Source organism: Suillus subaureus (genome assembly GCF_016647635.1).
Source record: "Suillus subaureus strain MN1 chromosome Unknown BJ212scaffold_32, whole genome shotgun sequence".
In the NCBI taxonomy this organism is placed as follows: Eukaryota; Fungi; Basidiomycota; class Agaricomycetes; order Boletales; family Suillaceae; genus Suillus; species Suillus subaureus.
In genome coordinates, this window is record NW_024538588.1 from 2,185 (window position 1) to 126,562 (window position 124,378).

At 47.2% G+C, this 124,378-nt stretch overlaps 39 protein-coding genes and 1 non-coding gene across 40 annotated transcripts; 20 read left to right on the forward strand and 20 right to left on the reverse strand.

Annotated features, from left to right (window-relative positions):
* Nucleotides 1-5,606: 5,606 nt before the first annotated feature.
* Nucleotides 5,607-6,537, forward strand: BJ212DRAFT_1526439 (uncharacterized protein; the record flags this gene model as incomplete). Its single annotated transcript, XM_041341742.1, has 2 exons — nt 5,607-6,001; nt 6,053-6,537. Exons 1-2 carry the CDS (start codon nt 5,878-5,880, stop codon nt 6,535-6,537), a joined length of 609 nt encoding a protein of 202 aa, XP_041189430.1. The 5' UTR covers nt 5,607-5,877.
* Nucleotides 6,538-9,395: 2,858 nt separating this feature from the next.
* BJ212DRAFT_1302293 (uncharacterized protein) lies at nt 9,396-10,018 on the forward strand (the record flags this gene model as incomplete). The annotated part of the gene is made up of 3 exons (XM_041333242.1): nt 9,396-9,501; nt 9,666-9,865; nt 9,938-10,018. 3 exons carry the CDS (start codon nt 9,396-9,398, stop codon nt 10,016-10,018), a joined length of 387 nt encoding a protein of 128 aa, XP_041189431.1.
* A 161-nt stretch (nt 10,019-10,179) lies between these two features.
* Nucleotides 10,180-10,665, forward strand: BJ212DRAFT_1484110 (uncharacterized protein; the record flags this gene model as incomplete). The annotated part of the gene is made up of 1 exon (XM_041340737.1): nt 10,180-10,665. The coding sequence occupies one exon, from the start codon at nt 10,180-10,182 to the stop codon at nt 10,663-10,665; it is 486 nt and encodes a 161-aa protein (XP_041189432.1).
* A 2,362-nt stretch (nt 10,666-13,027) lies between these two features.
* BJ212DRAFT_1279097 (uncharacterized protein) lies at nt 13,028-13,309 on the reverse strand (the record flags this gene model as incomplete). The annotated part of the gene is made up of 2 exons (XM_041331467.1): nt 13,028-13,136; nt 13,194-13,309. Coding segments are annotated over 2 exons (225 nt in total), but the record flags the coding sequence as incomplete, so codon positions are not given.
* Nucleotides 13,310-15,735: 2,426 nt separating this feature from the next.
* Nucleotides 15,736-16,697, forward strand: BJ212DRAFT_581945 (YL1 nuclear protein C-terminal domain-containing protein). Its single transcript, XM_041343570.1, has 6 exons — nt 15,736-15,816; nt 15,865-15,925; nt 15,975-16,203; nt 16,254-16,321; nt 16,377-16,448; nt 16,498-16,697. Coding segments are annotated over exons 1-6 (492 nt in total). The 5' UTR covers nt 15,736-15,814; the 3' UTR covers nt 16,558-16,697.
* A 191-nt stretch (nt 16,698-16,888) lies between these two features.
* BJ212DRAFT_t100 lies at nt 16,889-16,968 on the forward strand. Its single transcript has one exon. It is a non-coding gene; the product is annotated as a tRNA-Leu (tRNA).
* A 1,171-nt stretch (nt 16,969-18,139) lies between these two features.
* Nucleotides 18,140-18,619, reverse strand: BJ212DRAFT_1377350 (uncharacterized protein). The gene is made up of 3 exons (XM_041336510.1): nt 18,410-18,619; nt 18,273-18,356; nt 18,140-18,220 (listed from the first exon to the last, which is right to left on the reverse strand). The coding sequence occupies exons 1-3, from the start codon at nt 18,495-18,497 to the stop codon at nt 18,165-18,167; spliced, it is 228 nt and encodes a 75-aa protein (XP_041189435.1). The 5' UTR covers nt 18,498-18,619; the 3' UTR covers nt 18,140-18,164.
* Nucleotides 18,620-18,867: 248 nt separating this feature from the next.
* Nucleotides 18,868-20,368, reverse strand: BJ212DRAFT_581971 (uncharacterized protein). Its single transcript, XM_041343571.1, has 5 exons — nt 19,992-20,368; nt 19,816-19,944; nt 19,627-19,763; nt 19,490-19,580; nt 18,868-19,434 (listed from the first exon to the last, which is right to left on the reverse strand). The coding sequence occupies exons 1-5, from the start codon at nt 20,200-20,202 to the stop codon at nt 19,205-19,207; spliced, it is 798 nt and encodes a 265-aa protein (XP_041189436.1). The 5' UTR covers nt 20,203-20,368; the 3' UTR covers nt 18,868-19,204.
* Nucleotides 20,369-22,230: 1,862 nt separating this feature from the next.
* BJ212DRAFT_1278733 (uncharacterized protein) lies at nt 22,231-22,840 on the forward strand (the record flags this gene model as incomplete). Its single annotated transcript, XM_041331448.1, has 3 exons — nt 22,231-22,393; nt 22,441-22,577; nt 22,619-22,840. Coding segments are annotated over 3 exons (522 nt in total), but the record flags the coding sequence as incomplete, so codon positions are not given.
* A 1,498-nt stretch (nt 22,841-24,338) lies between these two features.
* BJ212DRAFT_1377371 (urea transporter) lies at nt 24,339-27,265 on the forward strand. Its single transcript, XM_041336511.1, has 12 exons — nt 24,339-24,509; nt 24,567-24,928; nt 24,981-25,289; nt 25,347-25,644; nt 25,696-25,752; nt 25,808-25,885; nt 25,934-26,107; nt 26,157-26,166; nt 26,218-26,294; nt 26,345-26,569; nt 26,628-26,816; nt 26,862-27,265. Exons 1-12 carry the CDS (start codon nt 24,366-24,368, stop codon nt 26,925-26,927), a joined length of 1,989 nt encoding a protein of 662 aa, XP_041189438.1. The 5' UTR covers nt 24,339-24,365; the 3' UTR covers nt 26,928-27,265.
* Nucleotides 27,266-28,092: 827 nt separating this feature from the next.
* Nucleotides 28,093-29,035, reverse strand: BJ212DRAFT_1579405 (uncharacterized protein). The gene is made up of 4 exons (XM_041342246.1): nt 28,756-29,035; nt 28,595-28,705; nt 28,406-28,535; nt 28,093-28,355 (listed from the first exon to the last, which is right to left on the reverse strand). Exons 2-3 carry the CDS (start codon nt 28,683-28,685, stop codon nt 28,429-28,431), a joined length of 198 nt encoding a protein of 65 aa, XP_041189439.1. The 5' UTR covers nt 28,686-28,705; nt 28,756-29,035; the 3' UTR covers nt 28,093-28,355; nt 28,406-28,428.
* On the forward strand, nt 29,013-29,599 carry BJ212DRAFT_1377382 (uncharacterized protein; the record flags this gene model as incomplete). Its single annotated transcript, XM_041336512.1, has 1 exon — nt 29,013-29,599. A coding segment is annotated over exon 1 (343 nt), but the record flags the coding sequence as incomplete, so codon positions are not given.
* A 558-nt stretch (nt 29,600-30,157) lies between these two features.
* Nucleotides 30,158-30,777, reverse strand: BJ212DRAFT_1579407 (uncharacterized protein; the record flags this gene model as incomplete). Its single annotated transcript, XM_041342247.1, has 4 exons — nt 30,158-30,317; nt 30,369-30,546; nt 30,604-30,714; nt 30,756-30,777. The coding sequence occupies 3 exons, from the start codon at nt 30,775-30,777 to the stop codon at nt 30,404-30,406; spliced, it is 276 nt and encodes a 91-aa protein (XP_041189441.1). The 3' UTR covers nt 30,158-30,317; nt 30,369-30,403.
* A 179-nt stretch (nt 30,778-30,956) lies between these two features.
* BJ212DRAFT_1279090 (uncharacterized protein) lies at nt 30,957-31,673 on the forward strand (the record flags this gene model as incomplete). Its single annotated transcript, XM_041331466.1, has 4 exons — nt 30,957-31,050; nt 31,111-31,247; nt 31,298-31,322; nt 31,387-31,673. Coding segments are annotated over 4 exons (543 nt in total), but the record flags the coding sequence as incomplete, so codon positions are not given.
* Nucleotides 31,674-32,942: 1,269 nt separating this feature from the next.
* BJ212DRAFT_1377392 (uncharacterized protein) lies at nt 32,943-33,152 on the forward strand (the record flags this gene model as incomplete). Its single annotated transcript, XM_041336513.1, has 1 exon — nt 32,943-33,152. One exon carries the CDS (start codon nt 32,946-32,948, stop codon nt 33,117-33,119), a length of 174 nt encoding a protein of 57 aa, XP_041189443.1. The 3' UTR covers nt 33,120-33,152.
* A 502-nt stretch (nt 33,153-33,654) lies between these two features.
* Nucleotides 33,655-35,667, forward strand: BJ212DRAFT_582311 (uncharacterized protein). The gene is made up of 15 exons (XM_041343572.1): nt 33,655-33,846; nt 33,911-33,920; nt 33,972-33,991; nt 34,045-34,077; nt 34,143-34,239; nt 34,297-34,325; nt 34,377-34,407; nt 34,469-34,501; nt 34,554-34,630; nt 34,683-34,737; nt 34,787-34,885; nt 34,950-35,060; nt 35,119-35,162; nt 35,219-35,244; nt 35,294-35,667. Exons 1-15 carry the CDS (start codon nt 33,793-33,795, stop codon nt 35,484-35,486), a joined length of 912 nt encoding a protein of 303 aa, XP_041189444.1. The 5' UTR covers nt 33,655-33,792; the 3' UTR covers nt 35,487-35,667.
* Nucleotides 35,668-37,597: 1,930 nt separating this feature from the next.
* On the reverse strand, nt 37,598-39,432 carry BJ212DRAFT_1484119 (uncharacterized protein; the record flags this gene model as incomplete). The annotated part of the gene is made up of 2 exons (XM_041340738.1): nt 37,598-38,294; nt 38,345-39,432. The coding sequence occupies 2 exons, from the start codon at nt 39,430-39,432 to the stop codon at nt 37,598-37,600; spliced, it is 1,785 nt and encodes a 594-aa protein (XP_041189445.1).
* A 511-nt stretch (nt 39,433-39,943) lies between these two features.
* On the reverse strand, nt 39,944-41,384 carry BJ212DRAFT_1589609 (uncharacterized protein). The gene is made up of 4 exons (XM_041342465.1): nt 41,134-41,384; nt 40,983-41,077; nt 40,656-40,923; nt 39,944-40,600 (listed from the first exon to the last, which is right to left on the reverse strand). The coding sequence occupies exons 1-4, from the start codon at nt 41,155-41,157 to the stop codon at nt 40,265-40,267; spliced, it is 723 nt and encodes a 240-aa protein (XP_041189446.1). The 5' UTR covers nt 41,158-41,384; the 3' UTR covers nt 39,944-40,264.
* A 670-nt stretch (nt 41,385-42,054) lies between these two features.
* BJ212DRAFT_1278896 (uncharacterized protein) lies at nt 42,055-44,118 on the reverse strand (the record flags this gene model as incomplete). The annotated part of the gene is made up of 3 exons (XM_041331456.1): nt 42,055-43,250; nt 43,309-43,595; nt 43,652-44,118. The coding sequence occupies 3 exons, from the start codon at nt 44,116-44,118 to the stop codon at nt 42,055-42,057; spliced, it is 1,950 nt and encodes a 649-aa protein (XP_041189447.1).
* Nucleotides 44,119-47,208: 3,090 nt separating this feature from the next.
* BJ212DRAFT_1278788 (uncharacterized protein) lies at nt 47,209-48,157 on the forward strand (the record flags this gene model as incomplete). The annotated part of the gene is made up of 3 exons (XM_041331450.1): nt 47,209-47,292; nt 47,349-47,521; nt 47,575-48,157. The coding sequence occupies 3 exons, from the start codon at nt 47,209-47,211 to the stop codon at nt 48,155-48,157; spliced, it is 840 nt and encodes a 279-aa protein (XP_041189448.1).
* A 1,416-nt stretch (nt 48,158-49,573) lies between these two features.
* On the forward strand, nt 49,574-52,419 carry BJ212DRAFT_582808 (catalase-like domain-containing protein). Its single transcript, XM_041343573.1, has 20 exons — nt 49,574-49,869; nt 49,925-49,994; nt 50,043-50,078; nt 50,132-50,331; nt 50,390-50,420; nt 50,471-50,522; nt 50,573-50,625; nt 50,687-50,696; nt 50,747-50,781; nt 50,844-50,887; nt 50,935-51,003; nt 51,053-51,234; nt 51,291-51,314; nt 51,369-51,429; nt 51,483-51,534; nt 51,584-51,644; nt 51,703-51,746; nt 51,799-51,823; nt 51,876-52,066; nt 52,128-52,419. The coding sequence occupies exons 1-20, from the start codon at nt 49,685-49,687 to the stop codon at nt 52,293-52,295; spliced, it is 1,593 nt and encodes a 530-aa protein (XP_041189449.1). The 5' UTR covers nt 49,574-49,684; the 3' UTR covers nt 52,296-52,419.
* A 1,276-nt stretch (nt 52,420-53,695) lies between these two features.
* Nucleotides 53,696-55,530, forward strand: BJ212DRAFT_1484125 (uncharacterized protein; the record flags this gene model as incomplete). Its single annotated transcript, XM_041340739.1, has 6 exons — nt 53,696-53,735; nt 53,794-53,944; nt 54,000-54,142; nt 54,186-54,307; nt 54,340-55,118; nt 55,224-55,530. The coding sequence occupies 6 exons, from the start codon at nt 53,696-53,698 to the stop codon at nt 55,528-55,530; spliced, it is 1,542 nt and encodes a 513-aa protein (XP_041189450.1).
* Nucleotides 55,531-63,285: 7,755 nt separating this feature from the next.
* On the forward strand, nt 63,286-64,252 carry BJ212DRAFT_1579416 (uncharacterized protein; the record flags this gene model as incomplete). Its single annotated transcript, XM_041342248.1, has 2 exons — nt 63,286-63,411; nt 63,481-64,252. 2 exons carry the CDS (start codon nt 63,286-63,288, stop codon nt 63,940-63,942), a joined length of 588 nt encoding a protein of 195 aa, XP_041189451.1. The 3' UTR covers nt 63,943-64,252.
* A 2,386-nt stretch (nt 64,253-66,638) lies between these two features.
* BJ212DRAFT_1570059 (uncharacterized protein) lies at nt 66,639-68,212 on the reverse strand. The gene is made up of 6 exons (XM_041342037.1): nt 68,163-68,212; nt 67,877-68,102; nt 67,377-67,821; nt 67,315-67,322; nt 67,206-67,264; nt 66,639-67,151 (listed from the first exon to the last, which is right to left on the reverse strand). The coding sequence occupies exons 2-6, from the start codon at nt 67,899-67,901 to the stop codon at nt 66,840-66,842; spliced, it is 849 nt and encodes a 282-aa protein (XP_041189452.1). The 5' UTR covers nt 67,902-68,102; nt 68,163-68,212; the 3' UTR covers nt 66,639-66,839.
* A 2,050-nt stretch (nt 68,213-70,262) lies between these two features.
* Nucleotides 70,263-71,299, forward strand: BJ212DRAFT_1302309 (YqcI/YcgG family-domain-containing protein; the record flags this gene model as incomplete). Its single annotated transcript, XM_041333243.1, has 3 exons — nt 70,263-70,388; nt 70,452-70,513; nt 70,567-71,299. 3 exons carry the CDS (start codon nt 70,263-70,265, stop codon nt 71,297-71,299), a joined length of 921 nt encoding a protein of 306 aa, XP_041189453.1.
* A 949-nt stretch (nt 71,300-72,248) lies between these two features.
* BJ212DRAFT_1466329 (uncharacterized protein) lies at nt 72,249-73,432 on the forward strand. Its single transcript, XM_041338974.1, has 3 exons — nt 72,249-72,759; nt 72,818-73,181; nt 73,233-73,432. The coding sequence occupies exons 1-2, from the start codon at nt 72,420-72,422 to the stop codon at nt 73,162-73,164; spliced, it is 687 nt and encodes a 228-aa protein (XP_041189454.1). The 5' UTR covers nt 72,249-72,419; the 3' UTR covers nt 73,165-73,181; nt 73,233-73,432.
* Nucleotides 73,433-73,999: 567 nt separating this feature from the next.
* On the reverse strand, nt 74,000-76,058 carry BJ212DRAFT_1448631 (uncharacterized protein; the record flags this gene model as incomplete). Its single annotated transcript, XM_041338567.1, has 7 exons — nt 74,000-74,104; nt 74,126-74,206; nt 74,228-74,974; nt 75,000-75,190; nt 75,245-75,534; nt 75,585-75,728; nt 75,820-76,058. 7 exons carry the CDS (start codon nt 76,056-76,058, stop codon nt 74,000-74,002), a joined length of 1,797 nt encoding a protein of 598 aa, XP_041189455.1.
* A 695-nt stretch (nt 76,059-76,753) lies between these two features.
* BJ212DRAFT_1448632 (uncharacterized protein) lies at nt 76,754-79,292 on the reverse strand (the record flags this gene model as incomplete). The annotated part of the gene is made up of 11 exons (XM_041338568.1): nt 76,754-77,054; nt 77,104-77,545; nt 77,594-77,745; nt 77,796-78,094; nt 78,148-78,257; nt 78,314-78,381; nt 78,433-78,557; nt 78,611-78,711; nt 78,766-78,901; nt 78,961-79,085; nt 79,148-79,292. 11 exons carry the CDS (start codon nt 79,290-79,292, stop codon nt 76,754-76,756), a joined length of 2,004 nt encoding a protein of 667 aa, XP_041189456.1.
* A 169-nt stretch (nt 79,293-79,461) lies between these two features.
* On the reverse strand, nt 79,462-80,392 carry BJ212DRAFT_1377514 (uncharacterized protein). Its single transcript, XM_041336514.1, has one exon. The coding sequence runs from the start codon at nt 80,323-80,325 to the stop codon at nt 79,612-79,614; it is 714 nt and encodes a 237-aa protein (XP_041189457.1). The 5' UTR covers nt 80,326-80,392; the 3' UTR covers nt 79,462-79,611.
* A 38-nt stretch (nt 80,393-80,430) lies between these two features.
* BJ212DRAFT_583322 (mitochondrial inner membrane protein) lies at nt 80,431-81,460 on the forward strand. The gene is made up of 5 exons (XM_041343574.1): nt 80,431-80,616; nt 80,670-80,711; nt 80,764-80,966; nt 81,026-81,158; nt 81,210-81,460. Exons 1-5 carry the CDS (start codon nt 80,529-80,531, stop codon nt 81,245-81,247), a joined length of 504 nt encoding a protein of 167 aa, XP_041189458.1. The 5' UTR covers nt 80,431-80,528; the 3' UTR covers nt 81,248-81,460.
* Nucleotides 81,461-82,033: 573 nt separating this feature from the next.
* On the reverse strand, nt 82,034-82,462 carry BJ212DRAFT_1302312 (uncharacterized protein; the record flags this gene model as incomplete). The annotated part of the gene is made up of 1 exon (XM_041333244.1): nt 82,034-82,462. The coding sequence occupies one exon, from the start codon at nt 82,460-82,462 to the stop codon at nt 82,034-82,036; it is 429 nt and encodes a 142-aa protein (XP_041189459.1).
* Nucleotides 82,463-85,008: 2,546 nt separating this feature from the next.
* BJ212DRAFT_583417 (uncharacterized protein) lies at nt 85,009-86,851 on the reverse strand. The gene is made up of 2 exons (XM_041343575.1): nt 86,424-86,851; nt 85,009-86,371 (listed from the first exon to the last, which is right to left on the reverse strand). The coding sequence occupies exons 1-2, from the start codon at nt 86,661-86,663 to the stop codon at nt 85,088-85,090; spliced, it is 1,524 nt and encodes a 507-aa protein (XP_041189460.1). The 5' UTR covers nt 86,664-86,851; the 3' UTR covers nt 85,009-85,087.
* A 1,954-nt stretch (nt 86,852-88,805) lies between these two features.
* Nucleotides 88,806-89,962, reverse strand: BJ212DRAFT_1377528 (uncharacterized protein). The gene has a single exon (XM_041336515.1). The coding sequence runs from the start codon at nt 89,956-89,958 to the stop codon at nt 88,846-88,848; it is 1,113 nt and encodes a 370-aa protein (XP_041189461.1). The 5' UTR covers nt 89,959-89,962; the 3' UTR covers nt 88,806-88,845.
* A 5,811-nt stretch (nt 89,963-95,773) lies between these two features.
* Nucleotides 95,774-98,536, reverse strand: BJ212DRAFT_1377529 (armadillo-type protein). The gene is made up of 9 exons (XM_041336516.1): nt 98,204-98,536; nt 97,830-98,149; nt 97,453-97,778; nt 97,265-97,396; nt 97,131-97,215; nt 96,980-97,080; nt 96,592-96,923; nt 95,966-96,542; nt 95,774-95,914 (listed from the first exon to the last, which is right to left on the reverse strand). Exons 1-8 carry the CDS (start codon nt 98,484-98,486, stop codon nt 96,121-96,123), a joined length of 2,001 nt encoding a protein of 666 aa, XP_041189462.1. The 5' UTR covers nt 98,487-98,536; the 3' UTR covers nt 95,774-95,914; nt 95,966-96,120.
* A 1,453-nt stretch (nt 98,537-99,989) lies between these two features.
* On the forward strand, nt 99,990-100,921 carry BJ212DRAFT_1570067 (uncharacterized protein; the record flags this gene model as incomplete). The annotated part of the gene is made up of 3 exons (XM_041342038.1): nt 99,990-100,314; nt 100,368-100,743; nt 100,792-100,921. 3 exons carry the CDS (start codon nt 99,990-99,992, stop codon nt 100,919-100,921), a joined length of 831 nt encoding a protein of 276 aa, XP_041189463.1.
* A 781-nt stretch (nt 100,922-101,702) lies between these two features.
* BJ212DRAFT_1448637 (uncharacterized protein) lies at nt 101,703-102,635 on the reverse strand (the record flags this gene model as incomplete). The annotated part of the gene is made up of 3 exons (XM_041338569.1): nt 101,703-101,832; nt 101,882-102,257; nt 102,311-102,635. The coding sequence occupies 3 exons, from the start codon at nt 102,633-102,635 to the stop codon at nt 101,703-101,705; spliced, it is 831 nt and encodes a 276-aa protein (XP_041189464.1).
* A 639-nt stretch (nt 102,636-103,274) lies between these two features.
* On the reverse strand, nt 103,275-104,745 carry BJ212DRAFT_1377541 (uncharacterized protein). The gene is made up of 4 exons (XM_041336517.1): nt 104,405-104,745; nt 104,189-104,356; nt 103,611-104,141; nt 103,275-103,558 (listed from the first exon to the last, which is right to left on the reverse strand). The coding sequence occupies exons 1-3, from the start codon at nt 104,699-104,701 to the stop codon at nt 103,764-103,766; spliced, it is 843 nt and encodes a 280-aa protein (XP_041189465.1). The 5' UTR covers nt 104,702-104,745; the 3' UTR covers nt 103,275-103,558; nt 103,611-103,763.
* Nucleotides 104,746-104,771: 26 nt separating this feature from the next.
* Nucleotides 104,772-107,048, reverse strand: BJ212DRAFT_583614 (cytochrome P450). The gene is made up of 11 exons (XM_041343576.1): nt 106,787-107,048; nt 106,641-106,737; nt 106,450-106,586; nt 106,272-106,397; nt 105,968-106,217; nt 105,796-105,918; nt 105,647-105,749; nt 105,507-105,593; nt 105,369-105,450; nt 105,190-105,312; nt 104,772-105,133 (listed from the first exon to the last, which is right to left on the reverse strand). The coding sequence occupies exons 1-11, from the start codon at nt 106,930-106,932 to the stop codon at nt 104,920-104,922; spliced, it is 1,488 nt and encodes a 495-aa protein (XP_041189466.1). The 5' UTR covers nt 106,933-107,048; the 3' UTR covers nt 104,772-104,919.
* Nucleotides 107,049-109,943: 2,895 nt separating this feature from the next.
* BJ212DRAFT_1302319 (uncharacterized protein) lies at nt 109,944-113,387 on the reverse strand (the record flags this gene model as incomplete). Its single annotated transcript, XM_041333245.1, has 13 exons — nt 109,944-110,106; nt 110,404-110,416; nt 110,542-110,829; nt 110,888-110,970; nt 111,001-111,376; nt 111,440-111,546; nt 111,601-111,729; nt 111,782-112,170; nt 112,221-112,448; nt 112,502-112,517; nt 112,837-113,025; nt 113,204-113,251; nt 113,308-113,387. The coding sequence occupies 13 exons, from the start codon at nt 113,385-113,387 to the stop codon at nt 109,944-109,946; spliced, it is 2,109 nt and encodes a 702-aa protein (XP_041189467.1).
* Nucleotides 113,388-114,812: 1,425 nt separating this feature from the next.
* BJ212DRAFT_1448640 (uncharacterized protein) lies at nt 114,813-116,972 on the forward strand (the record flags this gene model as incomplete). Its single annotated transcript, XM_041338570.1, has 8 exons — nt 114,813-114,986; nt 115,036-115,407; nt 115,461-115,654; nt 115,706-115,711; nt 115,796-115,871; nt 115,933-116,081; nt 116,133-116,530; nt 116,830-116,972. 8 exons carry the CDS (start codon nt 114,813-114,815, stop codon nt 116,970-116,972), a joined length of 1,512 nt encoding a protein of 503 aa, XP_041189468.1.
* Nucleotides 116,973-124,378: the final 7,406 nt, after the last annotated feature.

Genomic DNA, 124,378 nt, shown 5'->3' on the forward strand with positions numbered 1-124,378 from the left:
AGTAGCCAGCCTCTGGAAGTCCTCCAGACTTTGTTGGATCATCATTGGACTTCCTCTGAAATGAAGGGCACATACTCGGGTAAGGGGCACAGCATATGAGCTGAGGCCTAGCCCCTCTGAGTCAGTCTCTCTCTCCTTTGAGCATGGTTCTTAACAGGTGCATTAGTCTTCTTCCAGACATCTTCCCTTATAACAATGATTTCGGACCCTTCATCAAGCAACCCTAATTCAGAGTGGACCCCATTGAGCATAACATGGAGCTCACAGAGAGGCGTGGCATGTTCGATTTGAGGAGGAGGGATGGTGGAGGTGAGAGTATTTGTTGAAATGGCAGTGGTGGGTGCAGGAACTCAGTGCATTCGACAATGGTCCACTGCCTCTTTTTATAACTCCGGGCTGATGGTGAGGAGGTCAGCTATCATTATGTTCAGTACTACTATGTCCAGGATTGTTTTGTAAATACGCTGAGTGGCATTGGGTATGGCAGCCTTCGACTCGTAGGAGAAGGCTAGAGGTTTCTTCATTGCCACATCTGGGGGTTTGGAAGAGGCTTCAATGAGACATGGTGGGGACGGATCTTCCCATGAGTCGGGGTTAGTGATGAGGCTCTCTTTCGCTTTTGACCGCATGATAGCATTAATGTCTCTCTGATCTTCTTCTTCCTCAATTGTAGCTATAACCGCATGGTTCTCCACTACTGGGGTGCACTGTAGGAAGTAGGATTCTGATATGAAGGTGGAGGAGGGGATTTTGGTGGAGGTTTGTGGCACTGCTTCATGTCGAAGATTGTTTACCAGTATAGCATTGGATCCAGTGGTGGGAACCAGAAGGGCAGGCATAGCATATCTTGCATCAATTACCTGCTGAAACATCTCATTCCCATATCGTCGTATTCAGGATTTGTCTGGAAGGCAAAGAACTGCCCTTCTCGGATGACTTGCCCAGCCTGTAAGTATTCACCAGCGGTTGAGCAAGCACGCATGACATGGGGACCTCCACAGAAGAAACATGTGGGGCCTGGCTGTTGGCTAGATATGGATGGAAGAGGCAGAAGGGGTAGGTATGACATTGGAGCTTTACTGGGTGCAGTACTGACGAGGTGATGTGGGTTGGAAGGGGGACGCAATGCTTGGGTAGGTACAGTGCCGACGAAGTGATGCGATTTCAGTGAAGGCCATGCTTGAGCTGCAGTTGGCATTAAGCCAGCAAGGTGAGTATAGCAAACGGCATAGGTGGCATCTGTAATATCGAGGCTGTGCATCTTTCAAGCTAGGTCGTTGACTTCGTCCTTGGTTGATTTAGCAGGGGCAGGGGTTCTAAAGGCCACTCGTTTGGTCTGCACCTCCCATTGTGTGTCTCGCCGTTCTTCTTCTTCATCTGAGTCTGGATCGTGGCGGGATGCTTTGGATTTGGGCACTCATGCCTCATGTATCGATCTAAGGCGACTGGCAATAGGTTCATGTAAGTCAGCATTGTATGCATCATCCAAGAGAACAAATTACCCAGCCTCTAAGGCTTTCTCAATATCTGGGGCTTCGTTACGGGTATAATTCGTCTCCTTGAGCTCCAATCGTTGGTCAATAGCTTGGCATACTGACTGGGGCAATCCTTGTAGGAAGTACTGGTCGCGTTCACAAGCTGTAATCTTAGAGTTCATGATCAGCCAAGCTGCAATAGGACAGAGCTGACAGTAATATTGGAGTAGCTCTGTTTTGGTGGAGATTTCTGATTCCGTGGTGTTAAGGATAAGGTGTTCCAAATCTTGGATGGTGTACCATATGCCCCGATTAGCATGGGGGTACTTGGCCAGGATATTCCTTTTGAAGAGTGTGTAGTCCTTGCTCTTGTATCCAGGTATCATGACCCAAAACCGTTTGGTGAGAGTGTTGGTATATCTCACAATGGTCTTGCATTTTTGCTTGTCCATAAGTGCGCAGGAGGCAGCTAAGTCCTTGAAGAGTTCAAAGAAGTTGAGGAGCTTGGATGTTTCGCCCTCAAACAACAGTGCTTTGTGGGATCCGGGTCCAGGCATGGCTGCCATTCCTTTAGTTATGTTTGACATGACCAGTGAGGCTGATGTTAGAGTGGAGGGGGTTGGGAGTGTCTGAGATGAGGATGGTGGTTTGCAAGAGGGAGGAGTGTTAGGGGTAGGAGCAGTAACCTGGAGAGCTGGGGAGATGGAGGGATTCACGGAGTGTTTGGTTGGTTTAGAAGGGAGTGAGGGAGGTTTGAGAAACTTGGGCGGGGTATAGGAGGTAGTGTAGTGATCAGAGTTGCTGGTTCCTCAATTACTAGGTTGGTTGATATTAGGGGGAGGGTAGGAGTTTCTGGATCGAATACAGCTGGTCTAAGAATGAACATAGGTTGCGGGGAAGTGAAGGAAAGGGGGAGTCAGTGGGAAACAGTTGGTTTATAGTGTTGTTGTCCGACAGGGATGATTCTGTTCAACTTTCGGAGGAGTCTCTAATACTTCTAGTGCGCTGTTCCGGTTTTTGGCGAGTCGGGGTGACGACATTCATATCAGGAGGTAGTGCAAGTGAGTTTGAGAGGGTGGTGAGGGTACTACTAGTATAGGTGTTAGCACGATTCCAGCACTTCTTTGGTGGTATGGCGTCTTTTGAAGGGGCCAGCACAGGCAGCGCATCTTGTTGAAGATGTAGCTGAGTGTTGGGGTGGTAATACTTTGAAATGATGAGAAGGGTGGTCAGATGACCGGGTGCTAAGAGAGAGAGACTAGAAGGTCAGTAATCGACCGACGAATCAACTTGGGATGCAAGGGATTGTTCAAGAACAATTCCCTCATGGTGGGCTTCAAAATATGTAAGGCTAAGTGTGAGTTCAGTAGGGAATTGCAATTAAAATGATTTTGAAGAGAGATGAGTTGGAAATTGGCTGTGACAGAGACTTTCTGAAGGACTTTTTGGTTGTTCTTGGAGTGGGAATCTGACTCTAAGATTCGCTGTAGGTAGGAGAGTACATGAGCAGTATATATACGTTTTCAAATACTTGACTAGGCCGGAATGAGAACATGAAGCATAAGGCGAGGTGAAAATACTTCGGTGAGACAAGGAGATGGTGAGGTCTGAGCACAAGGTAAGGTAATGAAAGAAAATGGACAAGGGAGATGAAGGAATGTATCCATGTAACTCGGATGCAAAGAGTTGCACTCTTTGCATCAATGAGTCACGTGGACGATTGCAACTGTGTGGTTCATTGGTGTTCATTTTAGAGCTTGGTCGGGGTGTAGAGAATATGGAATCCTTACAACAGTGTGAATGTAGAGCACATCACTATCATGTGGGAGTATGCCTGGAGGACAATCAGTTGGTGTTTAGGTCCAAGATTGCACACATACCTTCAACAGTTTGGCACATGCCCAGAAAGTCTATGTGATCCTTTGGAAGCTGGTCTACGGTGGTTACCTTAGCCAATTTTGCCTCTAGTGCCTGCCAGTTGGATTCAAGAACCTCAAAGGTCATGAAAGCCTGTATTTGCTGGACAAAAGCGAGCATCCGAGCTCTCAGGAGTGGAACTTGCAGTCGCTACTGCTTGAACTCAGGGTAGTTGGGCATGGAACGCCACAAGGGACTTGTCTTCTGTCATATCCACATCGATGTAAGTGACTGTTCTACATGCTTGAGAGTAAGAGAGAACAAAAAAGGATCTGATGACATAAAATTGTTTTGCAAGAGACAACGAGTAAAAGAGTGAATGTGGGAATTTCACGGTATAGTCGAGTGTAAGGGCACCAATCGCCTGTTTGGGATGAGCAAGGACAGTAGCACAAAGGCTTTATGCATATACCTAACATGGGCTTCTTGTCATCCTTCTCCTGGTTGCGATTTTTATTTGCTTCTTCCTCACCGCCGATGACGCCGCTTACTTGATGACCTTGGGTAACCATTCATACAATCCACTGCTCACGATGCTGACTCCTACATCTTCGCGGAATGCAGCATCTTCCCCTGTAAGTGCAAGGTCAAGCAGATTCTATAGCTTAACGATACTTACACCTTTCGTGGGTTTCTTCGGCTCTGTGTGGGCAAGGTATAAGAGTTGGGTGAGGAAGGATGAGGAGGCCAGGAAGAAATAACGCTTGAGAGAGCAGAGCCGAGGTATGAGCTGTTGATCATGCAGCAGGAGACATAAGAGGGTGCGATTTGCGCGTGCATACACATCTTCAATAAATCTGTAAAGCCTGAAAATGCCCATCCTGAAAATGCCTATGAAAAAGACACGAGGACTCACCCAAGTGAAGAAACATCATGGACAGCGACATTTTCGGTAAATCCTCCTGATCAGCTTTCACCTCGATCCCACATTCAGGTATCATGTTAGAATATTTCCCTGCAAGTAAAAAATTGTGTTTTCAACCCCACAGAAGGGTTGTATACAAGTACCACCACCAGGTAATCAACCCCTAGTAGTATCTGGCAAAGGAACACCTGTATGCTGGCGCTTCAAAGAAAGGGTCGAGTCATTGCGAAGCTACTCAGACATTAGTACACATACACTCATTTTCTCAGACACAAAGCTTACCATATATTGCATCTCCCAATACTCATCCGTGTAATCCACTTCTAAAATACTCTTACTGATGTACTTGTTCTTCTCAACACACAGCTCCTCGTATGGGTCTTCGAGATGACCTGTATTGTCCATACTCAGAGCATCTTGACATAGGGCACCCCTGTTGCAGTTAGAAAAGTGCTATATACCTTGACCATGCCAACCCCAAGGGCTTCATCTTGTGCTGCCTGCTTTGGATGAAACTCGTGAGAAGATGAAAAAGATGAGGTGTCATCGCAATCAGGCCACTATCTGTCCTGTTAGGTCTCGAAGGGACAAACTTGTAAAAAAAAAAAACACGAGCAAATCCCATCCAAAGAAAGCTGAATTGGTGGTGACAAGTTCAGTGGTTGCCTCACATGTTTCATTCTTGGCTTTCTGCTACTGCTGTCCTGCAGCCACAAAAAAGCAACTCCAAGAGGAACAGTCCACCACAAACCAAGGTAGCTGCCTCCTCACAACTTTCGAAATGCTCCCAGTTAACACTCACCTTAGTGCGGGCCAGATTTCAGTGACAGCAACAATGTTGAGCAAGACATGTCAGGACCTCAGAAGCAACAGGTAACAAAATGCAATGGAGGGCTGAGAAAGCGAAGGAAGGTGGCACTGACCACGTCTTGAGATGATGCCCATGACTGCGCAGTCACTCATTTGGAAGGAAGATGAATAACATTGTATGCGGAGGAATCAGACTGCAATGTAATATGAAAGATTATTTAGTGACCAAGAGGACAGTCGTTGAAACAATATATGGAAGACCTGACTTCAACCTTGCAGACTGGAGTACTTGTGTAAATCTTGATGATACCACCTGACAGTGACTTTGTGAATGTAGATATAAATGTAAGGATTTGGCACATGCTCGACTCTATAGCTCGTTTGGCGTTTGGAGGACAAGTATTGGGAGATTTCAGTGACTAACAGTGAGTGTAGTTGATGCATCCACTGGGGTCTGCAACAGTTGGTCACAGCAGTTGCCGCAGCAGTCGCAGTGGACCACGGTGCAGCATTTTTATGATTTATCACTAATCCCTGCTGTGTGAGGTACACACATCTAAATTCTAAGCACTACTTACTCACATATGTACATCTAGCTGTGCAGTAGTGTGACTGCACAGCAACCTCATGTCCTCCTGCAAGCACTGAGCAAACTGCATTCCACAACCATTCAGTGAGCTTTTCATAGATTACAATATCCATTCATCTATCCTATCTTCATCACGCTTCGCACTCTCCATCAATCAACAGCTTAATTGCCCCATGACCTGAGTCTTGTCACAACTCACAAGCTTCAATTCAAATCTTCACATGTGGTCCCTTGAGATAACCATCACCAATATTATTTCTAACCACACCCTTGAACCCAGCTTGTACTTTCAATTGGTTCATTGCATCTTGCATATACAACCTTCATCAATGAGTGATGATCAATGTCAGTACTTCCATTTCTTATCTCTTGCATGCTGTCTGACCTCTTTGACAGCTCTTCATGGAATTTGGGTGAAGTTGTCTGAGGTCACTGTCAAGGGTGCTCAATATAACTCCCCTGAATGTCATCCCCACCCAAAATGTTTGGAAGGGACCTGGGTGGATCTCCTCAAACACATTCATGGATTTCTGGACAGCACAGAGAAGAATCAGCTCATTTGGCTGCATGGCATGGCTGGTGTCGGAAAGTCTGCTGTTGCATTCACAGTAGCTGTGAGGATGAGAGGTCTAAAAATGACAGAAGAGATGAACATCAAAAAGCAGCTAGTGGGGACATTCTTTTTCTTGCACAAGCACATGAAATGCTGCACAGCTGGATATTTTTTTGTGACACTTGTCTACCAGCTTGCCACCAATTTCCCCAGCATTTGGAATGATGTGAACAAAACTATCTGGGACAATCCTGCTCTACTAGATCCAGGCACACCTCTCTGTGACCAGATGGAGGCCCTCTTTCTCCAACCTCTCTGGTGGCTTTGACTCAGACTGCATGGGGGTCCACCTTTGTTGTTTGTTGTCGATGCCCTTGATAAATGCACATCTGAACCCAATGTGAAGAAGAAATAGGTACTATGTGGTTAGCAACTAGCATTACTTATCCTAAGAGGCGCGAGTTAATTGATCAGCCCAAGAGGACTGTTATTGAAGCACTTCCTTCAATTATGTGCAAGGGAAGTAAGTGAGCGAAGGAGTTATAACCTATGTCAGCCTAAGAAACTTGAGTGTGGACCATATGTATACCATTGAATTTTTATGCCAAGAATCGACTGTGAGCATGGGCAAAAATTGACTGATGTTAGTATCACAAGAGTGGGATGAACCATTGGAAGATATGTGCGAGTGTATTGGATGTCAGATGCTGGTGTGGCAGATGTAATGTTGTTAAGGTCGTGTACTCAAGAGGGGTTGGAACACAAGGGCTTCATAGGAGCCATAGGTAGAAGTAAGTATACTCGGTAAGGCGTGAGTTTGAATATACTGTTAAGAACCATGTTGCTCAAGGGGGAGAGAGACTGACTCAGAGGGGCTTGGCCTCAGCTCATATGCTGTGCCCCTTACCCAAGTATGTGCCCTTCATTTCATATGAGGTCCAATGATGGTCTGACAAAGTCTGGAGGACTTCCGGAGGCTGGCTACTCTGCTGGAGAGCACTAGAGGACTTCCAGAGGAGCGCGTGAAATGTCTGGAGGAGTGTGGGAGAGTTCTGGAGGAACACAGGAAGTGCTCAGGAGAGTTCCCACTGCAAGGTAATACTTCTACAGGAAACAGGATGGAAGGATAGGAGGTCTGAAGGTCTGGAGGACAGGAGGACAGGAGGACAGGAGGACAGGAGGACAGGAGGACAGGAGGACAGGAGGACAGGAGGACAGGAGGACAGGAGGACAGGAGGACAGGAGGACAGGAGGACAGGAGGACAGGAGGACAGGATGATGGAGGACAGAAGGACAGGATGTCTGGAGGTATGAAGGACAGGATGTCTGAAGGTACAGAGAGCAGGATGTCTGAAGGACAGGAGGATAGAATGTACGAGGGTTAGGAGGACGGAACGTCCAAAGGTACAGAGGGTGGAACGTCCAAAGGTACAGAGGGTGGAACGTCCAAAGGTACAGAGGGTGGAATGTCCAAAGGTACAGAGGGTGGAATGTCCAAAGGTACAGAGGGTGGAACGTCCAAAGGTACAGAGGGTGGAACGTCCAAAGGTACAGAGGGTGGAACGTCCAAAGGTACAGAGGGTGGAACGTCCAAAGGTACAGAGGGTGGAACGTCCAAAGGTACAGAGGGTGGAACGTCCAAAGGTACAGAGGGTGGAACGTCCAAAGGTACAGAGGGTGGAACGTCCAAAGGTACAGAGGGTGGAACGTCCAAAGGTACAGAGGGTGGAACGTCCAAAGGTACAGAGGGTGGAACGTCCAAAGGTACAGAGGGTGGAACGTCCAAAGGTACAGAGGGTGGAACGTCCAAAGGTACAGAGGGTGGAACGTCCAAAGGACAGGATGCCCAGAGGTATGAGGGACAGGAGGTCTGGAGGTCTGGAAGGAGTAGGGGCTACATTGGACAAAGTCTGATGTAGAAGCAAACAGAGGTAGACTATCCTAAGGTAGAGTTGGAGAGAACAGGGATTGGAACTAAGTCTGGAAAGAGGGTAAGTGCTGGAAAGGCAAAGCTCCAGCCTAGGGAATCAATCCCTAGGCCTGATGAGTAGGACAGACTTAGGTGGACCAAAGTCCGAGAGAGGATTGGGCAAGTCTAAGTTGATATTCAAACTGAGGAACTACAAGAGTATCTACAGGGGTTATATACTGGACAACATCTGAGGGGATCAGTAAGCAAAGGAGCAAGGCTATGTACAAGCATGTGGAAACACATTAGTAAGTAAGATGGAACATAACTAAATGAACTCAGAGATGAAGACTTGTACAAGGATCAATAAGCAAGATGGAAGAAGAAGTAACCGAAAGCCGGAAAGGCGGAGATGCCTAAATGGAGATAGGCGCAGGATATTGGACAGAGGGTGGGAATAGGTCCGGAGATCTGGGGATCTGGAAGACAAGGTGGATACAGGACCAGGATATGAGAAGGTGGATATAGTCTGGAATCTGAGATGAGGTGAAGTCCAGATGTCTTGCTGGATGGAGTGTGCATAGGGTGGACAGGATAGGGTTGTATGGATCAGGCTAGCAGTGAGAATCCAGAGGTCCAGAGCTCAGGGGTAAATCCAGAGTGTAGTTGATCCTGCTAAGGTGTGGAATACACAGCAGAAGGGGATCTGGGAATGAGTTGGATATGAAGTGTGGTCCAGATGTAGGCTTGGAAGGCGTGGGAATACTATGGAATGTGAGTCTGGATTGTGGGATATGACAAACGTGCACAAAATCAACTGCACTCTATGGAGCAGCTGGTCGCAAGGGATATAGCACAAGTGAAGAACTGCACTAAACTACCAGTCATAGGTTGGGTATTCTTGCAAGAGCTTAAGGGTAAGATCCTAGTGGTATGGAATTTCAGAGTGGTTGAATTGCACAGGATTGCTAAGAAAGAGAAAAATAGATGGATTGCACAAGGTCTACAAAAATAATGCAAGAACGACTCTCCTATAGAGCTGAGTCTGGGGGGGAAGGGAACTACTCAATTGTATGTACTGTGGTCATTTATATCGTAGCGTGTGAATGTCCAGAATGTGTAGGTGAGAATTGTAGTGTAGTTAGTGAGCGTGTGATGAGTCTATAGGTAATAAAACATCATGCGCTGCAGAACATGAGTAGTTGTGTAATAAGACCTGCAGCTCATTTAGCAATGACATTTTGGGAAAAATAATGCACCAGCAGAGATAGGTGGACATGGATAGGACATGGGAGGGTGGATTCCTAGGACTGGACCAGAGTAAGAGCAGATGGGTCAATATATATGGATTTAATGATCCGTGCTTTATCTCCTTTTCTGAAGGTGAGAAGAACCAGTGCTATTGATCATATATGCCTAGCACTGGTATGATTGTCACACTAAGCTTATCAATCTCATCTTTCCCTTGTGCAGGCTCTTCGTGAACCTGATCTGCCCATGGCCCACATTCTGCTCATGAGTCAGCTTGGAACTGCATATCTGTAAAGCCTTCCAGAATGAAGAGGTACACCTGCTGGTGTGCGAGATACCAGTGAAAACTTCAGGGGAGGGCCCTGCTACCATTATCTCACTAGATGGTGCCAATGTTAATAGTGACATCTATATGTTCTTGGAGCATTCATTTGGAGAGCTGCAATGCTGCCATCCTGATTTCCTGCAGCCATCAGGGGGTAACCTTGCAAAGCTGGTGAGCTAAGTTGGCAGACATTTCATTGTAGCATTGATGATGATGAAATTTATTGTTGATGATGGATACAAGGATCCCAGGCAATCAGTTACAGCTGATGCTCAAACTGACGAGCGAGCTGCTAGCAGGAACAGAGGTGTACAAGTTATATGATTGTATCCTCTCCACATGTGCCAATCCCAAGTGGGCATACCTGCACTTGTCCATTGTCACTGCACTTGGAGATCCTCTGCCACTGTCACAAACCTCGAAACTTCTTGGCCCTGGTCAGGGCTGTGATGCCAAGGCAACACTAGTGCAGCTATGGTCCTGTCATGGATATTCCTACAGACACCAGTCTCCCTGTGAATTTATATCACTCGTCCATTCATGACTATGTCTCCAACCCCTCAAACTGCAGCCTCCCTGAAGTGCATGATGTGCCATCACCCCATTCACTACTTGCTGATTCCTCTCTTTGCTTGATGATGAAAGAGATCCCTGAAAGCACAGACCTCTTGGATGCGCTCTTAGAGCTGAAGAAGGAGAGCCAAGCAATGCAGCCAGAGGACCCCAAAAAATTGAAAGACTCATTAGCATTCCTCATTCAGCCACTGGAGCTGCTGTCGGTTCTTATTGGTATACTATGGCTTTGGGGAGAGTGTACTTTAGATTTACAATTTTGGCTGTGGACCGAGAATGGAAATGCCTGGTTGGGAACCAAGGGTGGGAGTGCCTGGTTAGGGACCGAGGATGGGAGTACCTGGTTAGGGACCAAGGATGGGAGTGTCTGGCTGGGGACCAAGGATGGGAGTGTCTAGCTGTGGAATGAGGATGGGTGTGCCTGGTTGCATACCTGGGGAGGATGATGATGGCTGCAGACCAATGCAGGATTAGAGTGGCAGATGGAGATATGTTCGATGCCAGAACTTCAGAGCATGTTAGACTTATCATGCTTGTCAGAGACCCAGTGTTAAGGTCATACTCAAGGGTTAACAGATCCTAAGGGCTTTGGCCTCAGCTCATGTGCTGTGCCCCTTACCCGAGTATTGCCCCTTATTTCAGGAAGGCAAGACTAACACATCCAGAGGGTTGGACTAGGTAGTATAGTGGATCTGGATGACTTCTGGACAAGGGATAAGTATCAGCAAGGCTAATCTGGACAAGTCCAGACTAGAAACTAATGGTAATGGACTGTCAAAGACAGAGGCAGATACAGGATAGACTATAGGAATCAATTCTAAGTCTTAGAGGGTGACAAGAGTAGAGATACTCAAGTCCAGAGGACAGGAATGAGTAGAACTAAGATGATATTCGAACTGAGGTGTTACAGAGAGTTACAGGAGGTTATATACTATAGGTATCTAATGGAATGATCAATCAGCAGAGTCTAAGGCTATGTATGAAGCATATGGATAGTCTATTGGTAAGTAGAAACAGATCACAAATCATGAACATGAAATGAAGCATAGGTAATGGATCAGGGAGCAGGACAGATATACAGATAGCTAAAATACCAGAGTTAGGGGATTACTGAAAGGAGATAAGCACTGGTTGTGGATTTGGATGAATTGTGAACCAGACCAGATGAGTGGACAGATTGGATGATGAGATGTTGGAGGGGGATAAGATGTGGATAGGATCAGAGATAAGATGTGGATTGGATCTGAGATCTGGATATGTGGATATGACACCCAGGGAGGAAGACATCAGCTGCAGACCCAGGAAGGACAAGAGTGGGTGCAGACCTAGCGAGCACAAGACTGGGTGTAGACCCAGGGAGGACGAGACTGGCTGCAGACCCAGGGAGCATACAATTGGCTGCAGACCCAGTGAGGATGAGACTGGCTGCAGACCAAGGGGGTGCACAACTGGCTGCAGACCCAGGGAGGACAAGACTGGCTGCAGACACCCCATGGACAAACATGGCAATCCACTCCTGCAGCATCTTTCTGGGTAACTATGGAGGAATTCTCAAGTGTGTTGGAAGCAATCAGCAAGTATATCATCATTCCAGAATCGCCCCTACTGCTAGCCTTCCATGTTATTGACCAGTTCAAAACCTTGCCGGATTTCTTAATGTTGCTGACGTTGATGGCATTAAACCACCAGCATCATTCCATCTCTGCATTATCAACACATTGTCTGCCAAACAGGAAGATCATCCATGCTATGAATACCTTCATGACTTTTGCACACAAAATGCACCAAAAAAGTCAACTATCTTCCAACACTCTTAAGTACACCTGTCAAAACTGGGCTATCCATCTCTCATGTGCTCCAAATCCACATGGATGATATGCTCAACTGTAAATTCCATGCTTTCTGGAATCTTCACCTCCTTTCCTGGCTTAAACAGCAGTGGTGTTTGAAGGGTCTGTGGTCTTGTCTTGATATCTTATCCGAAGGGCAGAAACTTGCAAAGGTATGCATTTTTTCTAATATATCTCAATTCACCCACCCAAATGTCTAACCACATGCTGCAGGTATTACCTCCCTTGTAATTCTCTTCAATATGCAGCCCAATGAAGGGTGGCAATGAGAGCTTTGGTGTCCATGTTCATTTACCAAGAGTTCTCCCCAGCTCCTTGAGTAGTAATAAATGTCTGTTCACTTGTTCCACGATAGCATAATTATACTTGATCTGATGACTGTGTAGAGAAGTATCTTTGCATTTAACTTTTGTTACATTCTGTATCATCCTACAGTAGTCTCATAAGCAGAACAGTCTTCACATATTTCAAGCTCTCCTTGACACACAACACTAGACTAGCACTGCTTATGACTTGTTCATCTTGTGATGTATGACATTTCATAGCCTAGTACCATGTTGCCAGTACTGTATGAAGCAGTGAAACTGAAAGCCTTGCCATCTGACTACAATTGATAGCTACGTTTGATCTAACTTCAATAGTTAAGGTAGTTCTCAAGCATGTTCATCAGACCTCATGTGATGTGACAGGTCTGTGACAACTGCAAGGATAATTGATGCTGGACAAGCTGAAAGGTGGAGTTGTTCATGTGAAACATGAGTGATAGTAACAACTAATTACACTAAAGAAAATGTATTGTAGCAGGGTGAATATAAACTGTCTAGAGTAAAGGACTGTTAGCCAGATGTAAGTATATGTTTGATACCATCAAACTTGAATGGTTTCATTATCAAACTCATGCATGATGGCATCAGGGAGTACACGATGACCTGTGGTAGCACTTTGCAGCCCATGCTGCCTGTTGTCCATTCAGACCCTTCTGATATGCATCCATGAACCTCTGAGATCCAATAGAATATCTGTAGAATGATACTGGTCAGTACAAGATGAAAAATAGTTTCCAAAAGACAACATACTGTGCATTTGATTCTAGTGTGACTGAGTCAAGGGCCTTGATCACATTGTGTTCTAAATCAGACTCCTTTGATGAATGCAGAAATTTACAATATCTGCATTTTGCATTGCCCCAGCATTAAATTATACATGTCAGTTCCACAAAAATTATAAGGTACAATCTTACCTGGTTGTTAAGAACCATGTTGCTCAAAGGAGAGAGACTGACTCAGAGGGGCTTGGCCTCAGCTCATACACTGTGCCCCTTACCTGAGTATGTGCCCTTCATTTCATATGAGGTCTATGATGGTCTGATGAAGTCTGGAGGACTTCTGGAGGCTGGCTACTCTGGTGGAGTGCTAGAGGACTTCCAGAGGAGCACAGGAGAGTTCCAGAGGAATGCAGGAAGTGTTCAGGAGAGTTCCCACTGCAAGGTAATACTTCTACAGGAAACAGGATGGAAGGATGGGAGGACAGGAGGGCAGGATGATGGAGGACAGAAGGACAGGATGTCCGAAGGTACAGAGGGCGGAACATCTGAAAGACAGGATGCCCAGAGGTACAAGGGACAGGAGGTCCGGAGGTCTGGAAGGAATAGGGGCTACATTGGATGAAGTCTACATGTAGAAGCAAACAGAGGTAGACTACCCTAAGGTAGAGTCAGAGAGAACAGGGATTGGACCTAAGTCCTGGAAAGAGGGTAAGTGCCAGAAAGGCAAAGCTCCGGCCTAGGGAATCAATCCCTAGGCCTGATGAGTAGGACAGACTTAGGTGGACCAAAGTCCGAGAGAGGATTGGGCAAGTCTAAGTTGATATTCAAACTGAGGAACTACAAGAGTATCTACAGGGGTTATATACTGGACAATGTCTGAGGGGATCAGTAAGCAAAGGAGCAGGCTATGTATAAGCATGTGGAAACACATTAGTAAGTAAGATGGAACATAACTAAATGAACTTGGAGATGAAGACTTATATAAGGATCAATAAGCAAGATGGAACAGGAGGTAACTGAAAGCTGGAAAGGCAGAGATGCCTAAATGGGGATAGGTGCAGGATATTGGACAGAGGGTGGGAATAGGTCCGGAGTTAATATCCAGAGGTCCAGAGATCTGGGGATCTGGAAGACAAGGTGGATACAGGACCAGGATATGAGAAGGTGGATATAGTCTGGAATCTGAGACAAGGTGAAGTCCAGATGTCTTGCTGGATGGAGTGTGCATAGGGTGGATGGGACAGGGGGTTATGGTTCAGGCTAGCAGTGGAGATTCAATGGTCTGGAGCTCAGGGGTAAATCCAGAGCATAGTCGATCCTGCTGAGGTGTGGAGCACATAGCAGAAGGGGATCTGGGAATGAGTTGGATATGAAGTGGGGTCCGGATGTAGGCTCAGCAGGCGTGGGAATATGATGGAATGTGGGTCCAGATTGTGGGATATGACACTGATCCTCATTGTATGAATCAGTACTGACTCTCCTCTTCTTCCATGGTAAGTTGGCCATCCAGGCCATCACCTTGCACTTGCACCCAGCCATGCTCAAGGCAGAATCACTTACAAGCTCTGCCACAGCACATACACAGTACTTTTCAGCAAATAAGTACTCTCCAACTCAAAATTTCAACATAACAACTCTTCCTGTTGTTATCTCGGAAAACGGAAAGTGCTCATAATTTTTTATCGTTTTTCTGCATCATTGTGCAATGCAATATTTTTTATATGTATCATAGTTGAATTGTGATGTATATTTTATCTACTTGTAATGCTATTGTCATGATTTGTCACGTGAGGTCTGATGAACGCACTTGAGAACTACTATCCCTTCCATTGCAATTGGCACCCCACAGAAGTCAGCACTTTCACAAAACTCGTATTTCTAGCTACTTCAACACAAAATTCTTAGCATAAATAGCATTCTGTCTCTAATGCAACTCATTACGAGGTTGAACGACCATGATTGGAGCGGAATTGAGTGAGATAATTGAAAGTGCTGAAGTCACGCAGAAATGTCACCTGCCGATATGTGCCGTGACGGAGTTTCAAACTGCACATGCCCATTTTGGAAGTGCCGACTCGTGCTGGGGTGCAGCGCTGCTGTGAGTCATGAGGAAGTCTAGCAGCGAGAGATGGGACGGTCGAGAAACTCAGGGCGAGAATCAAAGAGTTTCTTGCTGACACCGGAAATCAGCACTTTGCTAACAACCAATGTTTTTCTGCACTCTTTCAGGCGGGAAAAACACGTTTGAAGAATTCAGCCGCTGCATCATGCACAATAGTCAACAGGACACAAATTTACAACTACAATACTAACAATGGTCATCCTTGTACTTACACATATCTACTAGCAAATACTGTACTTGCTCGCTCACGCCCAATACTAACTGATCTTCAAGTTGCGCTGTTGCTTGACTGCTGAGCTGACTTTGAAACCAACCTATTGTGACATGTCGTGACTTGCAGTGACATTTGCGTGACTGCTGACTTTTGTGGGTGCCGATTGCAGTGGAAGGGATAGTACCTTACCGAAAATTCTTCCTAAATATTGATTATTAAGTTCTTCCTTAAATCTAAGTTTATCTTACATAAAACCTTTGCAAACACCGCCCGCCGCTCCAGAGCCACGCCCTACTGCATTGCTGAAGTATATTTGATGTAGGGCATTATGATGATTTAATTGGTGGTTTAATGTTGAACCTACAGGCCGCCCAAAGGTACAACAAAGAAGAAGGCCGCGAACGACGGTTCCACCACTCATACTCCTGTTTGTGTCATTTTGTCACTCAATTCGCTCGCTCAATACAGAGTATTAGACTCTCGCCGAGCAGCTGTCATACCTGCATAGCCCTCGTCCATTCAAGAATCCTAACTACACTAAAAATGCGAACCGTCGAACCAAGAACCTGAAAACCGTTCTAGGTCAGGAACGGGAGAAAGAACGCGTCGAAAGAGAGAGGCGGAGACAAGAGAGAGATAATCAGGCGATGGATATTTTTGAAGTTAAGAAAGAGCTTGCCGAGGTGGACGAGGAAATCTCAACCTGTGAGTTGAGCATGGGGTTTCCGTGCAGTCGATGGAACTGATTCTTCTAGACCTATCGATAGAAGCACCACCATCTGTTCTGCCACAGAGACATTACTGCGATATTACAGGGCTGGAGGTCAGTGTTCAACTGTTCTGCGAAGAAGAATATTCTGTCGATGTCAAATCACTAGGCACCGTATACCGATCCCCGGACTGGACTAAGGTATCACGACAAGAGCGTTTATGAACTTATTAAGAACCTCGTAAGAAGTTGCTATCTCCCGTTTAAATTTTATTCAAATCTTCTCGCAGAGCCCAAGCGCGGCGAAGGACTATCTGGCTGCAAGGGGCGTAAATCCCGTCGTCCGATAGATAGCCTATTGATATCCCTGAAAATGGATTCATCATCATTCCCACCCCGGCACCGACTGCTATGCAATAGTGGCTCTAGCAAATCGTATGCCTGGGTGTACATGGCTATATTGGATGCACAATTGATTGCTTGAGCTTGCATTGCAATTGTGAGGGGTATAGATATTGCATGTGTGACTTTTCTTCAAACAAATGACTTGTTATTCCTCGGTAAGCGATTCTCTGCGAATTCTGATCATGCACGTCAGTGAGAAATTGTTTATCAAAGAAACGTGCATAAGGACAACCAACAGATTGAATACATGATATTCGCGAAGGTCTGCTTCTACACGGCTGGATGGCCGAGTGGTCTAAGGCGCTAGAATCAGGATCTAGTCCGAAAGGGCGCGTGTTCGAATCACGCTCCAGTCAAGAAGTTTTGTCCTGCTTTTCTTTTTGGGCTCAACTTGGCATTAGATCAACTCTTAATTCTACCAGGATCCCTCAGCGTGAGCTTGTAAGAGGTAGAAATACGCTTACTTGTTGTGCGCACCTTTCCCGCACTGAGGATGTTGCGAGTAGAGAGTAGTAACACTGATTATGAGACGGCATGCGGCCCTGCTAGTAGGTGTTTAAATTGGTAGATATGACATTATCTAACTACCTGCTGTATTTTATCTGATTGCAGATTATAAGGCGGATATAATGATTGGTAGCACATCTTGATTTTCAGTGATGGAACAGCATATCGATAGGTACCCTCTATCCGAAAGGCTCCCTTTCATATTATTACTTATCTGGAATATCTGCAGGTCCAAGGTTGGCGGCCTTCAAATTTCTCGCCTGACCGCTGGGAAGCTCAATCGAGGTCTCAAATACCAGTAATTCGACTTGCTAGCCGATGTACGTTGCTATCATCAATCATCCCCTTTCATATTTGCACTGCCCTTCCTCTAGTACCAATCTGCCAGGACATAGCACAACGCGAAAGAATCATGATAATTAGGGAATTTATGGTTCAATAACTATTGACTTCACCGCTCGAGCATGTCACTGGCTACAGTCCTTAACTCCTTCGCAGCAATGGTGACCCCCTCTCCCTGCTCTGAACCTTGTCTCGAGTCGAAACGACGCATGCGACTGCCATGGTGGCGACGATTTATTTTGGCTAACTCCCACACCCCCAATGTTTGGCTACGCTCCAAGCTTCAGGCCAAGCATGTCCGACATATGGTCTTCGACCCCAAAGGACAAAAAGTAAAATTAATTTTTGAAAACGTCAGCCACAATTATGGGATGATATGATAGTGACTTTCAAGTGTATAACAAGGTGATGTAATCTCATGGCTCTGATGCACGATGCTCACATTGTCAAACTCAGCGCAATAATTTTTCCCTCGAACGTTCTCAACATTTGCTAAAAGTAGCCCCACTTTCGCTCAACAATAGTGGATACCTTCCAGTTCTCCCCAACTTGTATTAGTGCTGTATCTCCAAGTTCTACAAGGCGAATTTATTGTTCAATGCATCTTTCCTGCTATGGTTGCATAATACTGTATTGGCATGTAAGTAACGATATGTTGACAACTAGGTGAATACTTACTTGTCGGGACATTCCTGGTGCTGCGCTACTTGTCGTCGCCATAGCTGATTGGGAAATAGACCCCAAGAGCCTCATCCTCGGCTGAATATGTACGTCAGCATCGTGGTGTCAACTGACGGTCATGAATACTTGCTGCGCTTCTTGTCGTCGTCGCCGTAGTAGGTAATCGGCCAGAAGGCTGCAACGGCCACTTCGTCCGAATCTCGCTTTGCTACAACTGCATCATGATATGTTAATAACTATAATGCTACTGATGTCATGGACACTCGCAGGAACCCGTATCCACTCCCGACATGGGGTATGCGACTGCAAGAACCACCATGGAGGCGAGTGCATTAAGAAGAAGAGAGCGTCGCATGTTTGGAGTAAAGGTTAGATCCAGTGTTCACCTGGTCAGTGCCTACGTTGAAAATTCGGAGGTCCTTATATCTTTTCTTAACCCGTCGGACCTTGCTGGAATACAACGTGGCATGGCGTTCAGCTGAACTACTAACATTTTCCAAAAAGCACCTTGCCCCTTCAATTTGGATTATGTAAACGAATGTAGAAGTCAGCGCATGACGTGCTGTTTGTAACACAATTATGGAGCTACACATGAGCGTCATCGGTAAAATACCACATTACTTCATTACCTTCACAACAGACTTATTTATACTTAAAGTGTCTTTGTTAATTAATGGCCAGTTGGGGTCATACCCTGTTATATTATGCCCCGTGGTACACAATGTATACCTTTTTTTAAATCCGATTTGTGCCTATCGGGAGAGAGATATTAACTACAGCCGCTGTCAAAAGTTCTTCCGGTGGTCACAGAACTACCTTGTTCAGCAGAAGTCGTGACTGTCTTGGACATATCGAATTCGAAGGGAGCTTTTTTTTTCCAATTTTATGTCCTATGGAGAGACGTGCTCTAAGGAGGACAGTTCGAAGGGAGCTTATTGTGCGGCAGCCTATAAGCACTATGGTCCATGGAACTCGGCTCATAGCAAAGTTATACGACTTTATAGTTACATTCGTGATGCGATATCGTGCCCCCTGTGTGTTCTCTATGGGTCGAGAATACAATTAAGGGGGGGAAGGAAGGTCGACGTTATCCTCTTGGCGGATCAACTTCGATTGAGGGATGTAAACACGATGACCATCTACCCAATCCAAGATCTTCTCGAGGTCCCTACATTGATGAGGAACGTTGAAGTTTGGGTAAGGATCGTCGAGTCCATCAACCCAATCATGAGTAACTATTGTTACATCAGAGTGGCACATAATGACCTGTCTGAGAAATTCGACGCAATGATCTGATGTACAACATTAGCAGGCAGGATGTAGGCTGGGAGGTAACAGTATGCTAACCAAGATGAATGCGCCATCCATCAGGGGATAGGATGAAGTCAGGATCGTCTGCCAGGTAATGATCACCCCAGCTGGATTGGCGAACCATGTTCTATAAGGGGTGAGTAAAGATCGAGTAGCCTCCTGTTACAACTTACTATGCAATGAAGCTGGTGAATGACCTCTACACTCGCCAAATAATTTCCGCTGTACTCTTCCGGATACCTAGCCATGAATGGGGCAGGTTCTTCCCCTGATTTGAACAGTTGTTCGAGCGTCATAGATACAAACCGCCCTGAAAATGTTGTCAATCAGTCATTACCTTGATAGGAACAAAGATGTGCAACCATCGGCAGTTACTCCATTCCAAGCTACTTCGAGATCTGGAGACGGATTGCCGCGATATACCGAATGACGATCCCAACTTCCGTTGAATCTCACAATGCCTTTGTATTCAATAGCCTCGTTTGCTGGAGCTGTGATGGGTCAGGAAGGCTTTCTGTCATGCCGTCTGTCCACCTACAGTACAGGAGTATGTCATTCTTCGAAGGTGCCCGTGCCCATAGCGTGAAGAAGAGTAACGTTACAGATATCAGCACACCATGTATGAGCCATAGCGATACTTGAAGGAAGCGGGACTTTGAATGAGATCTGGTTTCTGTACCCCTATGGAGAAGCTTCTCGTCTTCCGCTCCATTGACAGGAGAATACTGTGCAGAATATTCCTTGCCCATAACGTATGGACGAAGAAGAGGGATTAGTTAGATATGAATCAGACAGGCAGGATAAATCTTTGAAGCAACATACGGCCTGTGGACCTCAGAGACCTAAAAGTGCCAACAATTGGATCTGAACTAAGACCCTGCTTGAAATTTCCGTCATCCCGCACTATCAGTTCTCAATATGTGCAACATTTCGGGATCAACACGTTATGAAAAGAAGTCAATCTTGGCACCAGATTCTATGCACCGGTGTTGACGGAGAATCAGTTTTCGGGTTGCCCATATACGTTGAAATTCATTGTGCTCGAGGAACATGACTCATCTCTGGAGACGCCAGCTCATTGCTATTTCACCCGTCTTGGTAGTCTTGGCCACAGACGGACATGCACAGTGGTAGGTACGGTAGACAGACCATTTTCAGGACAGGGACGTGGTCCCAAGCAAGCTCGAGTGAGCAGCTTCTGCTGTCCATCTTCGTTCCAGTAGTCGCCCATATATGCATACTCAATATTGATATGTTGGTGCTTGCAATCTTTGCACTTCATATGAAAAATTGACAGTCCAATGTGTGAGGCTTGCGATGCGAGATCTGGTGAAAATATGAAGCCTGAGGATGTGTCGATAGCAATCAGAATGAGGCACAATAAGCGGCAGTGACGTGAGCACGTTGCTCCGCGGCACGAATGCCACACATGGCAGTTCGGACCGGAAAATTGACGGTCCTACATAGTTAAGGTGAGACTCTTGGCAACAGTCAACTTTCGAATTCCGCTCGGCACTCCAGTGACTCTACACGGTGGCTGATTCTGGTGCTTGTACTCGTTGCACGGACGATATTATTGTGCCAATATTGACACCTGCTCAATCCACAAGGCAAAAACGGGAAAACCATTGTCATTCGTAAGTGATGGCTCGAATTTGGATTCAGTTGCCAAACTCAATCACGCTGGTGCTGGAACGGGCAACGACTGCAAGGGAAACATAAGGCCAAACCTCCATGGCGGGAGGCTGTGGCTCTATATCTATCGAGGACCGACTACGATTGGACTACGACACGCCGCAGGACTACTACTGACTACGAGCCTACTCCTGTACCAGGACCCCTGGCACTCTCGACCTGATCTGTCCGGACTGCCAGAACGCCCCAATACATCTGCCACCCCTCCAACATGATGCAACTGTCCGCGGTTGCATCATGAAAGACGAATGTGCGGGGGTGTGAGGACCTGGTACAGAGCTACTTCGCAGCTCCACACAATCTTAAGACTGCTTGTAGAGCCCTATGTCGCCATCTGGGGATCATCAGTCGTCTTCGAGCACATCAGTAGGCCAGCAAGTTCAATGTGTCGTGAGTCATAGCCTCTTGAAAACATATCACAATGGGGACTCGTTGCCCAGCTGTCAGTCGCTGGTGTCGAGGTTGAATGAAGTTGGAAAGGATGTCTTAATACCACCAAAACCCCCTTCCCAGAAAAGATGATCGAAACGACATTGAAACAACACATTTCAATATTGATCAACTCGTTTGGTGAGTAGCGATCTTGAGAAGCGTGTCAGATTCCTTGATTACACGTTTCAAGTTGTCACGTAGCCAGCACCAGCTCTCAAAATAGGCTGCAGCGCGTTTACAACATGATATTTTGATATCCATCCTCCACATCAAGAACTCACGGTGGAACATCTACACGTAGTATCTCGCCGGCTTTCGTATTCAACTCCAAACAGTAGACGCGGCTGCTAACCACAGGAGCCAGCATAGCTCAAGGTTTCCACACTCCTGTTGATGTCGTCGATGTTGATGAGGAGACAATTTTCGGTGAGGTGGACAAGCCCAGTGCAAAACCTCATCTCAAACCTCGCATTCCAAACCTCGCACTCTTTGCTTGCGGCCTTGGTTAGGCATTGGATCGCTTATAATTACACCGTGTTCTCCACGCTATGGATAAGCACGCCTTCAACTCATCTTGCTATATATACTGTGAGTAGTCAGATGGCGCTAGATGGTCAGAATGTTGACCAATTGCAGCTCCAGCAAGTGTTGCTGTCGAGCCTGTTGTCATAAGGTTCAATGGAACGGTCTATTTTCCTTCCATCTATCATATTAACAGTAGACCTCCCGAAGCTCCCGACCATCGTAGCCCTCCTCCCCCAGAACTCGATACCGCTTGGGCCAGGATTTCTGATGATGATACGGCATTCAATTGTATTCCATTGTACTGTCGGTCGTTATCCACTTCCATGAAATCACAGTGCTACCAATCCGGGTTACGATTGATGACCTACGTAAAGCTGGAGAAGTAGATCTACTAGCGAAGGCCAAGTATCCACAAAGTAACGGTGGAGGTTTCATGGCATCGTTGGAAGTCAACCACCAACTGCGTTGTCCGGTAAACTATGCTACACGTAGAGACCGGTCATGTTTGGATAGAACTTCCTTCGCAAATCCTGTTGGTCCGACCATTATTGGTTGAATCCCGGGTTCCGGCGGGACCCCTCGGTAGTTCGAATGCATCTCGGTAATTTTCCCTTCTCACCCGACATACATCCTGCTCATGGCATATTAGATGACTGCGCCGAGCTGATCGGGCAGTCTATCATGTGCGATGCCGAGGTCGCGATGATCACGTGGGACTGGGTAACACTATCCTAACTTCAACACCCGTCATGAACTGGGCTGTCCAACATGCTGGTCGATCTGAGGTTACTCGCATAGAGGATACGATCGACCTCCCTTTCCCTCACAGTACAATATATGATGTATCTTTCGGCATGAGACTATGATAAGTTACTTGATGATCGTACATACAAGCGGCGACTTTGGGTCATTGCTTTTTATTGGCATACTCACCTCATTTCATCACAAAAGACATTTTGTACACTATATTTGCGCTATCTTTCTCCTCGTTTGCTCCTGAAGATAAGCGCAGCATATCTCGATGGCTTTTGACGCGGGATAATGCGGTATATAGTTGACCATGAGTAAAAGGATCAGTTCCGAGGTCCAGAGCTGACTGTGCAAGAGAGCGTGAGACCTTGGCAGCCATTGAAGGTATAGTCGCGTAAGCTAGTCTCAAGGAAAACTGTTTGCGATTCACCATGCATTGAAGATAATAGCTACTGCTTTTCGGATGAGGTTGGCGCACAATGAAGATGGTTGTATTTTGGAGTGAAGATCAACAGTGTCATCGAGTCAGTAACAGGTATTCCGAACGTGTGGTGAGCTGTGCGTCCGCGGTCATACGCGATTGCGCAAAGGCACTGCTGCCGACGATCAACACGATATCTCCGTGTGATCGCAATGCGGAAGATAACGCTTTCACCAAAAAAGTCTTTCCTCGTCCTGGTTGACCCTCCACACGGAAAATACTGCTCTCGTGACTCTGAATTGCACGGTAAATCTGTTCGAAAATATGCCGTTGTTCAACGTTCAGCATTGAGTTGATTATACATGTCCTCGCTCTCTGTGTGAGATACAGCCTTATTCCTCCGCACATATAGTTCTTCGCTGTATACTTCCAACTGTGATCTCTAAGATGTTTGTCATAGTGCGATAGATGGTCGTCGATGATTTGCAGCGCGTAGTCGTTCGTATCCACTGACATTATTTCCCAGTCTGAGGATGTGATGAAAAATAAAGAGAAGGTGGCAAGAGGATCATTAATACTTAGCCCGGAATACTTGCCTTTATCAAAGTTACATAATAAATCCCGCGGAGCCTGGCCGGCCGGCCGCGCTTGGCCTGGAACTGGTTCGGCATTTCATTGTAGACGTTTGTGTGAACTAGCTGCTTATGATGTCCCTGCGCGACATCCTCTCACACCTGACACACGATATCCCGATACATGTTTATCAGTATGTCCCCCAAACTGAGTGGCAACCTGTTGCGGAATCTTATTTGGCTGTGCCTCGGGTGTCAGTGATAAGAAGTGCGGTTTATAAATGAGTTGGAAATGAATGAGGTAAGGTCTAGCTTCATTCTGAACACATTCGCTCCCATGTCGACCAGTGAAGTTCTCCCCCAAGGTGCAGGGTATGGCGTCGGTGAGCTGGTTTCTGATTCACATGTTCCAAACACTGATCTCCAATAACGTTTCCAGTCATCGGTAGGACACATTGTAATATATCCTGTCATTTGCTGAAGATATCCAGGGATCGGACTGTTCTTCAGCGCTTTCATGGTGGGTTTGACTGCCATGCAGGCACGCTACACAGGTGTCTCCCCCAAAGATTCCGAGGAGTTTTCGTCTGCCTCGCGCTCAGTGAAGCCTGGGCTTATTGCCTCTGGCATTGTCTCTGCTTGGACGTGGGCAGCAACGCTAGTATGTCCATGTTCAACATCCATATCCACGTGTAACTTAGCGGGCGATATCACTTAGCTCCAATCTAGTGCAATTGCCTATAGATATGGCATTGCGGGGCCATGGTGGTATGCTGCAGGTGCGACTGTACAGGTCCTCTTGTTCGCGCAGCTTGCTGCGAAGCTAAAGCTCAATGCTCCTTATGCACATACCTGGCTTGAGATTGTTGGAACGCGGTGGGGGACTACAGCGCATCTCATTTTCATGGTTTTCGGTCTTGCGACAAACTTGATCGTGTCCTCAATGCTTGTTTTGGGTGGTTCGGCCACCGTGACGAGTTTGACTGGGATGAGCACGATTGCTGCGTGTTTCCTCATCCCGCTGGGTGTTGCAATTTATGTCGTCGTCGGTGGAATGCGTTCCACACTGCTTTGCGATTAGTAGGTGGATGTTGTACATGCCATGTTCCCTGACCCATACTTTTATTTTCAGTACACATACAACCGTCCTCTTTGCTATCATCTTGACGTTTGTGTTCACCGTATATGCAACCTCGGGCTACATTGGTTCCATCAGTCGCATGCACTATCTATTGGGTGAGGTGTCGCAGATCTCACCCGTAGCCGGTAATGCTGGCGGCTCGTACCTGACTTTCCGCTCTAAAAACGGCCTCATCTTCGGTGTTATCAATCTCATTGGAAATTTTGCGACTGTCTTCCAAGATCAGGCATATTGGCAACGCGCTATTGCTAGCAGACCTTCTACGACTGTCAAGGCGTACCTTATTGGTGGCTTGGCATGGTGAGTAACTTGGCGTATCTTTACTGGCATGTGCCGTCGTTTCTGATTCTAGTATAGGTTTGCTATTCCATTTGTATTCTCAACTACGCTTGGGCTTTCTGCGGTCGCTTTTTCTGCGGTGCCTGCTGCCAACTCTTCGTCACAAGATCCACTATCAAGCAGCTTTATTCCCCTACTTGCGCCGCTCTCGCAAGATGCCATCTCAGCGGGTCTTCCGGCTTCGCTTGCTGCTGCGACATTGCTCGGGAAATCGGGCGCAGCTGCGCTTCTTATCGTCCTCTTCTTGGCTGTGACCAGTGCCACGAGTGCGGAACTCATCGCCGTCTCTTCTATTTTGACTTACGATGTCTATGTGGTATGTTGCTTTCCGGCATTCAGCGCCAAAATTGCTTACTGTTGATCATAGAGATATATCAATCCGAAGGCTACGGAGCAACAAATTCTGCGTATGAGCCATGCTGGGGTAAACATTTTTTTCTGCAGGCATATCTAATCTCCTTATCATCTGTCTTGATTAGGTTGTCATCTTTGCCCTTGTGATGGGCATCGCCGGTGTTATTTTCTACTACATTGGGGTATCCATGGGTTGGCTTTACGTCAGTGCCTATATCCGTGCTACGTGTTGTGCCTGACATGGTTTGCAGACATTCATGGGGGTCATCCTCGGCTCTGCTGTCTGCCCAATTGCCCTTTGCATTACCTGGAAAAAAGCTAGCAAAGTGGGCTGCATTAGTGGTTCGGTCATTGGCTTTTCCGCAGGTATTATTGCCTGGCTGGTCACCACCTCTGCGCTTAACCAAAAAGTCATCAATGTCACCGTATGTCTTTTATTTTCCTATTATTTCGCTTGACCTTACTGTGTATCAGACGAGCGGAGGTTAGACAACCGCCAACTTCAATACTGATGTGAAGCTGAAATGATTAATAGGCAACTACGAAATGCTCGCAGGAAACCTTGCGTCAATCGGTGTTGGTGCTATTATCTCAACTACCGCTTCACTTATCGTGCGCAAATTGCTTCGTCTATTGATATCATGAGCTGATCAATCCTGCAGTGGCCAGATGACTACGATTTTGCTTTGACTCGTGCAATCAATGCCCGCAGTGCCGCCGTTGCCAGTACAAATATCAACGACGAACTAGAGGAGCCAGAGGATGAGAAGAAAGTACAAGATGCATCAGTGTTATCCGTGACAAATGAAGCGCAAATCGATCCCGAGTTGGACCCAGTTGGCCTAAATAAGGCATTTAAGTTTGCTGCCAGAGCATCAATAGTACTTGTTCGTACTTCAACGTTTCCTTGTAACTGCTCAGATACTGAAGCCTCTTGCTCTACAGACTTTGGTACTGATGATAATTATCCCCCTCCCCCTCTTTTTTGCCCAGACGGTCTATAGCGTTACCGGCTTGTCAGTATGGGTGATAGTCGGTATCATTTGGACATTTTTGTCGGCGTTCACAGTCGTGATATACCCCCTGTGGGAGAGCCGAGCTGCACTTCGGCTCATTTCGAGAGGAGTGATCATGGTAAGTGTGGAGTTTTTATCTTAGAGCTCATCTAATGGTGTGCAGGATATTTTCTCTCCTGGAAGTGGCAAATTTGTTGCGCCATCTTCAATGAAGAAGCCTGGCGAATGAAGTTCCGTGATAGAAGAGACTTTGGAAACTGTACTGACGACGATAATTGTATGCAGGACTCTTCCGTTATCGGTGGCCTGCATGTTCTAGTATGAAAACATTTAATTTGAAGGATATATATAAGAAGAGATTCATCAACATACATCGACATAATAAAGTTCTAAACTGGTTTCTTCGTCTGCAGTGGTGGTAACTACGCGAGTATTGATGGAATAGATACCATCTTCAGGTGGTGCGTTTCTGCCGCGCGAATGTGCAGACGGACAGGAAGATCTCCAACGCCATCTTCTAGATCAAGGGACACCAGCACAAACCCATCACATCTTCCAAAACGTTTCTCGCGGCTCCAAAGCATAAGAAGTAGCATTTCAGTGATCGCATGTGGAGCTCAGAAGACACCCGTTGGAAAAGGTGGAGCAAAAGGGGTAGAGACACGGAGATAAGCGGACAAAGAATGAAAATAGAAGACTGCAGAGCGTGCGCAGATAGTGAGCGGTTGAACCATTCAGGGTGCATGTGGAGCTCAGGTGGGGCACGTACATGGGGTAGACGCGAACTACTTCCGCGGGATCAAACCTTCTGTCCTTATATATCCGAAGACAGGGTTGATATCGACAAACAGCGCAGCACAGGGAAAGGAGAACTGCACGTGTCCAGCTCATGAAGCATGCGTAGACGGCTAGGAGGAAAGTTAGAGGGGCATAGGCCCGAGGGTGCCCCGAGTATTTGTGCATGCGCAACTAGTGACTAGACGCGCTACGGTGGCGCATGCACTGCGTTGACTCCGAGTCAGAAAGTCATCCCTCTCAAAAGCCTTCATAGGATGAGAGGTCTTCTCCCCACAGGTGACTGAGTTAGAATCTGATATTTGATCTCTATCTCAAGGGCCTTCTTTGCCCGCAGTGTTACCTGTTAGTATGTATACTTATTGTGACATGCAGACGATCGACCATTCAGATCACAGGCACTATCGCTTCTGTTCGTAGAAGCAGACAACTGAGCGACGATATCTACGAAGATGCAGATGTTCGCGTGTACTCATCATGACCCGGAGAAAGCCGTGGCAAAAGTACGTGGTCCTCGATCGGACCTGCATATTACAGTATGCAGATCACGAGGCGTTATTTATCGCAGAAACTTCGTTCATGCGCGCACCATTGAACTCGCAAGTTGGGACATCTGCTTCGATACCTAAGACAAAGGGGAAGGTAAGGAAGATCGGTGTTAGACAGTCACCCCATGGATATACAATAAACTTTGATCTTAGAGGACCCCCTCTATATTTTGATGGGATGTCGAGTGGTCGTTATATTCGGGACGTATGGCCACTTTCTTAGTATCAGCCGGAACAAGCTATCAGATAAAGGAGTCATGATATGTAGTAATACATGGAAGTGACTTGTGGGTGAGGCTGCAGCGATGCCAGACCTAATACGATAGATGACTCCCACATAAAAAGACATACAGCTATAACTCACCTGCGTAGAACCTGACATCAAGTTCAGTACGGTTCGTTATAATTGAAAAGATTGGCGCCAAATTCCTCGCGCTCCTCCACATCCTTGTAAGAGTCGTGAGTAGCGTCAAGGTCTTCGCGCTTCTCCACATCTAGCAGCAAGTTACGTGCTTATCAACCTCAGCAGGGTGATGAAGTCATAGATACTCACAGGAACGTTTCGCGATCGTTCCTTGCGTGGGGTACGCCGTAGCAAGAACCACGATGGATGCGAGCGCGCTGAAGACAAGAGAGAACTTCATGTTTGAGTTAAGAGGTGCGACTAGTACTTTGTCAATGCACTACATTGGAATCTTCAAGGGGGTTTTATACCTTTTCGTAGGTCCGCTCACAAGCCCAAACTCTCATCGATACCGTCTTCGAATCAGCTCGGTGCATAGGGCAGGTCCAGATTTCACGCAAGAAAGTGATAAGGCGGGGCTTCTCGCGTTCCAAAAGTAAGTTAAAGACCGCAGCAATGGGCGTCCTCGTAAATCATTCAGGCGGACCCTAAACCATTCAGGCTGATTTAGCCACCATCGCGTCGATTAAACATTCGCATGGGAGAGACGTTCTACTACACGAGTGTACGGCACCACAGTAACGGCCTTCGGTCCCTCGCTTCACTCTTTCAAACTCCGCCATTTCCTACTTATTGAACGTTCACAAACGTAAACGTTTAGAAGCTCCTGTGCGACGATGGTTGAAGAGCCTTATACACAAGGAGGTCGCCTCCAACTACAGGTATCTCTTTTAGACGACGAGAAATCCTCGTTCATGTGCGCTGCTCTCATCCGCAAAGCATTTACCCCTGTCACTAAATGCGTGGTCTTACTCGTCGAAATCGAGGATGTCCTTGTCAGAGCCGGCCTCCCCAATCAAAATATACGACCCTCGTTTCAACTGCGAGCGCGCATCCCCACTTCCGAGACTATCTCCCATCTTTTGGTCTGCCGCCAATGAAAAGGCTGCAGCTGACCGTCGTACACTCACACCAGGCGACGATTCAGACCATAGATTCTTTCCATGGAGAGTTCTTTGACGGCTCATCGTGGGAAGAAGCCTACTACCGCGAGTATGAGAGGTCATTTGCACGTGAAGTTGAAGCCTACAGATGTCTTGAACACCTTCAGGGCTCTACCATCCCCCGGCTCTATGGTTTAGGTCAGGTCCTTTCAGGCCACGGTAAAGGTCGTGCCATATCTCCCCAAGTGCTTTTCATGGAATACATCCCGGGCGAGAACCTCGCAACCATCCAAGACCCTCATTCAGTCCCTAGTTCAGCATACCAGGAGCTCGTAAAGGCTGTGAGTAGCCTTGCGTCTTTCGGTATCATCCATGCCGACATGCGCCCAGAAAACATTGTCGTATCTTGCAGTCACCCTAGACGAGCGGTGCTCATCGACTTTGGGGTGTGTCTATTTCGTTACACTGATGAGTCTGACGACAACTGGGAAGAGAATGTCATGATCGAAGGGGATGAGAGAGAGCTCCGGCGCTATTTGGAGAGGTTGGGCATTTGGCAGGCTCAATAAGGTGATCATCATGACACACGAGTTAGCACAAATTAGTATCAAGATTCAAAGAGCCATCGATCAATTCCAGTGAATTTGGTATCATTCACACCCGTCAACTAGACCCTCGTAGAGGCCGTGCTAATTTGCCGGTGAACCGGAGCAGGATTCCTAATTCCCCAAACCCTGACACTGTCACTAGATGATAACTTAGTGGCACGAACGCTCAGCGGGTCTGTAGTTGGGTCAAAAATAGTCAGACAACTAGGATTGTATTACATGGGCGTGCAATGTGTCAGAAATCAAGAAATCAGATAAGAGAGTCATGATATGTAATAGTACAGCGAAGTGGCTTGACTGCAACTTTGCCAGACCTGAGACCTAGTACGATGGATGACATCACATAAAATAGGACATACGGCTATAACTCACTTGGGCAGAACCTGGCGTCGAGGTTGGTATGCGCCTTAATCAGATATCAACATCGAGTTCCCGCGCTTCTCCTCACCAAGGGGGTAAAGGAAGTCACTAGCGTCGATTTCCTCGCGTTGTTCCTCACCGAGGGGGTAAAGGAAGTCACTGGCGTCTATTTCATCGCGCTTCTCCACATCTAGTAGCAAGTTACACTCATCAACCTGAGCATAGTGAATGAGTCATGAATACTCACAGGAACGTTTCGCGACGGTTCCTTGTGTGGGATACGCCGTGGCAAGAACCACGATGGATGCGAGCACGCTGAAGACAAGCGAAAGCTTCATGCTTGAGTTAAGAGGTGCGGCTGGCATCAATACAGAAACAAGACCTTCTCTAAAATATTACCGTCTCCTTCGCTGGTCGCCATGGCTAAGCCATGGTGTACTGATGTCCATAACGATGGTGTTCTTCGTGCTGTGGGTATGGGCGCCATCGATCGATGGCGTTGTTCTGTACTGTAGGTAGACGGTTAGCGTCAACGCACAGGACCTTGCTTACTCGTCGACCACAGCCCCAGCAAACGAGGCGATTGAATCTATCGGCATTATAAGATTCAATGGAACTCTGGGCACCCCTTCTATATATCGTGGCAGCCCGTCTCCAGAAATCAACGCCGCTTGGGATAGGATGTCTCTTAATGGTTGCGCTCTATGCTTCACTCACATCATAGACATTTACTGATCCGGACTATATTTCCCAGCGCGTCCAGTTCGTATGACGCTTGAGCAATTGCTCAGGACTGGGGAGAAACCTTCTCCCGCCATGACTAGGTATCCGGATGAATACGGTGGAGGTTACATGGCAATTGTAGAAGTCATTCACCAGCTCCATTGTATAGTCAGTTGTAATACAGGGAGGCTAGTCGATCTTTACTCACTCCGCTGTAGGACATGCTTCGCAGAGTCAGCTGGGGTGACTATGATGATTCCTCGGGCCATGACTCCCACGAATCCCCCTGGCGCACTCGCCTCGGTAGGTACACTGTTTCCTCTCCAGCCCACATCCTGCTTACTAATATGTTATACCTCAAACCAATATTGCATCGAAATGCTCAGGCAGAATATTATGTGTCGTGGCGATGTGGCGATGCTAACTTACGACTGGGTGGAGGGACTCGAAAATCCTTTTCCTAACTTCAACGTTCCTCACCAATGCAGAAACTTTGAGAAGGTCTTGAATTGGGTTGATGAGCATCGTGTTTTTATCCCTAAATCTAAGGTGGTCCGCTTGGAGGATAACGTGGGCCTGTCTTCCCCTCCTTGATTGCAGTCTCGAAATATTCAAATGACAACTCTCGCGTAGTTCACGATGTGACGAATGTAGCAGAGCCGCCTACGAATGTCCTTGAGCATGTTGCAAAGTCGAAGGGAAGTCTTACCTTTGCTGAATAAATTAATAACATCATTTGCAAAATACATGACAGCACACCTTCAGCTTGATGGCATTTTGATACAGTTCCTGATAGACAGGTCAACCGAAGGGATGTTCTATTCTAAATACATGTAGCTACTACGCTGGTCACCAGGCAGCACTTCTCGGTGCCTATCCAGGTTAAGGGCTTGGATTTTTTTACCTTTTACTTGGCCGGCTATTTGACACGCGGGGCCATGATGTGAGTTCCCCGTGTCTCGCGGATAGTTCAACATGCGCTTGATCATGCGCATTCAGGCCAGATGTTTGTGTCTGTTCATTTGTCTCCGACTTAAACTTATGGGAGTGCGGGGCAGGTTAAGCGAACTGAGGCGAGCAGACGGGACAATGAGCTAGTAGGAATACGTCATCTTGGTCGTTCATAGGAACTCTCGTGTATGTGGCGAGTACCTAGTAAGAATATATTCTGCTTGAGATGTTAGCACACATTCTATTGAAGGGAAGTAGGAACTGAGGTGCTCGTAGTATGGATGGGCTCGTAACTCGTTTTTTAGGGTAAGTAGCATGCTAAGCTGCATAGAAATGAAAAATTGTTCATAGCGTAAGAACGACTCACCGTTCATGCTGTAATAGGTCGAACATCGGTCGATGACAAACATTATACCATTTGGTGACGGTCGTCCATATTCCGTCGAGACCATTCCTGAGTCGGACTTTAACAGCAGGTTGCTAGGAGGCGTTAAGGAATATAGCAGGAGGTTGGTCCCAGATAATGCAAGGGCAAGCAACTGGAGCGGAACTTCGGAAGGAAGCGGCAGTGTGAGATGCATTGGGAGGCAGCAGGGAACACAAGGACGCAGCGTTCAGATGTGGGTGTTGTAGGACAGGCCGAGAATGCAAGGGTGGCGGTCACGTTACAATTTGAGTTCTTGACAGGTTAAGACTTGACAATTAGTTTTGAAGCTTCGGAGGCAGATGGCAGAGATGGGTGGTGTTCAAGAGTGTTGTTTGTCCTTGTTAGGCTTATGCCCAAATCGAAATGGTGGCCCGTGCACTCTTGTCCTTTCGTATAAAAGGGAGTTGGTCACAATCTGAATCCTTACCACTCTGGCCTTTTGGCTTAGATCAAGTGTAGTATCTGTTCTTAATAGTTTAACCACTATTATGAGGGCACCGCCCTCATTCTTTGGTTATCAAATTTTTGCCGCCCTTGTTCTTCCGAGCTCTGCTTGCAACTTGGAGGACATGATGACCTTGCTGCTGCACTACTGGCTTGCGTCGTCGGGGGATTTCTTCTTTGGGATCTCATCTTCTCTTTGCTCAGTAATCACTCCATAGTCTCTTGGCTATGTATGGTGCTTGGCAAACAGAGATTGCGCTCTACCTTTCATTTTTGTAATTTGAATGTTATCAAGGTGTAGGATGATGTAGCTTGCTCGTGTTTTCTGGTATGTATCTACGCAATTTCTCCTCATTTTGACTCTGGCCTACCGTCTACTTAATGAGTTTGTTACTCGTTCTTTGCGCCCACCCCCGGTACATGTTGTAACTTCTGTTGCCGCACCGTTTCGTCGTCGGTGTAGTGCGAATAAAGTATATTTGTTGATGGTGCCATGCGAGAGTCAGCGCACGGTCGAACTCGTAAGCAAGTTTCCCGCCCCCCCAGCGGCTCCATCTGCTTGTGTCCCACTCGAGCTAACGTTCGGTTCAGCCCAACTTCGTTAGATCGTGTCATTGACTCTAGAGCCAGACGAAGCTACGTCTGTTCGAATTTGTTCGTGGCTACTAGCAACATGACAATATTGACAATTGTAATGCTATTGGTCTTGGTTTGCTCACACCCACGTACAAGTCGGATGCTATTGATTGGAAATGTAAGCAGGGATGGGCATAAACCATATATGCATAAACTCCCAGGTGTGAACGTCCCTTTAAATAATTACTTACTTTGAATTCCTGGCGGAGGTTTTTCCTGGTGGCCTGATGTGAACCGTTTTTACCTCTTGAACAGATGCAGTATTCAGCTGACGATGTCGCAGCGGCCAGTAGTCTGCAGTTCTTAACGGTGCGTCGCTTTCTTGTTAATACGAGGTCAGATATTAACAAATATACTTCCCATGCGCCACCAGTACCTATGCGGTGCGTCCTATCTGAACTACTCCTTCCTTTTCTAACGTGACAGCGGCTTAGTGTCAACGGCCACATTCTGGGTAGGCGCGACCCGATATATTCCGACTGTCTGCTGTTAAATTCGCATGTCCAGACCTATTATTATGCTTGGTCACTTCACGAAGAGGTGCTACTTGTTTTCTGATCTGCCTCGGTTTTCATATTGATGATCAATATATTGCGCCTTGAAAGTGGACATTCCTACTTCGGTCGCGCTGGAACAAGGTAAAATGCCTATATATCATCACACGAAATGTCCCATTTGTCATTATCACCTTGGATTTATATCGTGCGTTCAGCTCCAGCACACATCCTCTCTACAATAAATTGACATGTTGTGCCTCAGTGTATTTCACCCCGGACAACCATTCCGAGGTGTGTCAATGCGCAGTCTAGTGGATGACGCCTACTTCATGACTTCACTAGAAATGCCTGATGTTGATCAATATTTACTCAAGTACGTGCACGGTATATGCTGAATGCACGTCCTTGTCGAGCGCTGCCCTTTCCTCTCACAGGTTTCGGCTTCATATCCGTCGTTTGCTCTGAATGTATTTCCCATTCCTCCGTGACATACATGTGCTTCTGATCCGACTTATCCAGCCATTTTTGTGCTCAGAACATATGCGCTCTGGAACAATAATAAATTCGTTCTGGTAGCCACGGTATGCACCGCTATTGTGAGTCCCATACCCTCGACACACTCAAGCTTACAATTGATGAACGAGTTAGACCTTTGTAATAGCGTCCATCGATGTTGCTTTCACCACTATTGCCGCCTCACATGGTTGTTCTTCCCCTACTACTATTCCGACATATTGACTCCACTTTTACAGTTATGACCAGCGCGATTCCAGGCATCACAGGCTGCTACCGGACCTCGCATGGTATCCAACTCTCCATGCCGTTTCTTCTCTTGTTTGTATTTGAACTGGGTATGTCGTTGGGAATTGAGACAATACCTACACTACAGGCCCGCGCTGATCACGCTCTCCCTAGGACTAATCTCTCTCACATTGATACGTGCCATGCAGAACTGGCGGACAGTCAACGGCCCCCTGTACACCGTCCTGGTGAAGCATAATATATTCTACTATGCATGCGGTCTGTGTGAGTCAAGACATGCATATATTTCTGTGCTCATCAGTGATGACCCTTGTTATGAAAGTTCTTGCGGCCGTGAACGTCCTCATGCCAATGCTGTTTTCCCAAGTACGCAAATCCCCGATACCTTTTATGATCAAGTCATTGATACTCCTCACACCCAGTACGCAATTCACTCCGTCTTCGAAAAGTATGCATCTCCAAACTCCGCTGCTAACGACTTCCTAAAACACACACAGCCTCCAGTTCTATGTCCTTGCGATCCTCGCAACCCGCATGCACCTCCATCTCTGGAATGTCGGTCAGGACCTTCATATACGTGGCTCGGATGCCCTTATGCTTGCTCTTATGTCCGACGCGCCACTACATTTCTCTGATGCCCCTGTGCTTACACCCATACCCGATGCGCCAACTGCAGACCAGACGGTATGACCTCTTATCATGTGGCTTATTCGGCGTCGTTTGGAATACAGACAATTATATATGACCGGACTCTCGTCAATACCCTCTTGCCCCAGTCTATTATCTGGGGACAGACGATATATGTTACTTCCCACCCACGTATACGCTGATTTGTACTCAAGTCTGATCATAGCGTTTAATTTTCACATAGTAGGGTTGGTGTTGCCAGTGGTCGGGTTCGGGATGACTTAGTTTATAGGATTGCATGTTCTGTTGTGGGCGGGAGGTGCATTTGGATGGCCTTGGTATATTGAGTATCTTTGGGCATCGAGCTTCCACTGTGAGCGGCGGCGAATGGGTGTATGACAACGAGGATTCAAGATCTGGACGTGCTAGAGCAATAAGCACGGCCTGACGCAATGAGTTACTGTCGGCACTCCCAGATGGGCGGTCACGCAAACAAGTCTACAGTTTTGGGTGCGTGTTTGCACGACAACACCATTCTTGAGCGAATAACCTAGAAATATTGCTGATCGTATCGGTGTCCCCATCCCTTTCCCGCTGGATCTTCCCCTTGAACAGCTCTTCTGTGAGGTTATGCCCTTGCTGTCGACCATCACCTGAAAGTGCTATCTTCCAAGACTCCAAAGGTTCTTGATCGCATGCATGAAGTGACTCCCAAGTCAAGCGGCGAGGGCACTGTACAGAATCAAGCTTCTGCCAAGTACGTTTTGCATATCATCAATAACATGGACTCAATGCACTCACGTCCATGTGCCGGTCAGGTAGGAATACAAAGCTGATCAAAACAAGCCCGCTGTTGGTTGAAACGTGAATTTCAGGAACAGAATGAGTCCCGGATACTGGTGTATATAATCATGTTAACCCACTGTTGACGACTTTGGTGAAACATGGGCTATGAGCTGATCTCCATCATCTCATCCTATTGAGGGGGACGGAGATGGTTATCTTCTGGTTTGACAGGTAAAAACACACTCACATCTAAGAACATCACCATCATCCCCTCGTCTAGCATGACATCAAAGGTATCAAGAGTACGGTCACTGACTACCTCTACCTAAGGGAGGTAGGTTGTCACTGGCAAATACTGCCCAAACTTTTCTTTGTGCCAGGAGAAAGTCGTACGTTCCCGAACTACCCTGTCGATGCCGCGCGCCACGGCGGAGGGATTGAAATCTAGCACACGCACCTCGGACCCGTGATCTTTACGAACAACCCATATAACACGAGATCTAAATATGCTCACGTTTAGGAGTCGGAAGCAGCGACTATTAGTATTACGTGGACCCAATGATCGTCATGGAACGGTCAGTCCAGAGGCCACAATAAACCATCCTGGAGGAATATCAGGCGAGTGGGTATGACAAACATCCAATCAGAGTATCCTGTCACGCATATTTAGTAATGCGATCTGCGGGGTTTGTTGTCCAGACCTAACGTTCATCTGGTGTCGCGAGATGCGCACACCCGAGGCACCATGGAAAACTGAAGGATATCGAAATCCGAAGTGGGTTGAACGGATGGACAGCATAAATGTTGCCTGAAGCTGCGGTGCCTTTGACAGGTTCTAGATGTCATAAAGCTCTATACCACTGCGTTCTGTGAGAGCTAAAAGCTTCTCTTTGACAGGAAAGCGGATTTCGACAAGGCCATGGCCTTCGCCGACCGCATATATGTCCTTTGAAAGGTCAAACGAGAATTTTGTGAATAATCGATGACCTTGATGCCAATCCCATACATGAAGCGACCAGTATTAATTGGTAACCATCCTCAACGATAGCTACTCCATACTACATAGAGAGCAACGCGGTCTCTGAGGACCGGACCATTTGGAATCCTTTGACAGGAAGCTGGAGAAGAGTCTATGTTAACTTCGTAATTTCCATGATGGACATAGCTACGTATACGAGAACGTAATTGATGTTCCACAAAACCTATGATAACAGTAACTCATAACTGCTTGGGAAATAAATTTGTGGATGCTTGTTACAGACCGAGATAAAAGGAACCGTATCGTTGAGTCAGCATAAAGGCCAACTCCCCCGTAACAACATGCACAACAACAAAAGAACGTACATCTCGACAAAACAATTAAACACAGACAGCGCCGCTCACCGCCCCTATTCGACCTCTAATAAGTCCTCTCCGAAATCCTCCATCTTGATAATGCGAAACCTATCCTTCCACGGCGTGCCCTCCCCAAACTCCTTCTTCCACGCACGGCTCAGGCCCTCCTCCCATGCGTACAGCTCGACGCGCCATCCCTTCTTCAGTGCGATTCGCACAGGACCAAGGAAGCCCTGGTCGCTGAACTGCCCGACGTTCCCATCACCCGTTGCTAGCACTATTGTCGCACCCGGGCGCGGCACGTCCACATCCGCGATCGCCTGATGCAGCTTAAGCTGCAACAGCTCATCGACCCCCTGCTCTCGGTAGCGGACGCGTCCATTACGGCCGCCGTTCCCAGACGCAGTCAAGCCTGTGCCTCCGCTTCCACCTACGCCTTTATCAGAGTCTGATGATGCTCGCGCGTGTCCCTTGCGCCATGATTCTGCATTGGTGTTGGCACTTGGTGGACGACGGTACTGGCCATTCCCACCGTCTGGCACACGCACAAAAATGCAAACTTCGTACCCGAGTTGTTCGGCTGTGTCTGTTGGTTGATACAGCGGAGAGGAAGTGGCTAGGCAACGCCGCGTAATGGGGCGTCCGCGTTCAAGGAGGAGCGCGAGGGCTGCGTGGGAGAGGCGTCGTTTCCTACCCGAGTGAGAGGCGTGACGGCGAGCATAGGTTAAGAAACCGATAAGGATATTCGAACTGAAATGATACATTAGCAGCCATTGGATTCAGGTGACAAAAATTCTCACTGGTCGATAAAAACATGAATCAAAGAGTCTCTAGGTCGCGGCGCTGGACCCCTAGGGTCTGAGAAGTCGGAATCGGCACCACTAAAGTCCTGCGTGAGTAACGCCGTAATGCGGTCGTAGTCCTCCGGGAATTTGAGTCGTAGCTTATGGGCAAGGCAACGTAACTTAAGAATTTGAGGATTGGTGGGTATCTGTGATAGATGCAATGATGGGGTAGAACGACTGTGGCGTAGCCTATCTAACGATGACTTGTGTGCAGGCGTCGAAGGCATAGTAACAGCAACATTATCGCCAGAAGACGACGACTCTCCTATCTCAGGTTCGGGCTCTGGGTTCGAGGAGACAGCGATAACGCCGGTTGTCCCAGATACGCCCAATACTGTGCTGGTTCCCGTGGTGTGACTCGTGCTCTCCTGTTCCACATTTTCTCGATCTCGCTGCAGGAGTTGAATGACCCTCGCCTTTTTCCTTCTCCGCTTTCGTGTACGGCGAGGTTCTGCCTCGTTTCTCCAAGCGCCATCGCTCGTGGAGCTATCTTTACCTGTACCACGGTCACGGGCAGCAATTCTGGCACGCTCCGCAGCAAGAAAGGAAAACGCGCCACCGAGGTCACCAAGACTGGGTTGGTCCCCTAAGTCAATATCACCATCAGAAAGTGAATGGTCGTGACTCAGATCTGCATCCGAATTATGAGACTGTGATCGACTAGGTGTCGTGAACGTGAATATGAGCGGTTCAAGCTCGCCTTCCGTCTCTTCTCCGGAGTCATCAAAGTTGTCGTCGGGATTTGGAAGGCACGGGCTTGCAGTCATGCTGGTCAACGTTGAGCGTGTGTGTGAGGAGCTCGAGGATGCGAGATAAGACGCTAGCATGCTCTGGTTCCATACCGTAGAGCCTTCTATGAACTCCGAGTCCGTCGGAAGTGAAGAGGGCGGGCCGGCGTCAGTGGAGGGTGTGTCAAGCTCTGCGTGGGTGTAGGCACCCCCTCGAGGAGGCACGAATGGCTGGAGGTGGTTGAGGGCCCTAAAGACAGTGGTGAAAGCCCCGAGGTCGGGTGACTCTAACGCCCACAAATCAAAGTTCATCATATTAGATCGCATTTCACCAAAATAGAATAGAGAAGATCACGATGGCGGTGACTCACCATCTGAAGTTGCGTCACTAGCAGCTGAATAATTGGAGAAAGGACTGATCGGAGTCGGCGAATTGTTTGTCGTTTCCGAGCTGGAGAGGATCGTGGACATGAAATACAGTTATTAAACCGAAATTGATACAGATTGTGATGTAGTAGATAACCAATGCTGTATGTCGTTGACTCAAAAGTATATCGTCAAACGGTGAGAGACAGAGACAGAGAGAGAAATGAGAGAAATGAAAAAAATAAAGGTAATTGATATAGAAAAACAGTGTGGACAGAGCTATGGCGTGGCTCAAGGAAACGTGCTGGCAGCGTGCATCTCAGGCTCAAGTGGCGGTAGTGGTTATGTCAAGAGGCCACTTGATGACTTTGTCACGATGTGATTTTCGAACCACGTGATCAGTCGCGTCCGATAAGATTCTGATCAATTTGTATTTCATTGTCATGAGATTCGTGTACTGCTGTCAATGGTACATCCAGTAATTTGAAGTTGAAGATATGTACAAAGGATGCAAGTGATGTGAAATAAATGACCAATAATGATAATTCCGAGTTCTACATGTATTTGTGATGCTGATGCACAGGTGATTTGACAACGAGATGAAAGGTGAAAGATAAAAGATGAAAGATGAAAGAGAATATTCAATAGACGTTGTATTCGTTTGTAAACGAGGGCTCTGCCGTCGAATACGGTGCATTTTCAGGATACTCGCAGCGGTCTTCAAAGAACCCCGAGCCATATTTTTGTAAAAACTCCTCCAGATCAACTGGTGATTTGTTGTTCACATCTGTTCCGGAGACGGGCTGGTACTGAAAGTCCTCATTGGCGATGGGCTGGGACTGAGACTGAAATCCGACAGCGTGAATGGGCTGCGGATGCGCGGCATCGGAGAGCAACTGCGGGTCGATGTAGAGAGCGGAGAGATCGACGGGGACGGTCGGAGGCTGGAGGTAGTTCGGGGTGTGTACGGGGAGCTGAGAGGGCTGACCACATATGGAGGTGAAGCTTTCGGCAGAGAGATCGGGGAAGAGTCGGTCCAAGGAGAGTTCCGTGAACTCGCCTGGGATTTGGGAGTCGCTGGACTCGGAGGGCGAGAGTGCACCGCAGGGTGTGAGACCTGGGAACTCAGGAAATGTTAGGTCATTAAGATCCAGCGAGGCAGGAGTCTCTACCTTTGGCTTCACAAATCGAATACAAGGGTAAGGCGCGGCGGCGGACTGTCGAGCAGCTTTGCCGTCTGGAATGTGACGCGCTTTGGGCTTGTAACCGTGTTCTGACTTGCGGTGCCGCGTCAGGCTGCCTGGATCGGTGGTAGAAAATTTACATCCAGGGTGAAGGCACATTTTAGAGCGTTCCCCGGTGTGGGTCCTGATGTGCGTCTGGACGTTGGACTTTTGGAGGGTTTTGTAATCACATCCATCATATGGGCATGCGTGCTTACTGATGAAGATAGTCAACAGGTCAAGAACCATCTGGTTTAATAGAGAGCGAGTACGTACAGTGCATCCTTATTTTCAGCGTGTATACGCATGTGTCTAGGAAGATCGGCCTTGCGGCTAATAACCCTGTGGCAGACAGGGCATTCAACAGATTGCTGTAGAGTGTGTCATGAGTGCAAGACGCGTGAAGTGAGGTAGGCTGGAAGCGTACCAAGTTAGGTCTTGTAGCAGGCATTTTGTAGTAGTGTTTGATAGAAAAAAAACGGTTGTGAATGATCTGCGAGGTGGGCTTAAATCCCTGGAATGAATCAATAGCGCGTGTGTTGTGGCAAGTCCACACATTTTCCCCGCTTCTTTTGAACCACCAGGCGTGCTGTGGAATTCGAGTGCGATTGTTTTTCTGCAGCGCGCGTTTCTGCCTTTAAAGGCAAAAAGCGCGAAGCAATCGTGTGCGATGGTTTGAACATAAGGGACGAGCCACTCGGTTAGCGGGGAAGGCAAAAGAGTGGGAGGGGGCTCGATTGCGTCTCAACACTTTTCATTATTTCTTTCCTTGTAAGGTAATTTCTGGTTACCTGCTTGATGTGGGGATGAGTGGCTCAGTGCTCAGGCCTTCAGGCCTCATGAATGGGGAATTAGGGGGCCGGGGCCCATGGATCCTGCCGAAGAGCGCTCCTCCTCGAGGCACGTCCAAAAAAAAATGATGCCACCGCCGAATTTAATTCCAGTACTATTTTCTAGGATAGCGTTCGCAATCGCCGACTGTCAATCGAGCTTTTGAAGGCTCGGAGGACGATGAGAAAAAGACCAGTTTAGTGAAACACTGATTGACATCGCTTACGTTATCCAGGCAAAAGGTATCATCAGATTCATCACCAAGTCCTTACGTACTTTCAGTCACCTTGTTTTTACCACCTTTTCCAACCGGCCAGCGGATCAGATGTAGCACAGGCGCTATCACTTGAACACGATCGTATACAAAAACCTGCCTCAGCCTCTGATGTACGGCCGAGGGCCGAGTAAAGTGGTTGTGCAGACTAAACATGTCTATGGCCGTGCGATTAAGACCTCGAAGAACTTCCCTACATTCTGAAAGAAAGTCAAGAAACACCGCGCCTAACCTTGACATACATCAGTAAGCAAACTCCTCCCTTCTCACCTTCCCGACCACACCCTGGACAACCTCCCGCTCGAATATTTCCGGGCCGCAAATATACACACATTCAGCTTTGAAGTCAGAGGTAAACGAGGAAGTGATCCATCCAGAATGACGATGAAGCGATACGGAAGCGGGCAAGGAGCTCTCGAATTGTTCAGTGTGCGAGAAGACATGAACGACTAGTTTGACTTCGTGGGCAGCAGCTTTGATGGCATTGGAAAGAAGAGAGAGCATCACATCTGGCTCGCGCGTAGATAACAAAAGGGTGATTTCATACTCGGCGAAGTGTGGGGGAATGTCAGAGAGCATAGCGAGGAAAGGTGTTATTCCAATCCCGCCGGCTATCCAAAGGAGCTTCCTTGGAGCATTTTTTCGGACAGAAATCTGTTCTTCCTCGCGTGTAACCGCGATTTTAGGGCCCTCGTGAGAGTCTGTGGGCTCGAGGACGAAGTCCCCTACTATTCCGACCAGCGTAACTCCCAGTCCAAGCGGACGTGAGTCCTCAAGCAACTCAGGGCGGACTGCTGAGAGTTTGTTGGCAATGCCAAATAGTGCCCCAGTAATGGCACCACCAGGCTTCAGGCGCATTGTCAATGAAAATGTCGTGCCTGTCCCATCCGCAACCGAAGTCCACGAGCTGCACCACGAAATAGTCCAGGTCCTTATACGGTCGTCGTTCACTGAATTTGGGTCCTCGGGTGCCATGTGCCTGTATGGCGACGCACCGAGGAAAGAGGTGAGATTAAGGACGGCGGCTTGGCCTGGGATGACGTTAAGCTTGTGAGGAGATTCAAACGTGAATGTGGCGAGATCGGAAGAATGAAGCTGGATGTGAGAAAGCGTTGCATGTATAGCGTCTTCGGTACTGAAGTACGTTGAAGAAGCTTGTTCTTCTTTGAGCAGCTTCACAGGGGGTGCATACAGACTCCTCTGAGGCTCTGTCCCTTCACGTTGGCGGACAGGTAATGCGTCCTCGATAAAAATATAGCCCGTTATTTCAATCGTGGTGAGAGTATTCTGCGAAGGCATAATTGCTTGCGCGGGGGCGCCAAGAAGGTTATGAGCAATTCCGGTAACATATAAGAGCGATCCGTTGGTGAACGATGGGAATGTCAAAGAAGCAAGAGCTGTGACTTCTATATTTCCGAGGGATGTCATCATTCGATTGCCTAAGTATTGATAGGGGATTCGTAATCAATTTAAGTATGTGGACACAGCAGTGCTTACCTGAGTAATCAGGCAAGACGAGAGTACGCCCATCGTTGCGTACACGAACAAACCCAGGCCTCCCGCCGCGATGATTCATGCCAAGGTGAGATGGAAATCTCGGTGCATCTTCCTCAGAGGCCGAGTATGATGAGCCTAGGAATACGGTATCGGATGAATGGATGAATGCGATGAGATCTGGAGGAAGGCGGCCAGTCGGGGGGACATTGATCTCTTGATGAATGACTCGAGGTCTCGTGTGTGGAAATGGAACAAGATTGCGGATCGTGATGTATTTCGGGCAATTTCTGCGGACAGCCAGCTTATCACTCGCTAAAGCAAGTTCAAAAGAATGTGGACGTACCCAATAGCTTCGTTTACAGTCGTGCAGATATCTAATAAACCCCCTTGCTTTTCAATAGCCTTGACCGACCCTGCGAACTTATTCCTGCGCCTAGTTGAGAACTCTACACCAATACCAGCAATTAGCATCTTCCTCTGAGATCCATCTGTAGTATCAGCATGATAATCCGCATTCGCCTTGAGCGGATCGCCGTCCCAGACCTCTACCCGCATAGACAATTGGTCGTACGTCTTGCTGGAAACCCACCCAATCTCTCCATCTGGACCTGCGAGTATTGAAGACCAAGGACGACCCATAGAATCAAGAGTGGTGATAGGAATAAATGGGAGACATGTGGAGTAGAAATTTCGGTGCTGCTCGGGAATTTCTCCTTTGATTTGAGTCCAAGACTGGGATACAACTCCATGAAATCCGAGTTTCTCCTGAATGGCACGTTCACCTTTGTGCCAACCATTGAGAGAACTCATTATGAGATATAAGAAATGCAATACAGATGGTTTGAAAATGAGAAGACGCTAACATGAACTCCAATCCCACTCCACCTTATCGGCGGCTGCTTAGGTGTCATGTGACAAGTTGGCTTATGCAGACTTGAGACTCCAATTGTCTGTACAAGCGCAGAGAGCGGGAGAACTATGGCCGAGATGGCACATTGCAGGCGAGGTCAGAGTTATGCAAAATGGGTAGAGCAGGATTAAACATAAATTATTAATGGCACAGGATGCCGGAGTGACACTACTGCAATGTTGAAACTAGTGCAGGAAACAGGGAGTGGGCACATCGAGGAAAGCGGAGATGGAACCATTCAGTTTCCAACACTGATAACAAGATCCGAAGTTTTTTTCGTGCGAGAACGTTGTGATGGTGCTTTGTTCTTGGAGTTACTGCCTGTGTTCGGTGTTACCACCCGCTCGTATTCTAAATTCCACGTAGTTGCAGGGTTTTGGACCGCAGCATTGATTTGCTTGGGCTGTAGAAGGACCAATACTTCTGGTACATAGATTTTTGCCTGTGCAGAGATAAAATAGCTCCTGTGAGTGTCTCATAAGTCAAGGGAGGGATGGAGCATTCGAGACGGAGTCGCAGTGACGCCAGTTCTGTGTGAGAAGTCGTTGCAATGTGCGGAGCATCTATGTTTTAGCTATAGCGTCAGAGAGGTAAGCAAAGAGTCATGGAGAAATTGCTCACCTTAAAGCATGCGTGACGGCCGCGTTAGACCTAAGTTGCACTGACAGTTGAAGTGCTGACACGCAGGGTAGGTTTTTAACGCGGCATGGATAAGGCCTGGCGCGACATGTGCTATGCTTGACATGGCATGCAAGTGGGCCTTGACGCGGCATAGGCAAAGTGTGGAAGTCGATATTAGTACAGAGGCTGCGAAGATGGTTCTTGACATGGTAGTACAGAGCATAAAGATTGCATCAGACCTGACAAGGTGGGGTCGAGGCTTAACACAGTGAGACAATAATTCGCGCTGCGTCTGAAAATCAACATTGAATCAATAATTAGATGCAATACAAGACAAACAAAAGATGCACACTACATTCCCGAGTAGTACGAACGCAGGGGACAAGCACTGTGTTCATTTAGTAAGAAGTGAATATTCATATACGTTGATCATTAATAGTTGAATGAGTGTTTGGATTTTTTGGAAGGATCTGTGACAGTGCCGCGTCACAGGCGTCACCTGGCTCTTGCCGAACGCCTCGTTAGACTTGTTGCCCAAGTTTTTGGTACTCTCAACCGTATGATGGCATACAATCTAAACTCTCATATCGGTCAAAAAGATGCATTCAGGCCAGATTCTTGTAACAACATTCCGGCAGGGTGAAATAGATTGAATGTTGTAGTAGCAGGAGTGCCATTTGTCGTAACAGATGATAAAGATGACTCACCAGTGAGGACGATGAAAAAGTCTGGAATGCAGGTGATATGCAATGATAATGTTGGGCAAGTTCGCTTGCTGATCCTTTGTGAGGTTGACATGAACCTATTCCCTCTGGTTACTAAGTGTTACCAGTTCGTGCTGGTCTACGATGTAAGCTGAGGAGAGCTCTTTGACGTATGTCATAGCCGCGTTAATTCTCGCTGTCAACATTCGGGACGGGAACATACCGCGGTGGCCAGGTGTGTATGTGGGCACTGCGTGTCGAGCATCTCTTTACTAGCAGGCATGGTTGCACTAGTGAAACTAATTTTTGCACTGTCTAGACAGGCGCATCGGTACCCTGTATAACCGGCACTTGGCTTCAATGCTGGCCATTCCTCGGAACTCCTATCTGATATGCCCCAACGGATCATCATTCCCACAACAACAATAGCAATGCCATCAGTAGTCCAAGGGTTTTATTGTTGATTTGACTGCGTATGCATTTGCTGCTTGGCATGTGTGCTTTTCGAGTATCGGGATTCGGCGCGGTTGAGTCGAATGGTCATGTGAATGTGAACCTGGCGGCCTTGGGTGGCCGGGCGAAGCACCAGGTGTAAGTGATGGGACTGGCGCGATCATTAGGCCTGCATTACTCGGCAAACTTCGGGCTCCGGGTGTTACTAGTAAGTCTGATACCAGAGCAAAAGATGTATTTATGATCACTGATCAGTGTTCAGGGACCCCTTGCCACATATTCTCGTTGACTTTCTCCACACCACCACGTCCAACGCGATCTGCAGGGAAAATGGGAAGGACTTAGTATGTCAGTACGTGGTGGATCTCGTTGAGATTCGAGAAGGTATATATGTTATTGAAGTGTTGCCATGTTATATAGAAGGAATCGTACTACGATGGGTTTTTTCTACATGATATTCAGATTGATCTACTTTACGACCCTCACAGGATTCTGACCGTTTTGGCCGTGACTTCAGAGTAGCCATGCTGTATCTTTCATCAGCATCAGTACGTGTGGAGGTGTGTCACTCTCACTGGAATGTCATATATTCGTTGATAAGGTGTGCCATTTCATGCAGCAGCACACGTCATGATGGGATCAGAAAGTCTTGTACAATGGTGCGCCGGGTAAGCACATCACCTATATACGTCTTGGAACGCGAGATTGCTGACTCGAATCCATCTGGCAATTGGACTGCGAGCGATCAGCACATCCTTTCAAGGCAGTTGCTCTAGTTCAGTGCACGTCACCCACAGAACTATTGAATGATACTCCGGGAAGCTGGACCTACAACTGCAATGCATCCTGGGAGATCCTAGGGTCACGTGTTCAGCCTGTGCGTTATCTTTTGATTTAAAGGTTCTCTTTGTAGACGTTGTGCGCACTGAATATGGAAAGGAGGCTGTATCGTCGTTGAGTCATGCTCAATGAAGACTTCGATCTCCGGTGGCTTCCCACAGCTTCCTACCTCACCTGATCGGCTGACGCTTCTAAATGCTAGGATTGCGCCACTGTGCCTGCGATTGAACGTGTTATTCTTGAGCAATCAGAGGGAGTATTTTAGTCTTGAAGCGCCGGACTAGGACATATAACTGAGGTGATGTCTGACAGCCTTTCCAGATTCTAACCCCTTGCTACAGCTTACCATCAATCGTCTGAGCCTATACTGTCATGGAGACCGACTCTCTGAATGGTGTTTCGCGCGTTCAGCATCATCCAGAGTTTTATCTTCCAGGCGGTAACATTACCTTTCTCGTACGCTATGATGTCCTGAATGTATCTTGCGTGCGCTGACCGCCACTTGTGCACAGGTTGAAAATACATTGTTTCGTGTCCACAGGTTCTTCTTCGAGCGTGAATCTCAGGTTTTCATCCGGAAACTTGCACAAGCTCCACAGGATGGAACATCTGATGACAGCGCGTTTCGGGTCGAAGACGTAACTAGTGATGACTTCGCGACACTCCTCTGGGTCTGGTACAGTCCGTAAGTTCTTAGTTAGTTCTCCCACCGACATCATCCTTGACTTTGGGTTACAGGATGTACAGACTAGACAGGAAATTGTCAGACAATTGGCTTGTCATACTCGAGCTCTCCACGAGGTGGCAATTTCTTGAGATGAGGAAGCTAGCTGTCGAACAGCTCCAGAATCTCAAGATGGACCCCGTGGAAAAGATCGCCATTTATAACAAGTACGAGATTGATAAATCGCTGCTTTTGCCTGAGTACAAGCACCTTTGCACGCGGGAGGGTCAGATGTCGATTGAGGAGGGTGAGAAGGTCGGGCTACTCACTGTCCTCGCTATACATCAGGCTCGCGAGCATGCAATGAAGAGTGCAGCGGCAAATGAGCGTCGTAGCCTGAACCATGCTGATGTTGATGACGAGGAACTGGAACAGATAGTGAAAGACGCCTTCGATCTCAACCAAAATCCCACTACCGGATCACGACGTGACGCAGACATTCAGGCGCCCACTAACTACCAGGGTGCTCAGGTACAGGGGCAATCAAACGCAGCCCCTATCATTGACACTCCGCAGCCCGATGCAAGCAGAACCACGGACAGGTCGGGGCCAGGTTCGGTAAGTCGGGTCTTCCACCAGAGAGAGGGTATCATTTAGCCGATTAAACAGTCCTCTCAAAACGCCAATAGGCGGGGAGATACTACAGGAATGGTATGTTGCATGCAGCTCCCTAAGTGCAACTGACACTCAAGGAATATAGGATAGAATTGGATAAGTGATCAATCAGAGGGCGATCTGAGAGCTTGCTCAGGTGAAAGTTCGACTTGCGTGACCGAGACTGGAGTCAAACCCGCGTCAGTCCATAGTTTAATTTCAACATTCATCGAGATTGTGATAGCACTGGTACTTGTTTATATTATCGTCTATGTACTATGAACTTCATGAAGTCTTGATTCTCGGAGACACTAGTACTGGCGGTCCGTTCGTTCCGTGGACACAAAATATGCACAATCCCGTTGTCGTGCATACCGGCGCTGATCCGAATCTAGACTGTGTGAGTACATCCAGCAGGTGTATAGTATGAAAGTTGCGATTTGAAAGCAACCGAACTGTAGAGGTAACGGCCCGGCCCAATTCACGTGACTGTTGAAGACGCGGGCGATCGAGGGGCGCGTTCGAAGCATAAAGGCGTGTTTTCTGCACCGTTTCCGTGGCGGAAAATTCTGGGTACATTGTTGGAACGCGTGGTATACTGTACCGTGCAGTAGTTGTTTTTTCAGCCGCAAAATTCGTGTTTCTGAGCTACTGCAGAGGTAATAACTAGATGACGGACTACAAAATCACGACATTTCGTACTTGTCACATCCGGCGGTGCTGGCACCACGGCAAAACCTGCGTGTCCCAGAGCCAGACTCGATGTTTGGTCTTCGCGGGACATGCAGCATTTTATGGCAGTTGAAGTCAAATTTCTGCTCACCCGAGGCATTAATTTCCCAGTATGATGGCCTAGTGTTCCGTGGAAATCCACCTGGTTATCCACCGATGTAGATATCCACCCAGTTATCCACGTAGATAACTTGGTGGATAACCCAAGGCCAAAATTCATAGGTGGATAACGTGGATAACTGAAAATCGTGTGGGTGTAATATTATGGCCCCGCACACTGTATCCGGGGTCATCGCACAGCCGTGTCCCGGGACATGCGCTTAGTCATCATCCCCATTATCCCCACCGTGTGCCACGACAGGAAAGCATGCATACATCTTAACAACCCTCCGACTTGTATGAATAAACATTACAGTTTTATAAGCCTCATTCCCAAGGGTGTGGCCGCCATACAGCGCTTAAAGTCTGTGACTTTCCCCGGAAGTAACACTCTCACTGTCAAAAGTCGTCGGCATCTTAAACATGATGAATGGTCACCACGGATTCAGACCCATGTGTCTTCATCACAGCTGTGAAGAGAAGACAAAGCACATTTCTTGGTTGCCTAAGTTCGATTTTCTAACTCATGTCAAGGACAGTTTCTCACCATCTCAGGGCTGTCGCTCAAATATACAACTTTTCTTGTCGCTTAACATGATATACTGAGCCTGCAGGTCACCGGCGTCCTCGCCAAGGTGGAATGTTTTGCGTATAAGTAATGTGGAGAGCTATAATTCTCGCGACCCAGCCTCCTCTAGGATGTACTTCTCTGGCTTCGCTGCACTTCTATTCTCAGGAGCTGCGTCCGCCGTTGCACACGCTGAGCAAGCCAAGCGTGACGCAAGCCAGCCCTACTTCGATATCTATCAAGGTCCGAATGAGCAAGATTCTATTATCAATGATCCTTCTACTCAACTCGACTACACCCTGTCTGGGGGAGAGGCGTAAGTTAGCTACTCCCCAACCGTACTTCACAGATAACAAGCATGTTATGTGCAGATATCCCAACCCGTACATGTCCGACAGACTAGGAACGACTGGGCCTATTCTAATTTCGTCCACCAACCTGGCAAGAAATCTCTTTGGAATATCCGATCCTTCCTAATATATATATCAGATTGAATCACTGGCTCATTTTGTCCGTGAGAGAGTGGTAAGATGCGCAGGATTCTCCGCAATGCCACTGCTAATGAGCTCCTTGCAAAGCCTGAGCGCACCGTCCATGCAAAAGGCGCAGGTGCCCATGGTTGGTTTGAAGTAACCACACCTGTGGCTGCGAACTACTCGATGGCGAAAGTCTTCTCGGAGGTTGGCAAGCGTACCCCGGTTACTGCCCGATTTTCTACAATTGCCGGTAATTTGGGCAATGCGGATTCTGTTCGAGACCTGCGAGGGCTCGCCTTTAAGTACGTGACCTATTTTAGTATTGCCGCTACGTGCTCATTGTGTTGTTTTTAAACTTAGGTTGCGCACAGAAGACGGAATCTTGGACTGGGTGAGCGTTCATCATGTATAGGTGCTTCCTAAAGCTAATATGCCACAAAGCCCTTCTTAAACCACCCTGTTTTCTGGCTTCGCGATCCAGCGAAATTCCCTCGTTAGTGTGACAAATCCCTCCATGGCTTGTCATATTGAATGTGTACACAGACTTCATTCATTCTCAGAAACGTAATCCTCAGACAAATCTTTTGGATCACAATGTACGTTTTCCTTATGATATCATTAGCACTTCACTCGCACTCACACTGTACACCTCATCAGAACTTTTGGGGTGAGCGACAGATCAGCCACTCCGATGTGCAGGCTTTACATTTTTTTTAGATTACCTTTCCGCGAATAATGAATCAATTTACCAGGTACCTTCCCGCAAAACTTTTCCAATCAAGTAATTATCTTTGCTGATATCAAGATGTAACAGGTCATGCGTACCATGTCTGACCTCGGGACCCCTTATGGTTTCAGGTATGCATCTTATGAAGTATGCCTCCCCTTTGCTCACCAATTCCTAGGCATATGAATGGCTTCAGTGGCAACACATTCCGCGCCGTGAAGGAAAATGACACGTGGGTTTATATCAAGTAGGTGGTCGTTGACGTGCATGGTTTCTTTACCGTTGACGCGATCCAGAACTACCGCAATATCGGATCAAGGCATCAGGAACAATACTAATAGTGAGGCCATCGTGCAAGCTGGCGTGAACCCCGACTTTGGCGTCCAAGATCTTTATGACGCCATTGCAGCTGGAAATTACCCCAGCTGGACAATCTACTGGCAAACTATGACACCTCAGCAAGCCGAGAATTATAAATGTCTGATGCCTGGTCTTATCTGGTTTCTTCAGGCTGACACTAACACTTTCTCTCAGACAACATCCTAGACCTGACCAAAGGCACGTTTTACTGTCCTCAAACTATATTCTTGACGCTCACATTTCTATCTCTAGAGTGGCTCGTAGAAGATGTGCCTCTGCAGGAAATTGGTCGGATCACCCTTGTTCAGAACCCGTACGGATTTGTGGCCTTCGGTGTTCATGCAATACAACTAACCCTTTCATTAGGACTAATCATTTCACAGAGGTCGAGCAAATCGGTTTTGACCCCGCCAACATGGTTTGTTTTTCTCAATGTCCGCGAACTAACAAGGCTAATTTTCACCTAGCCTTATGGTCTCGAGCCTAGCGAGGATCCCACGCTGCAAGCACGATTGTTCGCTTACGCTGGTAAGTTCTTGCTTTCTAACATAATTTTGAGACTTTCTACTTAACTTCATTCATCCAGATGCCCAGCGATACCGCACTGGAATTAACAGCAAACAGCTCCCAGTAAGTAACTCGTGTGACTCGGTCCGGTAGTGCCTAAAGCTGTGAATGACAGATCAACTGTCCTCTCAATCCCGTCGGTTCGCAACTTTGCTCCATTGCGCTGTGTGATGCTAAAGTGACTTTATCCAGCGAACTTCTTGCGTGATGGTGCCATGAGCTTCAACAACCAGGGAAATCGCCCGAACTTTTGGTCGCAGCAAGATTTTCTTTCGCTTGCTCCTCGGCCCTATAATGACGACAATCACACCATTTGGACTGGCGGTGCCGTCAAGTACCTCAGCACACCCACTGAGGCAGATTTCGATCTTCCCAGGATTTTCGTACGTAGCGAATAGCACTATGCGCAATTCGCCTTTGAATCGCTGATTGAAAACATGACAGTGGAATGGTCTATCTGAACGTGATCAAAACAACCTGATTTACAATGTCGTCTGGCATCTTGGTCAGGCCAGCGACATGGCCATCCGCACCAAGCAGTGCCAGATCTTCTACCATGTGAATGCGACCCTGGGTGAAGCTATTGCGAAGGGAGTGAATGTCACGCTTTAGATACAAAACCACAAAATAATGGGCTTTCCGTCTTTAAAGATGTATTTACATAACTCCGCTTCCAAGTCATACAAGTTTCGACGGACTCGCATGCACTCGTGCATTGAGAATATGGTTACTTTCACAAGTTTGCACAAGAATGGTTACCATCTTCGGACCAATGGAACCAATATGTCGGATATACATCGCGCAGGAACTTCGGCGTGGAATGAAGTGTTTGACTGTACTGCTTTCAAACGTCACGAGCGTCAAATCAAACCTATCGAGTATCCCGTATATGCGAGTGCCATGTTAAATGGCCGATCGTCTTGAATGCCAACAGACACGATGATCGATAATCCAGTTGGACATGCTCCATGCTTATGACCCCCGACTCCAAGTCGGACAGCATTATTCAAAGGCACTGGTGCAGAGCTAGCCGAGGACTTCACACTGGACTGTAGTTCCCGGAGCATTTTCATCCCCCCCTGCAAAAGAGTAGCTCGAAAGTGAAATTAGTATCAAAACACGTTCCGATATCCTGGCAGCTGTACGGAATCTGAACTTCGCGTATAGTCTCTCAGAGTCAGACCCATCGAAGGAAGATAGTCATTCCTCCATATTAGCGACTCCGCCTGGAAGAAGTAAATTTCGATTCACCTTTCACATGTTTGCAGTCACCCTCATTTAAAGGTCTGACCATGCTAAACATGGTCTCGACACTAGAGATTCAAGGAACACCAAAGCATCCGGACACACGAAGGACATGTAGGAAATGGCCAATCTGTATGAAGTCTGTCGGACATGTCTTGGAAATGTCTGAGGGATGAGATGATATGTCTGGGGATGCTTGGTCGGAAAACTCCAGGCGGTCAAAGGTCTGTTTATCATCGCCACTACGGGCCTGCCATCTACATCAGCCACCGTCGCACATCCCGCCATCTATATCAACCACTGTCACGCCGATCCCATGATTCCTGATGTCCTTGTCAGCTTGCCGTCGCGATTCTAGTCACCTGGAGGGAGGACGTAGCAGCCGTGGAGAATCACAGTGGTGTTGGCGGGCGGGTTAGTTTTAAGAAACTCGCAGGGATCGAGGTAAAGATCTTGATGCACCAGCTACAGGCAGGCCTAGGCGGGATGGATGTTGAAATTCGAAACGTTGATGCGTTGACATCATGCGGCGGGCCTGACAGACTTGCCGGCACTTTGCAACCAACTCAAACCTTGGACATTTGAGACTAATACTTATGAGTAATACACGTGTAGCATGATCTGAACCCTCAACTCTCCCTCTCAGCCAAACTCCATCCACAGTCCCCATATCCTCACCCGTCCTCCCCTCCCGTACATTCTGTCCGCCACTTAGCCTACCACTCAGCCAATCCTCAATCCTCATCATTTTGTTCCATCACACCATCATGCCTGGTAACTCAGAAACCCGATATATTAGATTTGAAAGTGAGTTCCTCAATATTACCTTCGTATCTGTTTCTTGATCCTCACATTCTATCTACAGTCATCAACGGAAATGATCTTCGAGTCCCTTCTGAGCGCATTTCCTCTGGCATTTATGTGTCTATCAACGTCGACTCGAGAAGATGCTGGAAATCGGCCATCAAAGTTCTATCATCCGACAGATCTGTAGTGTGGGGGGATATTGTGACTCTGTAAAGTCTTTAGTAACTTCCAGGCGCAACGCGAGAACTTATCATCGGTTTATAGGTCATCCCATGTATCACCTGCGTTATCAATAGAAATTAGGGCGTCTTATGAGGCCGATCGAATGCTAGGCAGTGGAGAGGTCATCGGGAACTTCAAACATCGTGGGATGAGCTACTCGATCATGGAGATGAGCCATTCGGTGAGTGACTCGTTCATCGTTCATGCGCATATACTAACGTCTCGTAGATATATCCTTCCCATCCGTGCACGGCATCCACCCTTCCCTTACGCTAAAGGCCACCGTTGTACATGCTTACGACAATCAAAACGGCGCACTGTCCGATATGAGTAATGCTGGACTCTGTCCCGTTAGCTGTGGCTGACAGAACTCCGACTGCAGCCCGTTGTAAACTGCGAAGTTACTCGAGACACAGATGCGGGCCACGCGCAATTTGCCAAATATGTGACGGGAAAGGCGGTCTCTCACCTGAACGATGCTGTAGAGCATTTTCAGTTAGTTCTGGACCAGTGTCCTGTTAGCCATCCGGATCGCGCAGCAGCTCTCACCAACCTCGCGTGGGCCCGCCTTGTAGGCTATATTCAAAATGATCTTGAAGACATTGATACCACCACCTCCCTCTTCCGCGATGCCCTTGCATTGCGTCCGCAGTGCCATCTTGATCATCCCATATCTCTATATAATCTCACCAAAGCTCTGACTTGGCGCCGCAAGAAGAAACGTACTGCTGCCGACATCCGCGAATCCGCCCAACTGTATCATGAGCTACTACCTCTCTGTCCAGAGGGGACCTATCTTCGTAGCATCGTGGCAGGGCAAAATGGTGTCGATTATGTGATCAACAGATGTGACCAACTTCCAAAAGATGCATCTGATGAAGGCATCCACCTTCGAAGAGTTATCCTCGAGCTGTGTCCTCCAGGTCATCAACTCCGCCCCAGAGTCTTCGATGAGCTTGCACAAGCAGTTGAAGCACGCTTTGACCAGTACGGCAACATCGATGATCTTGACATGAGCATACAATTCGGTCGTGAAGCCTTGTCTCTGTGCCCCGAGGGGCATTCTGACCGTGATTACTACCTGAACAACTTGGCCTTCTCACTCGATTCTCGCTTTGATCACCAAGGCAAACCTAATGACCTCGATGAGGCCATCTTTTTGTACGAAGAAGCGCTGCGCCTGCGCCCTGTTGGGCACAGAACTCGTAATTTTTCATTGGACAACCTAGGGGGCACCCTTGTCACCCGTTTCAACTAACGCGGTAGCATTGATGACATCACTCGAGCTGTCAGCCTCTATCACGAGGCACTGACGTTGCGCCCACCTGGGCATCCAACTCATAACACCACGCTTAACAACCTTGCCCTCGCGCTCAGCACCAGATATAACAAATTGCATGTCAGCAAGGATCTCGACGAGGCTATTGATCGGTATCGCGAATGCCTTCGGTTAAGGCGGCTTGGCAATCCAGGGAGCATGGCGATTCTTCTCAATTTGAGCTCGGCGCTCTGCTCTTGTTTCATGCACACTCAGGAGAATGAAGATGTTGAAGAGGCCATTACTCTTTGCTAAGAATCTTTGGTGTTACAGTCATGCCCACCCCTATCCATTTTCTCTTATCTCCTGTGTATTACATCATGACTGTGCCTTACGTCACCATCACTAGACCAAGCCTGCTTTTCCATTGTATTACATCACGATTGCCCCTGCCGTCGCTAGGTGACTTTTCCTTTATCTCTGACTCGTCTCGATGATGTATGTTCCTTATCTCTGACTTGTCTTGATGATGTATATGTACTGGCCCTAAAGCTAGCTACGCCTATATAAGCTCAGTCATGTACTTAGCAGATCTTCACTTTAATCTACTAGGTTCTCACCTGAAACATCCTTCGCTTAGGACCCCCAATCCTAAGTTGTCTGATACTGATATTCAAGCCAGGGACACACTCTCTGACTTGTCTTAAGACCCTTACATTTGTAAGGTTTGATCCAATGTCAGACGCTACTCTTATCGAGTATCTGTCATTGCGCCCATCCTAGTTCGCCGTAACAAAAGATTAAAGTCCCTCATCGACCCTCTCTATCCGAGAGGTTACTAGCCCCAGAAAGAACTCAGAGAGAGAACTGAAAGACGTTCCCCTGAAACAGAAACATCACTTGACCAAACACTCAGGATGTCCACCGTCACCCCAGAATTGAAAGCCGGAGCTCCTTCCACTTATAACGGAAGCCCTCAGCAGGCTCTATGATGGTTGTATGCGATTAAGGCGTATTTTGCACTTAACGCTACAATCTATAACACCAATGAAAAGAAGGTCATCACCGCCCTCGTGTACATGACCGAAGATAGTGCTATGGGTTGGGCACTTACCTTCTACACCAAAGTCGATGACTCCTCCTCCAAGTCCTACAGAACTTTCGCAAACTTTGAAACAAAGTTCAAGGAAGCTTTCATACCAGCCGACGCCATTGCCACCGCTATGAATAAACTTTGAACTCTGAAACAAATGGGCGACCTCATCTCCTACATCTCCAGTTTTAAGACCCTTGCCATGCAGGCCTCTGTAAAACAGGACGCCATCTTGATATCCTTCTTCAACGATGGATTAAAGAAAGGAATCGTCAATTCCATCTTTCAAATGGAAACTATCCCTACCGATTTCGACAAGTATATTGCCGCAGCTACCAGGCTTGATAGCAACTATCAGAGAGGAGTTGCATTTCGACAGAATCAGCGCACTACCAGACCAACTGGGCAACGCTATGTACCCAGACCAACCATTGATAGGCATGATCCAAATGCCATGGAGATAGATCGGCTCACAGAAGCTGAAAGAAGTGACCATATGAAGAAAGGATTATGCTTCATGTGTCACCAGAAAGGGCATATGACCAAGGCGTGCCCGCAGAAGAAGAAAGTCCCTGTCCGCCGAGAAGACATAAGCGACAGCGACCAAGAAGAAGGGGAAGATACAATGATCCGCCGTCTCACTGAGGATTTGTAATGTGGAAGACTGGATCGACATCAGTATCTTCTGATGTACCTATCAGACTTGTACAAAGTATTGGAATCAGAAAAGAACTTTGCGTTCCCATTTCTCTTATCTCCAAAACCCGTCTGAAAACTGTCAAAACAACAGCCATTGTTGACTCCAGCACCACTGGAACCTTCATCTCTGAAGAATTTGTCAAAATTCATGGAATTCACACCCACAAGCTATCGAAACCATTCTGTGTTACCACTGCGGATGGGAGCTATGCGAAAGGAGGCACTATTACCCGATATTGCGTCCTCATTGTCAAAATAGATGAACGATCCATGATTGGAAAGTTCAATATCATGCAGCTTGGCTGACGTGACCAGATCTTGTTAGGGATCCCTTGGCTGTGCGCCATGGACCCGCTGATCCGATGGAAAGCGGGAACCCTGGAACTCCCCAGAACAGAGAAAAGTGATCAGATTGAAGAAGAAGTTGATGATGAACAAAAGAAGAATGGACTTCCTCCTCTCTTTCATAAAACGACCCAAGAAATAGACCCGATACCGGTTGTAGTGCTGCCAAAGGCACCTCCCATGAAATCGGTCCCACAAACGCTATCTGAGAAAGCGATGCCACGTGCAACTATAGAAGAAATAGAAGATGAGGAAGCGCCTCCGACTCTCCCAAACCTTGACCCCATCCCCGATGACGATGATGATTCTTTCAACACAAAAGAGGATGTATGGACAACAGACTATGCACCACCGGTGTGCAAGATCTCCACCTACCATCTAGAAGATGACAAATTCCTGGTCGAATATCCCGTCGATGCCGCTGAGCTCCGGGTAATCACCAACATCTTGTTGGACACTCCTTTAACCAAGGACGGCACCAGTATCACGGAACTACGACCTATGGTTACACCTCTGTCACGGCCAACTGAATATATCAAAACCAGTAACAAGGCACAACAGTTTGCACTAGCCACCGGGCTTGAGCAGAAGAAGAAATCATTTGAGGAACTCGTCCCTTCTTACCCTCATGATTTCGCTGACATCTTTGCAAAGGACGGTCTGAATCAATTACCACCCGAATGACCTGGTATCAACCATCGAATTGAAACTAAACCTGGTTTCATCCCCAAAACATCCAAGGTGTACCCATTGTCAGAAGTGGAACGTACAGCAGTCAAAGCCTTCATTGATGAAAACATGAAGAAGGGGTTCATTTCTGAATTGAAGTCACCGCAGGCAAGCGGTTTCTTCTTTGTCGGAAAGAAAAGTGGAGATCTCCGCCCCTGTCAAGACTATCAATACATTAATGAATGGACGGTCAAGAATGCCTACCCACTCCCATTACTGCTTTCCCTAGTTGCTCGGTTACATGGTGCCAAATATTTCACCAAGATGGATGTTCATTCGGGATATAACAATATCCGTATCCACCCGGAAGATTGATGGAAAGCCGCCTTTACCACAGAACTTGGTCTTTTCGAACCAAATGTCATGTTCTTTGGACTCTGCAACTCCCCCGCCACTTTCCAAGCGTATATGAACAGGACATTTCAACAAGAAATCAATGAGGGATGGCTCGTCATTTATATGGACGATATTCTGATCTTTTCGAAAGAACTCGACTCCCATCATGAATGTACTCGACACATCCTAGAAAGAATTCGGCAAGAGAAGCTCTTCCTTAAACCGGAAAAATGCATGTTTGATGCTCAGGAGGTGGAATACCTCGGAATGATAATCCGTCCCGGATGCGTAGCAATGGACGATGCCAAAACCAATGGTATTTGGGATTGGCCCATCCCCACAACCGTGAAAGAAGTCCAATCATTTTTGGGGTTCTGCAATTTCTATCGTAATTTCATCTCCCATTACTCGGACATCACAAGGCCCTTAATCGACCTCACCAAAAAAGACGTCAAATTCCTTTGGTCAGAACAATGCATGACGGCCTTTTCCACTCTGAAGGAATGCTTTTTGAAGCAACCAGTCCTCCGAAACCCCGATCCTGCAAGACAGTTCACTGTAGCAACTGACGCATCCCTCGTCACTACGGGTGCCATATTACTCCAAACCGATGACAATGGTGTTTATCACCCATGCGGATACCTATCACAGACTCTGAATCCCACGGAACGGAACTACCAAATTTTTGATCGCGAGCTTCTTGCAGTTATCCACGCCCTTACAGAATGGCGTCATTACCTGGAAGGAAATCCCCATCCCGTTGTCGTCTTCACAGATCATAAGAATCTATTATATTTCAGGACAGCTCAGAAGTTAACCCGTTGACAAGCCCGTTGGCAACTGATTTTGTCGTGTTATGACATAGAACTCCACCACGTCACCAGAACAAAACTTGTCGTGCCCGACGCTCTCTCCCGCCGCCCTGATCACGGATTGGACTCCTCGGAAGATAATGCAAATGAAATGCTTCTCCCCGATTCCATGTTCATCCGACTCCTTGACATTGAACTCATGACCACCCTTGCCAATCCCGATCCCTCTGACCCCAACCCCATCTTCACCGCTGCTTCAGACGTGTTGGATGGCCTCTCCCTTCCCCCTATGAAATCCGCCCTCACTGATTGGATGATTAAGGACAACATCCTCTACTATAAAGACCGCGCTTACATCTGCCCTGCTGGATGGCGCCTTATTCTGGAACGATGTCATGATCACCCCACTGCCGGTCATCCCAGACGTTTTAAAACTGAAGAATTAGTCAAACAGGACTTCTGGTGGCCCTCCATGGGCACCTATGTCCGTAAATACATAGAGGGTTGCGCCCTCTGCCAGCAAATGAAATCCAATACTCGCCCGACGACCCCCCCCCTTGTCCCTATCCCGTCTGTCGCTGCAGCTCCATTCGCTCAGGTCTCCGTTGATCTCATCACCGACCTCCCCCCCTGCACCGGTTTTGACTCTGTCATGGTCGTGGTAGACCATGGGCTTATGAAGGGGGTAATTCTCATCCCATGTACTAAAACCATCACTTCCAAAGGGGTTGCCAAGAAATTCTTCAAATATGTTTACCGCCGACTTGGTTTGCATGAGAAAGTCATTTCTGATCGCGGACCGCAATTTGTATCTAAATTCTCTCGAGCTCTCGCCAAGCTCTTGAAATATGAAATAGCCGCATCTACCACCTATCATCCACAGACCAATGGCCAGACCGAACGATTAAACCAAGAACTCGAAATGTACCTCTGAATCTATTGTCAGAATCACCCTGAAGATTGGGTGGAACACCTCCCTATGGCAGAATTCGTACATAATCATTGAAAACATGACTCTCGCAACGCATCCCCATTCTTCCTAATGATGGGATATGAACCACAAGCCCTCCCCCACACACTCCCTGATTCTACAGTTCCTGCGGCAGAAGACAGACTCCGCTCTCTCCAGAAGTCTAGAGAGGAGGCAATTTTGTGCCATAACATTGCCATGCAACGAATGGTGGAACGATCTCATGGGCACAAGTATCACCCATGGAAGATTGGAGATAAGGTTTGGTTATCTGGAAAGAACCTAATCACGCAATTACCATTGCGAAAGCTTGTGCCCAAACAATATGGTCCCTTTCCGATCATCGCTGTCCTCTCCCCCATCACATTCACACTCCAACTACCTCCCCAGTGGAAAGTTCACCCCACGTTCCACACTTCCGAACTATTGTCCTATCACGAAACAGAGGTTCACGGGCCGAACTTCCACGATCCACCCCCTGACATCATTGATAATGAAGAAGAATATGAAATTGATGTGATCCTATCACACAAAGGAACAGGTAAATGAAGACGCTATCTTGTATCCTGGAAAGGATACTCCTCTGCCAGCAACGAATGGGTTCCAGAAGAAAACCTTAGCAATGCTCCCGATATCCTTGCCACCTATAAAAAGACCCATTGGTTGTAGACTTTCGACAATGTCCCATCTCAAACAACTACGTCTTTGCATATTACGTATCGAAGAACTTACTGCTGCTATGAACACTGTTGCTGAAGGAAACGCCCACCCATTGACCCTCTTGGACTACCAGAACACCACCACTGCTAACCTCGCCCGTCACGCATCACCACCACTAGAATCACCACCAACCTCTGACTCTACCCTCACCCTCACCGACGACTCCACCCTTACGGATTACTTCTCAGTCATTGACCAAGTAGAAACGAGCACACTATTTGAGTCCACTATTACCTCCCAACAGTACGCTATAGAAATAGATCGCCTCCTGGGAGAACGAGGGGCAATATCCAGTGGTCTTATTATTAGGATCATCAGAGACGCCAGTCTCATTGACCGAACCGCCAATCTCTTGGATGATGAGCGGCACAAAACAATTTTCCGCCACCTTCATATACACATTCGCAACACTGCGATCCATCTCCTGCCTGATGATACCAGAGAAGCCATCAGAGAAGCTATCCACATCGTCACCAAATGCATTGCCCTCGACCCAATTGCACGCCCACCATCCCCCCACACCGCTATTCCTGTCCCACCGCCAGCTCCTGCAACAACTACTGCTGAGCATCAGGATGACAATATCCCTCCTATTGCTGTACTCGACATACCAACTTCTCCGTCTCCTGCCTCCATCACATGCACTATGCGAAGAAGCCCACTTAAATGAAGATCTTCTCGCCTCGCTGCTAAACGAGCAGTGTCTGCCTCCCCATCCAAGCCAACTCTTAAACAATCCAGATCACCCTCTCCTCCAAACCAGTCCTCCTCCATCACGATCGTAAAAATGCCACCAGTCAACAATGTTGTATGTCATAACTGCCACGTCACCGGGCACCGCCACAAGAACTGCCCTGTGTACTATTGCCAGGTCTGCCAGGAGTATGCACCCAGCCACCTATCGGTTTTCTGTAAGAAGTTGAAAGGAGAAGCGGTCATTCCCTTGGTATGGACTGACATCGGTTTCTATGATGCTCTTGCTCGTTGGGAAATTGAGCAGGACGCTATCTACCATGCCGCTGACCTAGCTAGGTCGCTCCCTACTCCCATCACTGAAGAGCAGAATGAGTTGCTCGACTTGGACTACAGTGACGACCCTATTTACTGGGCTAACCAGGATGACTGAAGTCAGTGACTTCATTCGTAAACGAGGGGTAATGTTACAGTCACACCCACCCCTATCCATTTTCTCTTATCTCCCGTGTATTACGTCACCATCACTAGACCAAGCCTGCTTTTCCATTGTATTACATCACGATCACCCCTGCTGTCGCTAGGTGACTTTTCCTTTATCTCTGACTCGTCTCGATGACGTATATGTACCGGCCCTAAAGCTAGCTACGCCTATATAAGCTCAGTCATGTACTTAGCAGATCTTCACTTTAATCTACTAGGTTCTCACCTGAAACATCCTTCGCTTAGGACCCCCAATCCTAAGTTGTCTGATACTGATATTCAAGCCAGGGACACTCTCTCTGACTTGTCTTAAGACCCTTACATTTGTAAGGTTTGATCCAACATCAGACACTACTCTTATCGAGTATCTGTCGTTGCGCCCATCCTAGTTCACCATAACATTTGGTGGCTCTGTCTTCACTGCACCTGGACAGATATTTCAGCCACATGCAGCTGCAGGAGGCCTACTTGTCTTGTTACCAGATTCTTTGTGACCCTGCTGATTTGTCACTCACTATAGAGAACTTCAGACCCACATCAAGACATCCTACTCAAGGATTTCCAGAATGCTGAAGGCAAGGAATTTGGATGGGGGGGGAAACTAAAGATAAGGACTCTTCAGAGCTCCTCTGGATGTGAGTCAAACTTGACCCAAGGGGATTGCCACTGAGAAAGGATTCCTCTAAAGAATTGAGGGGAAATGCCAAGAACTAGCTCTTGACAGAGGGCCTGGTGGAGCATGAGAGTATGGAATGCAATGATAGGCGCCAAAGTGTGCTGGATGCAATAGGTACACGAAAATGTGCACTCAATGTGTGAAATGCATGCTTCATGGCTAGGCTCTAGACCTCAAGGCAAGCAATACTGATCTTTTTCTTGGATTGGTGGGAGATGATGGAGATGAGATGATCCCTTTCTGAGCTCAAGTGTGAAAATCGACAAAGATGGTAGTCCATTCAACTATCTGCTGCTGCTCTCTGGATACTAGTAGTAGGGAAGTAAGTAACTAAAATTTACCCAGAGGCATGTAATGCCTCATAAGCACATTCCCAGGCTTCAGAAGCGAATAGGTAGCAGTAAATATTGTAAGTGATGTAACTTAAGTAAAAATAGTGAGGCAATGAGTAATTGCATACCATATGTAGCACTGTGATATGTGTTTGAACTAAAAATAGATAGAACATGCACCAATGGACCTTGGAGGACAAGGACAGGACATGCAGATGGTTGGCGACGAGGATGTGAAAGTGTGCAAAAGCACGTTCATAGTGTGTCTGAAGCGTGCCAAAGCGCATGTCATTGCAAATACTGCACATGTATCACACTTATTGGGGGCATCAGCACAGAGGCCAAAATGCGAAAATATGCCTATTATATGGCTGTAGAGGACAGGGTCTCTACAATGCATCAAGGAGGCTATCCACTGGGCTTTTCATGCAGAAGTCTATCAACATGCATCTGCCCTCGAAGCATACCAAATGTGCTTTGAGCTTTTCGACAGCCACGTGATGACGCGATCGTCGATCATCTCACGGTGGGAGGCTGCAACCGCTTTTCGTGGTGCACAATCACTTCCTGTAGATGCAGCCTCATGTGCTATACGTCGTGACAACCTACGACGGGCAGTCGAGCTGATGGAGCAGGGTCGTGGCCAGCAGTGGTCGCTGGCATCGCGACTCAGGACGCCACTCGAAGATCTCGAGTCTATCGTTCCCGAACTAGCTCGGAAGTTCTTACAACTTAGCAAACACCTGTCTGATGCTCAGCGTGCTGCGGCCAGCACGGACAGAGCTGCTGCTGATCGGGCAGCGATAGAGTATAGGAGCTTTCTACAGATATATGTTTAATTTGGAGGAGGGTGGTGTCATGGACTGTACGAAGGCGGCCTGGGCACTCAACTGTGCTACACACGCTGTAAAGACGAAGGTACCGCTCGAGCAGAGGATGGTTTTCATTCATATTGGTGTGTAGTTTTTAGTTCTACGTCGTATTGCTGTCATCTGGTGTTGTTGATTTGCGATCTTTCATCCTGTTGTAAAAATGACCTTGATATATTCTTGCACTCCAGCTTAGTATCTTGTTTTTGTATACTCTCGTGTTTTTGTCGACTAGATTGTTCACTGAAGTTCTTGTGCACTCGATTCGTTTTCAACCTCGTCTTCTGCTTGAGTACTTAGATACTAGCATGAGCCAGGCCAGCCAAGCCGACTCGCGCCTTCTAGTCATACCATCCATCCTTCAAGCTTCAAGCGTTCAAGTCCTTCCCTCTACACCATGGAACCCCAACTAACCACCGCCAATGTAATCAAGGCCAAGTTAGAAGCATGACTCAGGGCTCATCCAACTCAATATGCTCATCCGTCGAAGTCAGTAGTGCGGATGGCTGCTTTGCCATATGGCCCTTCTGTGCACTACATCCACTTCGACATTAGTGCTAATCTGCCAATGAGACGTGCACTTTGTGTGTGGCAGTATTCAATATATCCATTTCCTATGGTGAGGCACTCATAGTTTAATACCGACTACTCGTACTTGTGAAGGGTTAGACAATCTCCCAGTGTCTCCGTGACTCATCCTCAAGCCACCTCCCGTTAACGTTATAACAAAGTTGTAATTTTTCTCTGACATGGACGCATTCATTGATGGGCTGTTGCTGCTATCAGGCTTTCCGGCACGTCTTGCGGTTGGTGCGCGTGCAGGAATGGCTGTCCGTATTCCGGACTGAGACATTCGAGGCAGTGAGTGTAGCTCTGCAAATCGTGAGATTAGGAGATACACCAGGCATGAGTATGCCAGTCGGGGTTGCGGAAGTGGGCCCTGGGAATCCTTACCAACGTGTAAGTAAATTTTATTCTCTGGTGTCTGAACCAAACTGTCCAAGTTCAAAACATGGAACCAGTCGAATGGGTCATTTCAAGAAAGTGTCGATGGGAATGAAATATGGCGAAATATGGATTGTGTGCTCACTGTTCTCGTTCTCTTCTGAATCGAGATGTCGTTGGTAGTTCAATTGCTAATTCCAGTCATTAAATTTGATCTGTTAAAATACATCAAACAGGACCACGAACCACGAGAAATCTTGAGTGATGTAGACGTACACAGAAAGTTCGCAGTATCACCCCATACTATAGATCTAAACTTAGATGGCTGATGATGCTATTATTGTTTCGATTCAACTCTGGCCGAGTAGAAGAGTCGGGACTTTGAGGTTTTTTGCGCTGATGACTAGGAGATAGAGAATTTCAGCAAACGAATAACACGTTCGTGTGTTGAGCGGCCCACCTTCGAGTCTGATAGATCGGTCTTTCAAACCACCTTAATAATGAAGCAATAAAGCAAATAATGGACAAGCAACACTGATTGAGGGTGAGCTAAGTGGAAGGTACTGGGGGTTGTCACGAATCAGTCGCTTTGTTGATGCGCTTGAGTAGTGGGACCAAATGAAGTCGGATGAGACATGTACCGATAAGTGCGTGGGCCACCTTCGAGGATGGAACGGAAAATCGAGATGTCTCAGTATTGATTCTCCTTTCAAATGTTCTCTACAAAATGGACGTACATGGTGGTGTCTTATCGAAGATGATGGAGAGGATTATATATGGGAAAGGGAATATGGATTTGGCCCTGGGAGGAAATTGAACATAAAATGACATCGCCGACGATTCGTCGTACAACGTGCAAATTTTGGGCGGTGAGCAGGGGCAGATCGTCGTAGTCGATGTGTATATGTGGCTGCGCGAACCAACAAGCAGTCTCCCACTGCTCAGGAAAGATGCAGGCTCGTTCAATGGCACATATCGTGACGGGCTGCACGGATCGACAATGAATTGAGAAGGGGTAGATGGTTGAGTCCTAGTGGTAACGTCGAGATGCTGAGTGCATGGAGTCTTCAAAGTTTCACATACGATCAAAGTGAGAATAGGGACATGGGGAGGGGAGGGATCGCCGAGAACGCGTGAGCAATCATTTTGAATTTCTATGATGGAGGTCAGGACTTCCTTCAACTTAACTTTGCATCGCGTGCAGTGACTTGGTTCGACAAACACCGAAAAGAAAATAGCCAACGCTGTGTTCTACCCAAGTGAGCACACGAAGCAAATCACGGACATGATCCTTACGATCAACTGAAGAAATATAAATGGAGTGTGCACGGGCAATCTCAGAATATTGTTCTCTATTAAGGGTCGAGAAACTGTCCACAATCAACCTCAGATTAGGCGCTACGACAGGCAACAACACACCAGTCGGGTATTGGTTACACATAAGCAAACGCTCATGAGAGACCTTAAAAAACGCAAAATGCTTGCGCAACACACACACAATGACACAACAGACGCCCCGTCGTCTGCAAGCTCTCGATCTGAAATCACCAGCGACGCAGAAGGTAGACGACATGCAGCATAATTAGCCACTGACGATGAAGCCATAACGACGAAGACAATAAATTCTGAACAACAAAAAGGGACTCGGAGGCGATCAGGATTCAACTCAACTCATGCTGACAAACATGACGGTCCAAAATGAGGTTGTGGCTGACGGGGCTGGCATGAACCAGTATCATCGGGATGACAGAAAAATTTCCCCATACCTGTACTCTATAAGAGGGTACAGGAATAACTTAAAGTGCTCATTCTCTGACAGAGGCAGCAGTCCCTACATAAAAGAAAATCGAGCGATTATTGCATGAATGTGTACAAAATACATTCGAACGAGTACCAAAACTGCTGGCTACACTACATGTATGTTAAAGGTAAAGATCTTCGGACCAACTTTCAAAGTTATTCACATCCTCAGTCAGGCTCTTGATTTTATCCCTTGTTGAAGCAACGACTCTTCTGTGCAGTGGCAGGCGCATAGGAACATCATCGAGGTGGGTTAGCTTCTCAATGGCCACCACTGCCTTGTCTGCATCTCCATCGATCTTATCCGACGCCATGAATTGCCGAGCCTGGGAACTGGGCAAGTCAGGATTGGCGTACGCAGGGTGCTGGGAAGCTACGCGTCGGTTCTCTTTGAATATCTTGGTACGAAATGGACCTGGCTCGATTATTGTGACCTTGGGGAAACGAAAATTTGGTAAGTCTTTAAATGGCAAGCATCCTAGAATTACCTTTATGTTCCACGCAGGATCCAGTTCTGATGCCAAGGACTCGCTCAGACCTTCTAGTGCTAGAAAATTTGGTAAGCATCTCCACTCCAAAAAAAAAGATTACACCTGCCAAATTTTCTGTCGCAATGCTATGATTTAAATACACCATGCCACATGATTTAGAACACTCACGATGCGCTGTAGAAGGCATTCGCAGGGCCGCCTACCAATCCCAACCTTGACGAGACCTGCAACAGTCTCCCACCAATTGGCTTGTTCATTTCTCGGAAGAACTTCACCGCCTCCTTGCTCACATGCATAGCACCCCAGAAATTTACTTCGAACATCTGACGGGCCTCTTCCTCGCTCAAGGACTCTAACTCTCCTGTTACACATTGACCTGCATTATTAAACACAACATCGATCCTTCCAAAAGCTTCTTTTGCTCTTGCAAACGCGGCTGATACTTCCGCGCTGTTCGTCACGTCAAGCTGAAGGACTAAGAGCTGGGAGGATGGGAATTGTGCTGATAAATCAGATAGAGCATCAGGACGGCGAAGAGTCGCTATGACTTTATCGCCCTTGTTGAGCAATAGTTCAGTCATTGATCTCCCGAACCCTGACGATACACCAGTAACTAGATGTGAGATATCAGTATTCATGGGGAGTCCAATGAATTCGCTTTCACCCACTAAACCAAACCTTTGGGTCTGCCATGTCTCCAGTACGGCTCTCAGAGAACAAGAGGAAAGAAAGGAGCGTGAGATGTCTGTGCAGTCAGTGCGGCACGATAGCGTATGTATGACATGCGATATTTTATCGGTAAAAATAGCTTAAGTCGCACTTAGTAGCACCGTATGGCGCAAGTGGCCCGTTCGATGCGATTCTGTTCTTAATCTATGTCCCGGAACGTGTCGTCTGACAGAGCCATAAATTGGTCATACATGACAAGATTGGATGGTTTGTCATGGGCCCCACCTTTTTTTTAAATCCTGTTTATTGTCTTCTGAGGGCAAAGCCCGATGTAGACAGTACATGCTATTGTGGGCCCCACCTTCAATTATCCATCAATGGAAAATCAACCAGATGCATTTTGAAATTGAACAACGATAAGCACAAGGAAATAGACCGTGTGAGTATGTGATGGCGCCCAAGAAGTCAGATAGACGTAGAAGAGCAAAGGAGGTGTGCGAAAGTACTAAGTAAAATTAGGAGGTAACCGGAAGATAAGTGTGCGGTGGGAGTGTCTCACAAAGTGCGAGAGGGGTCTGGATGGGTAGACATGGTGGGAGAGAATAAACTCGCGTAACAACTTTGTTCACGTCCAAGAGAGAAGAGCATGTGGTGGCCCCACTCGACTTGTCCGTGGTATATGCCACACCGATTTCAAACATATCAGAGGATACAGTATCAATGAACACACGGAAGGGTACAATTGATGTGTCAGGAGCATGTGGGAGGGTGAGAGTGCACCGCTGGCACCCCTGCTTGGCAAGGTCCAAGGGCCACGCAAGATGGAGCAAGAAAGTGCGCAAAGGTAAAGGAGACGTGCCGCAGGAGGTGCCGGATATGGGGAAGATCTTCAAGTACGAGGCTCCTCCTCCCGGAATGAAAGTGAAATACTACGACGTTAATGTGTTCTAGAGCTTGGCTTGCTATATGTTACCCGTTTGACACATCGAGCTCTGGAGTCCCACGCGACTCGGTGCGAGTGCAAATGTAACTCGATCTTTCTGGCAAATGAAAGGAATGTCAGATGGCCACCGTAATTCGCTAACGTACCCAGTAGGAAGAGAAGGAATTCCGGCGTGAGTGTCTCCAACCTGAGCGTGTACGCGAGGCTTAAGACTAAAACATTCCATCAAGTGATCATCGCAGTGCATCAAGCCTTGAGTTTGTATGTTAACCACTTTTGATTGCGGAACAATGATATTTTGTTTGGCTTTTGGCGGTACCTGAATGTTGATTTGTAATTTAGTGGATTGCCCGTGACCACACGCCTTGTGGCACCTGCCAGTTGAGATCTCAAGCTCTCTCCATACAAAATCCTAATTGCACTGAAAATCAGGCTTGCGCTTTGTTATATGGGCTCTTTTGGAATGGCGACACATGCAATAGTGAATTTGGACTCGAGGTAGCGGGCGCTGCCACGAATGTAGGGGGCCCGGAATTTCCGATCCGATTCATCGACAACCTGAGGCAAACGAATGATACAAAAATTGCTGTGATCGTCATTAATGTTTTCGTACATGCAGATTGCAAGGACTATTGCAGGCAACCATTTGACGATGTTCTTCAACAAATCAGGAAGGAGGTGGTGATGTCAAAAACATCAAAGTTCTGGAATGAACCTGCGCTGGCACCACTAGTTACGCCATAACTTACGCCACGAAGCTAAATTTCCCTGATGACTATGACCTCGGTCGAGGCACTGTCCCATAACATCTATTTGTTCTCCCCGGATTGACTTATGAGTGGACCGGAAATTCTTGTTTGTTCATTACATCCGGTGAGCCAACGTGCATTCTGTTCGAATCGTTGAATCTGGGCTGGTGTTCTCAGGGAATTAGGCATATTTCTGATTTGTGGCTGCGATCAGTGTCAGCTTGTTTTGAGGGATTTTCATGATACGTCGTGAACGGTGTGCTCTGTCTCATTTTAGGGTGTTACCTGCGTGGCACATGTGGTAGCAGCTCCTCTTGGCTCGACCTCCGAATGACGAAATCATGTATTAACTGCTGGAACGAAGTAGGTTACCGAAAAGTCGCAATCTCGGACGCCAGCTGTTCACAGATTGCAGCACGTCTCGTTGTATGGGAAGTATGCCCAGTAAATGGTCAGTATGACACTACCCGAGGCCTAGCCTAGCCGCGCCCATAGCCCGTTTCACAAAGCAATCGTCCAACCTTGGCTTGTGATGATGCTTTTCAGTTGGACAAAAGATCAGCGTCGTTCGGTCACGCAATTTTTTGGTTTCGTCAGAGTGGATATTGAGACCTATAAAATCTCTACCAACATTACCAGACATTCAGTACTCCGACTTCCAGCACTCCAACTTCCAACACTCCAACTTCAATCATGTTCGACATCTACCCTTTAGCCGCATCGCTCATTGGAGGCGTTATGATTACACTTGTCAATATTGCATCGATCAAATTTCGAAGTGTACCGAAGACGCTTCCTGATACACTATTCTCGCTCACTGTCGGTATCAGACATCTTTGGTTGCCAGTTATAGATGAACTGACGACCAACGACAACGACTAGGGTTTTATTCGAGCTGCATTTGGCCCCGAACAAGACGGCCAACAGGGTAATCCTTTGACAAGGTACGGACACGCGCGCCCCTTTGAGACTGTAGTCTAATATATATCCATTTCAGGGCGCAGGTCACTGCAGCATTTCCAAAAGGAACGTGGCAGCGTAATGTATATGAAGACTATAAGGCAGTTCTCTTCGATGAAGAACTAATCTTCCCCTGCGTCTATGCCACAAAGGGCTTTAAATCAGACGACCAGCGCTATCTGTTCATCGACTCGGATGACCTGTCGGACCCACGACATATCCATACTCTTGCCAAGGGACTTTCCACATACCTCCCTCAAGCTCGCCAGCTCGGCCCCAACACCTCACTCGTTCTCCTTGCCAAGAAAAATGACAACAACTCACGAACAACAGAGGAATACAATACTCTGTTCTGGGAACTCCTCAACGGTCTCGCCAAGCTTGATAAAAAGCCTTGGCCTTCAAATATACCCCACGACATTGACACGGACAGATGGTGCTTCTGCTTCGGTGGAGAATCATTCTTTACTATCATCCAAACCCCTGCTCACCAGGTCAGGCGCACGCGTTGTGCGCCGGGCCTGACCATGGTCTTCCAGCCAAAGTGGATTTTTGACATTCTCTTCAGCACTGATGCAAAGCGCGCGGGCGCGCTTGCAAAAGTTCGTGCCCTTCTCGCCAAGTACGGTCCAATTCCTATCAGCCCCGAGCTGAAGAACTACGGCGAGGAAGGTTCGCGGGAGTCCAAGCAGTACTTCTTGCTGGATGAAAATATTCCGGCGTCATGTCCATATGACAAACTCAGCGACTCCGAAGTCATTGCCGCATAAAGGCGAGCTGATGGTCCCCGGTCAAGTTGCTTCCAACTAATCTGTCTCCACAGCGAATTACAATACCTTCCTAATGCGAAGTCGCAAATAATGCAGTTCTTCGTTGAATTTGAAATTAGTTAAATATAAATTTGGGTTGTAACTTAACAAACTGGGCCTTCTTTCTTCATTGCAGTGCTACCCCCAGTCAATTTTGTTTGCGTTTCCTATGTATGATGGCACCTACGCTTGTACAATAAAATCGCTTGGTCATGTGTATCTGAGAGTCGCCATACTCTCAACCAACCGGCCTAACCAACCAGATTCCTCTCAAGGTTCAGTTGCTACTGATATTCAATGTGTACAGATTCAGAAACAGATACCAACATGCACTGACTGTCACTCAACAGCATCTGTAAATTATTTATACCTGCATACTATTACTTAGTATGAAACACACCAAGTATGTCGAAACAAATTTAGGGCGCAGTTGGTCTCACTCCAATTGCTGGAAACATCTTAACTTGCTTACTATTTTCAGTGGCGAAGCTATGGGTATCTGTTAAAGATGCTGTGTGATGTCTCTAGAAAGGAGGATAAGTCCGAGAGGCCACCACAACAATAGACTATAGAAGAACCTTCTGGCTCTAACTCCGTCTTGGTAATGCGAGGGAATGGCATATATAGGATTGCATTAGATGTGATAAGTACACGCGTTGACGTCCTTCGTCGCTGGCCAGGCGTCTCTGCGTTCCAACCACAAAGGTTAAGATTAATATTTCCGCAATTGTCATCAAGTCGTCACTACTTCGCACACGCACGTTGGTCGAATTCAACATTTGTCTTCCAAGGGACCAAGTCCATTCGTTAGTGCCCACGGCGTGAGCCACTTTTTGGCGTGGAAACGTGATGGTTGGTCACGTGATTTGCGGTAAGTCACGAAAATGCGACTCACGAGATGTTGGGCAGTCACGAATAGACCGCAACGTAGGACAATTTAGGTTCTCACCATCATCGGACATCCTGTCATGTTCGGGACTCCGATTCGAACTTCTGCCAGTGGATACTAAGTAACTAGCCGTTATTGACCGGGGTGATTAAAGTCAGCTGAGCAGTGCCATCGAACACTCCAACATCAATCATGACCCCACCTCTCTACACTATCATTGGCACGCCATTCAGCACCTTCACCCGATCCATAGCTCTCGGATTGACTTACAAGGGGATACCCTTCACTCAAGTTAGATGCGTTCCACATTCAGACACAGCATATGAGAACCATCCATTCGGGTTTCTGCCCACCTTGATCATCCACGAAATTGATGGCAAGACAGTTAACCTGAAGTTACGGGAGAGCGCGGCAATCGCGCGCTACATTGACAAGGTTGCACCAGAACCAAGCTTGCATATTTCCCCGGGTGACGGGAAGGCCATCATCGAGGAACAAATGTGGGAGTTTGTGAGCCTTGCTGGTGCACATGGTAAACTTGAAATTTCAGCCAGACACATCGAGCCTATGATACTGATTTCATGCTTCAGGTTTCCCTGCTGTTGAGAAAGGGGTCGTGAAACCTCGTGTGGCTGCCATTGACGCCGGTCAACCTACAGACTCTGTGATTCGCGAACAAATCAAACCAGCTGTAGAACATCTTAGGACATCGCTTGGTAAAATGGAAGAACTAATGGCAGACGAGGGCTATGTGTTCGGAAGCAAGCTGAGCTGGGCGGACTTCTTTTTGTTCCCGCTGCTTGCAGATCTGAAAGCAACCCCGGAGGGCGAGTCGCTTTCTCCGAGAATGCTGAACTGGATGGAGGAAATGAATAAGTTGGAGGCAGTCAAGGCCACCACTCCGGGTACTTTGAGTGTTGGTGCAAGACCTCCCTAAACACCCAACTCGAGTAGGTATGATTTAACTTTCGTTCGCAATCATTTATCTCGCTGACTCAGAGACAGTGCAGGAATTTCTTGTGAATAGAGCTCGAGTCCGTGTTAACTGGAGAAGTTAACTTTCGATCTAAGCATGATTTGTAGAACTATCCAAGCAATTCTCAGTTGACATCGTTGTAAATCTTGAGAACGTCACGGGCTCCTTCTCACTCCTGCTTTGCGTATGAGAAGTAATTTCATTATCAACTGTTAAAATATCATGGGCGCGTGCTTTCGCGATGCAATGCTGGACTGTTGCTGGACTGCCATGACATCATCTGTCCCACGATAGAAAGCGGGGAGGCCCCGCACTTGAATACTAGGTTCTACATGTTGGCCGGGTCTAATTGGTTCAGCATCTCTCGCAGACTCGTCACAGAGCTGCGACTTCATGTGTCTTTGTGCTCACGGTTGATCGCGACGAGCAATATCTGACCACTGGGAAAATCATTTCGTTCGGTGTATATAGTTGATCGGTCTTACTACCACTGTTCTAATGCCAGCTAGAAGCAAGCTCCACGCAAACGCTAGAACACCGGCTCGAAGCGGTATATGGATCAATCTTCATACATTATTTGATATCACAAAACCCCAATCCCCCTTAGCGGTATTCCGCCACTTCCTTCGTGCCGTACCCCATACCACAGCCTAGGCCGTATTCGTTCAACTCTGTCATTTGTGAAACCGGATGCTTTGCTGGAAATACTAATTCATGATAAGACCTCCTGGATGTCCCCACTGAAAGGTAACAGTTGTCCCATTTAGTATATGGCTCGATCTGCTCAACCTCTTTCTCAATACGTGAATCTCTCTCGCTTCACGCGCTCTGGATCCACTCCAGCAGCTTGTAGTGACTTCATCGCAATGTGAACGAAAGGCAACGGGCCACATATATGCGCCTCCCGAAATTTTGCGTCTACACTGCCAAAAAGAGTTCCACTGTCGTCCAGGCGTCCTTCGTGCGGGATCAGGGACACGAATGGCGGAAAAGACTCGGATAACTGGAACCTTGGGGAGTAGACATGAATGGAAAATGTAAGGCCGGGGAGCGACTGGCGGCCGTTCACTTTGCCGGATGACATATTCACAAACGCTTCTTGAATCAAACTGAGCATAACTTCCGGCTCCCGCGTTGAAAGGACGAGTGTCACATCCCAGTCTCCGAATCCCCGAGTAGCGAGGTCTGTAACATGACGAGTCAAGCTCAGGAAAGGCGTGAGGCCAATTCCACCAGCAATCCACAGCAGCCGTCGTCCACCGTCGCATGCTGCTAAAGGCTCTGGGACAGGAAGATCGCCTCCGACACCTCGTAGTCGAGCGCAGATTTTCAAGTCTGCGACATTGATGGGTTCTCCAGTCAGCTGCGGATCAACACTCCTAGCAAGCCGATATAAAATTGGAGTGATAAGACCGCCTTTGATCGCTCTCATTGTGATAGAGAGGTTGCAAGGTGCATCTGGGGTTGGAGGTGTGGAAACCGTCCAAGTACGGACACAGTCATCGTTAACTGTGCTATCATCTTCTTCCCAGTCTAACAGCTCGTGTGAGCGTTTGCGCAGGAACTCCGTCAACTCCAGCACGCAGTTTTGGCTTGGATGCATATCCACAGGTCGTGATGACTCGAAAGTGAGGGTGATGAGGGTGCTATCATGCACTCGCGTCTTTATCAGGCTAAGTATGATGTCGGCGAATGATACAGATGGTGGCTTTTCTTCCGCTAAGTAGCAGACAGGTGGGCTGTAGGGGCTACGTTCTGCTGGCCCTGTCTCCTCTCAACGGAATGGCGTTTTTGACAAAGGAGAATCCAGTGACGTAGATGGTGGAGATAATATTCATATTTGGCATCACTGCTCGCGCAGATGCGCCATACAGGGTCTTGGCTTTCCCGGTAAGATACAAGATTGATCCAGTGGAAAACGAGGGGAAAACAATTCCAGCAACTGGTGTGATGTGTATGTCGCCCAGTGAGTTCATCATGCGATTCCCTGTGTGTTATATATAAATACTGGACTCGCCCTGTGGTATATCGTTCTTCTCACCGGCATAATTTGGAAGCACGAGAGTCTTCCCATCGGATGGTCTAACTCGAACGAATCCGGGGCGACCCCCTCTATGATTGACGCCAACTCGAGAAGGATAAATGTTTTCATCCTCTTGGGCGGCCACGTAGGACGTGGACAAGAAAGCTGTATCAGCTGCATGGATGAATGCAATGACATCATCAGGCAGGCGCTCCCCATCCCCTAGGCTAAACCGCTCATAGATGAGGCGTGGCGATGCCCCGTGGAATGGCATGATCGACCTGATATTGATGTATTTCGGACACAATCTACAGTTTGTGAGACAGAGCCACAGCACAAAGAAGCCGCGGCAACTCACCCCAAGGCTTGAGTAACTACGACAGTAAAATCGGCGTCCAGATCTCTCAATGAAACATTGGATATATGGCCAGCGAATTTGTTCCTCCTTCTAGTCGAAACCTCAAGCCCAATCCCGGAAAAAAGTGGTTTTTCATCATGTAAGCTGGGAGCAGTTTTGAATGATTGGATCTCCAGGCCATAGATGCGCTTTGATCGTTAGTAAAGCATCTGTAGGGGATGAGATAAAGTCTGACATCCCATCACTTGAGCAAAGAATAGATGCCCACGGTCTCCCTTGCTGGTCCAGAGTAGTGACTGGCAAGAAATGTAGTCGGCTTGTGTGGAAGATGCGATGCTGCTCAGGCAGCCTATCCACAATTGCTGTGATTGCAACGCGCTCGGGGAGGTGGATAATTGCCTGAACGGCTTGTTCTCCTGGATGCCAGCCCCGTAAAGCAGGTAACGGATCTGATGACCGTTGCAACAACTGCATTGTCAGGGGACAACAATGGGGTGATGAGCGATTTAGTCTAAACTGCGGGAGACTATGCGTGAGGGAACACGATCAATGATTGCACTATGTACTGGTCGGTTCCGTTGACACGTGCTGTCCAGAGAAGAAATGCATATTTCAGCAAAGTGTTTCATTGTCCCGATTCCACGGAAAAGATTCTGATACTATGTGGATATTTTGGGCGATCAATAATAGTCCTACTCCAAGCAAATGTGTATCAGTGATGAACAGTCACGCAATCGCACATCAGCTTTTGGTCTGGTAACTTACTAAGTCTCACCGGGTTCGAATAACTAACCGAAAATGCGGGATTATAAAGGCAGCGTGGGCTCTGGTCCGGGCGTGACGTAAGACAGAAATAGTTTCAAGTGAGGACTCCGTGATTAGCGTGACTCTCGTGTCGGAAAGGAAAACAACAGCGCCTCTGCAGCATCTCCTTGATAGTCAATCGTGTAAGTTGGCATGAACCTCAGCAGAGATAAAAGCCAAAAGCAGCTGGAGACTATCACTCCATGTGTGCACATAGTGGTTGACATGATCATTCGAGCTGCCATACCGCCTGTCAGCAACGTCGCACCTCCGAGTAGTATTATGTCCACCTCGATGTCTGCAACTGGGGCACTTAAAACATCCAATAACATAAGCAGGACAAGAAAACGGGGCAGGAAAAGGTCTCAATCGATTTCAATCACGTCGTCCTCTATCTTGTCATCCTTGCTGCTCAATATCAACAGCCCGTCCTCTTCTAACCTCCTTCTCTTGTTAGGACTCGCGATATCCGGTATCGATGCTGCGCCATTTGTATCTGTCTTTGCGCGTTTGGCGGACGGCCCGACTTCCACAATTTTGTCATCTGGGGCGGACCGTTTGCGAGATGGCACAGGAGGGGGTGTCGATTGCTGCTTCTCTAGACGAGGAGGCGATGGCAGTGGTGACGGAAGTATGTACGCCGGACCATCAGAAGGATGATTAGGTCTGCGGTGCACATTAGCCAAAAACTCGACAGAAAATCCATGTCACTTGCGGTAGTATGCTCAACGCAACTACAATCGTTCCCCACTCCTCCTCTTCATCCACGATTGTCAAGAACTTGCCTCTTCCAACATTCAAACTCTCCAGTGTCCGTTCAAGATTATCGTCCCAGTCGGGATCGCTGAGGACACGCTTGTCTTCGTAGACACTAACCTCCCTTTTATCACTGCCGAGTACGCCATCTACAAGTTCACTTAATGTTACACGAGCAGGGTCGCACAAAACTTTGGTGTAGGTATCTCGGCAGACGCCGCATTTAGGATTCGGTGGGCACATAGTACTGGTGCTGAGAGGATTGGTTGGCTTGAACTGCACGTGGACATTGCGCAGTTGCGCGTATGATTTGCGAAGGAGATGGACTGCTTGCAAAACTATGAGGCCGGAAATGATGGCGTTGGTGGTTGCAATCGCGGGGATAATATTTCCTGCCATTTCTAGGGAGAGATGAGTGGTAAAAGAGAACCAGCGACATAGAAATAGACCTTTAATTTCCCAACGTGTCTTGCGATCGATATAATATGCCGCAGAACGAAGATTTGCAGCAGCGGTAACGAAATCGAGTGTATCGTCGTCATCTTTGTCGAAGGAAATTGTATCTTCACCTTTGCGAAGCCGCTCGGCAAGTCGATTGGTACTGCAATTCTCGTTTAGAAATCTAATTAATTGCATGACACATATGCCCACCTTGATATGAAAAGCTCCAAGGTGTCGTGCAAACTGAGTGCCCGTTGATCCCTTAGTCCCGAAACACCGTTCAACGAACTAGACGACGAAGACGTCGAAGGGGTCTTTCCGTTCACATGGCCGTTTGCTGGCTGGAAGTGCATAATCTGTGCGCTCCCGGTAGTCGTACTCGAGTTCGAAGGTCGTTGTATGAAAAATCTTCCTTCCTGGATAGCGCTGAAATCAAGAGGCGTTGGTGCCGCACGTGCGCGCCACATATCAGACATTGATAACAGATTGAGGATATCCGAGTGGAAAACCTGCAAGAAATCAACACCTCAAGTCGGCCTTTGGATAAGGTGTAAAATAAGACCTTCTTGAAGACACGTTGAGCCACGTCCTCCGTTGTCTGTGCTGAGCGGAGTGCACTTCGAACTGCTTTATACGCGATCGCCTCTTTGCGTAGAGCAGCGATTTCTTCGGCTGTGTGAAACGCCTCCTTAGCAATGCATACAGACCTTCAGGGTAATCAAATCTACCGTTTTCCCCTTGCTTCTCCGCTTCATCGAGTTCATCTGTCCCATCTTCGTCCTCACCAAACAGTTGTCTGATATCGTAGTACAGTATTTTCTCATCAAAAACATATGAACAAACTCACGGTAGTAGATAACTCTTTGCCCAGACAATGCAGTGAATAGGTTGAGACGGTGTGGACCGGATCGTGCACACCGGGAAAGTCGTCGGTGTGGGCTTCGGCACACAGTCAAAGCATTCTGTGCGATCCTGAATGAGAAATCCTTCAACAACACAGCCGCATCGACCAAAATATCCAATACCTTGAGTAAAGGCTGCACTTGACCGAGGTATCCGGCAGTGCCAGATTCGACTAGAGGAACACCGGCAGCCATACACATTTTATTAACGTGTCTTCGCGCATCTGGAATGCGATTCCGTCAAACTACGTTGAACTGAAGTCGTCGGTTATCATTACCGAGATTGTCTAGTGCATTCAGAACGATGTCGAAACCACCGAACCATTCAATGTCAAATTGTGCTTCTTTTATGTTTGCATGAATGGGATGAATGTTGACGTTGGGGTTGAAAGCGCCAGCAGTTTGGGCTGCTACCTTACGGGACCATGCTATGATGTTACCCCGAAACGATACCTGTCAAATAAGCGGCTCACCATGGCTTTGCTATGCTTGATATCTTTCTTTTTGAAAAGGAATTGCCTGTTCAGGTTCGAAAGGTCTATGGTGTCTAGGTCAAGGAGGGTTATGTGGCCGAAGCCAGTCAAGACGATATTCTTCACTGTCACATATGGTATCATAATCACGAAATCCAACATGAAAATATACTCTTCAAAGACTTACAAAGTTCGCATCCTATTCCTCCTGCCCCAACCAGAAGAACTTTCGTTTCAGACAACCTCCCACAAAGCTCGGGACCCAAGATGGCTTGCGCATGAGTAGATCGAGATGATGTCTTGCGAGCGCCATTCATAGAAGAACTTGACATTCTACGGGAGGCAGCAAAGTAAGGTTTCCTTGAAAATAGCTTCGAAAACGTTGGCCCGTACTCTGCTGACGACTGTAAGAAATCAAAGGCAAGGCAGCGCCGGAAAGGCGGCCTCTTGTGTGACACGATATTTCTCGGTCACGCGGCGGGAGTCACGCGTTTGAGGGTGTCACGCCACTTGTCCTTGCAAGGACCTTGACCTTCAGGATTCAGCTGTAAGTACAAAAGTTTTTCCAGGCTTCCAGCCCATAACTATGGCCAGCTATCGTGCATTAAGCAATCAATCGAGCTCATGAGCTTAAGTGGTACTGCTGGGTATCTAAATCTGGTGTTTCCATCCTACTTCGTGACCATTTTCAATCATTGGCTCCACAAATCCTCGGAATGTCCACAAAGGGAGTTCAGCAACAACTTCTCCACCGCTCTCTAAGACACTACGGTCCTGGGACCAGCGCATGCCATATCCTTCTGCTACTCGTGCTTCATATACCAGGACCTGATGCGGTAGCCAATGGAGATTCCTCCAGGTCGAATTGTCCACCACCCGTTCAAATAATGTCAGCGCACGTTCATTGATGGAGGAAACTGAGCCGGAAGGGGTGCCCCACCACCCCATATCTGTTTTCATCTGTCCTTTGTTGTTTCTCTTGACTGGCAAATCCTTTGCCCCTGGTGTCTCCCCTTGGGAGCGGTGCGAATGCTTTGACCATGCACGAGCACCAGCTGTGAGTCCCACTTTGTTGGGTACGCTGAATGCTGTAAGGCATTCCTCTCGTATTGGCGGCTCAGATCCTAGCGCAGAACCAACGGTATATGCCAGGCCACTCAATATGTGACTCGATAGCGGGTCAAGTGTTTGTTTGAGTTCAGCTAGCGGCTGATTGCTACACCGAATCAACTCCTGGACTCGAGAGCGCTCAAGCGCTGCAGATGGTAGCTCTTCGATGTTGAAACAATGAGGGATGGGAATCAAGAAGCTTGACCGCATATTAACATCTGGCATCATGAGCAATTGCAAGAGCCTCCGAAGCATAAACTTAGTTAAACGAGGTTTAGGCTAAGTCAAGGTTAATGCGTATGGTCGTCATGAGCGATCGAACAAACTCGGATGTAACCGGAAGCATGTGATTGGTTAGCGGCTCTATTTCCAACGCTCATCCGCGCCCCGCAGGTGCGCACGGTGCACACGACTTTTCTCGCACTACTTCTTCAGCGTCGTTGACACCACCAGCGACGATGGCTTCGTCCATGATCCTTCGCTCAACGCTACCCAGAACCTTTGCTTCCGCAACTGGACGTAATTCCCTGCGATCCGTGTTGCAAGGTAGAACCTTTCTTATTCCTCATGCGTGGATCAAGCTTACCTGTATTTGAAAGTGAGAGCGGCAAGCTCAACTACGCAGTATGTACCAGGTGGACGTACGTCTTGGAACTCTATTTGATACTAGGAAAACTCATTGATGTTCCACAGCTATCTTGAAGGGCACGGTTAACGACCCCACGGAGTTCCCTCCTCCATCAAGGACACATGGCTCGTATCACTGGGCATTTGAGCGTATTATTGCTGCCTCCCTTGTTCCCGCGACTGCAGCCGCTTTTGTGACCTCTGGGTCATCTTACCCCGTCCTCGACGGACTGCTTGGTCTCAGCTTGGTGATGCACTCTCATATTGGGGTACGTGACCGCTAGAGGTGGTATGCCTAAGGATATAAACGTCGACCTTTTATTGCTAGTTCGACTCGATGATTGTGGACTATGTGCACAAACGCAAATTCCCTATCCTTAGCCCTATCCTGACCTGGACACTGAGATCGGCCACGGTCGGCGTACTCGTTGGCGTCTATCAATTCAACACAAACGACATTGGTGCGATCAATACCCCTTGTCATTTTTTCTTACCTGACTTATTTCCTAAAGGCTTGACGGAGTTGATTGCGAAGGTTTGGACAGCATAAAACTATGTAGACTCCGCACTACGACATACTACCAGAGTGTTTAGAAGACGTTGAAGAACACACTGGAATAGTAAACACTCACAATATTTGACTGGTGACCGGTCTACCCCGTCAAAACTACGCAGGTGACGCAAATTCAAACCGTCAAGCTCGCCGTGCTTGAACATTAACCAAAATTGATCGTGAGAAGCTTCATAAAACAGGAGAGAGACGCTCAGCACTCATCTTCCTCTGCGATACCCATCTATCGGCGTCGGAACACAGTCCTTCATCCCCGCAGCGCCCCCATAACCACGATTAACGCACAATCGTGGCTGGAAGCTCTCCTTGTGAATTCAACTTACTACCTTTTTGCTGCTCACTTCTTAGAATAGCTGGACGTTGAGCTATGATTGTATGAGCTTGACCTTGAAAGATACTCCCTCATGCGTTTAGGAATCCTGGCTCCAAGCGCAAGGCAGTCGATGACTCTGAGGGCAATGGACGCATGGGCACAACAACATTCACAGCATTTGATCTTCTTACCCAACCCGCTTCAAAGAGTCATGCTCAAATCTCTGTATCATCATGCTTTGGAAGAATACACCGGGATGTTTGTGAGCTATCCTGTGTTATAAGAATGGCATTTTGTCCCCTCCACATTAATCTAATCAGCCCAGATTCCTGATTTTACCCGTAGTGTATTTCAGGAATAACGATCCTGTCAGCCAGAGGCTAGAGTCTTTCATAACATTGCTGATGAACTCCAGCCACACTCGCAAGTTTATATTTATTCTTCTCATCTCATCATGGTATGCTCATACTATGATTGTCGGATAGCTCTTCTTCCTTGCTCTTCTCCAGCGCAGCCCCAGTAACACGGTGCCGACGCCTCCCCCGTTTGAAAAATTGAGGGTTCAATGGGTGAGGTTTGCGATCCGAGATTAGTCCTTCTTCGTCTGTCACCATCATCTGCAAAGCATACGACACCACCTTCCATGGACTCTCATATGTTCCATTGGACCACGCCCCATCCTTGACGCTCTTAAGCTTTGGTGCCATCGCATGCAGGAACTGCGGAATTGACGTCGTCAATTCTGGTGATGAGCGCAATAAGCCCGCGTACGTGACAGGTGAGTCCCCGACGTCCAGTTTGGTCAAGCGCGCGTTAGATTGCAGACCTACTTCGTCATCGGTTTTCTCATTATCTCCGAGCGCATCGACCTGCACATTCATGTAGAGCGTAACCTCGGTCAACTCGCGACAGCGCCTGACGAGGACGTTCAAAGCATACAAGGACACGGGGGTATTCCGCAACCTCAAGTCAAGAATGTGGAGATGGGGGCATCTACAAGCGAGGGTGAGGATATCAGAGTCGGTGAGTATGATCGAAATCGTGCGGCCGGGGGAGAGTATGAGGGTGCTGATGCGTGCAAAACTCGGGTGCACAACTAGGGGGCGAAAGTCAAAAGAGGAGAGCGGGAGGCATTGATAGTCGCATGCCTCGTTTATAATTAGATGCTCTAGCTTTGTGTTCGTGTGGAGGAGAGAAGGGAGAAATTTAGACTAGGTGTTGGCGGGACTGCAACCTCCTACGTTGAACTGGATTGTATTGAGGTTGGAGGATGTGGTGAAATGGTTATTAGAAGAATTGAAATTGAGGAATTGGAAGGCGCGTAGGAAAGGTATGAAACAGTCCAAAGTGTCATCGAATAAGATGTGCACGTGAGTGAGTGCGGCAAAGGGCTGGAGGACGTGGAGAGGTGTGGTAGGGATACTTTTGAAACCTAGCTTTAAGGTGAGGAATCGGAGAGATGGCCAAATTGCAATGACGCTGAGCACGGTGTTCGGGACATCGTGCCATTGGTATATCAAGGAAAGCTCTGTGAGACCATCGGGACAGCTGATGAGGAGGGACTCAATTTCTGAGAGATTTTTGTTGGTTGTGGAGGGGCTGCCCTTGATCTCAAGAGCTTTGAGGCGGGGTGCGGAAGTAGGGAGTATAGGGATGACGGCTTTGCAAAATTCAGATGAGAGGGAGAGGGAGAGGATCTCAACTGTGGGTAAGAGGAGTTTGAGGACTGTAATACAGGTGAGAGAACAATCGCGCCATGTGAGGGATTGTAGGCTTGGAAAGAGTGGTGCTTGCTTTTGAGCATATGTAAGTAAGAATGGGTATGTACTACCATCTTGACATGGTTGGGAGAGAACCCGTATGCGGGAAGTGAGGACCGATGAACGGAATGTATGGGAATGTCTGGATAAGAGAACAAATTTCAGAGTCGACAAGTTTCTCGGATTAGAGTAAAGAACGTTGAGTGTTAGATCGCGAAATCCACGACAGGTCAGTGCAAGTCGGAAGATGGAACGTCGATCTTGAGTTTCTGATGACGGTATTAAATCAGGTAATAGGTCCGGGCAGAAACGTCGTCCGTTATCATTGAACACAAAATAAAAATCACTTCCAGGATCTCACTTATGCAAAGACACTGGTGCATGGCGAGAGTGAAGCAGATGCTGCAGCCGAATAAGGAAACTCTAGGAAGCCTTTACACAACATACCAAAACAACACTTACGCTCTGGTTTGCCAGATGACAACTGGCCATCTCAAACTGATATGTAATGTATCTTGATTTTCCTCACAGTATAACTGTTGACAGATGGTCTAGCGTATATAATACTGCTCTCATCTCGCATTATAATGGACTATCACGGACTGCGTACCCTTCGTTAAATCGCCAGTAACCGGCTGAAGGAATCAGGGTATGTCACGGTCAAACAAAATTGGTTGAAAGAGTAATATTAATATGACTATAGTCATATCAGGCTAATTGAATTTCTGTGATGTGGCAGAGTAGGAACAGGGCATCGCATACTCACCTTTTCTACGTGATTTCATTGAATTCATTTGACAACTAGCGTGAGTTCGGTGATTTGAATGTTATTTTCTCGTTTCAAGGAAGTTCCACATGCGTTAGCTTTGCTACTACGGGTTGGTTCGTGCTTGGCTCACCTTCTCCAATCACCGTGTGCTAGCCTGTGACTGGTACCGACGGCCGACAAATCTCTCATCATTTCTTTGCAGAACTCATCGCCTATCATTGGAGAGTGCTATTTTCTCTGGCGTGTTTTCAATTGCCCAGGTTTTGCAGATGTTTGTGCTGGGACTGCGTTTGATCCACAGCATTCGAGAATTTACGCTAACCTCGTGGCCAGGGCCGACGGGGGAACAGGTATGACGTTCATTACTTTCCAGCCTGGTGGAAATACGTTGACCGGTGGAGATACGTCGATTAGCAAAGATATGTAGCACGTAAAATGATCCAAATAATCAACCATGGTACTGTGCGGGGAGCATGCACATTTATTTATTTCGTCGTCATATTTAGCGTCGTCACGTTTTGTATTTGGTGTCCGAAGTGGTTTGGAGGATATAACTTCTTTTACTTACTACTTATTCTCTACCACCGGGACACGGAGTCCCCTCTGGATACGGAATGGTCAATCGATGCTTGGAGCTCCACGAGTCCAGCTTCTCAAATATGCTATTTTGAGTCCTCGGAGATTTTCTCAGTATTACTGAGAATATACAATGTTACAGGCGATCTGTTCACCTTCGGACGGCCGAGGCCTTGACCGATTCGGAGTGCATGTGGACGCGAATCGCTTCCACGGGATTGAACGTCGTCCTTACATATTTTAGAATTAGGAAGCGAGGTATCTCGACGAAGCCAAGCGCGCTCAGTGCAAAGTTACAAACCTCAGGACAATCAACAAATCTATGTAATACTTTACTCCACCTAAGTTACCAAGAACAAACTCTACCAAAATAATGCGCGACTAGTTCTATGAGCGACTGTTTATGACCCATTCTGTATATGCACCACTGACAACCGGTCATAGTAGGCCTTCACTTCCATCCATTTATCCCTCAGTTCTGGATGTGCTTCAACATACAAAGTCTTCATATTCGGTATGGTCGCCCGCAAAAATTGCGCGACAAGTTCAGTGTGCCCAATAACCGAATCCCGGATGTTGAGCACCTCCAGGAACTGAGCACCAACCGTACTGAGACTGCCGATCGGTATTTCGGGGATTTCCCTTGCATCCAAGGACAGTTGCACACGGGTGAGCTGTGGACAGCATTGGGTCAACGCTGTCAAGGCGTTCAAACTGATGCTGGGGATTATGGAGGACCAAGGTAAGCTGCAGAGTCGAATGTCCTCGAGTTTGCTCCAGGCTTTAGCTGCTGCAATGATGAATTTATCATCTAAATCGAGTGTACCAAGATTGTATACTTGGATAGTGCGGAGATTGCGGCAAGCGAATAGCGGTGCAAATGTGGATGGATAGAAAACAAAAGGAGTGTCGGCAATTGTGTTAGCTCGCATATTGTGTCGGAGAGAAATTGAACGAATAGACGTGCCGATGGCACTCAAGAATGAAGTGATGGCGGAAGATTGTGCTTGGACGTCGTAGGAGACGGAAACATCCTCTAGCTGTGGTAAGGATATAAGCGATACGATAGATGTACACTGGGGAAGGTCGTATGCCGTGAGACTGAGACGCTGGAGAGAGGGGAAGGTACTATTATTTGCCTTATCGCGTAGTACGTCGATTTTGAAATCAGGGTGAAGATTCAAGGCGAGTTCTTGAACATGACGAAGTGATGCGATATTCAGCACGCTCTGTGTAGATATACGAATAGAGCTAGAGACGACCAACCGACGTAAGTCTGGTAGTCCATGGGTCAGAATGTTCAATTCAAATGGCGCCACTGGAAAGAACGATAAAATCGTGAGGTTTTCGAGGTGGGTAGCCTTCTGAGGAAGATCTTCTAATACCCCGCAAATGCCCTGAGGACACATCTTTCGAGGGAGAGTGAATGCGAGGTTTGTCAGTTTTGGGGAGAGAAAGTCTCGGATTAATGTGAAGTTGGAGGAATTGCATGGCAAGATGGAGAAGTCGAGCGAGGAAAGTGACGGGAATAGGGACTGTGGAGGGCGTTCAGCAAAAAGGAGTGGGAGCGCGTCCTCGTGTAGTCTGATCATTTTCGTTTGCTTTGGGTATGAAAAACTCTTCACACGACGTGAATACACGTCAAATCGTGCCCACTCAGATCCAGCAGGCGGTCTCGTGAGATACTACAGGGACTGCAATTATGAAATTGCATGCACATAGCGATGTGAAACTCACAAGTATATTGCCGGAATGAATGTCCCAAGTGCCTCTTGGCAAGCACATGATGAGAGGACTCAACGAATGCTGAGTTCGCCAGAGGGTGTCAAGAGCACATTCCATAAAGCAACGGCATGTACGAGCTAGCCTAGCAAGGCTGCTTGTATTTTCCAAGCGCTTCGGGTCTCGCTGACCATCGGTAGCGACGAACTGAATGATGAGAGAAAGAATCTCGTCAATGAGCAGAGACTGATGCATGGTGAACCACAATATTTGGAAAGTTCAAAACTCTGCAGAGTTTCAACAGAAGTGGATCAGCTAAGACAACCAGCTACAACCAGCTTGTATTCTGAATATTAAATAGGCTTACCTACGACGACGATGCCCCAAAGGCTGGTGATGTTGGGATTCAAGTTGAGAACGGGAGTCGAACGGAATGGAAAATTTCTCAAGCTCGGTTACTAACTTACCTCATGATAAACGAGGGAAGACTATTTGGTCTGCGGGAGACTATGACTGACCGAGCGATTAAGGAATCGCATCCTTTACGTGATCCGCAGTGACTCCGAGTCTGTGCTGTGAGCACACATCAAGAGCTCTTTGGAGGCTAGGCTCCAACCGGTGTTATCCATTGCTACTGCATATTATCGCAAGCGTTACAGAGAATGACTTTCGACTGGGTACTTGATGCAGCTGTCCGTCGATGAGTCGAGGCATAACACCTACTTACTACGCTTATAGGATGGCTCGAGTGGTAAGTTCCTTGCCAAGGACCTCGGAATGTTTGATCCTGCGGAAGCAATTCGCTTCCCCGAATCACTCAACCGCTAGCGCTCACTAGCACTATCCGCGCCGCTCGGCAGTCTCCTATTTGCGTGTGTTGTTCGCTTATCTCCGTGTCTCTACTCCTCCTTTTGCAATTGTACTTCACGTGTCTCTCGAGCTTCACATACGATCGCTCATTTCTCTCCTAACTATACTCCCTGTTCTTAAGAGTGCGATGTCGGCGAGGCATTCGAACGCTTTTGCGAGGAAACGACAACAGCGAACGTAGTGTACAGACCACTCTTATTATAATTCACAGTCGAAGGTGAACGGACCGCTTGTACTTATTATGTATAACGCACCGCGGAGTCACGGACGATGAATCTGATAGGTGAGAACTTACTCCAGACATAACTTCCATGAATGCTATGAATACTAATATGTACTCGTTGCTTTATTGACATTTTGAAACCAGCGTAACAACGTCAATGACTCCAAGTCAGATGAAGTGGCATGCGTGAGCTCTGTCGACGTCTTATATCTCGATAACCACCCCACAGCCAAGGAGAGGGGAAATTGCGATATTGATAACGGGAGTCGCTTGGCATGTGTGGCTCTTCGAAGGAGTTATCACGTTTCGCATAATTATTATAGCGTCGTCCGTAGTATCCATGCTTCGACTTGTGCCAGGCGGCCTCGTAACAGGCTAAATGTGCGTGCCGCGTGCACTCGAAGTGTCGAAGTTTCTCATCATCATCAACAGGTATGACCGGACCACACTGGAGCGTTGACGCCTCCCGTGCCTTGCAGGTGTCCGGTTGTGGTGAAAAGTCCTGAATGACTTCGCCGCACGTGTAGATGACTGGGGAGAGTTTGCCAAAGTGAGTACTGTCATACATCGCAACAAAAATGACATAGCGATTAGGGGCCAGCAACTGTATTGTCGGAGTGATGCTGTCGAAAGAAGTTCGACGTACACATTACACGTGTATGTCTAAGCGACTCGCGAGAGAAACGCGTGTCAGACGTCTTCGTGTTAGGTATGTAAAATTATCTTTCGTCTCGCGTTCACTCGTCACGCGCCATTTCTGTTATTAGTGCATAGTACTAGCGTATATCCACGTTCACAATGATTAACACGTCGAGTTCTGCATTACCTACAGGTGTCGGAGGAAAATAGGCTCATCCAGCTTGGAGTATACTACGGTACTACCACGGACAAGTCGCGCACTCAAAAACATGGTCAAAACTGGTTTAATTACGAGTCTGGGAAGACAGCACGAGATTAATATTGTAAGAGCGCATTATACGCGACTTACAAACCTGAGATTCTTGCTGTGATTAATAGCCATGGTAAATTTATTGTCTATCATAGCTTCAGAGATGAAGCGTGTGAGTGCTGTTATCTTCAGAATTTAAACCAATGGAAATTCATAGAGCTGGTACCCGACCCATGGCCATCAGCTGAGCATGACACTAAGTTATAGACAGTGAACAAAACAAACAATTGAACCGGTTCCGCTCAGGCTGAAGCCCGAACATCATGCATATAAAAATGAATCAATAATCGAGATTCGGGAGTGTACATGCCAGCATGTACAGTGACATAAGTATCATTATACTGTACAATTATTCTATGTAGATATCAATTATATTATAACACTCCTAGTCAGTTTCACAACATGCACGCCCAAACTTTCTCCCACCCATCACGAGTATACCAGCATATGCGAGACTCGGACACCTTTAAACGAATACCATCTGATCGAATACACTCCTTTCCAGGATCGATCTCAGCAAACGCCTTGATTTCCTTTGGAATACAGTCATACTGGCCCCTCAGCAGGGATGCAGACAACGTCAGCAGCTCCACGTATGAGTCTATTCCCGTGAAGGTCAACGCAGATTGATCGACAGAGGGCTTGATACGCGGGTACGGCAGGAAGACCGTTTGAAGGTTCTTGAAAGAAGCCCATGGAGTGATCTCCATCCACAGGGGCAGGCGGTAGTCCCGACATAAGTCCGTCGTATACGACCCGTTGTCGCATACGTATGGGGTTGAGAGGTGAGAGATTGAGCTGAGGAAAGCAGATCCTTGGGGAGTGTCTGTTAGGCGCTCCCACCGTGGGCCACTAGTGGGGGTACACGATAGCATCAGAGTTTGTGTGTTCCAGGGAGGCGGGGAGTGTTTGTTATTGACATGTGCAGCTGCACGGGACTTCCATGCATGTTCCAGGCATTCTACGAGAAGGTCCAGACTTGTCCAGCTGAGGGCAAGGGACGGTGCAGCGAGTAGTATCGGAGCCAGGAGGCTGATGTCAAGCGGAGATTCAAACGGCTTCAATGCATAGGCCCGGGGGGTGTAGGGCAAGTGAGCTGGTGTGGGATTCCCACCATGAGATACAATCCACATCTTGTGTACACGAGATGCGCACTCAAAATGGAGGTCGTTTCCATTCTTCCTGTACGCTTTTTGCATACGTAAAACATGCACGAACTTTTCTGCGTGTCGAATGTCCCGCAGCAATATGGTGTGCAGGAGTTCAGGAAGCACGACACGCCTGACAATTTTAGAGACGCGACAGAGTGCGAGTGCAGATGAATATGGACTTCTAGCATCATATAAGTCAGCCTGGTCAAAGGTCGGTCGCGCGGCATATTCGAAGATCATGAAGGCAAGCTCAACTGGAAGGTCAGTAAACGGAAATAGGTTAATAGGTTCCATAGCGGGCAAGTAGGATGCGAAACTGGTCTGAAGGAGCCCTGCCTTTAATACTCGCATTGTCATGAATATGTACAGCCTCGCCCACAGCAGTGTACGGTAGACGATCGTACGTGGGACCACGCGCTGTGACCCAGAGGTCCGACCTGTCCATAGCAGCGCTTATTGTTCCTTCTAGGTGATCAACAAAGGCGCGGGTTTACTGTGTATGGCTTACAAACCTGGCCTGTTGTGCTCCGATCTTGTGAAAATTCTTAACTGGTAGGAATATTGATGCAGATTGGCATAGCACTGCCACGAACCGTAAAATAATTGTCTCGATCAGACTCATCGGGCGGCACGTACACGCCGAAGTCTGTGGACTCTAAAGCTTCAAATTTAAAGGCCTGACCAGAACTCTTGGCGGCTGGTGATGTGACGCCAATTGGCAGAACTGAGAATCCAAGTGGACATAAACGCGGTCACGCAAACGACAGTACGTGATTGTCCTAGCACAGTGGTACAACCAACTGCGGTCGTGCAAAGTGGAGCTTTGAGAGACAACTTATCTTCGCATATGCTGGAATCAAAAGGGTCTCGTCTTTTCTTACTGACGAACTGACAAGCATCGTTTAAACGAGACTCTAAACAAGGTTCTCAGCTCAAGCCAGACGAAGCCTCCTGTTACAGTTCTATTCTTTTCCTTTCACCTCTTCACTTATTCACACTATCACATATTCACAGAACATTCCATGACATTCCATCGTACGATTCTCTTTTCTTTTTCTGATTTGCTATTTACTTTCGATCTCCGACTCATTTATTAAAGCTCCGCTTTAATCCCTTTATATATACTCTATTCCTTACGCTTGTATTCTTTAACTTGACCTACACAGACCAGGGCCTGCAATATACTGCTTAACTCGCACGACTCGTACATAGGTGTATGCTTTAGACTCTTTGTGACCGTTTAGCCGTTCTTACGAACGCCGAGCGTAACAAAAGGTCAAGTTACTTCTCTACTGCGCGGTTCCCTAGAACTCGCGCCCAGAATCAGACACCATTCCACCGATCGCCCCGACACCTCCTGGTTTTACCTGGGACGAAGAAGAACAAGAGTTCTATCAGATAGACGCCAAGGGCACCAGATACTCTATCGAACAGTGGGCTGCTTATTACGCCAGTATCGCACCCAAGGACAAAGTTTGGAACTTCCACACCCAAACCTACGAACGATCCCTCTCAGCACCAATGCCTAAAGAAATCGGAAAAACCCCGGCACCCTTCAATGGCGATACCCGCCTTGCTCAGGGATGGACGCTTCAAGTCGAGGCGTACCTAGATATGAATGAAGAAGTCTACGATAACGACAAGAAGAAGGTTATCTTCGCCTTAAGTCTTATGACTAAGGGAGAAGCCGCTAAATGGGCCGAAGGCCAGCTCAAGGCCGCGGCCACGAGCAAAGACTATGGAACCTGGCTGGATTTCGCTAAGCAATTTAAATCCACCTTTTTCCCTAAGAATGTTGAACAGACTGCGATTCGTCGCATCTCATCTCTTCGACAGACTGGCAGCGTAGCCGCTTACGCATCGTTATTCCGAACCATCCTCGCTGATACTGGCATCACCAAAGAAAACACGAAGATTATGTTCTTCAGAAACGGGCTAAAGCGTGAGATAGTCTCCGCTATTTACGCCTTCGAAACGACCCCCACTACTATCGAGACGTGGCTAGAGAAAGCCTTAGACGTCGAGGTACGAAGGACCTTAATAGCACCTCCCTCCTTCACCAAGGCGAAGGACCCTTACGCCATGGACATAGATAAAGTAGAAGTAGATGACGAAGAAGGAGAGAAGAAGACAAGGAAAACTTACTTAACTCCTCAAGAATGAGAGCGTAGGCGCAAGGGCGGCCTCTGCTTCAAATGCGGTAAGAAGGGCTTAGCCGCAGACTGCCCTAACCACCCTACGGTTACGACCAACACTAGGAAAGTAGTCAAGGAGTCATCTGACGACAACTACAAAGAATTCCAAGAATGGAAGGCGTTTAAAGCACGCCAGATGAAGAAAGCCGGTAAGAAACCGGTTAAGAAGGAAGAAAGCAGCGATGAGGAGGATTTTGCTTAGGGGAGCCTGCCACGGTGTCAGAAACTCCCAGAATCGGACTTTTAGTACAATCGATTGGTGACACTAATTCTATTCGTTTGCCGTTAACCATTAGATCGAAGAAGACCGAAAAAACCACCGTAGCCGCCACTCTAATTGATTGCGGCGCAGAAGGCGAATTTATCGATGAGAAATTCATACTCAAAGAAAACATTCGCACGCACAAACTCGAAACCCTGATACCCGTACGAAACGTAGACGGCACGTTAAACAAAGCCGGAAGAATCACACGGTACTGTGAACTCTCCTTTTTAATCAAAGATATCCCTATGCGGAAGCGATTCTTCGTAACCTCTCTAGGAGGAGAAGATGTTATCCTGGGAATGACTTGGCTAAAGAAAGAAAACCCAGATATCGATTGGACAAATCAAGAAGTCCGTTTAAGGGAGCGTACCCTCAAAAAAGCAACGATCGAAGAAGTCGAAGAAGAAGACGTCTTTTATGACGCTTTGGAAGACTTAGAACCGGAATGGGACCCCGCTAACGAAACTCTCCCACACCTTCTAGACCCCATCAACGACGATGACGACTTTTACACCTATATCCGGAAAGCTGACAATATTTCACAGACACTCGCCCAGGACGCCGCCAAACCAAAGAAAACGTTTGAAGAACTCGTACCTGAAGAGTTCCAACAGTATAAAGACGTATTTGGTGACGTAGCTAACGGTACCCTTCCCCCAGAACGAAAATACGACCACAAGATCGATCTCAAAGAATCCTTCGAACCGCGGAAATGCAAGATCTATCCGCTTAACGCCAAAGAAGATAAGGCAATGAATGATTTTATTGATGAACATCTAGCAAAAGGGACGATCGTCCCTTCCGAATCACCTCAATCCTCCCCATTCTTCTTCGTCGGGAAGAAAGACGGTTCCCTCCGACCCTGCCAGGATTATCGCTACCTGAACGAACACACGGTTAAGAATAACTATCCTTTACCGCTAATCTCAGATCTTATAGATAAGCTAAAGGACGCCAAGATCTTTACCAAGATGGACATTCGATGGGGCTATAATAACGTACGTATGAGAAAAACCGATCAATGGAAGGCGGCCTTTGCCACTTCTAGGGGACTTTTCGAACCCACGGTTATGTTTTTCGGAATGTGTAATTCACCCGCTACCTTCCAGTCTATGATGAACGATCTGTTCGGAGACATGATCCAGGAAGGATGGATTATCATTTATATGGACGATATATTAATCTTCTCTAGAGATGACGAAACCCATCGCATCCGAACCCACAAAGTACTCCAACGACTCCGCGACAATCTCCTCCACCTAAAACCCGAAAAATGCACCTTCAATGTTACCGACATCGAATATCTTGGCATGATCATCAAACCCGGTTCTATCGCCATGGACCCCGCTAAATTGAAAGGTATATCCGAATGGAAGACTCCCACGAAAGTGAAGGAAGTCCGATCATTCCTCGGATTCGCTAACTTTTACCGACGATTTATTGCTGACTACTCATCCATCGCTAGACCATTGATCGACTTAACCAAGAAAGACGAAGAATTCTCTTGGACCCTAGAACGTGAGGAAGCTTTTAATAAGCTGAAACGAATCTTTACCTCATCCCCGATCCTTCAAATACCCGACAAGAACTCCCCATTCGCGATCGCTACCGACGCATCACTTTATGCAACCGGAGCAGTACTCCTCCAGAAGAACGACAACAGAGACTGGCTCCCTTGTTCCTTTCTATCTCAATCCTTTAACCCCGCTGAACGAAATTACCAGATTTATGACCGAGAACTACTCGCCATCGTCCGCGCTTTGAAAGCGTGGAGACATTATCTCCTCGGTTCTCCCTATCCCGTACTCGTACAAACTGACCACAAGAACCTTACTTATTTCAGGGACGTACAAGACCTCAATAGACGCCAAGCAAGATGGCAAACTTTCCTTTCACAATTCGAACTCCAGATCCAGCACGTACCTGGAAAAGAACTTATTATTCCCGACTTACTCTCCCGTAGAACGGATCACCTTCCAGTCGATAGTGACGAAAAGGACAATATTAGTATCCAACTTCTCCCTGACTCGATGTTTATTAACATCATTGACACTTCTTTTACGGACAGATTACGTATATCATCTTCTATTGATCCCATAGTACACACTGCGCTCCAAGCGCTCACAGACTCCTCTATTCCTCCCCCTCTCCGTTCCGCTCTTTCCGATTGGAAATTGAGCGACGGAATCTTATCCTTCAAAGGACTTACTTACATACCCCCCGGAGATCTCCGACGAGAACTCGTATCCCTTCACCACAATTCTCCCACCGCTGGACACCCTGGCCGTTTTAAAACCCAGGAACTCCTCTCTCGCGACTATTGGTGGCCAGGCCTAGCCACTTTCGTCAAGAACTTCGTCGAAGGCTGTTGCATCTGCCAACAGAATAAAGTAAACACGCACCCTTCGACTCCGCCTCTCTTTCCTATCCCGGCCCCTATATCTAACCGACCCTTTGCCCACGTTTCCGTGGATCTCATTACGGACCTTCCCCTTTCAGACGGTTTCGATTCTATCATGGTCGTGGTCGACCACGGACTTTCGAAGGGGGTAATTTTCACCCCTTGTCTCAAGACTATTGACGCTGAAGGCGTCGCGAACATTTTCTTTTCTAAAGTATTCTCTAGATACGGACTCTACGATAAAATTATCTCTGACCGCGGACCCCAATTCGCTTCCAGATTCCAGGTCGAACTCGGAAAACTCCTCGGATATAAAAACTCCCTTTCCACCGCCTTCCACCCCCAGAGTGATGGAGAGACCGAACGAGTAAACCAAGAACTCGAAGTCTACCTCCGGATCTTTTGCGCTAACGACCAGACCGGTTGGGCGCCCATGTTACCACTTGCCGAATTCGTTCATAATTCGCGTCATCACTCAGCACGTGGTACATCACCATTCTACCTCATGATGGGTTATCACCCACGTCACCTCCCTGACTCCCATCCGAAATCCGACATCCCTAATATAGAACAACGACTATCATTGCTAAATAAAGCACGCGACGAAGCACTAGCCGCTCATGAACTCGCACGCAACACCATGCGTCAACGAATTACGTCTAAATTCGTACCATTCTCTACAGGCGATAAGGTATGGCTCGAAGCCAAAAACCTCCACCTCGGATACCCTAATCGAAAACTCGCGCCAAAACGCGAAGGACCATTCATCATTACCGACGTATTATCTCCCATAACTTATCGACTCGCGCTACCGTCACAATGGCGCATTCACCCAGTATTCCATGCCGCACTCCTTTCTCCTTATAAAGAGAACGAGACCCACGGCCCTAATTATATTCCGCCTCCACCTGATTTGATTGACGGCGAAGAAGAACACGAAGTTGAAGCGGTCGTCGGACACCGCGGATCTTCATCTAGAAGGCAATACTATGTAAAGTGGAAGGGATTCCCGAGTTCCGAGAACGAATGGATGAAGGAAGCCGAATTAGGTAACGCTTCCGAACTTCTCACTAATTATAAACGATCGCATCGTCTTCTTTGATAGTAGTCGGTGCCTACTACCCTTACAACGGGGGTAATGTTACAGTTCTATTCTTTTCCTTTCACCTCTTCACTTATTCACACTATCACATATTCACAGAACATTCCATGACATTCCATCGTACGATTCTCTTTTCTTTTTCTGATTTGCTATTTACTTTCGATCTCCGACTCATTTATTAAAGCTCCGCTTTAATCCCTTTATATATACTCTATTCCTTACGCTTGTATTCTTTAACTTGACCTACACAGACCAGGGCCTGCAATATACTGCTTAACTCGCACGACTCGTACATAGGTGTACGCTTTAGACTCTTTGTGACCGTTTAGCCGTTCTTACGAACGCCGAGCGTAACACCTCCTCCTTTAACGTCAATTGCGAAATCGCTCACATGGGTGAAGCCTTCTGCATTGCAGGACCAATCGACATACGAAGAGAGACCCAGAGGCGGGGGGCAGCATTCCCAATGCAAATCGGAGCAAGTCAACCTTGATAATATAAATGTATCTATCAATCTGGGCCAAAGCTCACTGTGGCTAGGTCTGTAGAATGAGCATCATAAGAACAATGCATTGACCTTATCCAGTAGGACATTTCTCCCTTTGGTCTCGCTCTTTTTTAATCTCTCGACAACGTCCTCACCAAACCAGCCCTTCACGGTCCGTTTTTCGTCGGCGCTTCCCTCTTCCTTTATCCGTTGCAAAAATTCAGCAATAACAAAGGCACCCTCTCCCCCAGCCATGCTTACTGTCAAATCCTTACCAACAATGGACATGAATGCAGACGCGAATGCTGATGGGGAGAACGACGATGAGCGAATAACGGATTTGTTAGCATGCGAGAAATGCCCGCCCTGGAAAAGGGATTTATACATTCGTGACGTGTGTGGGAGGTCAATTGGATGAAGTTTTGAAGAATCCTCTGAAGGGTATATCGACGCTAATGGTTGAAGGAGGGATTGCATAGCCGAAGACTTGTCTAAGAAACAAACGTTAAAATTGACAAAAATCGAGTGAGATGCACCAACCGCCGTCAGCATAAAGCATAATTTCCAACACTACCAAACTTCCACCGGTATCTCGCGCAGCTTCCGCGCCGTTGTCCTCGACGAACTTAAGCAATCCCTCACTTGCTGCTCCCCGTATTTCACCTTCGCGAATAGCCGCACTTTTTTTGCTGGTTTTGCCACGTATAGGGTCTATCTCAGCAATTATCGCTATTTGGGCAGGTGTGAAATGCCGCCGTGATCGAGGTACAAGCAAGTAGAAAAGAGCACGTCGACCTTGTGGGGTGTTGATGAGTGTAGGGGCGTGGGTGGTGATATCCGAAACAAGGGATTTGGCCGTCAACTTTGTATCACTATATAAAAGTGTCAGGATTCATCAACACTGAGCTAATAAACTTGAAAAACAAACTCGATCACGTCTAAGGCTGTGAAGAGGACGAGCTGAGCCTCATCATCTGTGCACATACGCTCAACATGAGGTTTAATGACTTTGATAATTTGTTTTCGGTCCTGTACGACAAACATCAATATCCGCCACTCGAGCCAACATCTGAGTGTACCTTAGCTGTCCCATAAGCAATGAAGTCTCTCACAGCCCTGCTGCCGTCCTTTGTATGAACCATCTCGGCAAGGACATCCTGGCAACTGCAGATACAGTGTTAATGAATGATATATCAGTTAAGCCTGTATTTACCTTTCGAATATCTCTTTGCGAAGTCTTTCTCGTTCTGACTCATCTTCCGTGTCATTGATGGCAGATAAGTATTCCAAAAGCGCCCTGTGAACGATTGCATGGGTTATGGCGCCTTTATCGGAGTTGTTAAAACTGTCGATAGCGTCATCGATTAGAGGAATACATGGTGTTCAATTTCAGATGCTTACATCCTGGTTATATTTTCTTTCAGTGCTGCCAGTACGCGTTTTCTTCGTTCGCCCTCAAGGCCTTCAAGAACCCCAGGAAAGCCTTTTCTGGCGTTCGCCTTCTCAGGTTCGGAACCTTGTGTTTGAGAGAACAAAGCGACCTCCTTGCCGTAGAAGTCGCGGAGAAGAATTGAACGCTCGTATGCATTTGCATAGAGCTCGAAGGAATCGGCAAGAACCACAGATGCCTCCCGGTGCAACAGGAGACGGAGTACGTTGGACTGGAATTCGAGCAAGATCGATGCTCGATGTGCTGGACAGAGTCTGATCAACTTGGTCACTAAGAACTACTACCGTCGTCAACAGAAGGCTTAGGAGCGAAGATATACCAGACAAACCTTCGAGTACTTGCTTTGAGCTAATGCCTTGTAATGACCTTTAAGCTCCATCGCGACCTGGTCCCTCTCCTTTTGCCCACCATATTTTACAACAGTCTGGATAATCCTGCTTGCGTCGTGCTTTAGAACGATATCCTTGACTTTTCCTTGGGTAACTTTCATGAGTTCTTTTACATGCTTCTGTCGCTCCGCGGAGGGTATGCTTTTTTGCCGAGCTAATGACCAGACGCGCTTTGCATCCACAAGTAACTGGGAATGTGGTTTAGCTGCTCGACGTTGTTCCTGCAGTACACGTTGGACTTTATGTGACTCTCTCGCAGCTATTCAGAATGTTATGAATCGTCTGCATTCTGTCCATGTAATCGTCAACATACCATTGGGATCTTTGCTGGAAGCACCATCCACCATCATCTCATCTGAAACTATCTCCTGATCCTCAACTTCTTCTTCCTCAAAGTTATCTTCTTCCTCATCGTCGTCCTCATCAGACAACTCGTTTGTTGGTATGGGCTGTGTAACAGGTCTACTCCGTTTCTGAACTTTTTTTCCTTCCTCGAATTTCGTCGAGGAAAGATTTTCGGAGCGCTGTTTCTTGGATTTTGGGCCACCCTGTGAGACCGCCGGTCTTTTCCTTGATGCGCTTTGCAGGCCAGGCATTGGAAAGGTAGGGACTGAACGCTGAGCAGTGAAGCTTTATCAACTTCAAGTCTTCGAAAGTTTTTGGGCACATGTTCAGCGATCTCGCCCACGTGACTACTTATAGCGCCCACCTGAAGTCCTGATGCCAGTATTTTTTTTACCGCGGTGATCGAGATCCTATGTGCTTCGTTCCATGTGATGAGATGGCCCCGCCCATTTAGTACATGGTGACAACGATGCGCTATTATGTGCGCAACACCGTCACGACTCTTCCCATTATACCTTGCCACTTCAACGTGTGCGTGCATGGTCTAATAGCGAAGATGGTGATGGTGTATGGACACCCTATATGCTACTGGATTGGCTCGGTGGCAGATCGCTGGAGTAGAACGCAAATTTTCCACCACTGACTGCAAGGGGAAAGACTCAGCTGGACAATACACTGCGGACTTGCTGGCACACTCTCTTATGCGTACCAGCACTCAGTTATTACTGACATAGATACTGAAGGGAATTGACTCCCTTCTGACGTGCGGGACCTCTCTACATTGGAGCTTGATTGCCTGATCTAGTCACTATCATGCCAGGGCGGAAGAAAAATAGTTCGTCTCATCCTTGAACACTTTCACGTTTCCGCTTATGCACACCGACCTTGGCCGACTGTGACGACAATTCCAACATCACTGGGTATGTATCTAATACCTGAGGTACTATGTGCGTAAAACTAGTGATGCTTCAAGGGCTCTTTTCCCGTCGAGTCGGTAAGAAGTTTGTCGAACTTTAGCCGTGAGTTCATTTTGTGTATCTATCTATCATGTATTTCAACGTCAGTACCGTTTTGCAGGATCGTTTTCACACTTTATTTATCGTTCTTTCACACCTCGGCTTCCAGATAAGGTGAGCTGACTCGGTGACGACTATAGAATAATCTGTTCTTTCCTATCATGGTTTTTGAAACATGTTAGTAGCGTAGGACACTTCCGAGAATGGTCCCGTACTTTATCTCTGGTCAGTTTTGCTCTGATTTCCGCCGTAGGTTTTCCTTGCTCTGTATGGCCGTCCACACCTGTTGGGGTGTTGGCATTAGTTCATTAATTTCTTGTTGGGTCACTGCTGAAGTTGCTATGGTTTGCCGCCTCTGCTTATGGGTATTGATTGAACTTATGAATATTTTGATAGAAGATCTTCTGCGAGCCTTGGGTAATTCGAAGCCCGGTGTTGTCAAAGGATCTCTCTATTCCTGTGAGAATGGTGTCGCACTTGATAGACATTAGTTTCGCACACTGCTGTAAGGTACGAAGCTCAGCGCTCAACGACTTTGGATATCCCGCAATTCAGTGTATTGGATATTTTCATCCACATTAACGATGAGTGGGCCAGCAATGAGCATTGATGATATGATATGTAAGCCAAGCGGTTTCCTCCGCCCTTGAAGACATACAAGTATATTATGACTTGTTCATGATACTAAGGACACTTCCATTCCGCTTTACATCCAGCACCAATTGCAACGGATTGACCATGGCTTCTTACACTATCAGCACCCTCAACTACTTCATTGATCCACTTGACGGCTCTCGGCCTTACGTTACATTCTACCCAGATGGTACCACGATAAAGCCGCCTCTCAACTGGACCCAGGAGCCGCATGATATGCAAATTGAGGACGTACGCGGGAAGGAGGAACTTTACAAGCTTGGCAATGCAGGATTTCAGTATGAGCGAGAAGCGGCGAAGCATGTCAACTTCTTGAATGATGATGAGATTCGGTGCGTATACTACCCTCAGAGCATCGACCTCATCAAGAGGATTACGGGAGCGACCAGTATTGTCATCTTCGATCACAGTAAGTTGACCACTGATTTGAATCGATGTCTTGATTCCTAATTCATGTCGCAGCTGTTCGTCGCCGTCGCCCAGGCGAGGTGGGTGACGACCTACAGAAACGTCAACCAGTCTCATTTGTTCATGTGGACCAAACGACTGCGGCAGTCATTGCTGGTGTTCATAGACACCTCCCACCAACAGAAGCCCCTTCCTTCCTTCGCAGGCGTTTCCAAGTCATAAATCTTTGGCGTCCTATATCGCATGCGGCTGTAGATTGGCCGCTTGCACTATGCGACTTCCGCAGTGTCGACGTAGAGAAAGACTTGGCGCCTATCGCTCTTCTATACCCTGACCGCGAGGATGAGACAGTCGGAGTCAAATACAACGCAAACCACCAGTGGAAATACCTGAAGGCGATGACCCCGGAAGAGTTTGTTCTTATCAAATGGTGAACGAAGTAACCTGGGAAGCTTTTCATCGTGCTAAAGTGTCTCAGTTTTGATTCAATACAGGATGGTAGTGTGGCGAGGTTGGCCCCTCATACTTGGTTCCAAGACCCAGACACTCCAGAGGGAACGCCGCTTCGGGAATCCATCGAGCTGAGAGCTCTGGTATTCTATGATTAGAATGATTAGAACACATTTTGTCAAGTGGCGTTAAAAATTGACAAAGAACTCATACCGCGTTTCGTTGACGTGTAACTACTGCCAATCATTTCTGTAGAATTGAAATTCTACGGGAGGCTCAGATATTCTATGGTACTTTTGATATTTTCTTGGGTGTGCAGATGTTTGTGCTGGGACCACTCACCGCGCCTCATCCTTAGCGTTCGAGAACATCACAAAACTTGATGCCGAATCCGACGCAGAAACTAGCATGGCTTCGATTGTCTTCCAGGAGCGATGGAACGCTGTATTCGCGACTGTGTGCCTGCGTGTCGCGAGCAAGGCAAAGTGGTGAAGGACACTAAGTGGCTGACTAAGCTACGGTGTTACCCGTCCCCTCCCTGCCTAGGGGTCTCCCACTTCAGCGTGTATATATACTAACTAGCTATAGCACTACTGTATAGCGAAATGCTTGTCAAGTGTTTTGCACGGAGAAGGATCATCCGTCATGGTATTTATTCACGTAAGTTACGAAGTATATTTAAGACGAGGTTTATGTAGACATACCCATTTCTCGTTGTATCACTACTGAAATTCAGTGAACCCCCGTCCACACTTCCACCAAGTGACAAATTAAATTATCTGGAACGCCTAGCAACCAACCAACTCCTTGATGCCCGATACTGAAATATACCGGTCCACGATGATTGCGCAAAATTAAATTTCCGAGATTGAAATCAGCAAAGTACAACAACGCATACATATATATAGTAACTCCTAACGCTACTTCACAAAATGCGTTCTAATCATAGAATACCAGAGCTCTCAGCTCGATGGATTCCCGAGGTGGTGTTCCCTCTGGAGTGTTTGAGTCTTGGAAGCCAGTATGAGGGGTCAACCTCGCCACACTGCCATCTTGTATCGAATCAAAACTGAGACACTTTAGCACAATAGAAAGCTTCCCCAGGTTACTTCGCTCACCATTTGATAAGAACAAACTCCTCCGGGGTCATCGCCTTCAGGTATTTCCACTGGTGCTTTGTGTTGTATTTGACCCCAAATGTCTCACCCTCCCGGTCAGGGTATAAAAGAGCGACGGGCGCCAAGTCTTTCTCTACATCGACACTGCGGAAGTCGCACAGTGCAAGCGGCCAATCAACAGCTGCATGCGATATAGGACGCCAAAGGTTTATGATTTGGAAGCGTTTGCGAAGGAGAGAAGGAGCTTCTGTTGGCGGGAGGTGCCTGTGAACACGAGCAATGGATGATGCAGTCGTTTGGTCCACATGAACCGTGGAGACTGGTTGACGTTTCTGTGGGTTATCACCCACTTCGCCTGCGCGACGGCGACGAATAGCTGTGACATGAATTAGAGATCAAGACATCGTTTCAAATCAGTGGTCAACGCACTGTGATCGAAAATGACAATGCTAGACGCTCCCGTCACCCTCTTGATGAGGTCGATGCTCTCAGGGTAGTATTCTCGCTCAACCTCACCATCATTCAAGAAGCTAGTATGCTTCGCTGCTTCTCGCCCATACTGAAATCCTGCATTGTCAAGCTTGTAAAGTTCCTCCTTCCCGCGCACGTCCTCAATTTGGATGTCATGCGGCTCCTGGGTCCAGTTGCGAGGCGGCTTTGTCGTGGTGCTATCTGCGTAGATTCTATTGTAAGCCCTCGAGCCGTCAACTGGAGCAACGAAATAGTTAAGGGCGCTGGTGGTGTCAGAAGTCATCGTTGATCTGTTAATGTTGGATGTAATGTGGAATGGAAGTGTGCTTGCTATCATGAACAAGTTACATCCTTCTTATATATCTTCAAGGGCTGAGGAAGCCGCTTGGCTTACATATCGCATTATCAATTCTCCTGACCCGATGATTGTTAATATGGATGAACGTATCCCATAAGCATGGCGTCACCAAAATGCGGGATATTCAAAGTCGTAGGGCTTCGTACCTTAATTACTCAAGCTCTGACCACCTGGTGTGCATATGACGTGCAAAGCATCAATGACTACTGACGATGTCGCCATTCGGCATTCAGAAAACGGGCCAGGTGAAATTGACGCGGTCCTGCCGCCTGCCACGGTCGTGACGCGGCACTGGCGGCACCGTTACAAATCCTAGGGCACAGATTATGTTCAAAGTTCAAACACTTTGTCATTGATCAACCACATTAAAAGATTATATATGTATAGTTCAAAGGTATTGGTTGAATACCAGCAGTGAAAGGGAGATGTTGAGTGAGACCAAGTCAAGAGGGCACCTCATGTCCAAGTTTAGTCCAGGTGGGGTGAAACTGGGTGCAATGGTAAAGTTTTGATGCTCAAACATATTGCTCTGGAGTGATATTTTGCAGATTTTTCTAAACTTGAGCAGTATATTTTTCGGTACCATCACATATTCTGAACATGATATGATATTTGCAAGTTGACGAAGACCTCATTGAGAAAATTAAATTGTATAATGGGTTGGTTGTGTACAAAGGACCGTAGGATCACTGTAGTTGCAATTGGCGCTTCACGCGGGAGGGCGCAACTTGGAGGTTAGGCGTTGGTAGGTGGAGGGAGAGTGCAGGTCGGGGGTAGTAGATGCGCGATGGCAAGGTACTTAACCTTATGTATGAGCAGAAAATACTTTACTGAGTGGTACTGGAGGTCTTGACTTCTGCTATAAGTGAGGTAACACACGTACCTCACTAATGCACTCACTATCGAATAACAGGGTAGGTCACCATAACACCAGCTAGCATGTCCAGGAACAAGCCAAATACCTAAACCATTGATACAACATCCCATCGTAGCGCCGCCGCGGGATGTAGAGCATACAGCGCAATAAATAGGTCTCATAGGCCGGGAATGTACTTACCACCGCCTTCGTCGATATGAATGCGCTTCTTCGACCTCCCGCCGGTTGAATACATCCCCATACCCTTCATCTAGGCCCCCGTGCACAGTGCTCGGCGTCTCGCTGCCTCTCATTTCACGCTGCTTGCGCCGAATCAACGCCAGCGCGCGTTCGCGTTCTGATGATTCGCGTGTGAGGCGCATGGTCGTAGCATCCGAGGGTGGGGGAGGCGGTTTCATCTTATTATTTGAATCAGGTAAGGTGCGATGTTTGGAATGTCGCCATGACGGCTGAGGCACAGCGGAAGGATTGTTCGATGAAGAGCTTGATGCAAGCTGATGCGTGATGGCTGTGAGAGGGTCGTTCATAGTCTTTGAAGCAAGATCCCGCAATCTGAAATGTCAAAGGGAAGTCGTAAATGTACGGCTAGAGTAGCATGAGCTGCATACCTTAAGCGTTTACCCTTCTCATCCTCCTGGTATTCCTTTCCCTTATCGCGCTCGCTGTACCATGGCTTGAGGTCCTTAGCACTTGGAGCCAGTGGTACACCCTTCTCAGTCTCTAGCTGTGCGGTCTTCTTCGTCGCTCGTATGGCGGTAATAGTTTCTTGCTAGCACCATATCAATATATGCGAACAAGATGGCGAGAACAACCCAACCTGTTCTAAATCCTCAAATAGATTGATATGACCTTGTTTCGAGTCCTTGGCAACGGTAGAGGCCTTAGCATCATCTATAGCCTTCATATCGTCCTCTTTCTTCTTCCCCTTCCCTTTCCCAAGTCCTGCACGCTCTCGGAGGAGGTCCAACCGAGCCTCTGCATCAGCCAGCACTACCCTTCCCTCAGCCTCGGCTTCCTTTTGCGCAGCTTCCTCTTCATCTCTCCGTACGCGTTCGATGTTGTCCCGGCGGTAAGGGTGGTATGACTTGTGATGAGCGATATTCAATTTGCCCATGTCGAACGCTGATAATACGGTGTTGTGCGTATAGTGCAGCACAAGTATGAAACCGGCGGCGCCGACCCCCACAATACAGCCACAAGAATATCTAAGATTCCCACGCACAAAGGCGTGCACTGTACACAAGTGTCAAGCGCACAACGCATGTATGAAGTACTATCAACTATTTGAATATATAAGCATACTGAACTTGCAATTTCCCAGACAGACGCCCTTTACTTCCCAGGTGCGCACAGTTCCCTGATCAGATTCTCATCAATCCTCTTCTCCAAACATATCTCAAACGGAGCAGCATGTATAACCGCAGTATCCGAGAAAGCAAGCGTGTCAATCTTTGCTGCAGGATTCTCAGAAAGACGGAAAGCCCAGAGAATAAGAGCTGTATTGATGAAGATAGACCGATTTGCGACATGCTGACCGGGACACACTCTGACATTTTCAAGTAAGTCATGGGAACGGCTCGCAAGACGAGCGATGCAACTCACCGGCGGCCAAAGCCAAAAGTGAAAAATCGGAGATCATCGCGCACACGACCTGCATCGTCAATCCAACGCTGAGGATTGAACTTGTGCGGTTCTGGGAAGACCTCAGGATCGTTGGCGATAGCCCTGAAAGACCAGCGTCAGAGATAAAGGTGAGACAACGAAAACGATTGCCAACTGACCAATGGTTGCCAATAACAGTCGCACCTGCAGGAATGAGGTAGTTCTTCCAAATTATGTCCTTGGTTGCGCGATGTTCAAAGCCTGTAGTGCAAGGTCGTTGTTCACTGTCGCATCATCACAACTCAAATAAGACCTACCTCCAAGGGCGACAGGTCTCCACCTCAGACTCTCGAGCATGAACGCGGTAACCTGTGGCAGCATTTCCTGATCATCAAATGTCGGCACTAATAAGGAGCTATCTTAGTCAGTAGATGAACAAAGAAAAGGCATAACTTACGCCGCGTACGCCCCACGACGTTATCGAGTTCCTCTTGTACGCGAGCCTGTGCGTCCGTGTGGATGGTAGCAGCCATCATCATGATTGTGATTGCACAAGCAGTCTACAACAGTCGTCAAGTTAAGACGTCATGCGATGTAAGAGCTTACAGTATCAGAACCGGCAGCAAACATTCCCCCTGCAATATATCCTAGTCCCTTCTCTTCGAGCTGGTACTGTTTCTGGTGCTCTAAAATGAACCGTCCAAAGGACGGCTCTGCAGTTCCCTCACGCTTCACAATGGTGAGCCAGGGTATCCGTCAGAGCAACAAAATCACGAACCATCTGTCTTCGCACCGCGTCCAACTGCCCGTTAAAGAGAGCAAGTTCTTCTTGGTGCCATGCCTTCAGCTGGCTCAGGTACCCTGGGACGAAACGCAGAATTGGATATGTATCCACAAGGTATGCTCCTGGCCTTATAGCTTGACCAAAACGCGCAAGAGATTTATTGACCGCAACAATTTCAGGGTCTGTGTACGAAGTCGGAGTAGTTTTTCCATAGGTGAAGGACATGACCACGGAAGCTGCATAACTAAAATGCACAGATTATAACCTGTACCACGTGAGCAAGAGCTGGTGTTCGTACCGCATGGCATGACTTTGGTGGTTCTTCGGATCATTTAAGATATCTAGAATCAGATTCCTCGCATGCCTGGTCTGGATGGGTTCATAGGTCGCCGCAACCTTGGGTTGTAAACCTGCATGCAAGACCCTGCTTTACGATCAGTCTTACTGATCGCACCTGGTAGAGATAAGATGCGTACCTGCGCACCCGACGCAATTTCTCACCACTGCGCTCAAGGACCATTCTCATCCCGTCGGATAATGTCTCTTGCACTGCAATAGAACGTGGGCGGTCGGCGAGATTTGCTCCCTCTTTTTCCATGATATCCACTGCAGCCTATGACGAGACCCATTTCATGCCTGACTTGACGATGAATCGTTTGGTGCTTACCTGATGACGTCCTATGACCACGAAAATCCTATGGCCTTGTTTGAGCGAGAATACGGGTCCGTATTGTTCTGTCCACCTCGCGAATTGAAACGGCGCACTGTGTGAGCGGTTAGAGATCATATTGATGTCCATTGACAAACACTTACTATGACTTTGGCATCTCATTTCCTAAAAGCCAACGTCCAGGCGGTCCAGGCGGTAATGGCAACCGCCTTGCGGCCTGATATCGTTGCTTCACGATCCAGATGCTGGTCAAGACCACAAGGGTGCATGCAATAGTGATAAACGCCATTAAAACAGTTGAGCTTGTTGATAGTGAGGATACCCCTCGCCATTGCAACAGGTTAAATACCCCAGAACATGGTGACTTGCTGCGATGAGCGACGGGTACGCTGAGATTACAGTGCACGATTACACTGACTTACAAACACGAATTCGACACCTGCACGGATCAATCGGACATGTGTGGTCTTCCAAGTTCCACGCTCCACGCACTAAAGGCAATAGATCCGTAAGAGAACCTGATGATCTACCTAATGATTAGTAGTGGACACACAAGTGCCGAGATATTTCGACTCCATCAGGTGAATGTAGATCTTCGTGTAGTTCTCGATGACCCATTGGATTGGTCGTGCTTGACCGGGACCATTAGGTTTACTAAACATGATGGTCAACTCGAAAGCAAAAGTGCCAAGGTGGGTCACTATTCTAAAAATAGAGCATTGTGTGTACTCGGAACTTCGGCCTGTGTAAGAGGGAATGCATGATATGCAACCGATGCCCACGCGTATGTATTATGTTTTACAAATGATCTCAGTAGTGGATGACTTTCCGTAGGCTCGAAAAATTCTTATTAGAATATCATACCATAGAATTGGCCCCATTAGGCAGGTGTGCCGCGATGCCGCTATTCATTTTCACACGATTACCAAACATGTTCCGTTTTGCCCCCCTCAATAAACCTTAATCTATTGCAGCCCATGATGCTATATAGATATATCTTAAGTGGACTATAGTCTTAAAAGTCCGATACATACTCTTCTGTTGTCATCCATTGTCCAACAGGATGTATCCTACACGAGAATCGCGCTGGTGGCTTTCCGTGCTTACAAATTGCCGCTTTACGGGGGGTTGAATGCTCCATATGGATATTTGGCAGTTCACCCCCATTTACACCCTGCCGTCCCTCGTTCTCCTTGATGGGATCAGCAGCTGGCAATAGGATCTGACGATGGACTCGCTTCTTGTACCTGCCAAGAAGGAACATGGCTGATGGCACTGGGACTTGCATTTGAAAACGCATTCTTCAACCATGAGAACGAACTGAATGGGCCCTACAGTACGTTCCAAACCCACACAATCCCATGTACAAAATTTATCCTTGCCGCACTATTGGGAGATGCAAGCAACAATTCTACTACAAGTATCTTCAGTAAGCTTGTTGTCTTATAGGCATCATTGGACATACACTGATAACATTCAAAAAAGTGAGGTGCACCATGTCACTCCTTCAAATGATACATTCATGATAATCAAGTTCTGCGTGTTCCCCATGCAGCTGAATTTCAACATCCTCACGTCTCTGGCTCCTAGGACTTGCGCTTGAAAATGCGTTCTTCAACCATGAGAATGAACTGAATGGGCCCTACAGTATGTTCCAAACTGTCATATCCTGTATGCCAGACATAGATCCCATCATATTCCCACGCTTTCCGGACCTGTTTCCGGACCCCATATCCAACTCATTCCGGGATCCCCTATCCTGTCCACCCTACGCACATTCTGTCCAGCAAGACATCTGGACTTTACCTCCTCTTGGATTCCAGACTACATCCACCACCTCACATATCTCAGTCCTGTTTCTGCCCTGCCTTCTGGATCCCCAGATCTCTGGACCTCTGGATATTAACTGTTACTATCTCCGGACCTATTCCTGCCCTTTATCCGAGATCCTGCACCTATCCCCATTTAGGCATCTCCGCCTTTCCGGTTCTCGGTTATCTCTGTTTCCGTCTTGCTGATTGATCCTTGTACTAGTTTCATCTCTGAGTTCATTTACATATGTTCCATCTTACTTACCAATGTGTTTCCACATGCTCATACATAGCCTTACTCCTTTGCTTACTGATCCTCTCAGATAGCCTCTAGTATATAACCCCTGTACAACTACAGTAGAGTCCTCAGTTGGAATATCATCTTAGTTCCTGCTCTCTCATCTTAGATCCTGTTCCACTTGCCAATCATCTTCCAGACTTCAGTCCATCTGAGTCTCGTCCTTTTCCATAAGGCCTAGGGATGGACTCCCTAGGCTGGAATTCCGGACCTTTGGATTTGTCCCCTATGTCTCTGTCCCAAGTCTAGGGATTGCTTCCCTAGGCTGGAGTCTTGCCTTTCCAGCACTTACCCTCTTTCCAGACTTAGGTCCACTTCCTGTCCCTCCGACTCTACCTTAGGGTAGTCTACCTCTGTTTGCTTCTGCATTGGACTTCATCCAATGTAGCCCCTATTCCTTCCAGACCTCTGGACCTCCTGTCTTCTGTACCTCTGGACGTCCTGTCCCTCATACCTCTGGGCATCCTGTCCTTTGGATGTTCTGCCCTCCATACCTTCGGACATTCCATCCTCCATACCTCTGGACCTCCTGTCCTCCATACTCCGGACCTCTGGACATCCTGTCCTCCTGTCCTCCAGACCTCCTATCCTTCCATCCTGTTTTCCTGTAGAAGTATTACCTTGCAGTGGGAACTCTCCTGGGCATTTCCTGCATTCCTCTGGAACTCTCCCGCGCTCCTCCGGACGTTTCCCGCGCTCCTCCGGAAGTCCTCCCACACTCTCCACCAGAGTAGCCAGCCTCCAGAAGTCCTCCGGACTTCATCGGACCATCATCAGACTTCCTCTGAAATGAAGGGCACATACTTGGGTAAGGGGCACAGCGTATGAGCTGAGGCCAAGCCCCTCTGAGTCAGTCTCTCTCTCCTTTGAGCATGGTTCTTAACACAAACCCACACAATCCCATGTACAAAATTTATCCTTGCCGCACTATTGGGAGACGCAAGCAACAATTCTACTACAAGTATCTTTGGTAAGCTCATTGTTTTATAGGCATCACTGGACATACACTGATAATGTTCAAAACAGTGAGGTACACCATGTCACTCCTTTGAATGATACATTCAATTTACTGTAATTCATCCCAATGATAATCAAGTTCTGCATGTTCCCCATGCAGCTGAATTTCGACATCCTCATGTCTCTGGCTCAGCGGTGTGTTTCATCTAACATCTATGATCTTTCCTAAGGTGCTCACAGCCTTGCTTCCAGTGCTCCACTCATTCTCACCTTCACGGTGTCCCAGATCAACTTGTCATTATTTTGTCCTGGCGGCTCTTTTTGGTTTGGGTGTTCAAATGCATTCTGAGCTAGAACCGAACCTGCGTTCACAAGGGTCTGGTCCAATGTTTGCACTCTGGAGCATCAGACAGAAGCCTTTGTCCTAGTAATCCTTAGTACTATCACATCACACATTATCTTCACAAATATAACCATTCAATTAAAATTAGAACTAAATTTCAACTACAGTTTTGCGTCAACATTAACCAGCACAAGACATGAAAATAAGCAGTATGAAAGGGAACGCAAGAACATGGACCAAAGAAAGCAAGCACAGGAAGAACCTGAGCAGCAGACGGTATTGAGCTCACACCCTTGGTCTTCTGTGCGAGATAATGAGCATAAGAGGTTTTAAAAACAAAAAGAGACTAACTTTGCTTGCTGACCTGCATGAGTGGATGAATCAGTGGCATGGCTGTATTTTGAAGCCGGGTTCAAGGATACATTCTCCCTGCAATTGTTGCCGATCAAGTTGGCAATGATGTTGCGTGTTGATGGGATGTGTGCGCACCTTGTTCTGCGGGGTCTGCCGCTGTCATTCCCTTTGTCATTTTGAGCCTCATCCACTCAAGGCTCATTGACAATGTTTGCTGAAGTGGAAGTGTGAGACGGGATGGGTGAGGGACGCAAGTCCTCTGTAGAATCTTCTGCCATTGAAGATGCAGAGAGTGCATCTGGCCTGTTGCTGTTGGGCTCTTCTGCATTTCCAGGGAGGTGAGCAGTTGGGTGCGTGAATCCACTAGGGGCTGAGTTGGCTGAGGGTGAAAGGGCATCAGGAAGTGAGTCGGCTGAGGGTGTACTATCAAATGGTTTGTGTGGCAGAGGGGGATTAGGAAGTGAGTTGGCTGAGGGCATACCATCAAACAGTTTGGGTGGTGGGGGAAAATAGAATGTATCAGCTGCAGCTGGAACCACAGGAATGGAAGGCAGCAAAGGAGGACTGTGTGACATCAAGCAGTCAACAGTTGACATTGGCAGATTCTGGGCCAATGTTTCTAAGAGATTGTTGAGGCCATTGGACACCAGCCAGTTTGATTCATTGTTGCCAGAGAGAATGTTGTCAGAGCTGGAGGGCTGTGATGCTGGAGAGGTCAATATGGGAGACCCAGGGCCATTTGACAAAGGCAGAAACTCGGATACATCTGGGTCATGTGACAAAGAAGGAAAGTTGGATAAATCTGGTGATCCAAACATGTTTGTCAAAGATGTATCCTGCTTGGACAACTCGTTCATCATATCCAATGCATGATATGATGGCTGATTCTCGTTGTATAAGCTCTCTCCCCACGATGAACTGGAGCTGCTAGCTCCTCCCATCTTCCGATCTTTGAGTGCTGCAGCCTCCGCTGTTATCACAATGGTAAGCTTTTTTGTACAAGGTGTTATGGTTGGTCAGAGATGACACTTACGGTACACACAATACAGATAATCACAAAATGGTCCCACTACCTCACTCTCGAATTTAGGGTAAGCCTGGCTAAAATTATTGCCCAGCTTCATTGTCCCAACATGGAAGCTGCCCAGTGTAAGTTTGACCCTCGAGTTTTTGAGTTTCTAATGCAGAACATACCTCCAGACATCAATCATCCCACCTAACTCGATGGATGGACCCCCAATGAGAAGGCTGAAGGATAGGCCAGTGGCATCAGTGAGGCCTTTCAGAAATTGATTTGCGACAGTGGCTAGCTTTGTGAGATTTCTTTGTGCATGTCAGCTGATAATACTATGCAGTGAACCCAAGCAGCATGCACCGCTGCTGATCTTCATCACTCCAAGGCTCAGCTTTTTCCTTACTGTGCTCTTGCTTCTGTGCATGGATATACTCCTTCACTTTAGCCTTGATCTCCTCAGACTCGCCAGCATACAGGGCCACAGTTTCTTTTTTCACAAGTGCTACTCGCTGACCATTTGTGAGTGATTGTGTTGCTTGTGCAACCTTGAGCATCTCTTGGATGGATTTCTGAACACGGTCAGCATAGTACAACTTGGAATATGCTTCCTGTTCCTGAAGCATTCGCATAGGTTTTTCACATTCGGTTATTTTGTGCACAACAGCGTCAAAGATGTCATTTGCATTGGCTTTTGCTTGTCGCCCCACCTTCAACCTGCTGAAGTTATTCTTGAACCGTGTATGTAATTTCTATCAAATATTCTCAGTGTCACGTCTTTGACTATTTCAATGAAACTTACAGCTTTCTGTATGTCGGTTGCGTTATTGTGTTCTTCCAGTGTTAATGGCCCCAATTTGGTGATATGATCTGGCCGAGGCTCTGGAAATGCTTTGAACCATTTTTTGTAAAGGTCCGCAAAGAAGTTTTTGTGGTTTCTACTCTTGTCACTTTGCTTTTCGGCGAATTTTTGGTACCATGGTTCAAGCCACACCTCCTGCTCGGATGTTGTCCATTTATGAGGGGCCATCTATTTTCATAGTTTAGACATTCAGTCATGTCAGCAGAGGATTAGATACATACATTAATGTTAATTGATCTGTTGATTTACAAAGACTGGGCATTTAGGCTGCAGTAAGTGAAATGAATATTGAAATGTAGTGTAAAAATTGAGATCAATGTCCCATGCACAGACACTGTCATACTCATACAGCTACACTACATTGCAATTGAGAAGCACTACTAAGTAAATAGATCATGTAACAGCAGGGATTTCCTAAAGACTCTGAAACAGGAATTTTTTTTGTGCGTATCGCTGTCTAAGATCCATGTCCAGGACCATCACACAGGAGAATAAATCCTCGAGGGCCAATAGTACATCTGCAGCCTGTTTAGAGTCATCCTGAGCATTAGTATACCTTCTATCCATGGCTCTCCCTCCTGACATGCTATCTTCGATCTCTTTGAGCTCCTGTAAAATCTCCTGAACGATGCCCATTACATCATGAATGTTGTCCGAGCAGCATGTCTCCAGATAGCAGGTATACAGTGCATCAAGTGTTTCGTGAGGGGGACCACCTAAGTAGGTTATTAGGCGATTTTGTTTCCTGTACATCCGAGTGTTCATCAGAAAATGTCAATCAGTACAAGGAGCACATCACCAACAAGTGGCATCTGGACACCACTGGCTTGGTTTGCTTGAGTGTCATCAATGTCTTATCAGACACAGGATTCCTAGTATTTATTATGATAATTGGATAGCAAGAATGCGAGAGATGAACTTACTGCACACGATATCTTGCTTTCATTTTTGTACTGATTTTATTCTTGTGTCTGGTGTGAAATGAAAGTCTGTTAAAAACTCCAATACCAATAAAATGACTTCGCACCGTGTATAGTACACCTGTCTGTGCACTTGTTTTGCTTCCCAGAGTTCTTCAGTGGTTTTGTAAAGCTTTGGTCTACCCATATCTGATGTAGTGATTGTGGTTGGTGTTGTAAGGGAGTTTGGTATTTGGTAGAGAAAGCTCAAGAATCACTCATGCTGTATTTGGTTCGTGTTTCATTGGACTTTTATAGGTCTTTTACTAGTATGTACCAACTGCAATGTGGTTGGTACATACTAGTAAAAGACCTTTAGCTTGAATTTACATTGGCTTCCTGCTTATTGCATGATGTAGTAGATATGGACTTTAGTTTTATTGCTTTGTAATGCTGTAAAATTAGCATTACACCATATACTACACAAGTCACTGTTCTCTAAGACAAGCACAAACAAAATCTGTTAAATCTGGCACAGGGTACACACACTGTCTGTCAGCAGTTCCACAACAACCTGAACACCCATACATAGAATGAGCATGTCTTGGATATAGCCACGCCCAGCTCAGCCACCGTTTTAAGATCTACAAACACAGTCAGTATAACACTGAGAGACTTTGGTATAGACACTTACTTCTTTGCATTCCTTTTCGGCTAAGCACAGCTCTGCCTTCTCATCTTCACTCAATGTGTGCTGCTCCATAGAACGATCAGGTCACAGAACATCTTCCTCAGGCCAATTCTCTAACCACTCCCTGTGCATCAGCATCAAGTACACAGCTTCTTCGCTACATGGCATCACTTGGTATTTTGTCAAGTGAGGCATCAGCCATGTGTGCTGTTCCCGTGTGGGCTGCCACCTCTTGGACATCTAGGAATTGCTATGAGCTCTGGCCTGAATATCAACACTCAACTCGGACCGCATACCTTGATCCGTGATTATGGGAGGAATGTGCAAGCAGAGTTGTATTGCTGCGATATCTTAGGTCAGTTTCAACCATCCATTGTGATATATCGTTTAATGAGCTTCTAGGATTCGCCCATAGCACATATGGTATGTATGTTGGCATATGTGTCGCTAGATATATCACTAATCTACCTAGTAGTGAAATTTAATGTGTTGATGCTTAGAGAGCCAGCATTAGCCATGTCGCAGTCTGGACGCACTGGCCGTCCATCTAAGCGTCCCAAACTCATCAGGCATACACAGCCAGACACCACCCAGCCCTCAAATTATGTCAACAGGCATCACATGTTCAGTTTGCAGCCTAGCGGTCAACTTGTGCTTTGGACTTCTTACATTCCTGCCACCCTACCTGAGAAGGAGGATGAAAACACTGTGGACACTGATGCCAGCCCTACTGTTCCCACTGAAGATGATCCTTGGAATGAGATGGTGCCCTTTGACCCTTCATCCAAGGTGGACAATGTCCTTGGAGTGCCTGAGATGCCAATGGCTGAAAAGAGACGCAGGAGAACTGCAGGAGTAAGTCTTCAGTGTTAGTATGAAGATAATGCCATAGTTGATCTTACATAGGACACTCCCATCTCCTCTTGGCTGCCAGAACATCAGATGTACATGAACGAGTTTCTACAACTTGAAGGAAGAGGCCAGGATTCAGACACCCCATGTGTGTGTGGTGCAGAGGATACTGTGTTTTGGTGTCAGGATTGTTTCTCTCTTGAGCTTGCATGTCGGTCATGCACCATTGGGTTGCACCATAACTCCCCACTCCATAGAATCAAGGTGTGTGGTCCTTTGATCCTCCAATTCTAACTTTAACAATGAGAAATAGGAATGGAGGGGCGGATTTTTCCACCCTGTTTCATTGAAATCCATGGGCCTGCGCATTCAACTTGGACACCCTCCTGGTATCACTTGTTGCAGACCGACACCAGCATCTGGTGATGACTTCATGATTATCAATGTCCATGGTGTGCATCCAACAGGACTTGATTTTTGTGGATGCGAGCAGGAAGTTTCACACTTCAAACAACTACTCCGTGCGCGCTTATTCCCTTCCACGGTGACTGACCCAAGAATGGCGGCAACATTTGCTGTTTTGGAGTTCTTTCACATACTCTCCTTTGAGTCTAAAGTGTCTGCATATGAGTTTTATCATAGCTTGGCACGGTGGACTGACAATACAGGAATCATGCCAATTCATGTAGGTTCATTTTCTAACATCATGTATTCAGATATACTTACACAAAAGATCAGGATCACTACTCAGCATTTCTAAGGATAGTCCATGAGTGGAGAAACATCAAAGCACTCAAATGTTCAGGTCGTGGCCACCATCCTGCCGGAATAGGTTCCACTCAAGATGGAGATCTGGCTGTTCTCTGCCCTGCATGCCTGCATCCTGGAAAAAACCTCCCTACTAACTGGGAAACTTCACCTCTGAGTCAGCAGTGTGCAAGTTCCCTTATCAGAACACAATGAATTGACTGATGAATAGCTAGATGGAAGTATGCACTCTTTCTTGCTATAGATGCCAACTTTTGACTTAAGCGCCAGATGGTATCGACCGATTGAAAAGATCCTGGCCTTAGCCAAGGATGGGGTTATTTTGTCGAAGAGAATGAATATAAGTGGTACCTGAGCAACAATGGTGAAACCCTTCAAGAGGTGCGCTCTTAGATTTCCTGAGATTCTTCTTCGAGTCTGACAACTATTCTATGTCTGACAGAAAAGCAACTGTGTCAGCCATAATGCGGTTAACATGGCTGATACAAAGTCATCAAGGGGACTTGCTGCGACTGGAGTGGGCACCGTGGATTGCACACACCATGATATGAAGTTAGCTAATGGCGTTGGTGACTTACAGAAGGGTGAAAAGTAAGTTGAATCATTGGGCACATGCTGTCCATCTGACTCACATCATTGTAGATATCTTAATATGGACTATCTCATTTTCTCTGCTCTTGCCAGATTCTCTACCCTGTCGACAATCAACTTTTCATATGATATTGTGTGCCAGTGGCACAAAAACTTGTGGGATCGCTTGCCCATACTACCACCTCATCTTCAGTTCGATCGAGAGGGTAAGACCATTAATTTTTTTGTGCCGAAGTTTCATATCGCTGCACATATCAAATCATGCCAAACTCAATTCTCATTCAATTGGACTCTGGGAGTAGGACGGACTGACAGAGAAGCACCTGAGCGTGGATGGGCAAACATCAATTGCATGGCCAGCAGTATGAAGGAAATGGGTCCTGGAGCCCAACGCGACACACTTAATGACCATTTCAGTGATTGGAACTGGAAGAAGATTATGGCTCTCAGTGAGTGTGGGTGTAGTATGTTGATGTTATTGTACTAACTAGTCTCATCTTTCTTTCTTAGGTAAAACTATGCTATGAAAAATGATGGAAGCTGTTGTCGCTGAGAAGGAACACCATCTTGCTCTCTCTGAACTCGAGAGCTCTATCAATGACTTGGAAGTAGGAGCTGCTTCCCTCACTGCATGGAGGACGGAGATTGAAGCCTGGGAGATGGATCACTCACAATGTAATCCATTCCAGAGACAAGTTGGCGGTGAGTTGTTCTGCATAATGCTGACCTATTGCTCACAAATATACAGCAATGACCCAGGTGGCTGTGCGGTTAGAGTTAGCACAGCAGGATGCAAAGGAGTTGGAAGACAGGTCAGCAATATCACTCCACACTGAAGTCACCTGCAGTGTTCTCATTAGCACTGGCATTGATGTTGAAGATGCCCAATAAGACATTTTTCAAATCTTTTGTAGAGCGCTGCTAAATTATCTTAGATGCCATTTGCATGTCAATTCCTCTGCACTCGGTCAGCATGCAACTGATATCCAGAGGACCAAGGTCTTAACTTGAAGGAATGCACTGCAACACTGCCTAGACATGTGGACCGACATTCAAAAACTTTACATGCCAGTGGTACCAAACCTCCAAATATCTGCAAACCTCCCAACTGGCTGCAACAGCAATGACAGCAGCTGTCCAGTCCCAGACCCCACCTCTGGAAAGGCAGAAGACTTTCAATTGCTTCTGCCTTCCGAGATCTGTGATGTTGTGCCATGCAACAAGACACTCCTGGAAACAGAATGGTCTCTGCGTTTTGCCCAAGCTACTGATGCTCTGAATGAGTGTCGTTCGCATATTCGACTGTGCCATCAGCTGTATCAATTCAAGGTTCAGCATCTACATGGACAAGGGCCCAACACCCGTGCACACAAAACCATGGATGCAGTTGAGGAATGTCTTATGTTGAGCCATGCTAAGTATGCAAGGGCTCACAAGGCGCTTCTCTCCTTAGCTCACCACCTTGATCGGATAGGATGGGAGCACAAATTGCAGCCTTTAAAAAAGATGCACCTCAGACCAATTGGGGACTTCAGACAACAGACTCAAGGCACAGTGATTATGTCGTGGATTTGGCTAACTCACGGAATTTCTTCTGATGACAGCGAGGGACTCCAAGACTGTAAGCTGTTCAATCTCACTCTTTTGTTGTTGTATGCTGAATTACATTAGTGCTTCGTGTCAAATGGTGTAAAGCCCGAGCGTGTCATAATAGGTGGTTGGAGGAAGTCCAGCTCTTATTAGAAGAAATGCGATGTACTCTAGCCTTTCTCAAATGGCAGGAAGACTCCTGGGAATCATGCGCAACCCTACCAACTATCGAGCAGCCCAAGGAAAAGGAGGGTATGATTGCATATGCTCGCTGTCAGGCTCACATTCGACGAGGTTTAGTGGTAGCTTTTGCAGAACATTGGAAGAGAGTCCCGCAGCTTGTGGCCTCGAACTTTGATTTTGATCCAAGTACTGACGATGTTGATGGGGTGTCTTTGGATGCACCTCCTTGTGAGTATATCGAGGGTCCTGATGAATAATAGTGTTTTTGTACCATGATCGTGAAAGGTTAATTGATGTGATTCATGATTGAACAACTACATAGTGATGTGGTACCTTTGTGAGATCGCTGATCACAAAACAAGATCACAAGATTGCAAATATTAAAATAATATGTTCACTGGGGAACGGCCACCCTTCTGAGAGCCATATATGCCGTTTCAAAGGTAGGCTGGCTGATTGATAACTATACAGAACAGATATATTCCAGAGTGGATAACTAGACCTAATGATGTATCGGACTTGTAGGATTATAAGCCATGTGGATATATCTTTCTGCCTGCATCCTGTGTCTATTGGGGGGGGGTACCCCCCCCAATAGACTTTGCAGACAACTTCCATCCATTTTAGGCCACTAACGCCAGCGATATATGCTGACATAATCAGCCTTGCTCGAGACGCATTGCATGCAATGTAGCACCTTGCGCAGTAATACCGAGGTGCGTTTCAACCTTTTGTCAACTATACTAATGTCTCTTTCTCCTGCCACTATCTAGATGTTATCTAGTGCCATGTGGAATGTCCTTGGATGTCCATGCCCAGTAATGAAGTTACTACCTGGCCACAGTGACCAGTCTGCCTCTGGTGCCTCCAATCTTGCCCAATGCAACCTAGCATCAACCTCCCACCAATCCTATCCCTCTGTCAATGAAATTTTCTTCAACATACCTCAATATAAAGTCAGCAAGCTTGTAGCTACTCCATTTTGGCTTTGTGTGCTCATGTTGCGCTGTTACCAGCCCAGGGACCTTTACTTTTTTTTATCCTATGAATATCCCCACCCCTTGCATCTGGCAGAACAAACACTTGAAACATATAAAGCTTGTGTACCGGTAGCCACAAGGTAAGTACCTAAACTTTCAGTCCCTCCAATGTCTGACATTACCCCCTCCCAATGTATGATTGTCCCTCATAGCCAGTTGATTCCTGAGTTGCGCTATGATAACACAGGGAATGCATATGTGTGTGACCACTTGGGTCATTGGCGGCCCCATCCTGGGATTGCACAGGCTGTCACTCGAGTGCCATGTTCTGAAGACTCCCAGGCATATGGCATGAGTCTTCATCATTCTCTGATCTTCAACAACATGTACTTATCACCTTGCAGCAACATGCAGCTGCGCCCTTGATGTATGGACTTACGACTCCAGCCAACTTCTCCCAACCTCACTTGTCACCACCACCCTCACCACCTGGGTCCCACCTTGTGCTGTCTAGCGCATACCAGGACCCAGTTCATATCCCACTCCCGGATTCACCAGACCAAGACCTTTGCGACCCCTTGATGATTGCCAAATCTCATGGATACATGCCTGCTATCAAAGCTGGTGGGGTGCATCGCAAGACTGTGACCAAAGCTACCAAAGGCAAGGGTAAAGATAAGGAGAATACTAACATGAATGGAGGTGACCGCCCTCAAAAGCATGCACGTGCCCTTGAAGATGATGAAGATGATCTGAGGGCCAAACATGGCTGCCCACACAGTTCCAACAATTACAGCTCAGCGGATGTCAAGGCCCTCCTGGACTTTGTTGAAGACAAGCTGCCTCTGGGCCAGAAAGGGTGGCAAGCAATCCACTTGAAGTTCACGCAGTAGGCAAGCTGCCATGAATGCCCTCACCATAAAGCCCAGTCACTCGAAACCAAATTCAAACAAGTAAGTTCTAGTTCGTTCTACAATGGCATCTTAACGTCTTACCTTGCAACCTCAGTTTGTGAAGACTACAAAGCCCACTGGTGACGGAGTGTGTCCTCCTGATGTGACTCGAGCCCATGAGCTTGATGCGTGCATCAATGAGCGTGCTGGCACACACAATCTAAATGACTCAGACTATGACACCCAGGACGATGAGTTGAATTGTAATGACCCACCTGTCATGGTGCAAAGTATGTCCCCCCTCGAGCACACTGTAGTCACCCGTGCCACTCAGACAGATGCACCTGTGGCACGCTGCTGAGGTGCAGCAGCCTCAGAGCTGCTTTCTCGCATTAGTAGGGCCTTTGACCCTGCTGTTCAGCAAGCTCAAGACAAGGATCATGCCACCAGGACTCTTGCAAACACACAGTTGCTTACCCAGGGACAGCAGCTGCATGATGCAAATGCCATCACCAAGAAATTATGGACACAATTGTTCGACCTACAAACCAGACTCTATGCTACTGAATGCGAGCATGACCTTACCCAGCTTTGCCTGGAGATGGCACAAGTTCACCAGCCTACTCCCAACCAAGCTGCTCCCAAATCTCATCACCAGTGCAAACCAAAACCAAAATATGCGGACTATACTTATTACCCTGATGGAGGTCAAAGTGTCATCTGGCACAGTGATCCAGAGACCCCAGCATCAGATGCTTCAGACCATCCTCCAACATCTCCTCAATATATGCATCCTACTCCTCCTCCTTTCAATACCACTCCTTCTCCTTGCTTTGCCTACTGCCGCTGGGCATCCAGACCCTGTTCACATGGTGCAGGGCGCCCATGCAATTCTGTCGTCATTCATTCTAATAGGGAACAGACCCAAGTGCATACAGACATCAAGAGTGAGGAGGATGATGTGGATGACTTGCCAATGAGCAAGTCGGCTCACTGTCAAACACCAGAGGTGTAATTTCTCACTTCTCTCACTAAAGGCACTCACACAGCTTAGATAGATAAGGTATCATTTCTTGCTTCTCTCACTAAAGGCACTCATGCAGCTTATATCAATAAGGTATCGTTTCTCGCTTCTCTCACTAAAGGCACTCACACAGCTTAGATACATTTCTCACTTCTCTTGCTAAAGGTACTTGCACAGCTTATACAGATAAACATATGTCATTTCATTGTTGTAGTCCAGTTCTTTAATCAAATTCTTGAGCTACTCGTACTCTAGCGTGACATGAAAACGTGTAACACGATCTTTCTGCCTTTGCTCTGAAAACAACATGTTCTCAAAATCATGCCACACAGCAATGTCATCAAGCGTCTCCTGCCAATGTTTGAGGTACACTGTCCATATTCGATTGATGCCGACATGGATTGCACGCAGATTGTGCAAACGAACACAGATTTCGATGAGATCACCCTGTGAGTCTTTGTTGGCAATTTCAAGTGGTACACGCAATCTTCCAAAAGCACCTTGAAAACCACGCATCTCCCATTCAGCAGTCTGCTGGTATGAAAGCAGTTCACGATTAAATGCCATCTGTTCATCAATCTCAGCAAGTGAGCCTTGAACACATTGGCCTTGTTTCAGAGGTGCGCAGATTCGGCCCTGTATGTCATTGCTGCCATGTGGGAATGCCGTGTCAGCGACAATATAATAACCAGGGGGAGTATCATTGCGAAGAGAGGCGTAGATTTGATGAGCGAGACATGAGTTGTGCCAACTGCCTGGGGCATTCAGCCTTGCAGCAATAATCACCCCTGTAATGTTGTTGATCAAGGCTAGAGCAGGACACTGCATCGAACTTACCTTCAGCTGAAAAAGCTAATACAGAACTGATAAAGTGCTCTGAGAGCCACCCATTAAACGTCACATTCTCGATGTCGACATCATCTGACGTTTGCACTGGTAGTTTGAGACCATCAATACTACCAAATGCCCCTTCAAGTCTCCCATGACAGGCCACAACAAGTGTGCTACAGCGCTCGAAGTCTAAGCCTGCCAGCCATTGAATTTTGGCATCTGTTAGAGTGTGGAGGGTGCATAGGAGAAGCTTAAGACCAAAGTGAAGGTATCAAGTGATGGTACTGGGGATGATAGCAAAGATCTGCTGTAGGCTGATAGTATGCATAGTGGAGCTAAGATAGTGTAGCACAAGCCCAAGTGCCCCTGTGGCATCAAGGGAGCGCTGATTTATCCATGGATTTCCATGCGCAGAGACATCATCACGAGGAATCAGTGTCTCAAACCTGTTACAGTTATGCCTGCCCCTATTCATTTTTCCCTTCTCTTGTGTATTATGTCATGACCACGCCACCTTGTGCCATCACTAGACCTGCCTTCCACTATATTTGTACTACATCACAATCACCATTGCCATTGCTAGATGACCACTCTTATCTTTGACTCATCCTTATCTCTGACTCATCACTGATGTATATGTACCTGCCCTAAAGCACTTATGTTCTATATATACTCAGTCATGTACTTAGGAGATCTTTACTTTAATCTTACTAGGTTTTACCTGGAACTTCCTTTGCTTAAGACCCCCAATCTTAAGATGTCTGAATCGATATTCAAGCCAGAGACACTCTCTCTGTCTTGCCTTATGAATCCTTGTATTTGCAAGGACTTGACTATAACATCAGCTGTCACTCTTATCGAGCTGCTGTTGTTATGACTATCCTAGTCCATAACAAAAGATTAAAGGCTCCCCATCGACCCTCTCCATCAGAGAGGTCCCAGAATCCCAAAACAAGAACAAAGTAGAGAGAGATGGAACGTCCCCTACCAAATAGAAACATCACTAGACCAGAACGATCAGGATGTCCACCGCCACCAACACCCCAGAACTTAAAGCCGGAGCCCCCTCCACTTACGATGGGAGCCCTCAGCAGGCTTTGCGATGGTTGTATGCGGTTAAAGTGTATTTTGTGCTTAACACTACAATCTATAACACCGACAAGAAGAAAGTCATCACCGCCCTTGCATACATGACTGAAGATAGTGCCATGGGCTGGGCACTTACCTTTTATACTGAAGTCGATAACTCTGCCTCCAAGTCTTATGGAACCTTTGCAAACTTTGAAACCAAGTTCAAAGAAGCTTTTGTACCAGCTGATGCCATTGGCACAGCCATGAATAAACTCCAAACCTTGAAACAAACGGGCGACCTCACCTCCTATGTCGCTAGTTTTAAAACCCTTGCTGCGCAGGCCTCTGTAAAGCAAGACGCCATCTTGATCACGTTTTTCAATGATGGACTGAAGAAGGGGATCATCAATTCCATTTTCCAGATGGAAACCATTCCCACAGATTTTGACAAATACATCACTGCCACCATTAGGCTTGATAGCAATTGGCAAAGAGGTGCCATATTTCAGCAAAACCACCGCACTACCACCAAACCAACTGGACAGCGCTATGTACCTAGACCGTCCATCAATCGGCATGACCCAAACGCCATGGAGATAGACCGGCTGACCAAAGCCGAAAGAAATGACCATATGAAGAAAGGATTATGCTTCATGTGTCACCAGAAGGGACACATGACTAGAGCATGTCCACAGAAGAAGACCCCAGTCCATCGTGAAGAAATAGAAGATAGTGATAAAGAGGATGAAGATACAATGATCTGTCGCCTTGCCAAGGATTTTTGATGTGGAAGACTGGATTGATGTCAGTATCTTCCAATGTACCTATCAGACTTGTACGAAGTATTGGAATCAGAAAGGAACTTCGTGTTCCCATTTCTCTCATCTCCAAAACTTGTCTGAAAACCATCAAAACAATGGCTGTTGTTGACTCCAGCACTGCCAGAACATTTATTTCTGAAGACTTTGTCAGAACCCACGGAATCTGAATGCATAAACTCACCAAACCATTCTGAGTCACTACTGCGGATGGAAGTTATGCAAAGGGAGGCGCTATCACCTGATATTGTGTCCTTATCGTGAAAATTGATGAACAATCTATGATTGGGAAGTTTAACATCACACAGCTTGGCCGTCATGATCAGATTTTACTTGGGATTCCCTGGCTACGTGCTATGGACCCAGTAACCAGATGGAAAGTGGGAACCATGAATCTCCCTCAAACTGAAAAGAGCGACCAGATCGAAGAAGAGGTTGATAAGGAATGAAAGAAGAATGGTCTTCCACCTCTCTTCCAAAAAACCGAGCAGAACACAGAACCGATTCCAGTTGTAGTGCTGCCGAAGGCGCCTCCTGCGAAATCAGCCACAACCGCACCACCTCAAGAACCGATACCTTGTGCTACTATTGAGGAAATTCCTGATGAGGAAGAACCCCAAGCGATACTGCACTTTGACCCTATCCCTGACAATGGCGACAACTCCTTTGACACCAAAGAAGACATATGGACCCTGGACTATGCACCACCCATATGCGAACTTGCCATGTACCATCTCAACGATGACGAATTTTTGGTTGAATACCCCATTGATGCTACCAAGCTTTGGGTTGTCACCAACATTTCAATGGACACCCCATTAACCAAGGATGGTACTTGCGTTGTGGAATGACAACCCACGGTTACACCCCTGTCACAGCCAACAGAATACATCAAGACCAGTAATAA

Excerpts from the sequence above, each read along its gene's own strand:
- BJ212DRAFT_581945 (XM_041343570.1), top strand. Across the intron at positions 15,926-15,974 it reads GTTCCACCACTCATACTCCT|ACTCTCGCCGAGCAGCTGTC; the intron begins GTTTGTGTCATT and ends ACAGAGTATTAG. Across the intron at positions 16,449-16,497 it reads ATGAACTTATTAAGAACCTC|AGCCCAAGCGCGGCGAAGGA; the intron begins GTAAGAAGTTGC and ends ATCTTCTCGCAG.
- BJ212DRAFT_1377350 (XM_041336510.1), bottom strand. The coding sequence starts at position 18,497 with ATGCGACGCTCTCTTCTTCTTAATGCACTCGCCTCCATGGTGGTTCTT. Across the intron at positions 18,357-18,409 it reads GGGAGTGGATACGGGTTCCT|TTGTAGCAAAGCGAGATTCG; the intron begins GCGAGTGTCCAT and ends ATCATGATGCAG. Across the intron at positions 18,221-18,272 it reads CGACGACGACAAGAAGCGCA|CCGAGGATGAGGCTCTTGGG; the intron begins GCAAGTATTCAT and ends GTACATATTCAG.
- BJ212DRAFT_581971 (XM_041343571.1), bottom strand. The coding sequence starts at position 20,202 with ATGGGCAAGGAATATTCTGCACAGTATTCTCCTGTCAATGGAGCGGAA. Across the intron at positions 19,945-19,991 it reads GAATGACATACTCCTGTACT|CTCCAGCAAACGAGGCTATT; the intron begins GTAGGTGGACAG and ends GACCCATCACAG. Across the intron at positions 19,581-19,626 it reads TTCACCAGCTTCATTGCATA|AACATGGTTCGCCAATCCAG; the intron begins GTAAGTTGTAAC and ends CACCCCTTATAG.
- BJ212DRAFT_1377371 (XM_041336511.1), top strand. The coding sequence starts at position 24,366 with ATGGTGGGTTTGACTGCCATGCAGGCACGCTACACAGGTGTCTCCCCC. Across the intron at positions 25,645-25,695 it reads TGACTTACGATGTCTATGTG|AGATATATCAATCCGAAGGC; the intron begins GTATGTTGCTTT and ends TGTTGATCATAG. Across the intron at positions 26,295-26,344 it reads CAACTACCGCTTCACTTATC|TGGCCAGATGACTACGATTT; the intron begins GTGCGCAAATTG and ends TCAATCCTGCAG.
- BJ212DRAFT_1579405 (XM_041342246.1), bottom strand. The coding sequence starts at position 28,685 with ATGAAGTTCTCTCTTGTCTTCAGCGCGCTCGCATCCATCGTGGTTCTT. Across the intron at positions 28,536-28,594 it reads AACGATCGCGAAACGTTCCT|ATGTGGAGAAGCGCGAAGAC; the intron begins GTGAGTATCTAT and ends ACTTGCTGCTAG.
- BJ212DRAFT_582311 (XM_041343572.1), top strand. The coding sequence starts at position 33,793 with ATGCAGTATTCAGCTGACGATGTCGCAGCGGCCAGTAGTCTGCAGTTC. Across the intron at positions 33,992-34,044 it reads TGTCAACGGCCACATTCTGG|ACCTATTATTATGCTTGGTC; the intron begins GTAGGCGCGACC and ends TCGCATGTCCAG. Across the intron at positions 34,502-34,553 it reads ATCCGTCGTTTGCTCTGAAT|CCATTTTTGTGCTCAGAACA; the intron begins GTATTTCCCATT and ends CGACTTATCCAG.
- BJ212DRAFT_1589609 (XM_041342465.1), bottom strand. The coding sequence starts at position 41,157 with ATGCCTGCTACAAGACCTAACTTG. Across the intron at positions 41,078-41,133 it reads CTGCTACAAGACCTAACTTG|CAATCTGTTGAATGCCCTGT; the intron begins GTACGCTTCCAG and ends CACACTCTACAG. Across the intron at positions 40,601-40,655 it reads TTCGATTTGTGAAGCCAAAG|GTCTCACACCCTGCGGTGCA; the intron begins GTAGAGACTCCT and ends CTGAGTTCCCAG.
- BJ212DRAFT_582808 (XM_041343573.1), top strand. The coding sequence starts at position 49,685 with ATGTACTTCTCTGGCTTCGCTGCACTTCTATTCTCAGGAGCTGCGTCC. Across the intron at positions 50,421-50,470 it reads AAGACGGAATCTTGGACTGG|CCCTTCTTAAACCACCCTGT; the intron begins GTGAGCGTTCAT and ends TATGCCACAAAG. Across the intron at positions 52,067-52,127 it reads TCGATCTTCCCAGGATTTTC|TGGAATGGTCTATCTGAACG; the intron begins GTACGTAGCGAA and ends AAAACATGACAG.
- BJ212DRAFT_1570059 (XM_041342037.1), bottom strand. The coding sequence starts at position 67,901 with ATGGCAGACCCAAAGGTTTGGTTTA. Across the intron at positions 67,822-67,876 it reads AGACCCAAAGGTTTGGTTTA|TTACTGGTGTATCGTCAGGG; the intron begins GTGGGTGAAAGC and ends TCTCACATCTAG. Across the intron at positions 67,152-67,205 it reads ATCCTGCGTGGAACATAAAG|GTCACAATAATCGAGCCAGG; the intron begins GTAATTCTAGGA and ends CGTTTCCCCAAG.
- BJ212DRAFT_1466329 (XM_041338974.1), top strand. The coding sequence starts at position 72,420 with ATGACCCCACCTCTCTACACTATCATTGGCACGCCATTCAGCACCTTC. Across the intron at positions 72,760-72,817 it reads GAGCCTTGCTGGTGCACATG|GTTTCCCTGCTGTTGAGAAA; the intron begins GTAAACTTGAAA and ends TTCATGCTTCAG.
- BJ212DRAFT_1377514 (XM_041336514.1), bottom strand. The coding sequence starts at position 80,325 with ATGCTTCGGAGGCTCTTGCAATTGCTCATGATGCCAGATGTTAATATG.
- BJ212DRAFT_583322 (XM_041343574.1), top strand. The coding sequence starts at position 80,529 with ATGGCTTCGTCCATGATCCTTCGCTCAACGCTACCCAGAACCTTTGCT. Across the intron at positions 80,712-80,763 it reads GCAGTATGTACCAGGTGGAC|CTATCTTGAAGGGCACGGTT; the intron begins GTACGTCTTGGA and ends GATGTTCCACAG. Across the intron at positions 81,159-81,209 it reads ATTCAACACAAACGACATTG|GCTTGACGGAGTTGATTGCG; the intron begins GTGCGATCAATA and ends TATTTCCTAAAG.
- BJ212DRAFT_583417 (XM_041343575.1), bottom strand. The coding sequence starts at position 86,663 with ATGCATCAGTCTCTGCTCATTGACGAGATTCTTTCTCTCATCATTCAG. Across the intron at positions 86,372-86,423 it reads TTCATTCCGGCAATATACTT|TATCTCACGAGACCGCCTGC; the intron begins GTGAGTTTCACA and ends CAGTCCCTGTAG.
- BJ212DRAFT_1377528 (XM_041336515.1), bottom strand. The coding sequence starts at position 89,958 with ATGACAATGCGAGTATTAAAGGCAGGGCTCCTTCAGACCAGTTTCGCA.
- BJ212DRAFT_1377529 (XM_041336516.1), bottom strand. The coding sequence starts at position 98,486 with ATGCCTGGCCTGCAAAGCGCATCAAGGAAAAGACCGGCGGTCTCACAG. Across the intron at positions 98,150-98,203 it reads TTCCAGCAAAGATCCCAATG|CTGCGAGAGAGTCACATAAA; the intron begins GTATGTTGACGA and ends CATTCTGAATAG. Across the intron at positions 96,924-96,979 it reads ACAGCCTTAGACGTGATCGA|TGATACAAAGTTGACGGCCA; the intron begins GTTTGTTTTTCA and ends ACTTTTATATAG.
- BJ212DRAFT_1377541 (XM_041336517.1), bottom strand. The coding sequence starts at position 104,701 with ATGGGCAAATTGAATATCGCTCATCACAAGTCATACCACCCTTACCGC. Across the intron at positions 104,357-104,404 it reads TATTTGAGGATTTAGAACAG|CAAGAAACTATTACCGCCAT; the intron begins GTTGGGTTGTTC and ends ATATGGTGCTAG. Across the intron at positions 104,142-104,188 it reads GTAAACGCTTAAGGTATGCA|AGATTGCGGGATCTTGCTTC; the intron begins GCTCATGCTACT and ends CTTTGACATTTC.
- BJ212DRAFT_583614 (XM_041343576.1), bottom strand. The coding sequence starts at position 106,932 with ATGGCGTTTATCACTATTGCATGCACCCTTGTGGTCTTGACCAGCATC. Across the intron at positions 105,919-105,967 it reads ACGCGGTGCGAAGACAGATG|CGTGAGGGAACTGCAGAGCC; the intron begins GTTCGTGATTTT and ends ACCATTGTGAAG. Across the intron at positions 105,750-105,795 it reads TTGCTGCCGGTTCTGATACT|ACTGCTTGTGCAATCACAAT; the intron begins GTAAGCTCTTAC and ends CGACTGTTGTAG.